A 144,179-nucleotide genomic window follows, 5' to 3' on the forward strand; every position below is an offset into this window, starting at 1 on the left:
TGTGCACAACCACATGGTGAATGATAAAAATACAGAAATAGCAGCCTGTGCACAATAGTTAGTAGTTCATCCACCCCTACCATTAGCTAAAGCTTCCGAGATGGAGGAGTTGAAGGAGGAACAAACCAAAGGTAAGCTCTAAGAAAATGCCAAACAGGTAGAGCTTAAACCTCTTCCCTCCTCGCTAAGGTATGCATTTCTGGACTCAAATTCTAAATATCCTGTTATAATCAATGCTAGCCTGCCTAAATTAGAAGAGTGCTAAGAGAACTTAGGATCCATAGCAAAGCCATAGGGTATAAGATAGAAGACCTGAAGGGAATCAACCCTTCGATTTGAATGCATAGGATACCCATGGAAGAAAACTGTAAACCCACAATCGAACACCAAAGAAGACTTAACCCAAACATGAAAGAAGTAGTCAAAAAAGAAATTTTAAAACTATTAGATGCAGGTATCATATACCCAATCTCTGATAGTAAATGGGTTAGTCCAGTACATGTAGTTCCTAAGAAAGGTGGGACAACTGTTATCCAAAATGCAAGCAAAGAACTAATCCCTACTAGAGTCGTCACTGGTTGGTGAATGTGCATAGACTATAGAAAATTGAACAGTGCAACCAAAAAATACCATTTTCCTCTCCCCTTCATTAACCAAATGTTAGAAAGATTGGCAAAGCACTCCTATTTCTGTTATCTAGATGGGTATTTAGGATTCTTTCAAATTCTTATTCACCTAGAAGACCAAGAAAAGACAACATTCACTTGCCTCTATGGAACATTTGCATATAGGAGAATGCCTTTTGGTCTTTATAATTCCCCTGCTACCTTTCAAAGATGCAGGATGGCTATCTTTTCTGGTTATATTGAAGATATTATGAAAGTTTTTATGGATGATTTTTCTGTCTATTGAACTACTTTTGATGATTGCTTAGCTAATTTATCCAAGGTGCTGCAAAAATGTGAAGAATCAAACCTGGTCCTAAATTGGGAAAAATGCCACTTTATGGTAAGGGAAGGTATAGTTTTGGGACATTTGATATCAAAAAGAGGAATTGAAGTAGATAAGGCAGAAATTGAGATCATTGAAAACATGCCACCACCAACATCAGTCAAGGGAGTGCAAAGCTTTTTGGGACATGCAGGATTCTACAGAAGATTTATGAAGGACTTTTCCAAAATAGCTAAGCCACTTACCAACTTGTTAAGCCAAGATGTTTCCTTTGATTTTGATGAAAATTGCCTTGTTTCCTTTAACAGGATAAAAGAAGTCCTGATATTAGCACCAATAATGCAGCCACCAAATTGGGAGCTACCATTCAAGGTTATATGCGACGTGAGCGACTTTGCAGTTGGAGCAGTGCTCGGGCAAAGAAAGGATAAAAAGCTCCACGCTATTTATTATGCTAGCAAGACATTAGATGATGCGGAAATCAATTATGCCACCACAGAAAAGGAATTCCTAGCAGTGGTATTTGTAATGGACAAGTTCAGATCTTACCTCATTGGGTCAAAAGTCATTGTATTTACAAATCATACTGTAATCCGATACCTTTTGAAAAAGAAGGAAACAAAACCAAGGCCGATTCGATGGATCATACTCCTACAAGAATTTGACCTTGAAATAAAGGACAAAAAGGTATTCGAAAATATAGTAGCTGACCATCTTTCCAGACTAAAATTAGAGTACATGGAGCACTTCGAAGATTTACCAATTGATGATTCATTTCCTAATGAGCAATTACTTGTATTCTCTAAGGCTCCATGGTACGCTGATTTTATTAACTTTCTTGTATACAGGATATTGCCTCCAAACATGACTTATCAGCAAAGGAAGAAATTCCTACATGATGTAAGATATTACTTATGGAAGGAACCTCTACTGTACAAGAGATGTAATGATGGGTTGATAAGAAGATGCATACCAGAGGAAGATATGGAAAGTGTCATTTATCACTGCCATTCATCACTATATGGAGGACATTTCGGCACCTCAAAACCGCAGTAAAAATTTTGCAAGCAGGGTTTTACTAGCCACATCTATTTAAGGATGTAAGATCCTTTGTGCTAGGTTGTGATCAATGCCAAAGAACAGGTAATAGTTTAAGAAGGAATGAAATGCCATTGCATGGTATGCTTGAGATAGAATTGTTTGATGTATGGGGAATAGACTTCATGGGCCCATTTCCCTCTTCCCATGGAAACAAGTATATTCTTGTTGGAGTTGATTATGTATCAAAATGGGTAAAAGCAATTGCAACACTAAACAACAATGCTAGAGTGGTCACAAGGTTCCTTAAGAAGAATATCTTCACAAGATTTGGCACACCGCGAGCAATAATCAGCGATGGAGGAAGTCACTTCTACAACTAACAATTCAAATCACTAATAAAAAAGTATGGAGTGACTCACAAGGTGGCCACACCTTATCACCTCAAACTAGCAGTCAAGTAGAAATCTCAAATAGGGAACTAAAGTAAATTCTGGAGAAAACTGTAAATAGATCTAAGAAGGACTAGTGCATAAGGTTAGATGATACACTATGGGCATACCGTACTGCATACAAAACACCAATTGGCACAATACCCTTCAGACTGGTTTATGGAAAATCATGCCATCTCCCTGTTAAACTTGAGCATAAAGCTTACTGGGTAATTCAGATCCTAAATTTTGACCTCAAAGCTGCTAGTGATAAAAGGCTCCTACAACTGAATGAATTGGAAGAAATCCGACAGGATGACTACGAAAATGCCAAAATTTTTAAGGACAAAACAAAAAGATGGCATGACAGGCGCATAGTAAGGAAAGAGATAAAAGAAGGAGATCTTGTCCTCTTATTCAACTCTAGATTGAAGCTCTTTCCAGGGAAGCTTAAATCAAGATGGTCCAGACCTTTCAAGGTCGCCCAAGTCTTCCCACATGGAGCAGTAAAAGTGTAGAGCGAAACCTCAAGTGCATTTAAGGTCAAATGGGCAAAGGCTGAAGCCTTACTTTAAGGGAGAACCCACAGAAATGGGAGTCAATTGCACCCTCGACCATTATACCAGCAGATCATAAACAAGCAAAGTCCAACTAAAGACTCTAAATAAGCGCTTTTTGGGAGGTAACCCAAAGTTTTTCTAAACTTTTCCTTTTTCTTCTTTTTCTTTTTTTTCTTTTTCATATTGATTTTTGTTTCGTACTCATTAGCATTTCATTTTGGAGGACTTTTTAGAAGAGGGGAGTAGAGATCAAGAGAGGAAAGGAATCACCAAGTCAAAACCATAGAAGGGAAAATTGAATAAAACCAAGGAAGCAGCTCTATTGCTAAACCTTACATCCATTTCATGTGTTGTGATGACAAACATTTTTCATTTGACAAGAATTTGAAAAATTAGATTATTACATGGGTCGTGTAATAGTTTTACATGCCCGTGTAACTTTCTAGAAGTTCGTAAATTTAATGCATTTTCAACTATTCAGGAGACAGAAAGTTACACGGACCGTGTAATGTCTCCAGCTGAATAACTTAGAGCTAGAAAGTTACACGGGCCTCTTTATATTTGACACAGGCTATGTAACATATCCAATAAAGAAACTCGAGAAATAGAAAGTTACACGGTTCCCAGAGCTCATTTACAACGGGCCGTGTACTACGACAGAATTTGAAAATTTCGGGCAAAAATTTACATGGCCCTGCATGTTGGGACCCATGTAGTGATACACGACCCATGTATTTCGTCACAGACGTGACTCATGGGGCACGAAAATCGTGAAACGAAGAGTCCTAACGGCTATTTAAATGCACCCCTAGCATTAAAACTGTAACAGCCCAATCCTTCTCCAGTTAGTATTGTCCGCTTTGGCCCATGGGCCTCACGGATTTGTCCCTTGGGAGGTTTCATTCCCAAAAGCGCGCTGACCAGGTGAGGAAGGCTCCCACATATATTGCCCAAATCTTTTCTTCCGTTTAGATGTGGGACACGGTTTCCACCCGGTCACGTAGCTGGTTGAACAAGCATGTCCCAACCCCATCCCTGGGTCATGACAAGCCCACCAGCTTCCGCCTGGTGCGTCCTCGCACCACACACCGTACTAGAGGGAGTCCAGCTCTGATACCAAATTGTAACAGCCCAATCCTTCTCCAGTTAGTATTGTCCGCTTTGGCCCATGGGCCTCACGGATTTGTCCCTTGGGAGGTTTCATTCCCAAAAGCGCGCTGACCAGGTGAGGAAGGCTCCCACATATATTGCCCAAATCTTTTCTTCCCGTTTCCGATGTGGGACACGAAGTTTCCACCCCAGTGCGTAGCTGGTTGAACAAGCATGTCCCAACCCCATCCCTGGGTCATGACAAGAACCCTTCATAAACACAAAACCATTCATCTACTCCCTTCCTAGCCTATAAAAACCTCTCAAATCTCATCTTCCCTCAATAAAATCCTACTATTCTCCTTCCCAAAAACACATCTATGGCTCATGCGAAGAGATCTGCAAGAAGGATTAGCTCTTCTTCAAGGCAAAAAGGAGAATCCTCATGTAAGACCCCTCACCCGACTACAGTGTAGCCGAGCAAAGTGTGCTATATTCGGTGCCGGAGCACCCTATCTTATCTTACTTTATTCCTTTCATATTTTGATCTCGTTATATTTTAATATTAATTATTTTTCGACGGAGAAACCAGCGGAGTTTCCCCTATTTTATTACCAGTTGACGTGTTTTACTATTTACCTGTTTGAAAGTTTCAACAATATTTTCAGAATAAAGTCTTATCCATTCTAATCATAATTATCTCATCAATCATTCTCATAATTTTCTCATATTTCAAATCTCATTCATACATTTCAATTTCATAATCATTTCCATGCATACTCAATTCATATGTAAACATTCTCAAATTACATAAGCAAAATTTTCAAATTTCCTTAATTTACATAATTTACAAAATAATTACAAAATTTCATAATTTACATCATAATGCAATATCTAGCATTTTATACAAAATATAAAATAGGATCTATATGGGCCCTATCTACATGCATTGCTGAGGAGGTGACAACCTTGAATACTTCTGATACTTCCGCAGATCAAAACTCCCAAAATTCCCAGTCAAACGTCCATTGGGTTCTAGCTTTAGTACTTGCGCGAAGGGAACAATTCCATCACACTAAGCATTGCTGCTTAGTGGTGCAATAATATAACAAGGAAATAATATACAAATAAAGAAAGAACGAAGCATAATTTGAATATTTAAGAATCAATTTAATTTAATACAATGTGTCTAATATTAATTATCTTTTGTTCTCATTTGTTTCGCTTTGGAAGCGTTTAATTCCGAAATTCACAGTGATAATGTACAAAGAAAAATGATTTGAAAATAATAAATTTATGCTTATATTGTTATATAAGCACATTTGCAATATTTATTTATGTTATAATTTTCTTTGCTAATCTTTTAGCATTTTCTCTATACTTGCTAGGTTGTCTCAGATTATTTTATAATAAGTAAATTTTGATATCTGTTCAGTTCATTTCGATTCTTTCTAATAAATAACTATCCTAATTTATTTTAAGTCATCTTACTCATTTATTTTATTTAATTTCTAATATTTTTAATTGCTAATATTCTTAACTTATCTCAATAAATTTCACTGACATATCATAAAGGAAATACTTTACCATTTAGTCTTTCCGAATATATCATTATACACTTAGGCATATCATAAAGGAAATACTTTACCTCAAATTCACATCTGGGGCTTCTTGCTCCTCTCTGGCTTGGGTGACATTTGCAAGTGGTGTTACTGTTGTACTTGGTCCTTCCACGGCCTCTGTCTGGGTCCGTGGTAAATTCCTCTTAGGACAATCTTTCAGACGATGGTCTATGGCCCCACATCTAAAACAGGCTCTAGTCAATCCCCTACATTCACCTTTATGCCACTTGTTACAATGGCCACATTTTCTTGCTAATCCTGGCGCACTCACTACTAGTGTTTCTGGTTGATATCTTCTGGGTATAGGCCTAGGTCTAGATCTCCTACTTTGATCAGATGTCTGACTTGACTGTTCTCTCGGCCTCTTATTACTAGACTGTCCAAATTTCCTCTTTTGCTGATCATCACTCCTCTTCCATTCCTCTTCATAAACACAGCTAATATATTTCTTTTTGAACTCTATCAGAAAGAATTCCCAAGTTACGTCGGCTGGTGGCACTACCTTGGTTACGACATCCCACCATCGATATGTAGCTTCTTGTAATAATGAAACTGCACACTCCAAACTCTGTTCTGGTGTGCAATGGAGCTGCTGCAAGACTCTTTTAGTCCTTTCTAGCCAATACTCAGCAGCTGCAGAATCGTCTTCCTTTCTACCATTGAAATCTACAGCTCCATACTTCCTAATTTTTCCTAGAGGTGATTTTTGCTGAGACAGTGGTGGAATAACCCCAGTCATCTGTCGAAAGAATCCAGTCATCTACTCAAACAAGGCCTGTTGGGGTTGTACAGGCACCTCTTGCACTAGTGGAGCAGGATCTCCCCGATTTCCAATATCACTCCCAGTCGGGATACGACTTACTACTTCTTCTTCTACTGCCCTCTGCGATTCTGAGTCCATACCTTAACCTAAAATAACCAAGAAAATAGATCTGCATTTGTGTCACCTCAACTCATATGAATGCAATGCATGATATGCAATCTATCTAGGTTCAGAAACGCATAAACCGCGCTCTGATAACAATAAATGTAACACCCCTCACCCGACTACAGTGTAGCCGAGCAAAGTGTGCTACATTCGGTGGCAGAGCACCCTATCTTATCTTACTTTATTCCTTTCATATTTTGATCTCGTTACATTTTAATATTAATTATTTTTCGACGGAGAAACCAGCAGAGTTTCCCCTATTTTATTACCAGTTGACATGTTTTACTATTTACCTGTTTGAAAGTTTCAACAATATTTTCAGAATAAAGTCTTATCCATGCTAATCATAATTATCTCATCAATCATTCTCATAATTTTCTTATATTTCAAATCTCATTCACACATTAATTTCATAATCATTTCCATGCATACTCAATTCATATGTAAACATTCTCAAATTACATAAGCAAAATTTTCAAATTTCCTTAATTTACATAATTTACAAAATAATTACAAAATTTCATAATTTACATCATAATGCAATATCTAGCATTTTATACAAAATATAAAATAGGATTTATACGGGCCCTATCTACATGCATTGCTGAGGAGGTGACAACCTTGAATACTTCAGATACTTCCGCAGATCGAAACTCCCAAAATTCCCAGTGAAACGTCCATTGGGTTCTAGCTTCAGTACCTGCGCGAAGGAAACAATTCCATTACGCTAAGCATTGCTGCTTAGTGGTGCAATAATATAACAAGGAAATAATATACAAATAAAGAAAGAACGAAGCATAATTTGAATATTTAAGAATCAATTTAATTTAATACAATGTGTCTAATATTAATTATCTTTTGTTCTCATTTGTTTCACTTTGGAAGCGTTTAATTTCGAAATTCACAGTGATAATGTACAAAGAAAAATGGTTTGAAAATAATAAATTTATGCTTATATTGTTATATAAGCACATTTGCAATTTTTATTTATGTTATAATTTTCTTTGCTAATCTTTTAATATTTTCTCTATACTTGCTAGGTTGTCTCAGATTATTTTATAATAAGTAAATTTTGATATCTGTGCAGTTCATTTCGATTCTTTCTAATAAATAACTATCCTAATTTATTTTAGGTCATCTTACTCATTTATTTTATTTAATTTCTAATATTTTTAATTGCTAATATTCTTAACTTATCTCAATAAATTTCACTGACAAGTAACCTACGACAGGCTGACTAAACTGGACAACGGGTCGTTGGCACTGGACACTGCGGTGCCTCGGGCCGTCATACCATGGGACGCAGAACGTCAACCACGTATGCAGTCAGTATGGCTAAAAAGCCATGATAACACATAATCATGCATAAAAGCCATGAATGTTGGCATAAAGCCATGAATACGGGCACAAAGCCATGAATACAGGCATAAAGCCTTTCGCAGTACTGCTAAAACAATACCCTATTGGCATGCCAATCTATCCAATCTGACACACGTGTCTAGGCAATATAAGGGCACATAATATCATTAAATATTAATATATTGTGTTTTATGAATTCATTATTTCATGAGAAATTTCAATTATAATTCATACATTCATTTGATCATTTATATGATCACAATTCACATCAATTATCCTTTTATACCATTGTACTCAAAATACTTCTCCTTTCTATAATAATGAGAACTAATGTCTCATTCATACATTAATATAGTTCATTTATTCATTCATTATGTTATTCATATTGATCACAATTCTAAACAATGGTTCACATGTACCATTGTATTCAAAACATTTCCCTTTCTCATTTATACATTTAAGAATCTACTTATGTAGTCACAATTTTATATTTCAAGTTGAGTTATTAATATTTTATGAATTCCATTTGTGATGGGCATATAAGCCCTAACTATCTATTTACATCAATTAGATGACTTATTTTTCATGTTTCCAGTAATCCATGAAAATTTTATGGACTTCAAATTTATGCTCTTAATTTCCTTTTAACAATTTTGACTAAGATGCATAGTCCACATTTGTCATACCATTCTAAGCATTAAGCTTAGAATTGGTTCTAGGTCTTCATCTTAATTTGCTAATTATTTTGACTACTATTCACCTTATTAGTCAATCAAAATGTTGACTTTTTTTCTACTTAATGGATATATTAGTTCTAATTACACCAAGATCCCACATTTTGAGTTTTACATTTGCTAGTATTAATTTCCAATTGCAATTTAAAGTCCCCTAGATGCATTTCTAATTTCACATTTTAAATTTCAATTTTTGGTGTCACTATTCACCTCATTGGTCAACAAAAATGTTGACTTTTGGATGGAAAATAGGTACATTGGTTTTAACACTCCCAATGCGCCACATTTTACATTTAAAACTAGTTGGAATTGAGCACCCATACCATTTCTAAACTTAAAACCAAGAGGGCAGAATTTTTCAGTTTTTGAAGCCTAACTTTACTGTTCCATTAAGTACTGTTGCAATGGGAATTTGAGGAAATGGTAAACATGAAAGTTGTTCCTTATTTTGTCTAGTTGAATTTCCTTTTTTGAATCATTCCATTTGGAGTTTTGTAACTCCAGATATGGTCCAAAAACCACAGCTGGCCGGATTGCTAAACTGCAGAATTGACCATATCTACAGTAACATGAATAGTGAATGGAATCACTTTGTTGGATGGGTTCTGGCCATAATTTGGGATAGGTTCCTTCATAAAAGTTGTTTTTCTATGTCTTATCTTGTTGCTGTAAAAATTTCAGGTCAATTGACCATATCTACAGTGAGTTATGGCCAAATGAACAGCTACTGTTCATTTGGTCATTTCTGCATGTGCTGTTGCAGGGTATCCGGATTGGGGCCAACTTTTGGTCCTCTTGGTTTGGTCTTTTGGGCAAGGTTTCTTCAGCAAAAATGTGCCATTATAAGCCTAGTTTCATGTCCAATTGGCCAAACACCAATTGGACCAACACAACCAAGGATATGGCAATCCAAGTGGACTGAAATTTCAGTCACTCTGCTGCTGTCCTTAGGCAGCCTACACATTCACTTGGCCATGCTATATTTCAGTCCAAATTATAGTCAACTTGCCTAAAATGGTCACTAATTGACCCTTATAATGTTCTTTCACAATTTCATAAGCTAAATCCAAGTTTCACACCTCAAAACCCTAATTTCCATTATAAATTTTCACAACTACCTTAATTAATCACTTTCATTCCTTACATATATATATATATATATATTTTTAAACATACTCTCTAGTTCACTCTAAGTCCATCAAGACACTCAATCATGTTCCTTCTTTAGGGCTGCCAAAAATCATGGTGGACATACACATAACTTTTATTCATTTAAGTTACAAATTCATACTTGTTTCAAGTTTCTAGCATGGGATTAAAGAGTTTTAAGTATATATGTGCACTAACCTCTTGTAGGGCAGAATTTTCCCAAGTTAATCTTCACTTTCTTTCCCTTTCTAGGCTTCCAAACACTTCCCAAGAGGTAGAGATAAGTTTTTAGTGAAGGGACTTAGGGTTTTGGGGTGAGGAAAGCATGGAAATTGAAGCTTTATAAAGTTTGTTAATGGAGGAGTGAGGGAGGAGGTGAAAAACGTTTTTGAAGGAGAAGAAGGGCTGCTGTTTGCTTTTTAATTCTTTGGTCTCTTTTGACTCTTTTAATTAGTTAATTTGATGGTTATTTAATTGTGATTGGTGGACAATTTTAAATGACCTCATAATATGTCATAATTGGCATTTTATTGTATTTTCTTTTCTCTTCTTCTCTACTCACTTTCAATTAATTTTTTATCAATATTAATTCATATTTTATGTCATAATAATTATTTACTTAACTGGACAAGTCGGCCAAAAATCACCTCTGAAGGCGAAATGACCAAAATGCCCTCCGTTTGGCTTAACGGGTCAAAATTATCTGTACCGATTGAAAAATTTTTCTAAATATTTTCTTGGCATTCTAATGCCATAGGAACCTTAATGACCCTTCTCTAGAGTCCCAAAAATTATTTTATGAATTTTTCCCAGAGTCTAGGGCTCCTCGTTGCGAGAACCGCAACTTCCCTCTGGTTACCCATCGCTTGGGCACCGGCTCATTTAACTTGGTTGTATTTTACTTCTAAAATTTTTACTAAATTTTTCTTATTAATATTTGAATTAATTATGGTTCCTTACTTTAGTTTAAATATTTTTCCGGACGTTCTAGCTGTCCGGACCGACACCGGTCATCGGAACAGTAGAATGTACGGAGTTGCTACTGGGAGGGTGTTACACCTCACCTTCTCCACCTCAGCCTCCAACACAATGCCCAAGAATGAGAGTAGCCACTCCCCAACCATCCCAACAAGCCCCTCCTCCACCGCAACCACAGCCATAACTCGCTCCATAACCCGAAATCTCCATTCCTTGGGGATTTTGTGATGATGCCCATAAAGCAATGTGGACCCTACTCCACGCCCGAAAGATAAGCTCTACCAAGTACATGGATTTTTCACTTTTGGAGCAAATTGGGTTGCAAGATGAAATCAATGGGCTACTTGACAGTATTGGGTGGACAAGGTTCACCCAACTCCAATTCCTAGCCTATAAAGACACCATGCTGGAATTTTTTGGTAGCTTCAAGGCCACACTATGGCCTTATAGACAGGGAGGACACGGGTAGGATTGAGTTTCGTCTCCTTGGTGTCGACTAGGTAATGAACATGGACGAGTTCAACGCCATATTTGGCTTTAACAGTGCCGGCCACCAAGAGATTCCAAGGAACTGCATGCTCTACAACAATATCAACTTTTAGAGTTCCATTGCCCTGAACTCAGAGCCGTACAACTTTAACAAATCCAAATTAATGAGCATCACTAGTCCAGCATTGCGCTATATGTACCGATTCACCGCCCACACCATCATGGGCCGTGGTGACAGCCTTGGCGTTGTCAATGCCAGCAAGCTCTTCTTCTTATGGTGCATGGTCACCGGACAGCGGTGCAGCACCGGCTTCTTGCTATGCAACCATCTCCGACTGCTCTATCAACAGCCTACCCGGCACATTGTACTTGGTGGCCTTGTCACCACCATTGCGCTCCACTTCGGCTTCGTTCTAGGACATCACAGACTGTGCTTTGTTACTGAAATGTCGAGAATTGATCAAACTATCTGCATATCCATGGGGATATGTAAGAAGGTGGGCAAAACATGCTACTTGGTGGATGCCAAAGGAAGCACCATCCCTCAGAGAGACGAGGCAAGAGAGGGACCTGGTGAAACTTCACAGCCTCAAGAAGAAGGACAAGGGTGAATGTTCGAAGAATCCCTCGTTCGAGTGCCCCCACACACCACCGCCGGTAGATCCAGTCCTTGCATACCTGTAATGCATGGAGACCACAATATACGTTAGGATCCGAGCTATCGAAGACAGCCTCTAAGAAGCATACAATAAGCTGGACATACTAATGGACAAGTTAGATGAGGAGGAAGAGGAGGAAGAGGAGAAAGAGGAGCAAGGATCACCAGCATCACCATCATCATCATCAGAGGCCTTTTAGAGCTAGGACTATAGGATAATATCTTTATTGTACAATCTTACATGCCCTAGTCCTAACTTGCAACCATAGGTTTCTTTTATTTGCTTTATGTTCAAAAATTTTCCATGCTTAATAAATAATATGCTTCCTTAAATTTTTGTACATTTGCTCTGATTTTGCACATTATGTTAACATTGAGGACAATGTTTGGTTTGACTTTAAGGGGGGATACATTTGCACTTGCATATCATTACATGCACATCGTTGCATTGTTTAAACATAGTTACTATTCTTGAGTATCAAAATTTTCGAGAATTTCTAAAAATTTTTGGATTGTAAATTGTGAAACTTAGCACTATAACCAAATTTTTAGTAAGCTAATAATTGGACTCCACAGGATAGAGGAATGAACGTATCTAGATGGGTAAAAGGGATTCTAACATGTTATTTGTGAAGAAACTAATCTCTTTAATGGAACTAGACTAGTTAAACCTCTTCATAACTATTAATTTATCACATAAAACTTGCAAAATTAGGAGAAAATTTTTGAAATACAAGCAAGCCTAAAAATGCCTCACTAGCTCTAAAACATATCTCTTAAACCTATCAAGGCAAAATTCTAGAATATGCTTGATGAAGAGATGATTAAGGCATTCTTTGATATAGCCTCACTAAGCCTTAGCCACCCCTAATTAAAATGTATATCCCTTGTAGCCAACTTGAAGCCTATGTTCCTCCTTTAAAATTTATTGCTTACCCATGTTATTGACCTAGCCCCTAACATAAACACCTACCATACCCTTTTGAGGAAGCAAAATGCATAAAGAAAATGAAGAGAGGATGTGGAACTCAAGAAAGAATATGAGTGTGCAATTGAAACTAAAAAAAAAAATTTACCTTTCCAACCCAGCAAAAGAAATGAGTTTGGGGGAGAGGACAAAAAGGAAAAAGAAAAGAAGTCCCAAGATAAGTATCATGAAAGCATGCTTGGAAATATAAAAAGCCCAAAGCCTTTCCTCTCCACACAAAATATGTAAAAATGAACTCAGTATACTTGGATTTTATGCATACATGCTATCCTCATAATTGCATTCCCTAAAAACCTTTTTATTTGCAACCAAGTTTATCCCTCTAGCCCCATTACAACCCTTTTAAAGACCTTTTGATCTTTTGAAAAAGCACATGCTACATTAGCGGAGATAGAAAATTGAGATATGCCTATGGAGTTGGAATTGAAATACTTTATCTCAATTACTCATGAAAGAGGCAGATTTGGGGGAGTTAGTGTTTCTCAATTCTATCCCGATAAATTAGGTTATTTGTGGCTTATTAATGGTCTTGTATAGAGGAATAATTAGTCGAAACACCATGAAATGAGGTGAATTTCCAAACAGGTAGCTATTAGAACCCTTATGCCTTGAAAGAGGGAAATTGGTATGAAGGTTAGAAGAGTTCAATTCTATGCTTATTAAATTGATGGTTGTATTCCTAAGTATCCCCGGAAATGTGTTTTAAAACAGAGTTTTATTTTGCTTGAGGACAGGGGGGATTTGATACACTGGAATTGTATAGATGTTTTTAAGCACATTTGCATACTATTTCATAGCATTTAGGCAAGTATTTTCATGCATAATAGTTAATTTCATTAGTTTTTGTAATTTCTATTTTAAAGCCCTTAATTTCATGTTTTCTGCATCATTTTAGGTGCTTGGGTGAAGCCCCAAAGTATAGGATGAAGGAGCGGAAGCGTGAAAAACACAAGTTTATACCATTGAATTCAAAAATTTTCACCTAGGGTCACATGCATCATGCAAGATTTATTTTTTTCTATTTGATTTCAATGATAAACAACATATTAAAACTCTTTTAATATATTTTTGGATCTGTATTTGCCATTTAAGATTTTAAAAATAATCAGATAAATTGTAGAACCCTAAATTAAATCAAGAACAAACACACTGACCTCTTGATGCACTGTAGTATATTTGCGCCTTTGAGATGCGTCTTCAGGACACCAGATATTGTCCCTCTAGCTTTTCCACACCAAGAACACCTATGGCAGCCCTTGAATAGCTTCTAAAGCTTTTTCTATTATTTAGAAAATCAAGTTCTACCTTTTAAGAGATTAAAGATGTAAACAGGACACTATAAATAAGTTCTAGTATTTTTAATTCAAGAGATTATTTGTTAATCTCTTGGAATAGATGAAAGATGAAAAGAAAGAGAAGGGAGACTCTTGGGTGGTGGCACCAAGGATGAGGAGCTGCTGGTTGTGTTATTTTTTTTCGTAACAACAATTATATAGCCAGGTCAACACATTAAACCCTTGCCACATGTCACCCTCTAACTGGTTCTAGGTTTAATTGGCCCAATCACATTGTGCCAAGTGTCAAACCTATATTTAATCTTAATTTTAATCATCTTACATGATTAAAAGACATTTGGCAAGCTTATGTGTAGTGCCATGTGTCACCATCTCATGGTGCCACATGTCACCCTGTGAAATGACCAAAATGCCCCTATGTCTTAATTTTGAGTTCTCAACCCAAAATAATTATTTCTTTTCTTCTAATCAATTTATATCAAATATAAATAGATTAATTAATCTTTATTAATTAATTTCTCATTAATTAAATTCATATTTAAACACTTTAAATATAAATTTAACTTATACTGTACATCCAACAACCTAGATTTGGTTTCAAGTCATGCTAGGGACTTTACGATCTAATTGCAAACTATACCTTTTTAATTAATCAATTAAAATCTTTAATTAATTAATTAAATCATATTTAATTAGGTCATAACTTATGTATGTGTGTGACTTACTAGGCTCATCACTAATTGGCAATGAGATATGATATCAACTCTTAATATCATCAGAACTCTTTCTTACCATAAATAATTTCTCTAAATCATTTTATGCACCTCATAGACCATGGTTAACACCTAGCATAGCATGCCATGGCCACCCAATTAGTAATAAGGTTTACCTTAAATGAACCTATAATCATATGTTACCATGCACTGGAATCTCTCTGTTACAAAATCCCAACTTAAGCTGGAGTCGTGGTTTATGTCAAACTCCATTTGCTATAAATATTATGTTCTTTTTTAATTCCAGTTCTTGATAAAAAGATTTTCTCATCAGAAACTCTTTTCTAATTAAATCTATCCTGGCCAGAAACTTGAAACATCAAGAACAATTAAATGAACATAGGATTTTATCTCTATTTACTTAGAGGAACAGATTCCATCTTGATAAACACCTACCTCTATATATAACTAGTAGGAGCCAACACATGCCCATATACCCATACACAGTACAAGTATGAAAGTAGTATCAAACTCAAACTACCTATATACAAGATAACTGTGCTATCTCAGGTCTAAAGATTATATGCACTGATATGATTTATGACAAAACATTGACAAGAGTAAACTCCATGTGGTTATCATAAGTGTCACTGGTTCGGCCTACTTATCATTTTTAAGTGCCTATCATGTTTGTCATATGGCATGAGACTCACCATTCCATCTTATTTATATCTCATATAAATAACTTGGGAACAAACATGAATACAATCTTTCTCGATAAGTCATGTCCTTATTATGAAGTATCCTTAATTGTGAACCTATTTGTGATACTTTGTACTAGAAATACTATCACTCATATTCTTAACAACTTAAGAATAGAATTTCTAACAAAATATCAATGGACCTTTTCTATTACAGTTAAATATCTTATGTAAACAGAAAAGTGAAATGCCTTTTATAATAAAAACAAGTACAAGATACATAATAAATGATATGCTCTAGGGCATACTACTAACATAAGAGTGCAAAGAGAAGCTTGGAGAAGTTAAGAGATAGAGAATTGCTGCTGATACAAAGTACATAGGTCATGTAAACCAAGCCCCAGACCCGTGTAACTCTCTGCCAGAAGAAAGCCAAGAGAATCGATGAGAAACACAAGTACACGGGTCGTGTAAGTAGAACCGTGTAATCTGTAGGGACCCATGTAAGTATCTACTAGACACAAGCTTGAAGCACGTTATGGGAACAAAAGTAAATGGCCCGTGTAACCAGGCCCGTGTAGTTCGCGCAGACCCATATAACTCTCTGTGCCAAATGCAAGATTCCACAATTCTCCTCCAGTAAGTTACACGGCCCTACATACGGGACCCGTGTAGTAACACACGGGCCGTGTACTGTGCTGCAGCCAGTTTTATAACTCGAATTTCCCTCCTGTTTTCGGATAAAAACGAGACTCCTAAGGCCCTTTGGACTCAGAGCAACCTAACCCTAGAGCAACCAATATAAATAGAAAAGAAAACATCAAAAGAAGGGTGGAAGGAAAAAAAGAAAAGACGACTGTCATCGGGACTGTTGCTGAAGGTTGCTGCTGTCGCGCTCTACATCAATACCAATAGAAGTTCTCCAGCTGAAGTTTCACAAGATCAAAGCTGCAAACTATCTTCGATTTCTTCGTTTCGTCTCCCTAGACAGATTTCTATTGCTTTATTTCTTTACATGGTTTTCTTTTTACTGTCTTTATTTTTTATCATGATGTCTGCTGAACTCACCATGAGTGAGTAGTTTCCTTATTCTGGATTTAGGAGAGTAATGCTTGTAATTATTATTATGGATGAACATTAAGTTTTATTTAGTAGATTTGAAATTTATTTCTTGATTTAATTTCTTGTGATCCTAATGCATGGTATGTGATGGTACCCACTTAGACATGATTGTAGATGTTGATTGAAGGACTGAAAGGTGAAGATTAACATTAGAAAATTAAGATCTTGAACCTAGGAATTCTAACCTAAACATAACCTGATACCTTTGTGGAACCTAAAAATTAGTCAAAGGTCTTAAAGGATTTTAATTAATTTGATCACCACGAAAGTAGGGTTTGAATTAATTAAAATACAACCTAGATGCCTTGAGAGAGGATTTAGGATAACTTAGGGCTAATTTCCATCAAAGAAAATGAACCTCAATTCAATAAATAAACGAGATAACATCCCTAATAAGATTCAAGTGTGAAATCCTAACTCCAGGATTATTCCGAAAAAATAAATTACTTCATCTTAAGTTTGCTATTCTAGTGTTTAAAGTTAACAAACTTCATTCCCTAAAAATTCGATAGCCTAGATAGTCAAAATTACTGTGTAGATTGGTACTTGCTAAACAAAGGTCCTAGTGGGAACTATACTCTACTTATCACTTTATTACTTGTTAGCGATCCGTGCACTTGCGGCGTTGTAAAACCAGGCAAATAGTTAAATGAGCCTGACTAGCCCTAGACCGTGAGAAACCCTGAAAAACATTTTTGGGACCTAATTAAACAACTATTGAGGTGTAATTGACATTTAAAATGTCAAAGAAAAATTAATAAGTCAGTATAAATGAAAATGAAAATTTAAGAAATCGGCGGGATAAGGATTAAATCGGTATTACCAAAAAATTTGAAATGTAACCCAAAAAGGGGCATTTTGGTCATTTGACACCTAGAGTGGACTTTTGACCTAAATGTCCATTAAAAATAAGTGGTATTAAAATTTGAAAATACCATGAAAATAAAAAATTAGGTATATAATATAAATAGTGAAGGATGAGGGTATAATTGCAATTAAAGGGACTTGGATTAATTTAATCCTTTAATTAAGATTAGTGCTCCACTAAGTGTGGTTAGTGGACATATAAATATACCATTTTGGAATAGAATGCACTTCCTCTTCAACCTTCTATAACCAGCCGAAATCAATTCCACCATTTTCCTCCATTGCCGTCCCACAACCCAAGCTCCATGCCTCCATGATCAAGCCATGACTCTTTAAACTCCCTTCACTAAAGTTGTTCTCCACGCAATGGGAAGCATGTAGGAAGCAAGAAAGAGGAGTTTTGGTGAAGATTTGCACAAGCTTTAAAAGAGGTAAGTGCAATTTTTTCTTATTTTCTTCATTACAATTGTAATTTAAGTTGTGGTGAGTTGATTTATGAAAGAAATTGAAGGATTTGTTGAGTGTTGACAAGGTCCCAAATTTGGCAGCCATGGATATTGAAGAAGGTTGAGTTGTTTTTACATGAATTTGATGGGTAATGAAGTTGATTAGAGTGCTCAAATGTATAAGAGTTAATTAGCATATGTATGTTTGAATTTGGTATGTGAAGTGAGGTTATGAATTGAAAATGGGAAGTTTGAAGTATATGTGTAAATTTAGCTGCCTTGATGTGCTTAGGAAGACCTTAATTTTATGTATATTTAATGTTGATTTAAGAATAATGTGATGTATGTTATTGGTATTGGTTAGTTGGATTAGGTTTGAGCAATTGAATTGTTGTTAGACATGGATTTGATCAATTGAGTGTGATGGAGTATTACTTGAGTTTAATTTGTATTTGGACATAAATTAAATTGCTAGATATTTGATCACATATATTGTGGCTGGATATTGGTTGTATTAGATTGATATTGGACAACTGACCTAAGTATAAAGTGGATAATGTCCATTAGAATTGCCAAAATTTGCAATGCAAAGTGTGTTAGTAAAAACTATGTATATTTTTTATTCTAAATGGAAATGTGTGACCCCAATTGGTATGAGGCCAATTGGAGGTGAAATATGACTTATAGTAGACCAATTTTCATGCGTAGCTCATCTCCAAATTCTGCCTTGAAGTGACTTAAAAAAATGACTAAATCCGGAATTGCCTAGCATGTGAACACAGATTTTTAACTATATGAATAGTAGTCACTAAACTGACCATAACTCTCTCAAAACAGGTCCAAATAACCTAAAATTTGTATCAAATACATAGGGCTAAAACTTTGGTTAAGACCATCAAGCCCAGAAATGTCATTAAGCAAGTCAAAATGATTGCCCATGTTGGGTTACAAAAACTGGCCGAATTGACTTTGACCTACAAATGACCTAATTGTGCAATGTAAGTGCAACTAGACTAGCCATAGTAAAATGACTACAATTTGGTTCATAGAACTCCAAATGACATGAGATCAGTGGCAAAATTTCAATAAGACATAGAGCTACATTATTGGTAATTTGACCAAAACCCAGAAATAAAGGGAAATAGGTCAATTAGTTAGGTCCAGGCAGCATAACAAATCTAAAAAATTACAATAAATTGTTGGAATTATTATAAGATGTGATACTGAAACACTGTAAATTGTGTATTTCAGTTGAAAAGGACATTGAGAAGCATAAGGAACATTGAGTCAAGGCCTATAGGCTACTCAAATTAGGTCTATGCACAATAACTCTAAATTATTGTTTTCACCTTGAAAACTTGATTTATTCCGTATTGTAAATGTATTGTGTTAATTATGAATTCCGAGAACTATTATGTTGCCGCTTTGTGCCTATAAATTGGACTTTGGAAATTGATTGGATTTTTCATGCAATATTTGAATAAATTGTTTTAAAATGATTTCGGATTCACACTTAGCATGACAGTACCACATTATTCCTCCTCCATGTATGGGGTTGAGATTGACTATTTTCCTCCCTCTCAAACTTAGCAGTTGAGGTCGAGATCGGATGAATACTCATTAGCTAGCTAGCCACCTCCCTCATTGATTTCAATTAGTGACGTTATAGTTTGCTATATTGTGGTGTACAACACGGTATTGATAAAAAATTTTGTGTCATGACTTAAGTTGTATATGGATTGGCAACACTGAGTTTATTAAATTATTTGACAAAATTGTATTATAAATGTGATTGAAAATTATGAAATGAAATTGTGAAATATTTGAACTATGATTTATTAGTGAGTGTTGATATTTAGCATTTTAAATTTTTATTGTGCACCACTGAGTAAATTATACTCAGCGATAGCTTCTTTTGCTATCGCAGATAGAGGAAAAAAAATGCAATAGAGTGAGCTGCTGAATTGGCAAGGACTCCGCTAAATTTTTGTACGGGTATTATTCTATACCCAATGTATTTATTTTGATATAAATATTATAGTGTCATATGTATTAATGTAAAATTAAGCAGTTGTACAGTAATTTTGTAATAGTATTATTTTTGAATTTTATGTTTATAAATTTAATTTGTGTATGTAATTTAAGTATTTTAACGCAATAAGTATAAGTTTTATTTAATTGTTTTGAAAAAAAAATGTTGTGATGAGAATTTTGAATTGGAATTGTGATTGATTGTGTTGATTTGAGTTGTATTGGAGGTTGGGAGTTGAAAATCATTTGGAAGTGCTTTTTATAGGGTTTTGAAGAACTGTTTTTTCAAAATACAGACAGCACTCTGCCGAAATTTTTACAAAACATATGAAAAAATAAAAGTTGTCAAAAATTCTATCTAATATTTAAACTTCAAATAAAAGCTTTTGATTCCAACCAAAAGTGCTTACCACCTTCAAAAAGAAATAAAATTTTTTTAAAATCCCTTGCAGTGTATTTAATGGATTATCGGTAGGCGAAGTTCGGCAATTCATTAGGTATACTACGGGATCACGTTATGCCTTACAGAGGGGTAAGGTGTGACAAAGTAGGTCGAACCAGTGACGCTTATGACAATCACTTGGAGTTTACTCTTGTCAATGCATTATCATATATCATATCAGTCCATATAATCTTTAGATATGAGATAACATAGTTATCTTGTATATAGGTGGTTTGAGTTTGATACTGCTTTCATACTTGTACTATGTATGGGTATATGGGCATGTGTTGGCTCCTACTAGTTATATATGGAGATAAGTTTTGATCAAGATGGAATCTGTTACCCTAAGTAAATAGGGATAAAATACTATGTTCATTTAATTGTTCTTAATTATTTAAGTTCCTGGCCAAGACAGATAGATTTAGTCAGAAAAGAGTTTCTGACAATAAAATCTAATTAATCAAGAATTGGAATTAAAGGAGAATATAATGTTCATAGCGAATGGAGTTTGACGTTAAACATGGCTCTAGCTGGAAATGAGATTTTATAATGGAGAGATTCTAGTGTATGGTAACATATGATTAAAGGTTCATTTAAGGTATTCCTTATTACTAATTGGGTGGTCATAGCATGCTATGCTAGGTGTCAACCATGGTCTATGATGTGCCTGAAATGATTTAGAGAAATCATTTAAGGTAAGAAAGAGTTCTAATGATATTATGGGATAATATCATTTATCATTGCCAATAAGTAATGAGCCTAGTAAGTCACACATCTATACAAGTTAATTACCAAGTAAAATGTGATTTAATTGATTAATTAAAGAGTTTAATTAATTAGGTTTGATTTGCAATAAGATTGTGAAGTCCCTAGCATGACTTGAAACCAAATCTAGGTTATTGGATGTATAGCATAAATTAAATTTATATTTAATTATTTAAATATGAATTTAATTGTAAGAAATTAATTAATGGAGATTAATTAATCAATTATTTTATATTTGATATAAATTAATTTGAAGAAGAGACATTATTATTATTTTGAGTTGAGAACTCAAAATTAAAATATATAAAAGTAAGATTAAATCATATGGTGACATGTAGCAGCATGAGATGTTGACACTTGGCACCATATGATCTTGCCACTTGTCTCCCTATGATGGAAGACCACTTTTCATGATTTAAATGGAGCTTGACACTTGGCTCCATAGGATTAAGTCAACCAAAAGAAAGATGGGAACTTGTGGTGACATGTGGCAAGAGTTAGTAAAGTTTGACGTTACTATAGAAGGGGAAAAGGAAGAAAGAGAAAACAATTCTCTTCTTCCTCATCAAAGTGAATGGTAACTCTCTCTCTCCCCTTTCTCTTCATTTGTTGATTTTAATTCAAGAAGAAATCCTTAATCTTCTTTGAATTAAAATTGCTAGAAAGTGTTTCTAAACTTCCATAGATTCATACAACCCAACTAAAGCATGAACCCCAAACTTCAAGTGGTTGAATAAGCTTGGGAAGCAAACTTGGGGCTGCCATTACTACTATTGGTGTGTGCTTGTGGTGGACAAGCTAGAGGGACAACAATTGGGGTCCTAGAGGCATCAAAAGCAAGAGGGATTCATCGATTGTGCACCTTGGAGGTTAGTACCCAAAATGTCACACCTTACCTCTCTGTAAGGCATAACATGATCCCGTAGTATACCTAATGAAATACCAACTTAGTCTACAGATAACCCATTAAATACACTACAAAAGATTTCAAAATAATTTTCTTACTTTTTGAAAGTGGTGAGCTTTTATAGCAGGTATTAAAAACATTTAATTGAAGTTTAAAAACTAGTTAAAATTTTTGTCCATTTTTATTTTTACGCAAATTTTGGAAAAATTTCGGCAGAGTGCCATTTATATTTGGGAAAAACAGTTCTTCAAATATCTGTAAAAACACTTCCAATAATTCATTTCATCAAAATCAACCACTACCACAACACAAATCAACATCATTTCTCCCAACTCCATAATCCAAAACAATTCTCAATTCAATTGTCTTCAAAAATAATACTAAATAACTTCATTCATATTCCATTAAAGAAAAATCAATTTACATTCATCAACCCAAAATTTACATTAGAAAATCTAAAATAATATTATTACAAAATCTATACAACTGCTCAAGACCAGTGTATATGTGACACCCCTTACCCGTCTACAGTATAGCCGAGTAAGATATGTCATACAGTGTACCGGAACGCTCTATTTTATTTTAATCATTTTTATCCTTCCTAATTTATTTTTTTTTTCAAAGTTATGAAGTACAATTTGTGAAATATAATTCATTTAAGTCATTTATTGAAATTATAATTTATTTGAGGTTCCGCAAATTTTATAGAAAATTCGGCAGAGTGCCGGCTAAAAATGGAGAAAACAGTTCTTCGGAACCTGTGAAAAACACTTTCAATAATCATTTCCAATCATTCTCATTCATTCATTTCACATAATATTCATATACAAGTCATAAATAAATACTCAATGTTCCATTCATAAACACAATTTTAACTATTTACATTAATATCAAAATACATTACAAAAGTCTTATTATACATGAGAAAATAAAAGTTTGATTACATAATGCCAAAATGAAACCTAGTGTCCTACTAATGCACTGAAGACGGTGAGATGACACGGACACTATGCAGAGCTGCAGATGGTCTCACCCAGTCTATGGTCTACTAGGCTCTCTGTCGGTCTCTCCAGAACCTACGCGTGGCAAAAGCAATGCGCTAAGCAATAATGCTTAGTAGTGCTAATAATAAAATAAAAAGAAATAACAGAAAACAAATATGCAGTGAATATATTGATGTCTCATTGCAAATAAATTTTCGATGAGTATTTGTAGTCTTAGTTATTTTGTACTTGTTATATTCATTATTTCATTAAATTTATCCACTTTCATTTTTGATTGCCCAAGTAACCTATACTTGATGATTAGACTGGATAAACGGGTAAACTAGCACTGGGTATCAAGTACCTCGGGCCGTCACACCATCGGTCACATATGTGTCTCCCGGTGTGCAACAGAACAGCTAATAAGCTGTAATAACATTAGGCACAAGGCCAAGTATCAACATAATGTCAAAATGGCTAAAAGCCATGAAATCACAGAATGACATAATGCCATGTGCAGTACTGCTAACTGAACCCTATTGGCATGCCAAGCTATCCAAACCAATCTTGTTAGGTATACTAGGGCATTTCACACTTTTAAGTTTCACAATTTTTGGAATTTAAGTTTTAGTGTTACTATTCCATTCATTGGTCAATAAAAATGTTGACTTTTGCATAGGCAATAGGTACATTGGTTTTAATAACATCAACATACCTCATTTTGGATTCAAAATTTGTTGTTATTGGTTGCCAATACCATTTCTAAGCTTAATGTTAGTTGGGTAGAATTTTCACTTTTTATGTCTTGTATTTACTGTTCCATTGGTCAATTTTGCAGTGGGAATTTGGCTAACTAATCAACATGAAAGTTGTTTCGTATTTTGTCTAGTTGCATTTCCTTTTTTGAATCACTCCATTTGGAGTTTTGTAGCTCAAGTTATGGTCCAAAACCACAACTGGCCGGATTGAAATTTTTCTGGACTGACCATATCTATAGTGCAGTGAACAGTGTCTACAACTCACTTGTTGGATAGGTTCTAGTCATAATTTGGGTTAGGTTTCTTCATGAAGGTTGTTGTTCTATATCTCTACTTGTTGCTGGTAAAATTTCAAGTCAATTGGACCATTCTACACTGAGTTATGGTGAAATGAACAATCACTATTCATTTGGTCATTTTGCAGAAATAGACTGCAGTTCACATGGATTAAGGCAAGCTTTTGGTCTACTTGGTTTGGTTTTTTGGGCATGGTTTCTTCATCAAAGTTGTGCCATTATGTGTCTAGTTTCATGCCCAATTTTCCTTGCACCAATTGAACCTCTACAATTCATGTTATCGCTGCCCAAACCTACTGGACTCATGTCAAATTCTGCAGGTCACCTTGGGCAGCCACACCAACTGCAATTCCCACTAATCAAACCACCTCATTTCTTGTTTACACATAACCAAATGGTCACTAATTGACCATTAAAACTCACTTTCATAATTACATGATTCAAGTCTCCATTTTATACCCAAACCCTAACCCTAACATCTCAAATCATGCATTTAACTTGCATTTCATCAATCCACTTAGTGGGTACATATTGTGGGCTGCCATGATGGTCTTTTAACTTCATTAACTCACTACAAACAAACCCTAACCATGGCTGCCATGAATCTAGGGTTTCCATTCAAATGGTATTCAACAATTTTTCTTTGTAATTTACACATATTCAAAGTTTTTAACATGAATTTAAAGAAAAATTCACGGTTAGGTCACTAACCTCAAAGGAGTGAGATTTTCCCACTTGCTAAAGCTCTTGTTTTCCTCTTCTTTTTGCTCCCAAAAGAATCTCCAAGATGAAAGAACACTTTTTTGTGTTGGAAGTTTAGAGTTTAGTGGGGTGAGAACTAGTGAAATCAAGCTTTGAAAAAGCTTGAAAATGTGGCTATGGTGGGTATGTCACATAAGGAAGGAGAAAGGGAGAAGAAGTCTGATTTTTTTTTTTATTCCTTTTCCAGCCCATTTGTCTCTTTTAAGTAAACTTATGCCATGTGTCAACATTGGGTTGGTTGGGTGAGTTTTTAATGACATCATGATGATGTTATTATTATCATTTCAGTTCAATATTTGTATTAGTTCAATTGGTTTCAATTGTTTACCTGGATTACTCTTTTTGATTGCCCATCTGTCTGAGGATGGAAAGCTATACTGAAGTGGAGTTGTGTGCCCAAGGATTTATGCAACTTCTTCCAAAATCTCGATGTAAACCTTGGGTCTCGATCGGATATGATGGAAAGTGGAATTCCATGCAGTCTAACTATCTCACTGATATACAATTCTGCTAACTTCTCCAGTGAGTAGTCAGTCCTAACTGGCAGAAAATGTGCTGACTTCGTCAATCTATCCACTTTCACCCACACTGCATCATGCTTCTTTTGGGTGAGAGGTAGACCACTAACAAAATCCATAGTGACCCGGTCCCATTTCCATTCAAGTATGCTTATAGGCTATAGCAATCCTGATGGAACTTGATGTTCTGCTTTAACTTGTTGACATGTCAAACATTTAGTCACATAGTCAGCTATGTCCTTCTTCATACCAGGCCACCAATACTGAAGCTTTAGATCATGATACATTTTTGTACTTCCTGGGTGTATAGCATATACACTGGTGTGTGCCTCTTTTAGAATACTGGTCTTCAATTCCCCATCATCAAACTATCTCATTTCTTGTTTACACATAACCAAATGGTCACTAATTGACCATTAAAACTCACTTTCATAATTACATGATTCAAGTCTCCATTTTATACCCAAACCCTAACCCTAACATCTCAAATCATGCAGTTAACTTGCATTTCATCAATCCACTTAGTGGGTACATATTGTGGGCTGCCATGATGGTCTTTTAACTTCATTAACTCACTACAAACAAACCCTAACCATTGTTACCATGTATCTAGGGTTTCCATCCAAATGGTATTCAACAATTTTTCTTTGCAATTTACACATATTCAAAGTTTTTAACATGAATTTAAAGAAAAATTCATGGTTAGGTCACTAACCTCAAAGGAGTGAGATTTTCCCACTTGCTAAAGCTCTTGTTTTCCTCTTCTTTTTGCTCCCAAAAGAATCTCCAAGATGAAAGAACACTTTTTTGTTCTCTGGAGTCCCCAAAATTATTTTATAATTTTTCCTAAATTTTTTTCTTATTAATATTTAAGTTAATTTTTGGTTCCTTACTTTAGTTTAAATATTTTTTTTTCTGAACGTTCTAGCTGTCCGGACCGACACTGGTCACCGGAACAGTAGACTGTACGGACTAGCTAAAATGAGGATGTTACAGTATACATGTACATACAGTTACATATACCAACATAAACATTACAATCAAGGTATAAATTATACCCGACAAAATCTCAAGGATGTAGCTTCGAGATCCTCAGCAGCTTACTTTACTGCTCCACTAGTCTCTCTATCTGCAATAGCAATAAGCAGCCATCACTGAGTACTAAGACTCAATGGTGCACAACATATTAAAATATAATTTATGCATAAATCAAATCACATTTATTCAAATATTGTACGAAAAATAAAAAATAGATACAAAACACAATTTACAATTTTAGCCAAAAAGTCTTATTTCGGAAGTCTCAAAACAGATTTCATAAAAATACACAGTTATATCATACCATTAGAACAATGTTCATCTCAATAGCCGGAGGCCTATGAGGAATCACAAGGCTAGCTAGCTCAATCTATGGGTACCCATTCAATTTCTTCCTCTACTGGCACACACCTTAACACTTCAGCCAGAGAGAGAATCAAAATTCAAAACTAATTCCTCCCACTAGTCATGCTAGTGAGGCATTCAAATATATGGTCATGACACTGTGATTTCAAAACTATCTCAATAATTTTCCAAACATTTACTGATAATTTAGATCAATAACATAATATATATTTCAATCACCGTTTTGCAATATAAATAAATCACAATTCATTTCATGCATTTTACAAAGGAAATTTAAAAAAAAAATATTTTATGTTGTGCACAAACCTCGTGCAAATCGCCGCTAGGCCTTGACTCAATGTCTCGGGTTCTTTCCCGATATTTCTTTCAACTGAAACACAAAATTTCACAGCGTTTCAGTTTTACAACTTATAATAAATCCAAAAACAAATTCAAATCTATTTATTTCTAGCTTTAATATACTTAACTTGACGTTCTTTAAAATTTGCATTTTGGGGTTACTATTCACGACACTATTCAAGTAAATTTGTTGACTTTTTTATGCTTAATAGGTATAGGGATTTCAATTTCACCTACATACCACATGTTGGTTACCTAATTTGTTGATTTTGGTTGTTTTCAAATTTTAAGTCTCTTAGTTGAAATTTCCAAATTTCAGATTTGGTGTCCTATTTTTCACTATTCCATTGGTCAAGTTGCTGTTGAAATTTAACTAAGTTGTCTTCATAGACGTTGTTCCTTATTGTCTTAACTTTATTTCCCTTTTTGAATCACTCCATTTGGAGTTTTTTAGCCCAAGATATGACTATTTGAATGGGGCTGGCCGGATTTGGTGTTACCCAGAATTCTGGGCATTTTCTAGATACTAGCAGTTTTGGTATGCTGACTGCAGGTGACTTTTCATATAGGTTATGGTCAAAATTTGGGTTTATTTTCTTCATGAATGTTGTAGGGCTATTTCTCAGCTTTCTATCGGTATAAGATTTAGGTCATTTGGACCTTCCTAGACCAAGTTATGGTCATTTAAGTAACTACTGTTTATTTGGTCATTTTTGTACAGGGCAGTGTGCCCAAATCTGGATTTGGCCTAATTGTTCACTATCCTAATGTCATTTTTTGGGCATGGTTCCTCAATGAAAAATAGTCCATTATGTGTCTATTTTCATTCCTAATTGACCTCACACCAATTGGGTTAGTAAATTTTCAGTTTTGGCCCCTGAAAAAGACCTAGGTCAAGCTCTCAGCATACTGACACTAAACAATCCGAATTGAAACTTGGTTTTAGCAATTCATATACACTACAAATGGTCACAATTGACTATTTCTCAACTTAAGTAAGGTCAATAGCATCTATTAACTAATTCTTAACTTTTCCTCTAATTTTTCAAAATGCTAAAAACCCTAGTTACATATTTGTGTAATTCAATGCAATCAAAGTGTACATCTAATGTGTAACACCCTCACTGTAGTAATTCTGCACATTCTACTGTTCCAGTGATCGATGTCGGTTTGGACAGCTAGAACATCTGAAAAAATATTTAGACCATAGTGAGGAGTCATAAATAACTCAAATAAGTGTAAGAAAAATTAAGGAAAAATTTTAGAAATAAAATATAACCAAGTTAAATGAGCCGGTGCCCTAGCAATGGGTAACCCAGTGGGAAGCTGCGGTCTTCGCAACTAAAAGCCGTAAACCCAGGAGAAAATTCGTAAAATAATTTTAAGGACTCCAGAGAAGAGTCATTGAGATTTCTATGGCATTAGAATGCCAAGAAAAGGTTTAGAAAAATTTTTCAATCGATACAGACAATTTTAGTCTATTAAGCCAAATGAAAGCCATTTTGATCATTTCGTCTTCAGAGATGATTTTTGGCTGACTTGTCTAGTAAAGTAAATAATTATTATGATCTAAAATATGGATAAATATTGCTAAAAATTAAATTTAAAATGAGTAGAAAAGAAAAGAAAAAGAAAATGAATTAAATGGGAAATATGGCATCACATGATGTCATTAGTTAGGTCTCACCCAATCACCTTGCAACAAGCCATTAAAAACCAATTAAAAAGGAGATAAATGAGACAAATTGAAAAACCAATATGCATCTTCACCATGGGCAGCTGTAACAAGAGAAAAAGTGAAAGAGAGAAGAGAGAAACCTCCATTGGAGCACACTTCAAGCTTGTGTAATACCCCAAAACCCTACACACCCTTCACAAAAATTAATCCCCACATCAAGAGTAACATTTTGATTGTCATAAAGTGAAGAAAATTCTAAGGTTTCAACAAGCCAAGAGAGTGCTCAACAAGGTTAGTGCCTACACTCACTTCCTTATCTTTTTAATCCTTGTTAGAAAGACAAATTAAATGAGAGTTTGTTGAAAATTTGAACAAAAGAATTATATTTAAGTGTGTATGAAAATTTGCAGCCATGGGAGAAGGATGAGATTTGTTGATTTGTATGAATTGAATTGTTTAGAAGTGGTTTGTGATGAGATAAATTGAGTTAGATGTTGAACTATGTGTGTTGGATGTGTTAGATGACATGAAAAGCATGAAATGGACACTTGGGAATTAGGGTTTGTGAAAAACATTGGAGTTTTGCTTATGAAATGGTATATTAACCTTGTAATGGTCATTTAGTGACCATTTGAATGTGTGTGAGGAGGAATTGAAGTGAGTAAGGATAATGGAGTTGAGTTTAGGCATGCTGCCCTTGGTGACCTATAGGACTGGTTGTGAGTCCAGTAGGTTTAGGCAGCCATAAATGGAGTTGTATAGGTTCAATTGGTGCAAGGAAAATTGGACATAAAACTAGACACATAATGGCACAACTTTGGTAAAGAAACCCTGCCCAGAAAATTTGTCACACCCTACCTCTCTGTAAGGCATAACATGATCCCATAGTATACCTAATGAATTACCAACTTCGTCTACTGATAACCCATTAAATACACTACAAGGGATTTTAAAACTTTTCTTACTTCTTTTTACAGTGGTGAGCACTATTTACAGGTGTTAAAAATTTTTTGTGAACTGACTTGAAACAGTTAACACATTTAGACTATTCGGAATTTCTGTAAAAATTTTGACGGAGTGCCTTCTGTATTTTGAATAAAACAGTTCTTCAGAAAACCTGTAAAAGCACTTCAATATAATTCTTAATCTTCACTTCAACAGTTAAACAACACAATATCTTTTTCAACTCAAATCCACAATAATTTTTCAAAGACTGAGATAAAAGAAATATAATACTATTTTTACAAGTCAAAATACTCATAATTTACTTTACAACTTCAATGTACAATTTTAATTTACAACTGCTCAAAATCAAGAACAATATATACATACAGTGAATATACATTACAGTACAAAATGGAAAATGTGGTATACTCAATATACCCGATGATTTCTCGCTGAATGTATTAGCAGCCTAGTCTGCTGACCTGCCAATCTGTCTACCTGCGACAGCAATGAAAAGCTATCACTGAGACAATGTCTCAATGGTGCACAACATTAACCAAATATAACTTCAAATCACAATTCATAAATCATATAAATGATGGATACGTAAAACCATAGTTAAATTCAAGACAGTGAATGTCATAAGGAATTTAACACAATATCACAATAAATCTCAATAATCAAAACGTAGTTAAATTCAAAAGATAATGAATGTCAATAAGAATTTAAACTCCATTTCACAAATTATCAAAGCTCATAATAACACAATTTAGTCAAATAATTTAATAACACAGTGTTGCCAATTCATTCATAACTTAAGCCATGACACAAATTTTCGATCAATGCCGCGTTGTACACCATGACAAAGCAATCACGACCCCACTAATCGAAACCAATGAGGAAGGGAGCTAGCTATATAATGAGTACTCATCCGATCACCTCAACTGGTAAACCAGAGAGGGAGAAAAATAAATGATCACGACTCCATAAATGGAGACGGAAAATAAACGATCATAACCCCATAAATGGAGAAGGAATGATATGATACTGTCATGCTAAGTGTGAACACAAAATCAATTCCAAACATTTTATTCAAATGATTCGTGAGAATCCAATAAATTTCCAAAGTTATAATTTCATTCACAAAATGGCAACACAATTCATAATTAACTTCAAATTTTCACAAATCACACTAAATCAATTTTTCCACAGTTTCAAACTATTTACAATGCTTTTCAAGCAATAAGTATCCATTCAAACACATTTCCATATTTGAAAACAACAATATACAAATAGTCATAATTTATTTCAATTGAAAAATTCAAAGAAATAACTGTTGTGCACAAACCTCTGATAACTATCTCCTGGCCTTGACTCAGTGTTTCCTTCCCTTTTCCTGAGTCTTTGCAAACTGAGAAACACAATTTGAAGTGTTTCAGTACTTAATTGAACTGTCTCTAACGATAATGCTTGATAAGTAATTCACTTAATGCTATTATTTGCTTAATCAACCTAATATATCGACCCTCGATGCGTTCTAGGTAAATTAGGTTTTAAGGTTATCAATATGTCACATTCGATAGTCTTTTAGGGTTGGTACATGTTACCAAATTCATTTCCATGTATCTTGCATTTTCTTGCAATTTGCTGGATTCCGGGATACTAGTTTGACCTAGCCGGACGACCTAGTTCCCTCGATCTTCGGGTTTCAGTCAAAACTACAAACTTGTAGACCTATGTCTTATTGCACACGGAAAAAAATTTCAGGTCATTCCAAGTTATGTAGACCATGTTATGGTCATTTTACTATTGCTGGTCAAAGTGCATCAAAATTGGTCACTTTAGGTCATTTTAGGTCAATTTTGGTTCGGCCAGTTTTTGGACCCGAACTTGTGCAAGCTATTTGACTTGCTTATGGTCATTTCTGGGCTTTGGTGTCTTCATAAGACTTGTAGATATGGGTCTTAAATATTCATGGTCAAAATTTCAGGTCAATTGGACCTGTTTTGAGTGAGTTATAACCTAAACACTAACTGCTGCCCAAATGGTCAATTTTCAGGCCTTATTTGCACTTAATCCGGATTTGGTCATTTTTCAAGCTACCTTGCAAGCAGAATTTTGGCAAGTTTTCTTCATGAAAGTTGGCACATTTTGTGTCTAGTTTCACCTCCAATTAGTCTCATACCAATTGGAGCCACACTCTTAAGGTTCTAGGCCCAAAACACAAACTGCCCTATTGCATTTTGTTCATACTCATCAAAGATCACTTTTAACACCTACCAAACTCCACATTCATGCCCATTTCTAGTTTGTACCATAACCTAAACATATTTTACCACATATTGTTGATCATTTTGGCAGCTTACAATCACATTCAATATGCACATTATAGTCCAAAATTTACCAACTTCAATTTACTCACAATTTAACTACATAACAAGCTCCTTTACATGCCTAAACTCAAACCCTTGTACACATATACAATCTGCCATAGCAAGCACCATAATTCAACCATGTAATTTCATAAACCAACCCATGAAATAACATTTTTTTGGTTCACAATGCAAGCTTCCAATTCATACATCACACTCCATTAATTTCCAAGCTTCTAAATTCAAATACACATTCACAATATACTTAGTATATATCACCCAATTTATTCCTACACATATAAACACATAATCAACCCTTTAATCTACCATTTACAAGCAAGAATAAACTGCCTTCAAGTAGTTTCCATGGCTGCCAAAAATAAACATCTCCCTTAGAACATTAAACTCCAAAATTCTTTCCACAATTCAAGTACCCATAACCTCCTTACTAACTTCAATGAAGCACTAACCAAAAACACAAACTTACCACTTTGGAAACTCTTCAAAATCTCTCCAAAACTTGGTCTTCTTATTGTTAGTAGTATGCCCTAGAGCATATCATTTAGTATGTATCTTGTATATATTTTTATTAATAAAAGGCATTTCCACTTTTCCGTTTACATAATATATTTATGTGTAATAGAAAAGGTCCATTGATATTTTGTTAGAAATATTATTCTTAAGCTGTTAAGAATATGAGTGACAATATTTCTAGCACAAAGTATCATAAATAGGTTCACAATCGAGGATACTTCATAATAAGGACATGACTTATCCAGAAAGATTGTATTCATGTTTGTTCCCAAGTTATTTATATGAGATATAAATAAGATGGAATGGTGAGTCTCATGCCATATAACAAACTTGATAGGCACTTATAAATGATAAGTAGGCCGAACCAGTGACGTTTATGACAAGCACATGGAGTTTACTCTTGTCAATGTTTTGTCATAAATCATATCAGTGCATATAATCTTTAGACCTGAGATAGCACAGTTATCTTGTATATAGGTAGTTTGAGTTTGATACTGCTTTCATACTTGTACTATGTATGGGTATATGGGCATATATTGGCTCCTACTAGTTATATATGGAGGTAGGTGTTGATCAAGATGGAATCTGTTCCTCTAAGTAAATAGAGATAAAATCCTATGTTCATTTAATTGTTCTTGATGTTTCAAGTTCCTGGCCAGGACAGATAGATTTATTCAGAAAAGAGTTTCTGATGAGAAAATCTTTTTAATCAAGAACTGGAATTAAAAGAGAACATAATATTCATAGCAAATGGAGTTTGACATAAACCATGACTCAAATTGAGTTGGGATTTTGTAACAGAGAGATTCTAGTGCATGGTAACATATGATTATAGGTTCATTTAAGGTAAATCTTATTACTAATTGGGTGGCCATGGCATGCTATGCTAGGTGTTAACCATGGTCTATGAGGTTCATAAAATGATTTAGAGAAATCATTTATGGTAAGAAAGAGTTCTGATGATATTAAGAGTTGATATCATGTCTCATTGCCAATTAGTGATGAGCCTAGTAAGTCACACACATACACAAGTTATCACCTATTTAAATATGATTTAATTAATTAATTAAAGAGTTTAATTGATTAATTAAATAGGTTTGGTTTGCAATTAGATTGCAAAGTCCCTAGCATGACTTGAAACCAAATCTAGATTATTGGATGTAGTATAAATTAAATTTATATTTAAAGTGTTTAAATATGAATTTAATTGATGAGAAATTAATTAATAGAGATTAATTAATTAATTTATATTTGATATAAATTAATTAGAAGAAGAAAAATAATTATTTTGGGTTGAGAACTCAAAATTAAGACACAGGGGCATTTTGGTCATTTTTGTAGCAGACACGTGGCACCATGAGATGGTGACACATGGGATTACACATAAGCTTGCCAAATGTTTTTAATCATGTAAGATGATTAAAATCAAGATTAAATATAGGTTTGACACTTGGCACAATGTGATTGGGTCACTTAAACCTAGAGCTAATCAAAAGGTGACATGTGGCTAGGGTTTAATGTGTTAACCTAGCTATTTAAGTGTGGTTATGAAAAGAAAAAATAACCAGCAGCCTCTCCTCTCATTTGTCACGCCACTTTGAGCCTCTCCAGCTATTCTTCTTCATCTCTCATCAATTCAAAGAGATTAGCCATCAATCTCTTGAATTAAGAACGCTAGAAATTGTTTCTAGTGTCCTGTTTACATCTCTAATCTCTTAAAAGGCAGAACTTGAATTTCTAATTAATAGAAAAAGCTTTAGAGGCTGTTCAAGGGCTGCCATAGGTGTTCTTGGTGTGGACAAGCTAGAGGGACAATATTTGGTGTCCTGAAGACGAATCTCAAAGGCGCAGACACGCTGCAGTGCATCAAGAGGTTAGTGTAATCGTTCTTGATTTAATATATGTTTCTAAAATTAATCTGATTAATTTTAAAATCTTAAATGGCAAATACATATCCAAAAACATATTAAAAGAGTTTTAATATGTTGTTTATCATTGAAATCAAATAGATAAAAATAAATCTTGCATGGTGCATGTGACCCTAGGTGAAAATTTTTGAATTCAATGGTATAATCTTGTGTTTTTCACGCTTCCGTTCCTTCAATTGGTATCAGAGCCACTATATTTGCCATTTAGATTGATGTTTATATGATTTAATTGTGTGTTTGATCGTGAGATCAAAAGTTTATTGCTGGTTGCAAAGTCAAGGTGGCGGCACAAATGATGAACACCATGGTGCGCATGGTTGATGCATCACAATGGTGTGCAAAGGTAAATGGATGGTGAATGTGCAATTGTTGTATGATCTAAGATCCATTTTATGTCTAATTAAATTGTTTAATTAGAATTTTAATCACACAATTAAATTATGATTCAAATCAGAATTTTAAAAAATGTTTGAATGTGATTCAAATCTGAATTTTAAAAGTTGTTTGAATGTGATTCAAATCTGAATTTTTAAAGTTGTTTGAATCATATTTAAATCTGATTTTTTAAAATTGATTCAATAAAATTCAGATCTGATTTTTTAAAAAATATTTGAATGTGATTCAAATCTGATTTTTTAAAAAATGTTTGAATGTGATTCAAATCTGAATTTTTGAAGTTGTTTGAATGTGATTCAAATCTGAATTTTTAAATTTGTTTGAATGAGATTCAAATCTGAATTTTTAAATTTATTTGAATCATATTCAAATCTGGATTTTTAAGTTGAATATGAGATATTCAATTTAATTTAAGTATGTATGTTTTATTTAATTGTTAAATAGTGATATGCATGATGGATAATCATGGACTATAAAAGACCAATGTGATTGGATTTATTTCTTTTATGTTTCTTTGGGATTGTAAATTAATTAATTTATTTTAATTTATTTTGGGCATGTATTATTAAGTTTGTAATATTTTTGGGTTGTAATTTCATTTATTTAAGTTCTTGTAAATTCGCCTTGGTATGCCAAGGATTACTATGTAATATTGGATTGCAAGAAGTTCAAGGAGGTCAAGAGCATTGGTGGGACCGTGGGAGGAATTCAATATCAAGTGTTGATTATGTACTCCTTCAGCAACTCTTGTAAAATGAATGAATGAAATGCACCTAGGAATGCCCTGATTCAATTCTTGGTGGCTCAATTGAATCCCTTAGAAAGTCCATGATCATACCATATTTATCGCTTATCCATGAATGCATGAGATGTATGGGAATGTATGCAATTATATGATATATGCATGCTAAATGGATAATGTGCAAAGTGAGACCTTAATAGTAATTAGGATGGCTATAAAATCTTCCAAATAAATGATTAAGTTGGAAATGCTATAATTAAAGTAATTATAACATAAGCCCTCCATTGGGGCAATTATTTTAAGAAATTTTAAATAGTTGCATGAGATGCAATTAATTTAAGAGATTTTTTTAAGAATAATTGTTAAGCATGAGATGTTGTAAATATGTAAATGGTTTGGTGGCCAATATTGGATGTACCTGAGGACATTAAAATTATTTGCATAATTACTGACTCAATGGGATCAACTTAACTAATGCAAGATAAGTCAATAATGGATGTACCTGAGATTTTGAGCATTAGGGGCTAGGTAAAGGATTGAACCTCACATGAGATGTGATGGGCAAGGAGTTGCTCACTTATAGTTTATTGTAATTCCAATAATGGATGTACCTGAGGATGATCAACAGAATTATAAGAATTCAATCACCCACTAGAAATCCAACCAACTAGGATTTCCGTTTTCTACTTTGGAAGTGTAGGATTCACTAAGTTAGTGGGAGGACCAATTTGATTAAAAGACCATAATCATTTTGGTTAATTACATGATACATTTACTAATTAATCTGGTTATTTTCTGCAGTTAATTTTCTGATAAAAATGAGCACAAAACAACCACCACCATCCAATATCCTTGCAAGTATACTTGATCACAACAGGTTGACAAGACCTAATATGTCTGATTGGCTAAGAAATTTGAAACTTGTCCTGAACCTTGAACATATAGGATATGTTCTAGATTTAAATGTTCCTGGTCCCTTACCTCCAGAGGCCACACAAGAGGAACATGAAACTTTAGACAAGTGAAAGGAGCATGATATGAGAGCTAAGTGTTACATGCTTGCTTCCATGAGTAATGAGTTACAGAAGCAACATGAGAACATGCAGAGTGCGAGTGAGATCCTCCTTCACCTACAAGAGTTGTATGGTGAGCACAAAGAGAATGCTAGGTATGAGATATCTAGACAGCTATTCCGTATGAGGATGTCCGAGGGATGTAATGTTGGGGATCATGTCCACAAGATGATTCGGCTAATTGAGCGGTTGGAACATCTTGACTTCAACATGGATTTCCAACTACAGACGATTTGATCCTTCAATCCCTTCCCCGAGTCTTTGGGAATTTTGTGACAAATTTCCATATGACTAAACAGAATGCACCTTAGCTAGTTTACTCAACATGTGGTTATTGCCCAAAAGAATATGCCGTGCAATAAAGGAAAAGAGGTAGCTTTGGTTGCATCTTCTTCTGCTGGAAAGTCCAACAAGAAGAAGGGCAATAAGAAAAAGAAACCTCAGATTCCTGGTCCTTCCAAGAAAATAGCTAAACAGAAAAGGAAGACTAAAGCTGATGAAGGCAAAGGAAAGTGTTTCCATTGCCAATAGGAAAGTGTTTCCATTGCCAGTAAGAAAGTGTTTCCACTGGCCAGAGTATAGCAATCTAAATGAATGCAATGCCATGGTGAAAACCAACTCAAGTTCAAAATATATTTGGCACTTAAGGTTATGTCATGTTGCAGAAGATAGGATTGCAAAACTGGAGAAAATGGGGATTTTATCCTCATTGGGCTCTGAGCCTACTCCAACTTGTGAATCTTGCCTTCAGGGCAAAATGACTAGATCACCCTTTGTTGGACAAGGGCTAAGAGTTGAAAATATTTTGGAGCTAATACATAGTGATGTATGTGGTCCATTTAAAGAAATGGTTAGAGGGGGCTTTCATTATTTTATTACCTTTACTGATGATAAATCAAGATTTGGGTATTTGTATTTGATGAAATACAAACATGAATCCTTTGAAAAGTTTAAAGAATTTAAATCTGAAGTAGAAAATCAAACAGGAAAGACTATTAAAGCTCTTCGATCAGATCGTAGAGGTGAATATTTGAGTACTGAATTTGATGAATACTTGAGAGAGCATGGCATTGTTTCTCAGCTGACTCCTTCAGGAACGCCAAAGTTGAATGGTGTATCTGAAAGGAGAAATCGTACCCTATTGGATATGGTACGTAGTATGATGAGCTATACTGATATGCCAATCTTCTTTTGGGGATTTGCATTAGAATTAGCTTTGTATATTCTGAATAGGATTCCATCAAAATCGGTTTCTTCCACACCTTGTGAGATATGGCATGGAAGAAAACTAAGTCTTAAGCATGTTAAAATTTGGGTTGTCTAGCTTATATCAAAAAGCTAAACACTGATAAATTGGATACCAGATCAGAAAAAGGTCGATTTGTTGGATATCCAAAAGATAATTTTGGATATTATTTTTATTTGCCTACTTCACAAAAGGTTGTGATAAGTAGAGATGCCATATTTCTTGAACAACAGTTTGTTCAAGAAGAAGGCAAAAGAAAGCAAATAGAGTTAGAATTGGAGAATTCTGACCAACCAACAGATCAGATGGATATAGATTCATCTAGTCAACCTATACCCGTTGATGAAACATCTACAGCTGTTCCTCGTAGAACAACCAGGGTATCTCATCCACCAATGAGATATGGTTTTCTTCATGAAGAAGAACAAGAGTTGTCTACTCATGAAGAAGTAGATCATGGGGATGATCCACTTACCTATGAAGAAGCTATATTAGATATAGACTCTTCAAAATGGATTGATGCTATGAAATCCGAGATTGATTCCATGTATAAGAATCAAGTTTGGGATCTTGTTGACCCACCTGAAGGTATTATACCTATAGGGAACAAATGGGTTTTCAAGAAGAAAATTGGTTCTGATGGAAAGGTAGAGACCTATAAGGCAAGGCTAGTAGCGAAAGGGTTTCGCCAAAGGCAAGGAATAGACTATGAGGAGACTTTCTCGCCTGTTGCCATGCTTAAATCAATTAGGATTTTATTAGCAATAGCTGCGTACTATGATTATGAGATTTGGCAGATGGATGTCAAAAACAGCTTTTCTCAATGGATACATTGAAGAAAACATTTTCATGGAACAACCTAAGGGTTTTTAATCCCAAGATGTTTCCAAGGTATGCAAGCTAAAGCGATCCATTTATGGGTTGAAACAAGCTTCGAGGAGTTGGAACATCCGTTTTGATGAAACCATTAAATCCTTTGGTTTTATCAAAAATGAGGATAAGCCATGTGTATATAAGAAGGTTAGTGACAGTGCTATCACTTTCCTTGTCTTATATGTGGATGACATACTGTTGATGGGTAATGACACAGGTATGTTGACGACTATAAAGGTATGGTTGTCAAATACATTCTCTATGAAAGACTTAGGGGAGGCAACCTATATTCTTGGGATTCGCATCTATAGAGATAGAGTGAAAAGAATAATTGGTTTATCCTAAAGTCTATACTTGGAAAAGGTGTTAAAGAGGTTTAACATGCTTGATTCCAAGAGAGGATTGTTACCAGTGAAACATGGTATCCATCTTTCTAAAGAGATGTCTCCAAAGACACCTGAAGAAAGAGATAAGATGGCCAGGATTCCATATGCTTCGGCTATTGGAAGTTTAATGTATGCAATGTTGTGTACTAGGCCGGATATCGCATATCTTTGTTAGTTTGACTAGCAGGTATCAATCCAATCCAGGTTTGGAACACTGGATAGCTGTCAAGAATATCCTTAAGTACTTGAGAAGAACTAAGGATTTATTCTTGATTTATGGAGGTGGAGACTTGCAATTGGATGGTTATACTGATTCTGATTTCCAATCAGATATGGATGATAGAAAGTCTACCTCTAGATATGTGTTCATTTGTAATGGAGGTGCAGTCAGTTGGAAGAGTTCCAAGCGAGCACATTGCAGATTCCACTACAGAGGCTGAGTATATTCTTTGCTTGAGATCTTTGCAAAGGAAGCTGTTTGGATTAAAAAGTTCGTGACAGAACTTACAGTAGTTCCTTCCATTGAGTCAGCAGTTCCATTACACTGTGACAACAATGGAGTAGTCATACAGGCTAAGGAACTAAGGTCTCACCAAAATCCAAACACATAGAAAGGCACTACCATATTATCAGAGATATAGTTGGGCAAGGCAATATAGCCATGCAGAAAAATAACATCAGCTGAAAAATCCTGCTGATCCATTCACTAAGCTTTTGTCACAAGTTCAGTTAGATCGACATCTTGAGAAGATGGGTCTAAGGTATTGTAATGAATGGCTCTAGTGCTAGTGGGAGATTGTTAGTAGTATGCCCTAGAGCATATCATTTAGTATGTATCTTGTATATATTTTTATTAATAAAAGGCATTTCCACTTTTCCGTTTACATAATATATTTATGTGTAATAGAAAAGGTCCATTGATATTTTGTTAGAAATATTATTCTTAAGTTGTTAAGAATATGAGTGACAATATTTCTAGCACAAAGTATCATAAATAGGTTCACAATCGAGGATACTTCATAATAAGGACATGACTTATCCAGAAAGATTGTATTCATGTTTGTTCCCAAGTTATTTATATGAGATATAAATAAGATGGAATGGTGAGTCTCATGCCATATAACAAACTTGATAGGCACTTATAAATGATAAGTAGGCCGAACCAGTGACGTTTATGACAAGCACATGGAGTTTACTCTTGTCAATGTTTTGTCATAAATCATATCAGTGCATATAATCTTTAGACCTGAGATAGCACAGTTATCTTGTATATAGGTAGTTTGAGTTTGATACTGCTTTCATACTTGTACTATGTATGGGTATATGGGCATATATTGGCTCCTACTAGTTATATATGGAGGTAGGTGTTGATCAAGATGGAATCTGTTCCTCTAAGTAAATAGAGATAAAATCCTATGTTCATTTAATTGTTCTTGATGTTTCAAGTTCTGGCAGACAGATAGATTTATTCGAGAAAGAGTTTCGATGAGAAAATCTTTTAATCAAGAACTAGAATTAAAAGAGAACATAATATTCATAGCAAATGGAGTTTGACATAAACCATGACTCGGCTTGAGTTGGGATTTTATGAGAGAGATTCTAGTGCATGGTAACATATGATTATAGGTTCATTTAAGGTAAATCTTATTACTAATTGGGTGGCCATGGCATGCTATGCTAGGTGTTAACCATGGTCTATGAGGTTCATAAAATGATTTAGAGAAATCATTTATGGTAAGAAAGAGTTCTGATGATATTAAGAGTTGATATCATGTCTCATTGCCAATTAGTGATGAGCCTAGTAAGTCACACACATACACAAGTTATCACCTATTTAAATATGATTTAATTAATTAATTAAAGAGTTTAATTGATTAATTAAATAGGTTTGGTTTGCAATTAGATTGCAAAGTCCCTAGCATGACTTGAAACCAAATCTAGATTATTGGATGTGTAGTATAAATTAAATTTATATTTAAAGTGTTTAAATATGAATTTAATTGATGAGAAATTAATTAATAGAGATTAATTAATTAATTTATATTTGATATAAATTAATTAGAAGAAGAAAAATAATTATTTTGGGTTGAGAACTCAAAATTAAGACACAGGGGCATTTTGGTCATTTTTGCAGTGTGACACGTGGCACCATGAGATGGTGACACATGGGATTACACATAAGCTTGCCAAATGTTTTTAATCATGTAAGATGATTAAAATCAAGATTAAATATAGGTTTGACACTTGGCACAATGTGATTGGGTCACTTAAACCTAGAGCTAATCAAAAGGTGACATGTGGCTAGGGTTTAATGTGTTAACCTAGCTATTTAAGTGTGGTTATGAAAAGAAAAAAATAACCAGCAGCCTCTCCTCTCATTTGTCACGCCACTTTGAGCCTCTCCAGCTATTCTTCTTCATCTCTCATCAATTCAAAGAGATTAGCCATCAATCTCTTGAATTAAGAACGCTAGAAATTGTTTCTAGTGTCCTGTTTACATCTCTAATCTCTTAAAAGGCAGAACTTGAATTTCTAATTAATAGAAAAAGCTTTAGAGGCTGTTCAAGGGCTGCCATAGGTGTTCTTGGTGTGGACAAGCTAGAGGGACAATATTTGGTGTCCTGAAGACGAATCTCAAAGGCGCAGACACGCTGCAGTGCATCAAGAGGTTAGTGTAATCGTTCTTGATTTAATCTAGGGTTCTAAAATTAATCTGATTAATTTTAAAATCTTAAATGGCAAATACAGATCCAAAAACATATTAAAAGAGTTTTAATATGTTGTTTATCATTGAAATCAAATAGATAAAAATAAATCTTGCATGGTGCATGTGACCCTAGGTGAAAATTTTTGAATTCAATGGTATAATCTTGTGTTTTTCACGCTTCCGTTCCTTCACTTATTGCCAATCTACTGCCCAAGTGGTGTAAACTAACTTTGATGAAGGAACTTAGGAAGAAATTGGCTTACTTCATGCATGCATGGAGCTTGGCCATGGATGGCCAGGGAGGAACTTGAGAGAAAAAGAAGAAATCGGCTGGTTCTGTCACACCCTACCTCTCTGTAAGGCATAACATGATCCCGTAGAATACTTAATGAACTACCGAACTTCACCTACCGATAACTCATTAAGTACCCTACAAGGGATTTTAAAACCATTTTCTTACATTTTGAAAGTGGTGAGCATTTTGGTGAGAATTAAAAACCATTTGTTCAAGCTTAAATACTAGTAAAAATTTTGTCCATTTTAAATTTTGCTGCAAATTTTATAAAAATTTTGACAGAGTTCCGTTTGAAAACTGGAGAAAACAGTTCTTCAATTACCTAAAAAAAACACTTCCAAAAATATTTCACAACTCCCAACTTTCAATAACTCAATCAACTCAGTTCAACACACTTCAAAATAATTTCATAATACAATTCAAGACTTATCATCTCAAAATATTTAATATCTCCAATCACAAAGTATAAAGTAAGAAATTCATAAGTACAAATATTAATTTACAGAAGGAAATCCAAAAAAAATATTGTTACAATTTATTTACAACTGCTCAACTACATTGATACATACAACATTTATATATTTACATCAAAATTATCTACAAGGGTATAAAATAATACCCGTACAAAAGATTGGTGTGATCTTCCACTCGATGTGACTCACTCTGCTGCTTTTTCCTTGCTTTTATCTGCGACAGCAAAATAAGCCATCGCTGAGTATAAAAATACTCAGTGGTGCACAATAAAAATTTAAAATGCAATAAATAAATCATTCATTGCCAAACACAATTTAAATGTTTCTCAATCACATTTCACAAATATTAAAGTTCATAATAACATCATCTTGTCAAATAATCTATTAAACACAGTTTAGTCAAACAATTTCATAAACACAGTGTTGCCAAAGTCATACACAACTTAAGCCATGACACAAAATTTCCGATCAATGCCGCGTTGTACACCACGACAAAGCAATCTCAACCCCATTAATCGAAATCAATGAGGGAGGTGGCTAGCTAGCTAATGAGTACTCATTCGATATACAACCTCAACTGGCAAGCCAGAGAGGGAGGAAAATAAACGATCTCAACCCCATAAATGGAGGAGGAATAATGTGGTACTGTCATGCTAAGTGTGAACATAAAATCAATTCAAAACAATTTATACAAACAATTTATGAGAAATTTGATCAATTTCCAAAGTCACATTTACGATTATAAAATGGCAACACAGTACATAATTAATCAAAGAAGTCAAATTTTTTAGATTAAAATATTTAAACAATTATTATTGTGCACAAACTGATCGAGTCGCCTTGAAGCCTTGACTCGGTCTCTTTGAGTTTCAAGTCTTTTCAATTTGAAACACACACAGTTTCACAGTGTTTCAGTACCATAACTTAGCATAAATCTAAAAATAAATTTCACTTCATTTTTACCTAGCTTTAATGTACTAATTTCGACGTTCTTGAAGTTTTTGTGTTTCGGGTTACTATTCACTATACTATTCAAGTCAAATTATTGACTTTTTAAGGCTTAATAGGTATGGGAACTCCAATTTCACCCACATACCACATTTTGGTCACCAAACTTGTTGGTTTTGGTCATTTTCTCAAAGCTTAAGTCCTTTTTGCAAAATTGTCAAATTTTAGTTTTGGTGCTCTTAGTTACATTATTCCATTGGTCAATCTACTATTAGAATTTGGCAAACCTTCCTTCATAGAAAATGTTCCTTATTGTCTTAAGTGTATTCTCATTTTTGGATCACCCCAATTGGAGTTTTGCAGCTCAAGTTATAGCCAAAAATACAATTACTGTTCACGTGCACTGTTCATACTACTATTTTGGTTCTGGCAGATTTTTGATCCAACTTCGTTCAGTAATTTGATCAAGTTAAGTCCATAATTTGGTCTAATTTCCTTCATACGAAATGTTCTACTATGTCTTAGGTTTCTATCAGTTGAAGAATCGCCTAAATCGGAGTTTTCTAGAGAGAGTTATAACCATTGGAACTTTACTGTTCAAATGGAAATTTGCAGTTTTGCAGGTTCAGTAACTCAACTTTGCCCAATAATTTGATTAGGTTAATGGCATAATTTGGGTTGGTATTCCTCTTGAAAGTTTTAGATATAAATGTGATCTAACCACTGGTAAAATTTCAGGTCAATTTGACCTGCCTAGCTCGAGTTATGACCAAATGAACAAACACTGTTCATTTGGTCAATTTGTACAGTGGCAGCCTGCTCTCATTTCACTTTGGTCAATTGGTTCATTAAGTTTTAGTCAGTTTTTTGCCATGGTTCCTCAATGAAAATTGTGGCATTTTATGTCTATTTTCATCTCCAATTGATGGCATATCAATTGGACTTGTAAAATTTCCATTTTGGTCCTTCAAAGTTGGCAGCATGACCTTTCAACCTCCGAATTTGGCTTCCACTCTAACAATTCCCACACATCTCCTTTGGTCATTATTGACCATTTTTCAGTTCACAATTGGTCAAAGTCATCATTTATGAATTTCTCCAAAATTTGCCTCAAAACCCTAGGCCTCCAAACCCTAATCTCACTACCTTGTTTCAATTAATCACATTTAAGAATTTCAACTTAACCATTCAACTAATTAAGGCTTTTAAACTCTTTCTAATGCATCAAACCATACAAATTATGTCCCTTCTTCAAGCTGGCCGAAAATTTAGTTTTTCCTCCCCCCCCCCCCCATATTTGCTTTCATTTCATTAGTTCTAAGCTCATTTCAACAACTAAATATGCATTTAAAATAGAAATTGAAGGTTAGAATACCAACCTTAGGTGAAGCCTTTGATCTTCACTTTTTGTTCCAACTTCACACTTTTTCTTTCCTCTATTCTTCCTTTCTATGATGATTTAGAGGTTTTCTAGGGTTTAGTGTGACACCTTTTACTCGTCTACAGTATATCCGAGTAAGCTATGTCCCACGGTGTACCAGAACACTCTATTTTATCGTAATTATTTTTATTCTTCCTTAATTATTTTTTATCATAGTTTTGAATATAACTTGTGAAATATAATTCATTTAAGTCATTTATTGAAATTATAATTTATTTGAGGTTCCAAAAATTTTATAGAAAATCCGGCAGTGTACCGGCTAAAAATGGAGAAAACAGTTTTTCGGAACCTGTGAAAAACACTTCCAATAATCATATTCAATAATTCTCAAACTCCAATATCAAAATCTCAATATAATTTTTATTGTCAACAACATCTCCATTTCTCAATCATTCATTTCTCATGGTACTCATATATAAGCAATAAGTAAATACTCAAATTTTCCATTTATAATCACAAATTTCATTATTTACATGAACATCAAAATACATTACATAAGTTTCATTTACACAAAAGAAAATAAAAGTTAGTTACAAAATACTAAAATGAAACCTAGTGTCCTACCAATGCACTGAAGATGGTGAGGTGACACGGACACTATGCAGAGCTGCAGGAGGTCTCACCCAGTCTGTGGTCTACCGGACTCTCGGTCAGAATCTCCAGAACCTACACATGGCAAAAGCAACGCGCTAAGCAATAATGCTTAGTGGTGCCAATAATATAATAAAAAGAAATAACAGAAAATAAATATGTAGTGAATGTATTAATGTCTCATTATAAATAAATTTTCTTTGAGTATTTATAATCGTACTTATTTTGTACTGGTTATATTCATTATTTCATTACATTTATCCACTTTCATTTTTGGTTGCCCAAGTAACCTATACTGGACAACTGGATTGGATAAACGGGTAAACTGGCACTGGGTATCAAGTACCTCGGGCTGTCACACCATCGGTCACATATGTATCTCCCGGTGTGCAACAGAACAGCTAACAAGCTGTAATAACATCAGGCACAAGGCCAAATCTCAACACAATGTAAGAATGGCTAAAAGCCATGAAATCACAGAATAGTATAATGCCATGTGCAGTACTGCTAACTGAACACTATTGGCATGCCAAACTATCCAAACCAATCTTGTTAGGTATACTAGGGCATTTGAAACTTTTGAATTTTACAATTTTTGAATTTCAAGTTTTGGTGTTATTATTCCCTTCCTTAGTCAACAAAAATGTTGACTTTTGCATAGAAAATAGGTACATTGGTTTTAACACTCCCAACATACCACATTTTGCATTCAAAATTTGTTGGTATTGGTTACCAATACCATTTCTAAGCTTAAAATTAATGGAGCAGAATTTTCAGTTTTCATACCCTATCTTTACTGTTCCATTAGTTACTGTTACAGTGGGATTTTGGAAAAATGATAACATGAAAGTTGTTCCTTATTTTGTCTAGTTGAATTTATTTTTTTGAATCACTCCATTTGGAGATTTGTAGCTCAAGTTATGGTCCAAAAACCACAACTGGCCGGATTGAAAATTTTCAGGGCTGACCATATCTACAATGCAGTGAACAGTGACTGCAACTCAATTGCTGGATAGGTTCTGGTCATAATTTGGGGTAGGTTTCTTCATGAAAGCTGTTGCTCTATATCTTAGCTTGTTGCTGGAAAAATTTCAGGTCAATTGGGCCATTCTATAATGAGTTATGGCCAAATGAACAATCACTATTCATTTGGTCATTCTGCAGAAACTGGTTGCAGGACACCCGGATTGGGGCAAGTTTTTGGTCCACTTGGTTTAGTCTTATGGACATAGTTTCTTCACCAAAGTTGTGCCATTATGTGTCTAGTTTCATGTCCAATTGGCCAAACACCAATTGAACTTACACAGCCCAAGTTATGGCTGTCTAAACAGGCTGGACTCACAGCCACCCTACAAGTCTCACTAGGCAGCATACCAAATCAGTTTTCTAATGCTACAATTCACTCCAAGTTGTGGTCAATTTACCTCAAATGGTCACTAATTGACCATTAGAATGTTCGTATACCATTTCATGAGCAAACCGTAATTTTGTTCAAGTCTCCAAGTTCTCAAAGTTCAATTTATACATTAAACTTGCAATTTCAACTTAAATCATGTCCTTAAACATGAATTGAGTGAGAGAGAGAATAAATTGGGCACTAACCTTGTTGTGTGCCAATCCAAGCTTGAAAAACTTCTTTATTTTCACTTCTTTTTGCTGCCCAAGTATTGCACAAATCGTGATGACCAATTTTTGTGAAGGGAAGATGGGGTTTTATGGTGGGATGAAGGGAGAAATCAAGCTTACAAGGAAGCTTTCATGGAGGTTGAAAGAGGTGAGGGAGAGGGCTGCCAAAATTTGGAGAAGAAGAGCAGAAAGTTTTTTAAATTTTTAACTCATTTCTTTTCTTTTTAATTGGTTTAAGAGTGCTTGTTAACATGTGATTGGTGGAGGCCTTTTTGATGACATCATTATGATGTCATAATTCAAGTTTTCATTCAATTTCTTTTCTTTTCTCTCCTACCCATTTTTAATTCAATTTTTAACAATATTTATTCATATTTTAGATCATAATAATTATTTACTTAACTGGACAAGTCGGCCAAAAATCATCTCTGAAGACGAAATGACCAAAATGCCCTCCGTTTGGCTTAACGGGTCAAAATTGTCTGTATCGATTGAAAACTTTTTCTAAATATTTTCTTGGTATTCTAATGCCATAGGAACCTCAATGATTCTTCTCTGGAGTCCCAATAATTATTTTATAATTTTTCTCCCGGGTCTAGGGCTCCTAGTTGCGAGAAACGCAACTTCTCACTAGGTTATCTATCGCTAGGGCACCGGCTCATTTAACTTGGTTGTATTTTATTTCTAAAATTTTTCCTAAATTTTTCTTATTAATATTCGAGTTAATTATGGTTTCTCACTTTAGTTTAAATATTTTTCCAGACGTTCTAGCTGTCCGGACCGACACTGGTCACCGGGACAGTAGAATGTACGGAGTTGCTACAGGGAGGGTGTTACATTTAGGGTTAATTTTAATGAAAGAACATTAAGTTATTCAAGGTTGAATAACTCTTTAATGGTGGAAATTCATGGAGGAAGGAGAGAAGGAGTTTCGGCTAGCAAGAAGAAGAAGAAGCAAAAATGATTTTTGTTTCTTTATTTTGGATATTTATCTCTTAATTGACTTAGTCAAATTATCAAATAAATAAATTTTATTTATGACCTCATATATGATGTCACCACCTTTTTAACTTTTTGATTTTCCTCTCTCTTTTTTTTTTTATTTCTATTTTTCTATTAGTTTTTTAATTTAATTATCGATTCCGAAATTTTCTTTTCTCCAATTTTATTTGACAGTTGGGTCAGGAGTCAGCTCTCGGGGTCAATTGACCAAATTACCCCTCGCCGGTTCATCCCAGTTTGCAAATAATCTAATATTTCTTTCGACTCCCTGACCTAATTATTTAACTGGCTTAACAGTTCCTTTTCGTGATTTTCTCTTTTCCACTGTGTTTATAATGGTCCTAAGGAGCGCAGCGTCACATTTTATGGTTCGAAATTTAAGTTTAAAATGACTTCGCAGTCGTTCCCGAGGAGGTCACCCATCGCTGTGACTCTCGGCTCGTTTAACTTCTTATGTTTTATTTTTCTTATTTATACTTAACTAATTGAACATTACTAATTATTTGTGTTTATGGTTTCTCTAGTTGTCTTAAGTGTGGTTCTAATCCCCTTAATTGTTCGGACCGACACCGGTCACCGGAACAGTGAAATCTACCAGGCTATGCAAACGGGGGTGTTACAATTCTTTCCCCCTTAAAATAAATTTCGTCTCGAAATTTTTACCTGGTATCAATCTCTGAACAGCTGTGGGTGTTGTCTCCTCATGTCCTCCTCTCGTTCCCAAGTAGCTTCTTGGCCCGAATGATGGTTCCACAGCACTTTTACTAATGGTATCTGCTTGTTCCGTAGCTGCTTCACCTCATAAGCCATAATCTTTATGGGTTCTTCTTCATATGTGAGGTCTGGATTCACTTCTATTTCTTCTATTGGTAGTACATGAGATGGGTCTGATCGATACCTCCTCAACATAGACACATGGAAGACGTTATGTATCTTCTCTAACTCTGGAGGTAGTGCCAAACGATAAGCCAAAGGACCCACTCTTTCCAATACCTCATATGGCCCAACAAAACGAGGACGTAGTTTCCCCTTCCTGCCAAATCTCATAATCCTCTTCCAAGGAGAAACTTTGAGGAAAACTTTTTCACCCACTGCATACTGAATATCCCTTCTTTTCAAATCAATATAGGACTTCTGATGGTCTGATGCAGCTTTAAGTCGATCTCTGATTACCCTGATCTTCTCTTCTGTCTGTTGAACAATTTCGGGTCCAATCATTTTTCTTTCACCCACGTCATCCCAACACAACGGGGTTCTACATTTTCTGCTATACAAAGCTTCATATGGAGGCATCCCAATGCTTGATTGGTAGCTGTTGTTGTAAGCAAACTCAATCAAAGGCAAGTGTGTATCCCAACTACCCTCAAACTCAATCACACAATCCCGTGGCATGTCCTCCAAGATCTGAATTACCCTCTCAGACTGGCCATCTGTCTGTGGGTGGAATGCAGTACTGAAGTTTAGTCTAGTTCCTAGGGCTCTCTAAAGACTACCCCAGAATCTAGAAGTGAACCTAGGATCTGCATGCGATACAATGGATCGGCACTCCATGTAGTCTTACAATCTCATCAATGTACACCGCCAATCTGTCCAAAGCGTAGTCCATTCGATCGCGAAAATGAGCGGACTTAGTCGATCACGACAATGACCCATACTGCATCATGACTCTTCTGTGTCTGCGAAAGTCCCATTACAAAATCCATCGTTATTCTTTCCCATTTCCATTCTGGCACTGGTAGTGGATGTAACAACCCAGTTGGTACTTGATGCTCTACCTTTACTTGCTGACAAGTCAGGCGTTTAGATACAAACTCTGCCTCATCTCTCTTCATACCCATCCACCAGTAATGCTCCCTTAGCCCTCTATACATTTTTGTACCACTAGGGTGCATGGCAAAAGGAGACTCATGTGCTTCCTTCAAAATGATCTGCCTCAAATCAACATCATTAGGAACACATATTCTACCCTGGTGTAGCAATAGACCATCACCTCTGATTGAGAACTCTGGTTTCTTGCCCTGTATGACTTTTTCCAACAGTTTCTGATACTTTTCATCATTCTGAGCAGCCATTCTGATCTGATCAATTAACACTGGCTGTACATGCCATGCAACTGCTGTCTGCCCCTCATCATTAATCTCTAGACTTGCTTGTAATGATCTCAACTCATGTACTAAAGACAAAGGAGTAACCTGTAGACTTGCCATAGTCTTGCGACTTAAGGCATCAGCCACAACATTAGCTTTTCCTGGCTGATAGTCTATCAGACAATCATAGTCTTTTATCAACTCTAACCATCTCCTCTGTCTCAAATTCAACTCTTTTTGGGTGTCCAAATACTTCAAACTCTTATGATCTGTGTAGATGTAGCGCTTCTCCCCATACAAATAATGTCTCCAGATCTTAAGAGCAAACACGATAGTTGCAAGCTCCAAAGCATGTGTCGGATAATTCCTCTCATGCTGTTTTAGCTGGCGTGATGCATAGGCAATGACATTTTGATCTTGCATTAACACACAACCTAACCCGTTGTGAGAAGCATCGCTGTAAACTGTATATTCTTTACCCGGTGTGGGTAAAGTCAGGACTGGAGCCTCTGTCAAACATCTTTTCAATTCATCAAAACTTTGCTGGCATTTGTCCATCCACTGAAATTTCACATCCTTTCTAAGTAGCTTGGTCAATGGAGATGCCAACATGGAGAATCCCTTCACAAATCGACGGTAGTATCCAGCTAACCCCAGAAAACTGCGAATCTCAGTGATATTTCTGGGTGGCTTCCAATTAAGGACAGCTTCAATCTTGCTAGGATCTACCTTAATACCCTCTGCTGATACTATGTGCCCCAAAAAGGATATCTCCTTCAGCCAAAATTCACATTTCGACAATTTGGCATATAGCTGTTTCTCCCTCAAAGTTTGCAGTACAATCCGTAGATGTCTATCATGCTCTTCTGCATTCCTCGAATAGACCAATATATCATCAATAAATACCACAACAAACTGGTCGAGGTATGGTCTGAAGATAGTGTTCATCAGATCCATAAAAGCAGCCGGAGCATTAGTTAACCCGAATGGCATGACTAAGAACTCATAATGGCCATAACGGGTTCTGAAAGCAGTTTTAGAAATACTTTGCTCTTGTACTTTTAGCTGATAATAGCCTGACCTTAGGTCAATTTTGGAGAACACAGCTGCACCCCTTAACTGATCAAATAAGTCATCGATGCGGGGTAATGGGTATCTGTTCTTTATTGTCACCTTATTCAACTGCCGATAGTCAATGCATAACCGGAGAGTGCCATCTTTCTTCTTTACAAACAATACTGGCGCTCCCCAAGGTGACACACTAGGGCGAATAAAGCCCTTATCAAGCAGCTCTTGCAACTGCACTTTCAATTCTTTTAGTTCTGCTGGTGCCATTCTGTATGGTGTTATGGAGATTGGGTCCACACCAGGCATAACATCAATTTCAAACTGCACTTCTCTTTCTGGAGGTAATCCTGGCAATTCTTCAGGAAACACATCCGGAAAGTCACATACAGTAGGAATGTCCCTCAGTGCTGGACTCCCCACTTGGGTGTCTATCACATGTGCCAAGTATGCCTCACACCCTTTTCTAATCATTTTCTGGCCAGTGCAGCTAAAATGATGTTTAAAGGCAATAACTGTCTCTCCCCTGTTAGTAGTATGCCCTAGAGCAAGTCATTTAGTATGTATCTTGTACATATTTTTATTAATAAAAGGCATTTCCACTTTTCTGGTTACCTAATATATTTATGTGTAATAGAAAAGGTCCATTGATATTTTGTTAGAAATATTATTCTTAAGTTGTTAAGAATATGAGTGACAATATTTCTAGCACGAAGTATCATAAATAGGTTCACAATCGAGGATACTTCATAATAAGGACATGACTTATCTAGAAAGATTTTATTCATGTTTGTTCCCAAGTTATTTATATGAGATATAAATAAGATTAAATGGTGAGTCTCATGCCATATAACAAACATGATAGGCACTTATAAATGATAAGTAGGCCGAACTAGTGACACTTATGACAAGCACATGGAGTTTACTCTTGTCAATGTTTTGTCATAAATCATATCAGTGCATATAATCTTTAGACCTGAGATAGCACAGTTATCTTGTATATATGTAGTTTGAGTTTGATACTGCTTTCATACTTGTACTGTGTATGGGTATATGGGCATGGGTTGGCTCCTACTAGTTATATATGGAGGTAGGTGTTGATCAAGATGGAATCTGTTCCTCTAAGTAAATAGAGATAAAATCCTATGTTCATTTAATTGTTCTTGATGTTTCAAGTTCTGCCAGACAGATAGATTTATTCAGAAAAGAGTTTCTGATGAGAAAATCGTTTTAATCAAGAACTGGAATTAAAAGAGAACATAATATTCATAGCAAATGGAGTTTGACATAAACCATGACTTCAGCTTGAGTTGGGATTTTGTAACAGAGAGATTCTAGTGCATGGTAACATATGATTATAGGTTCATTTAAGGTAAACCTTATTACTAATTGGGTGGCCATGGCATGCTATGCTAGGTGTTAACCATGGTCTATGAGGTTCATAAAATGATTTAGAGAAATCATTTATGGTAAGAAAGAGTTCTGATGATATTAAGAGTTGATATCATGTCTCATTGCCAATTAGTGATGAGCCTAGTAAGTCACACACATACACAAGTTATCACCTAATTAAATATGATTTAATTAATTAATTAAAGAGTTTAATTGATTAATTAAATAGGTTTGACTTGCAATTAGTTTGCAAAGTCCCTAGCATGACTTGAAACCAAATCTAGATTATTGGATGTATAATATAAGTTAAATTTATATTTAAAGTGTTTAAATATGAATTTAATTAATGAGAAATTAATTAATAGAGATTAATTAATTAATTTATATTTGATATAAATTAATTAGAAGAAGAAAAATAATTATTTTGGGTTGAGAACTCAAAATTAAGACGCAGGGGCATTTTGGTCATTTTGCAGTGTGACACGTGGCACCATGAGATGGTGACACATGGCATAACACATAAGCTTTCCAAATGTTTTTTAATCATGTAAGATGATTAAAATCAAGATTGCATATAGGTTTGACACTTGGCACAATGTGATTGGGTCACTTAAACCTAGAGCTAATCAAAGGGTGACATGTGGCAAGGGTTTAATGTGTTAACCTAGCTATTTAAGTGTTGTTATGAGAAAATAAAATACAACCAGCAGCTACACTCCTTGGTCACGCCATTTTTCAGCCCTCCCTCTATTCTTCTTCATCTCTCATCAATTCAAAGAGATTAGCCATCAATCTCTTGAATTAAGAACACTATAAATTGTTTCTAGTGTCCTGTTTACATCTCTAATCTCTTAAAAGGCAGAACTTGAATTTATAATTAATAGAAAAAGCTTTAGAAGCTGTTCAAGGGCTGCCATAGGTGTTCTTGGTATGGACTAGCTAGAGGGACAACATCTGGTGTTTTGAAGACGAATCTCAAAGGCGCGAGACATTGCGAGGCATCAAGAGGTTAGTGTAATCGTTTTTGATTTAATCTAGGGTTCTAAAATTAATCTGATTAATTTTAAAATCTTAAATGGCAAATACAGATCCAAAAACATATTAAAAGAGTTTTAATATGTTGTTTATCCTTGAAATCAAATAGATAAAAATAAATCTTGCATGATGCATGTGACCTTAGGTGAAAATTTTTGAATTCAATGGTATAAACTTGTGTTTTTCACGCTTCTGTTCCTTCAATTGGTATCAGAGCCACTATATTTTCCATTTATATTGTTTATTATATGATTTAATTGTGTGATTTGATCATGAGATGATTGATCCAGTGCTGGTTGGATCAAGAGGTGTGGCGGCATGCTTGATGAACTCCAACATGGTGGGCATGGCTTTGGAAGATCATGGTGCGCATGGTTGTTATTAAATTCTGTAATTGTTGCATGATGAAAGGTTCATCATATGACTAATTAAAATGTTTAATTAGGATTTTTAATCACACAATTAAATTATGATTCAAATCAAAAATTTTAAAAATTGTTTGAATGTGATTCAAATCTGAATTTTAAAAGTTGTTTGAATGTGATTCAAATCTGAATTTTTAAAGTTGTTTGAATCATATTTAAATCTGATTTTTTAAAATTGATTGAATGTAACACCCCTAAGTTCGGTAGTGCGTTCTGCTGCTCCAGTGACCAGTGTTGTCCGGACAGCTAGGATGCCTAGAACTACACTTCAATATGAGTAAGGAGACATAAAATAATGAAATAAAAGAAAAGAAAATACAAGAAAAACAAAGGAAAAATAATAGCAAAGAAATGTAATCAAGTTAAGCGAGCTCGGGAACCCTAGCGATGGGTGACCGCACCGGGAAGTCACGGCGTGGACCGTTGACTAGCCCTGGACTGCGGGAAACCCTGGAAAACATTTTTAGGACTTAAATAGACCCTTATAGAAGAATAAATATCATTAGGAAGATCAAAGAAAAATTAAATAATTAGTACAAAGAAAAGTGAGAAATCGAAAAACAGACAAAACCCGGTGTTACCGAAAAATCGGGAATGCAACCCGAACAGGGGCATTATGGTCATTTGACATCCCGAATTGTCTTTTGACCTAAATGTCCCTTGAAAATAAATAATATTACACTTAGAAAATAAAATGAAAAATTAATTTGGTGGTACCTAAAATAAAAAACAAGAATTAAAGGTTAAATGTGGAATAGTTAAGCTTATAATATGAATTATTTGTGTGAGTGGGCCACTAATGATTAAACTAAACATAAAATAGGCTGATGTAAGTCCACTATAACAGCTGAAATGTTCATCTTCTTCATTCCATTAAACCTAACCAAATTGAAGAGAGGAGAAACCACCATTGCCGTTTCTTCAAGCTTCATCTAACCCATTCACTTCACTTCTAAACACTTAGATTTCTTCATTAAAGTTTGTCTACACATCATAAGGAAGAGCTTGATACCAAAATCAAGAAGTTTAATCAAGGTTTGGCAAGTTCGAACCATAAGGTAAGTTTGTATTTTTGAAGATTGTTTTGTTAAACTTTGTGTACATGTTTTGGGTGTTGGATTTGTGAAGAAAATTTTTAAGTTTGAAGAGTTATTGAGATGTTCATTTTGGACAGCCATGGAGTTATGTATTTGATGAAATATTTGTGCATATATTTAATGAGAAATTATATTGGTTATGGTGATTTAATATCCTAGTAAATTATTCCATATGTATATGGTGATTTTTGCACTTGGATGGAAATTGATGAATTGTAGGACACTTTTGTGTTGAGGAAGCTTTTCAGCAGCCTTGGGATTCTTGGATAAATGTATGTGTTCATGAAGGTGTTGGCAGAAATATTGACATTAAGGTTGATGGATATGTATATAGATTGATTGTGTAAAGTGTATGTAAGAACTAGTAAGGTTTAGGTGTATATGTGATTGTACTTAGACTTTGTAAATGTGAGTTTTAATTGGTGTGTTAAGGATGTTTGTAATCTGCCCAAAGTGATGTTAATGTAAAGTGGAATATGGTTTTGGTAATGAACCAAAACAGAATTGGTAAGGGAAGTGGACATATAGTAATGTAAGTGTGTAATTGATGTATGTTTAAGTAAGGTAGTTAAGGGCAGTATGCATTTTAGTCAATAACTTTAAATGTGTAACCTCAATTGGTATGAGACCAATTGGAGGTGAAACTAGGCACAAAATGTGCCAACTTTCATTGAGAAAGCATACCAAAATTCTGCTTGCAAGGTGACATAAGAAAATGACCAATTCGGATTAAGTGCAAGTGAGGCCTGAAAATTGACCAATTGGGCAGCAGTTAGTTTTTAGGCCATAACTCACTCAAAACAGGTCCAATTGACCTGAAATTTTAACCATGAATAGTTAAGATGCATACCTACAAGTCTTATGAAGACACCAAAGCCCAGAAATGACCAGAAGTAAGTCAAAAAGATTGCACAAGTTCGGGTCCAAAAACTGGCCGAACCAAAGTTGACCAAATTGACCTAAAATTGACCTAATTTGATGCCATTTGACCAGCAATAGTATAATGACCACAACTTGGTCTACTTAACTCGGATTAACCTAAAATTTTGCCCCGCGTTCCATAAGACATAGATCTACAAGTTTGTAGTTTTAACTGAAACCCGAAAGCCGAGGGAACTAGGTCGTCCGGCTAGGTCAAACTAGTATCCCGGAATCCAGCAAGTTGCATTAAAATGCACTAAACAAGGAAATGAGTTTGGTAAAACGTAACAACCCTAAAACCCTATCGAATGTGAGATGTTAATGACACTAAAACTTAATTTACCTAAAACGCATCGAGGGTCGGTATATTAGGTGATTGAGCAAATAATAGCCTTCAGTGAATTACTTATCGAACATTATCGTTAGAGACAGTTTAATTTAGTACTGAAACACTTCAAATTGTGTTTCTCAGTTATCAAAGACTCAGGAAAAGGGAAGGAAATACTGAGTCCAGACCCGGAGACAGTTATCAGAGGTTTGTGCACAACAACTATTTCTTTTGAATTTTTCAATTGAAATAAATTATGACTATTTGTACATTATTGTTTTAAATTGTGGAAATGTGTTTGAATGGATATTTATCGCTTGAAAAGTACTGTAAATGGTTTGAAATTGTGAGAAATAGTTTGAATGATATTGATGGATACTTATTGATTGAAAAGCATTGGAAATGGTTTAAAACCACAGCTATTATGTATATTGATTGTATTCCTCGCTAGCTTGTCTAGTGGGACGAATTGAATTCCCTCTCTGGCTGAAGTGTCGAGGTGTGTGCCTGTTGAGGACGAATTGGATGAGTACTCATATTTTTGCTAGCTAGCTATGTTATTCCTCATTAGTCATTGACTTTTGGGATGAATTGAATACCTCATTAGCGATCGGCTTTTGGGATGAATTGAACTTGGGAACATGATTAAAGCTGTGTGTGATTTATTGATGCATATTGTAAGATTGTAAAATGAGTTTAAATTCTTATTGACATTCACTGTCTTTTGAATTTAGCTATGTTTTGATTACTGAGATTTATTGTAAGATTGTGTTAAATTCCTTATGATATTATTGTCTTGAAATTAACTATGGTTTTAAGTATCCACTATTTATATGATTTATGAATTGTGATTTAAATTGTATTTGGTTAATGTTGTGCACCACTGAGACATTGTCTCGTGATAGTTTATTCTTTATCGCGAGTGAGACAGACAGACAAGGCAGCAGACTAGGCTGCTAGTACCTCTAGCGAAAGACTACCGGGTATAATGAGTATACCAATATTTTGTATTTTGTAATGTAATGTATATTCACTATATGTATATTTTGTTTTGGTTTGAGCAGTTGTAAATTCAAATTGTACCTTGCAGTTGTAAATTAATTATGAGTTATTTTGGCTTGTAAAAATTGTATTATATTTTCTTTATCTCAGTCTTTGAAAAATTACTGTGAATTTGACTTGAGAAATATGTTGTGTTGAGAAAAATGTTGAAGTTGAGATTTGGAAATATATTGAAGTGCTTTTACAGGTTTTCTGAAGAACTATTTTATCCAAAATACAGATGGCACTCTGCCAAAATTTTTACAAAAATTCCAAATAATTCAAATGTGTTAGTTCTATCACTCCAGTTCAAAAAGGTTTTTAACACCTGTAAAATAGTGCTCACCACTGTAAAAGAAGTAAGAAAAGTTTTTAAAATCCCTTGTAGTGTATTTAATGGATTATCAGTAGACGGAGTTGGTAATTCATTAGGTATACTACGGGATCATGTTGTGCCTTACAGAGGGGTAGGGTGTGACATTGAATAAAATTCAGATATGATTTTTTAAAAAATGTTTGAATGTGATTCAAATCTGATTTTTTTTTTAAAAAAAATGTTTGAATGTGATTCAAATCTGAATTTTTGAAGTTGTTTGAATGTGATTCAAATCTGAATTTTTAAATTTGTTTGAATGTGATCCAAATCTGAATTTTTAAATTTATTTGAATCATATTCAAATCTGGATTTTTAAGTTGAATATGAGATATTCAATTTAATTTAAGTATGTATGTTTTATTTAATTGTTAAATAGTGATATGCATGATGGATGATCATGGACTATAAAAGACCAATGTGATTGGATTTATTTCTTTTATGTTTTAATTAATTGATATAAATTAATTAATTTATTTTAATTTTATTTTGGGCATGTATTATTAAGTTTGTAATAATTTTTGGGTTGTAATTTCATTTATTTAAGTTCTTGTAAATTCACCTTGGTATGCCAAGGATTATTATGTAATATTGGATTGCAAGAAGTTCAAGGAGGTCAAGAGTATTGGTGGGACCAGTGGGAGGAATTCAAGATCAAGTGTGTATTATGTACTCCTTCAGCAACTCTTGTAAAATGAATGAATGAAATGCACCTAGGAATGCCCTGATTCAATTCTTGGTGGCTCATAATTGAATCCCTTAGAAAGTCCATGATCATACCATATTTACTGCTTATCCATGAATGCATGAGATGTATGGAAATGTATGCAATTATATGATATATGCATGCTAAATGGATAATGTGCAAAGTGAGACCTTAATAGTAATTAGAATGACCATAAAATCTTCCAAACAAATGATTAAGTTGGATATGCTATAATTAAAGTAATTATAACATAGGCCCTCCATTGGGGCAATTATTTTAAGAAATTTTAAATAGTTGCATGAGATGCAATTAATTTAAGAGATTTTCTTAAGAATAATTGTTAAGCATGAGATGTTGTAAATATGTAAATGGTTTGGTGGCCAATATTGGATGTACCTGAGGACATTAAAATTATTTACATAATTACTGGCTCAATGGGATCAACTTAACTAATGCAAGATAAGTCAATAATGGATGTACACGAGATTTTGAGCATTAGGGGCTAGGTAAAGGATTGAACCTCACATGAGATGTGATGGGCAAGGAGTTGCTCACTTATAGTTTATTATAATTCCAATAATGGATGTACCTGAGGTTGATCAATAGAATTATAAGAATTCAATCACCCACTAGAAATCCATCCAACTAGGATTTCCGTTTCCTACTTTGGAAGTGTAGGATTCGCTAAGTTAGTGGGAGGACCAATTTGATTAAAAGACCATAATCATTTTGGTTAATTACATGATACATTTACTAATTAATGCAGTTATTTTCTGCGATTAATTTTACGATAAAAATGAGCACAAAACAACCACCACCATCCAATATCCTTGCGAGCATACTTGATCACAATAGGTTGACAGGACCAAATCATGCGATTGGCTAAGAAATTTGAAGCTTGTCCTGAACCTTGAACATATAGGATATGTTCTAGATTCAAATGTTCCTAGTCCCTTACCTCCAGAGGCCACACAAGAGGAACATGATACTTTGGACAAGTGGAAGGAGCATGATATGAGAGCTAAGTGTTACATGCTTGCTTCCATGAGTAATGAGTTACAGAAGCAACATGAGAACATGCAGAGTGCGAGTGAGATCCTCCTTCACCTACAAGAGTTGTATGGTGAGCACAGCAGGAATGCTAGGTATGAGATATCTAGACAGCTATTCCGTATGAGGATGTCTGAGGGACAGAATGTTAGGGATCATGTCCACAAGATGATTTGGCTGATTGAGTAGTTGGAACATCTTGACTTCAACATGGATTTCCAACTACAGACGGATTTGATCCTTCAGTCCCTTCCTGAGTCTTTTGGGAATTTTGTGATAAATTTCCATATGACTAAATAGGAATGCACCTTAGCTGGTTTACTCAACATACTGGTTATTGCACAAAAGAATATGCCAGGCAATAAAGGGAAAGAGGTAGCTTTGGTTGCATCTTCTTCTGCTGGAAAGTCCAATAAGAAGAAGGGCAATAAGAAAAAGAAACCTCAGATTCCTGGTCCTTCCAAGAAAACAGCTAAACAGAAAAGGAAGACTAAAGCTGATGGAGGCAAAGGAAATTGTTTCCACTGCCAAAAGGATGGGCACTAGAAAAGGAACTGCCCAGAGTATCTTGCTTCTCCGAAGGACAAGAAGGATACACATTCGAAAGGTATGTCCATATCTTGTTATTTAGATTCTGATGATACTCATAGTTCATCTACAGCTTGGGTTTTAGATACTGGTGCCAGTTCTCACATTTCTAATGATATGCAGGAACTAGCAAATAGTAGCAGCTTGCATTCTCAAGATAGTAGAGTCCGGATTGGCAATGGCTCAACTGTTGAAGCTTTAGCCATAGGATCTAAATCTTTTTACATGTTTGGACATGTTTTGTGTTTGGATAATATTTTATATGTACCTGATGCTTTTAAGAACATCATTTCTATATCTAGTTTGACTAGAAATGGCTATGAATTTCAGTTCACTGATGATGTTTGCAATATTTATTTTGGAAATAAATATGTTGGTTCGGGTTATATGAATGATGGTCTTTATTATTTGGATAATAATGACAAACACAAATTGAATGCAAGTGATCTAAAAGAATGCAATGCCATGGTGAAAACCAACTCAAGTTCAAAATATATTTGGCACTTAAGATTATGTCATATTGCAGAAGATAGGATTGCAAAATTGGAGAAAATGGGGATTCTATCCTCATTGGGCTCTGAGCCTACTCCAACTTGTGAATCTTGCCTTCAGGGTAAAATGACTAGATCACCCTTTGTTGGACAAGGGCTAAGAGCTGAAAATATTTTGGAGCTAATACATAGTGATGTATGTGGTCCATTTAAAGAAATGGCTAGAGGTGGTTTTCATTATTTTATTACCTTTACTGATGATAAATCAAGGTTTGGGTATTTGTATTTGATGAAATACAAACATGAATCTTTTGAAAAGTTCAAAGAATTTAAATCAAGTAGAAAATCAAAGCAGAAAGAATATTAAAGCTCTTGATCGGATCGTGGAGGTGAATATTTGAGTCTTGAATTTGATGAATACTTGAGAGAGCATGGCATTGTTTCTTAGTGACTCCTCTAGGAACGCCACGGTGAATGGTGTATCTGAAGGAGAAATCGTACCCTATTGGATATGGTGCGTGAGTCGATCGACTATCTTGATATGCCAATCTTCTTTTGGGGATTTACATTAGAATCAGCTTTGTATATTCTGAATAGGATTCCATCAAAATCAGTTTCTTCCACACCTTATAAGATATGGCATGGAAGAAAACCATTAAGATTTGGGGTTGTCCAACTTATATCAAAAAACTAAACACTGATAAATTGGAGACCAGATCAGAAAAATGTCGATTTGTTGGATATCCAAAAGATAGTTTTGGATATTATTTTTATTTGCCTACTTCACAAAAGGTTGTGATAAGTAGAGATGCCACATTTCTTGAACAACAGTTTGTTCAAGAAGGAGGCAAAGGAAGGCAAATATAGTTAGAATTGGAGAATTCTGACCAAACAACAGATCAGATGGATATAGATCCATCTAGTTAACCAATACCCATTGATGAAACATCTACAACTGTTTCTCGTAGAACAACCAGGGTATCTCACCCACCAGTGAGATATGGTTTTCTTCATGAAGAAGAACAAGAGTTGTCTACTCATGAAGAAGTAGATCATGGAGATGATCCACTTACCTATGAAGAAGCTATATCAGATATAGACTCTTCAAAATGGATTGATGCTATGAAATCCGAGATTGATTCCATGTATAAGAATCAAGTTTGGGATCTTGTTGACCCACCTGAAGGTATTATACCTATAGGGAACAAATGGGTTTTCAAGAAGAAAATTGGTTCTGATGGAAAGGTAGAGACCTACAAAGCAAGGCTAGTAGCGAAAGGGTTTCACCAAAGGCAAGGAATCGAGTATGAGGAGACTTTCTCGCCTGTTGCCATGTTAAATCAATTAGGATTTTATTAGCAATAGCTGCATACTATGATTATGAGATTTGGCAGATGGATGTCAAAACAGCTTTTATCAATGGATACATTGAAGAAAACATTTTCATGGAACAACCTAGGGGATTTGAATCCCAAGATGGTTCCAAGGTATGCAAGCTAAAGCGATCCATTTGTGGGTTGAAACAAGCTTCGAGGAGTTGGAACATCCGTTTTGATGAAGCCATTAAATCCTTTGGTTTTATCAAAAATGAGGATGAGCCATGTGTATATAAGAAGGTTAGTGACAGTGCTATCACTTTCCTTGTCTTATATGTGGATGACATACTGTTGATGGGTAATGACACAGGTATGTTGACGACTATAAAGGTATGGTTGTCAACTACATTCTCCATGAAAGACTTAGGGGAGGCAACCTATATTCTTGGAATTCGCATCTATAGAGATAGAGCGAAAAGAATAATTGGTTTATCCCAAAGGTGTTAAAGAGGTTTAACATGCTTGATTCCAAGAGAGGATTGTTACCAGTGAGACATGGCATCCATCTTTCTAAAGAGATGTCTCCAAAGACACCTGAAGAAAGAGATAAGATGGATAGGATTCCATATGCTTTGGCTATTGGAAGTTTAATGTATGCAATATTGTGTACTAGGCCGGATATCGCATATGCTGTTAGTTTGACTAGCAGGTATCAATCCAATCCAGGTTTGGAACACTGGATAGCTGTCAAGAATATTCTTATGTACTTGAGAATAGCTAAGGATTTATTCTTGATTTATGGAGGTGGAGACTTGCAATTGGATGGTTATACTAATTCTGATTTCCAATCAGATATCGATGATAGAAAGTCTACCTCTAGATATGTGTTCATTTGTAATGGAGGTGCAGTCAGTTGGAAGAGTTCCAAATAGAGCACGACTGCAGATTCCACTACTGGTGAGTATATTCTTTGCATCGAGATCTTTGCAAAGGAAGCTGTTTGGATAAAGAAGTTCGTGACAGAACTTACAGTAGTTCCTTCCATTGAGTCAACAGTTCCACTACACTGTGACAATAATGGAGCAGTCATACAGGCTAAGGAACCAAGGTCTCACCAGAAATCCAAACACATAGAAAGGCGCTACCACATTATCAGAGAAATAGTTTGGCGAGGCGATGTAGCCATGCAGAAAATAGCATCAGCTGAAAATCCAGCTGATCCATTCACTAAGCCTATGTCACAGACTTAGTTAGACTGACATCTTGAGAAGATAGGTCTAAGATATTGTAATGAATGGCTCTAGTGCTAGTGGGAGATTGTTAGTAGTATTCCCTAGAGCATATCATTTAGTATGTATCTTGTACATATTTTTATTAATAAAAGGCATTTCCACTTTTCCGTTTACATAATATATTTATGTGTAACAGAAAAGGTCCATTGATATTTTGTTAGAAATATTATTCTTAAGTTGTTAAGAATATGAGTGACAATATTTCTAGCACGAAGTATCATAAATAGGTTCACAATCGAGGATACTTCATAATAAGGACATGACTTATCCAGAAAGATTGTATTCATGTTTGTTCCCAAGTTATTTATATGAGATATAAATAAGATTGAATGGTGAGTCTCATGCCATATAACAAACATGATAGGCACTTATAAATGATAAGTAGGCCGAACCAGAGACACTTATGACAAGCACATGGAGTTTACTCTTGTCAATGTTTTGTCATAAATCATATCAGTGCATATAATCTTTAGACCTGAGATAGCACAGTTATCTTGGATATAGGTAGTTTGAGTTTGATACTGCTTTCATACTTGTACTGTGTATGGGTATATGGGCATGTCTTGGCTCCTACTAGTTATATATGGAGGTAGGTGTTGATCAAGATGGAATCTGTTCCTCTAAGTAAATAGAGATAAAATCCTATGTTCATTTAATTGTTCTTGATGTTTCAAGTTCCTGGCCAGGACAGATAGATTTATTCAGAAAGAGTTTCTGATGAGAAAATCTTTTTAATCAAGAACTGGAATTAAAAGAGAACATAATATTCATAGCAAATGGAGTTTGACATAAACCATGACTCCAGCTTGAGTTGGGATTTTGTAACAGAGAGATTCTAGTGCATGGTAACATATGATTATAGGTTCATTTAAGGTAAACCTTATTACTAATTGGGTGGCCATGGCATGCTATGCTAGGTGTTAACCATGGTCTATGAGGTTCATAAAATGATTTAGAGAAATCATTTATGGTAAGAAAGAGTTCTGATGATATTAAGAGTTGATATCATGTCTCATTGCCGATTAGTGATGAGCCTAGTAAGTCACACATATACACAAGTTATCATCTAATTAAATATGATTTAATTAATTAATTAAAGAGTTTAATTGATTAATTAAATAGGTTTGGTTTGCAATTAGTTTGCAAAGTCCCTAGCATGACTTGAAACCAAATCTAGATTATTGGATGTATAATATAAGTTAAATTTATATTTAAAGTGTTTAAATATGAATTTAATTAATGAGAAATTAATTAATAGAGATTAATTAATTAATTTATATTTGATATAAATTAATTAGAAGAAGAAAAATAATTATTTTGGGTTGAGAACTCAAAATTAAGACGCAGGGGCATTTTGGTCATTTTACAGTGTAACACGTGGCACCATGAGATGGTGACACATGGAATAACACATAAGCTTGCCAAATGTTTTTTAATCATGTAAGATGATTAAAATCAACATTACATATAGGTTTGACACTTGGCACAATGTGATTGGATCACTTAAACCTAGAGCTAATCAAAGGGTGACATGTGGCAAGGGTTTAATGTGTTAACCTAGCTATTTAAGTGTTGTTATGAGAAAATAAAATACAACCAGCAGCCACACTCCTTGGTCACGCCATTTTGGAGCCCTCCCTCTATTCTTCTTCATCTCTCATCAATTCAAAGAGATTAGCCATCCATCTCTTGAATTAAGAACACTAGAAATTGTTTCTAGTGTCCTGTTTACATCTCTAATCTCTTAAAAGGCAGAACTTGAATTTCTAATTGATAGAAAAGGCTTTAGAAGCTGTTCAAGGGCTGCCATAGGTGTTCTTGGTGTGGACAAGCTAGAGGGACAACATTTGGTGTCCTGAAGACGAATCTCAAAGGCACAAACACGCTGCAGTGCATCAAGAGGTTAGTGTAATCGTTCTTGATTTAATCTAGGGTTCTAAAATTAATCTGATTAATTTTAAAATCTTAAATGGCAAATACATATCCAAAAACATATTAAAAGAGTTTTAATATGTTGTTTATCATTGAAATCAAATAGATAAAAATAAATCTTGCATTATGCATGTGACCCTAGGTGAAAATTTTTGAATTCAATGGTATAAACTTGTGTTTTTCACGCTTCCGTTCCTTCATCCCCTTGTATTACTACATCACCATACTGAGGAAGACCAAAAGTGACTGTCTTCAGTCTACAGTCAATCATGGCGTGATGCCTGGCTAACCAATCCATGCCCAAGATAATATCATAATCTCTGAAGGGCATTTCAATTAAATCAGACAAAAAGGTGTGTCCTTGTATCACCAAAGGACAGTCCCTATATAGCCTATTTACTCTGACCTCCTGGCCTAATAGACTAGTTACTAGCACACCATAGTCCATTGGTACACACGGAATAACAATAGGACACATCACACTAGCACTAACATATGAATGTGTGGAGCCAGGATCAAATAACACATACACATCTTGGTCAAGGATGGAGAAAATACCAGCTACAACTTCTAATGTTTCAGCTACCTCCCTCTGACACATGGTATACACTCTGACTGGTGTACCACTGGGTGCTGGCTGGTTAACATTGCTCTGACTACCAGGAGTGCTACCAGGACCCCTACCTCTGCCTCTACCTCTAGCAACTGATGGTGACCCTCTAGGTGCAGAGACTTGGGCTGATCCTTCTGATGTAGCAAAAGATCCAGACCGGCGCGGACTAGTGCAATCCTTCGCGAAATGTCCACTCCCTCCACAATTAAAACATGCACCAGTGGCTTTGAAACAAACCCCGCCATGAGTTTTCCCACAAGTTTCACACTGTCATACTGATAGAGATCCTCAAGAAGCTTGTTGGGTCAGCTGACCAGACCGGGGTGGTCTTTGGCCAGAAAATCTACCTCTGCCAGATTTACGAGAGCTAGATCCTCCAAACTGTTTCCTCTTGCCAGAACCACTTTCAGATGCTTGTCCAGTAGTCTTTTCAGTTTTCTCTTGAGGACCCTTCTTCACTGCCCCTTCTGATTCTATCCTTTCTAGTTCCAAGGCCTGTGAAATCAATTCAGCAAAATTCTGATGTCTGAAACCCACGACTTGCATCCTCAGACTTGGCCTTAATCCGGACTCAAACCTCTTGCATCTATCTCTGGGGGTGGAGACTAAGCTTCCACCATAGTGGCTTAGCCTTGAGAAGTCTCTCTCATACTCTGCTATAGTTCTGTCCCCTTGTTTCAAACTCAGGAATTCTTGCAATTTCTTATCTACATAAGCATCAGGAACCCACTTCTGCCTGAATTCCCTCAGGAAGTCTATCCATGTCAACACAGGCGGCTCAACCAGGCTGTGGGGGATGGTCTTCCACCATCCATATGCATCCCCTTGAAGAAGAGATACTGAATACTCAAACTTCATCTCTTCTGTACACTGCAGTTTTCTGTAAACTCGTTCCATTCTTTCCAACCACTGTTCTACCTCCAGTGGATCCACAGTGCCTTTAAACTCAGTGGCCCCAAATTTCATCAACTTTTCATATTGCCGAGCTGAGGGCTGTGGTTGTGCTACAGGTACTGGCATTTGAGCTTGGGGTGGCACATTACCCGCCATTTGCTGGAAGAACGCAGCCATCTGCTGTACAAATTGAGCGAGGAATCTGCGGTCTTTGGAGCAGAGCCGGAGTGGCGACCACTCACGTTCTGGAGTGCTGGGGCTTCCCCTTGAACCTCAACCTCAACAGATTGTTCTTCGGAATGATCTCCTCCCATTCCGTTTTCCCAAATTTTCTACTTCCTAAGATCAAACACAAGGAGGTTGACCTCCGTTAGTGCATATTCATGATGTAAATATGTCATATGTATCAATTTAAGACACTTGAGTAGTTGTACTTATCAATAAAATATTCATACACATAGTCAAAATTTATTGAAAAACCATGCTCTGATACCACTAAAACATGTCACACCTTACCCCTCTGTGAGGCATAACATGATCCCGTAGAATACTTAATGAACTACCGAACTTCACCTACCGATAACTCATTAAGTACCCTACAAGGGATTTTAAAACCATTTTCTTACATTTTGGAAGTAGTGAGCATTTTGGTGAGAATTAAAAACCATTTGTTCAAGCTTAAATACTAGTAAAAATTTTGTCCATTTTAAATTTTGCCGCAAATTTTATAAAAATTTTGACAGAGTTCCGTTTGAAAACTGGAGAAAACAGTTCTTCAATTACCTAAAAAAAGCACTTCCAAAAATACTTCACAACTCCCAACCTTCAATAACTCAATCAACTCAGTTCAACACACTTCAAAATAATTTCACAATACAATTCAAGACTTATCATCTCAAAATATTTAATATCTCCAATCACAAAGCATAAAGTAAGAATTTCATAAGTATAAATATTAATTTACAGAAGGAAATCCAAAAAAAATATTATTACAATTTATTTACAACTGCTCGACTACATTGATACATACAACATTTATATATTTACATCAAAATTATCTACAAGGGTATAAAATAATACCCGTACAAAAGATTGGTGTGATCTTCAACTCAGTAGCAGCTCACTCTGCTGTTTTTTCCTTGCTCTTATCTGCGACAGCAAAATAAGCCATCGCTGAGTATAAAAATACTCAGTGGTGCACAATAAAAATTTAAAATGCAATAAATAAAACATTCATTGCAAACACAATTTAAATGTTTCTCAATCACATTTCACAAATATTAAAGTTCATAATAACATCATCTTGTCAAATAATCTATTAAACACAGTTTAGTCAAACAATTTCATAAACACAGTGTTGCCAAAGTCATACACAACTTAAGCCATGACACAAAATTTTCGATCAATGCCGCGTTGTACACCACGACAAAGCAATCTCAACCCCATTAATCAAAATCAATGAGGGAGGTAGCTAGCTAGCTAATGAGTACTCATTCGATCTACAACCTCAACTGGCAAGCCAGAGAGGGAGGAAAATAAACGATCTCAACCCCATAAATGGAGGAGGAATAATGTGGTACTGTCATGCTAAGTGTGAGCATAAAATCAATTCAAAACAATTTATACAAACAATTTATGAGAAATTTGATCAATTTTCAAAGTCACATTTACGATTATAAAATGGCAAGACAGTACATAATTAATCAAAGAAGTCAAATTTTTGAGATTAAAAAATTTAAACAATTATTATTGTGGACAAACCTGACTGGAGTCGCCTTGAAGCCTTGACTCAGTCTCTTTGAGTTTCTAAGTCTTTTTCAGCTGAAACACACAGTTTCACAGTGTTTCAGTACCATAACTTAGCATAAATCCAAAAATAAATTTCACTTCATTTTTACCTAGCTTTAATGTACGAATTTCGACGTTCTTGAAGTTTTTGTGTTTCGGGTTACTATTCACTACAGTATTCAAGTCAAATTGTTGACTTTTTAAGGCTTAATAGGTATGGGAACTCCAACTTCACCCACATACCACATTTTGGTCACCAAACTTTTTGGTTTTGGTCATTTTCTCAAAGCTTAAGTCCTTTTTGCAAAATTGTCAAATTTTAGTTTTGGTGCTCTTAGTTGCACTATTCCATTGGTCAATCTACTATTAGAATTTGGCAAACCTTCCTTCATAGAAAATGTTCCTTATTGTTTTACGTGTATTCTCAGTTTTGGATCACCACAATTAGAGTTTTGTAGCTCAAGTTATAGCCAAAATATAATTACTGTTTACGTGCACTGTTCATACTGCTATTTTGGTTCTGGCAGATTTTTTATCAAACTTCGTTCAGTAATTTGATCAAGTTAAGTCTATAATTTGGTCTAATTTCCTTCATACGAAATGTTCTAATATATCTTAGGTTTCCATCGGTTCAAGAATCGCCTAAATCAGAGTTTTCTAGAGAGAGTTATAAGCATTGGAACTTTACTGTTCAAATAGAAATCTGCAGTTTTGCAAGTTCAGTAACTCAACTTTGCCCAATAATTTGATTAGGTTAATGGCATAATTTGGGTTCATGTTCTTCATGAAAGTTTTAGATCTATATGTGATCTAACCACTGGTAAAATTTCAGGTCAATTTGACCTGCCTAGCTCGAGTTATGACTAAATGAATAAATACTGTTCATTTGATCAGTTTGTACAGTGGCAGCCTACTCTCATTTCACTTTGGTCAATTGGTTCACTAAGTTTTAGTCAGTTTTTGGCCATGGTTCCTCAATGAAAATTGTGGCATTTTATGTCTATTTTCATCTCCAATTGATGGCATATCAATTGGACTTGTAAAATTTCCATTTTGGTCCTTCAAAGTTGGCTTGGTCATGCTGCCAGCAGCATGACCTTTCACCCTCCGAATTTGGCTTCCACTCTAACAATTCCCACACATCTCCTTTGGTCATTATTGACCATTTTTCAGTTCACAATTGGTCAAAGTCATCATTTATGCATTTCTCCAAAATTTGCCTCAAAACCCTAGGCCTCCAAACCCTAATCTCACTACCTTGTTGCAATTAATCACATTTAAGAATTTCAACTTAACCATTCAACTAATTAAGGCTTTTAAACTCTTTCTAATGCATCAAACCATACAAATTATGTCCCTTCTTCAAGCTGGCCGAAAATTTAGTTTTTCCTTCCCCCCCCCCCCATATTTGTTTTCATTTCATTAGTTCTAAGCTCATTTCAACAACTAAATATGCATTTAAAATATAAATTGAAGGTTAGAATACCAACCTTAGGTGAAGCCTTTGATCTTCACTTTTTTTTCCAACTTCACACTTTTTCTTTCCTCTATTCTTCCTTTCTATGATGATTTAGAGGTTTTCTAGGGTTTAGGGTTAATTTTAATGAAAGAACATTAAGTTATTCAAGGTTGCATAACTCTTTAATGGTGGAAATTAATGGAGGAGGGAGAGAAGGAGTTTCGACTAGCAAGAAGAAGAAGAAGCAAAAATGATTTTTGTTTCTTTATTTTGGATATTTATCTCTTAATTGACTTAGTCAAATTATCAAATAAATAAATTTTATTTATGACCTCATATATGATGTCACCACCTTTTTAACTTTTTGATTTTCCTCTCTTTTTTTTATTTCTATTTTTCTATTAATTCTTTAATTTAATTCTCGATTCTGAAATTTTCTTTTCTCCAATTTTATTTGACAGTTGGGTCAGGAGTCAGCTCTCGGGGTCAATTGACCAAATTGCCCCTCGCCGGTTCATCCCAGTTTGCAAATAATCCAATATTTCTTTCGGCTCCCTGACCTAATTATTTGACTGGCTTAATAGATGCTTTTTGTGATTTTCTCTTTTCCACTGTGTTTATAATGGTCCTAAGGACCGCAGCGTCACATTTTACGGTTCAAAATTTGAGTTTAAAATGACTTCGCAGTCGTTCCCGAGGAGGTCACCCATCGCTGTGACTCTCAGCTCGTTTAACTTCTTATATTCTGTTTTTCTTTTTTATACTTAACTAATTGAACATTACTAATTATTTGTGTTTATGGTTTCTCTAGTTGTCTTAAGTGTGGTTCTAATCCCTTTAATTGTCCGGACCGACACCAGTCACCGGAACAGTGAAATCTACTAGGCTATGCAAACGGGGGTGGTACAAGTTCTGGTTTGGGAGGTTGAAGATGGTAGTTTTAGTCCACTAATGCTTAATATGGGTCCCTTAAGAGGTCACTAGTGGAGCACTAACTTGGTTAAATAAGTCATAAATCTTAATTTCCTTAATTTTGCTCATTTGCCACTAATCTTTTACTATTTACATAATGTATCTCAATTTAATTTTTCATGTCATTTCTAAAGTGTTATATCATTTATTTTTAATGGAAATTGAGGTAAAAAGGCAACTCGGGGTGTCAAATGACCACAATGCCCCTGTTTGGGTTGTATTCCCAATTTTTCGGTAACACCGGGTTTTGTCCGTTTTTCGATTTCTCACTTTTCTTTGTACTAATTAATTAATTTTTCTTTGATATTTCTAATGGCATTTATACTTAAATTGATGTCTCTATAAGTCTTAAAATGTTTTCCAGGGTTCCCCGCAGTCCAGGGCTAGTCAACGGTCCACGCCGTGACTTCCCGGTGCGGTCACCCATCGCTAGGGTTCTCGGCTCGCTTAACTTGATTACATTTCTTTGCTATTATTTTTCTTTTGTTTTTCTTGTGTTTTCTTTTCTTGTATTTCATTATTTTATGTCTCCTCAATCATAACGAAGTGTAGTTTTAAGCATCCTAGCTGTCCGGACAACACTGGTCACCGGAACAGTAGAACGCACTACCGAACTTAGGGGTGTTACAATTCTCCCCCCCTTAAAATAAATTCCGTCAATGAAATTTTACCCAATAGCCATCTTACAATAGTCATATGTTTATTTTCTCCTTTCTATACGATCGTATAATCTTCTTTTCCTCAAATTTGTAAAAGACTTTCAACAATCTAATACAACGTTTAATTTGTTTGTATAACACCAATCTCCTCTTACTATTGTGCTGTCTAATATTTCGGTTCATGTTCCTTCTTGAATGACCCCTTACGGTCATGTTAGAATCATTTATCTAGTCATTGGTCCTCTGACCATTCTAGTCCATAGTCTTCCTCACATTCGTAACATTTCTTTGTTATATCTGAACCAACTGTTCAAATTTTTACGTCCATAACTCTTTTTGTCTTTCAATATTCTATAACTTACTTCCTTTTGTACTGAACTATAACCTTTCGATAATCTAACTTTTGAGTTTTAGATCCCTAAGTAGGATTTTCAAACTTATTTCTAACAATTAAATTCTGTCCTGGCATAACTATATCAAAACAGATGCCGTTGGCAACTATTCTCATCTAGGTGTACTATCGGGTAGTACGTAGCTCTACACAATAATCTCAAGTTAGTACTGTAATCTGCAGCTTACAGTATAAACATCAAGAACATTGCAAAGTTATTACGATACATTCCAATAGATCAGACTTTCCTATCTTTTATCCTTTTCGAATTCACTGATATCCAAACTTATTCTGATTACAATATCCATTAGCAACTACTAACAGTGACATCCTCGCCCTCATCTAGAGCAATTCCATTACTGCATCTTACTTTTACGTCCTCTTGCCTTACATTAACTAGGCTCGCCAATTAGCTTTATAATTTATGGTGTGTCAGAAAATACTTTTTGCCGATAAACTCTTTCAAAACTAATTTCACTTATTATCACAATCCTTATCTTAAAGGACTAATCACTAATGCATCAATATTTATTCCCCTGTAAAGGAATAACAACAGAACATATAGTTTTAACACTAACATAAAAGTATTCAGACTCCAGGTCAAACAATACATAAACAAAGAGTGCCATTCTATATGGTGTTATGGAGATTGGATCCACACCAGGCATAACATTAATTTCAAACTACACCTCTCTTTCCGGAGGTAATCCTGGCAATTCATCAGGAAACACGTCTAGAAAGTCATATACTATAGGGATGTCCCTCAATGCTGGACTCCCCACTTGGGTGTCTACCACATGTGCCAAGTATGCTTCACACCCCTTTCTAATCATTTTTTTCTAGCTAGTGCAGCCGAAATGATGTTTGATGGCAATAATTGCCTCTCCCCATGTATTACCACATCACTGTACTGAGGGAAACCAAAAGTGGCTGTCTTCAGCCTACAGTCAATCATGGCGTGGCTAACCAATCCATGCCCAAGATAATATCGTAATCTCTAAAGGGCATTTCAATAAGATCAGATAGAAAAGTCTGTCCTTAGATCACCAAAGGACAATCCCTATACGTTCTATTAACCCTGACCTCTTGTCCTAACGGGCTCGTTACTAACACCTCAAAGTCCATTTCTGTACATGGAACAACAATGCAATCGATGATGCTAGCACTCACATAAGAATGGGTAGAACCCGGATCAAATAACACAAACACATCTTGATTAAAAGTTGAGAAGGTACCAGCCACAACATCAGATGTCTCGGCCTCATCTCTCTGTCTCACTGCATAGATTCTGACTGGAGCACTATCTTGCTCTGAATGTTTCACTGTGCTTTGGCTGCCAGCTGGGCTACCTCTACCCCTACCTCTACCTGTAACACCCCGTTTGCATAGCCTGGTAGATTTCACTGTTCCGGTGACCGGTGTCGGTCCAGACAATCAAGGGGATTAGATTCACATTTAAGACAACTTGAGAAGCCATAAAAACAAATAATTAGTAATGTTTAATAAGTTAACTATAAATAAGGAAAACAGAACATAAAAAGTTAAACGAGCCGAGAGTCACAGCGATGAGTGACCTTTTCGGGAACGACTGCGAAGTCGTTTTAAACTCAAATTTCGAACCGTAAAAAGTGACACTGCGGTCCTTAGGACCCTTATGAACACAGTGGAAAAGAGAAAATCATGAAAAAGAACTGTTAAGCCAGTCAAATAATTAGGTCAGGAAGCCAAAAGAAATATTGGATTATTTGCAAACCGGGATGAACCGGCGAGGGGCAAATTGGTCAATTGACCCCGACAGCTGACTCCTGACCTAACTGTCAAATAAAATTGGAGAAATAAAAATTTTTGAATCAAGAATTAAATTAAAAAACTAATAAAAAAAATAAATACAAAAAAAAGGAAAAAGAAAAGAAAGAAGTTAGAAAAGTCAAAGATGATGTCATAAAAGATTAATTAAATTAATTTATTAATTTGGGAATTTTGATCTTCAAAAATGGATGAAAATAAAAATTCGAAAACATTTTTTTTTGCTTCTTCTTTTGCTTTTCCCGTAGCTCTCTCCTCTCCCTCTCTTCTTATTTTGTTCCACCATTTTTAAGCAAGAAAAGCTTGGAATTCTTGGTTCCTTTCCACAAATCGTCTAAATCCCAACCTAGAAATTTTATTTACCAACCTTAAACCTTGTTGATTTCCCTTGAAAGGAAGTTTGAGCAAGATTAGGAAAGGAAAAAAAAAGAAGAAAATTGAGGAAGAGGAATTTCAAGTGAGGTAAGCAAGCTAAATTGCAAATTTTAGTTTATTGGTTATCTTTGTGGTTTGAGTAATCTAGAAATTTAATTAAAATCAAAAGAAAACATTTGTAGAGGACCAAAGGGAATTTCAGCCAGCCATGGATGTGGGAGAGTTTGATGTATTTTGAATGAATTAAATGTGTTAGTAAGTTTGTATGAAAGTGATAGTAAGATTGAAATGCTTAAATGTGAATAAATACAACATTTTAGTGTAATTAGGGTTTGGAAGCTAGGGTTTATGAACCAAAATTTGGAGAAATGCATAAATGGCATGTTTGACCTATTGTGAAGTGAAATAATGGTCAATTATGACCAAATGGATTGTGTGGGAATGGTAGGAAATCAAACCAAATTCGTAGGTTAATGGTCATCTTCTTTGGCGGCATGACCAAACCCACTTTGAAGGACCAAAACTCAAATTTTACAAGTCCAATTGATATGCCACCAATTGGAGATGAAAATAGACATAAAAGAGCACAATTTTCATTAAGGAACCATGCCCAAAACTGACCAAAACTTGGTGAAACAATTGACCAAAGTCAATTGATTGTAGGCTTACCATCACTAAATCGACCAAATGAACAAGAATCGCTCATTTGGTCATAACTCGAGTTAGACAGGTCAAATTGACCTGAAATTTGGCCAGGGGTTAGAGGGAATATAGATCTAAAACTTTCATGAAGAACATCACCCAAATTATGCCATTAACCCATTCAAATTATTGAGCAAAGTTAGGTTACTAAACCTGCAACTCTGCAGAATTTTCAATGAGCAGCAATGTTTGGATGGCTATAATTCCCTCTAGAAAACTCGGATTTAGGCGATTCTTGAACCAATGGAAATCTAAGACATTTTAGAACATTTCATATGAAGAAAGTTAGACCAAATTATGAACTTAACTTAATCAAATTACTGACCAAAGTTGGATCAAAATCTGCCAGAACCCAAAATACCAGTATGAACAGTACACGTGAACAGTAAATTTATTTTGGCCATAACTTGAGCTAAAAAACTCCGATTAAGGTGATCCAAAAATGAAAATACACTTAAGACAATAAGGAACATTTTCTATGAAGGAAGTTTTGTTAAATTCCAACAGTAGATCGACCAATGGAATAGTGCAACTTCGGAGAACCAAAACCGAAAATTTGCAATTTTGCCAAAATGACCTAAGCTTTAACAAAACTTCATAACGCCATATAGAATGGCACCTGCAGAATTAAAAGAGTTGAAAGTGCAATTGCAAGAATTGCTTGGCAAGGGCTTTATTCGCCCTAGTGTGTCACCTTGGGGAGCGCCAGTGTTGTTTGTAAAGAAGAAAGACGGCACTCTCCGCTTGTGTATTGAATATCGGCAGTTGAATAAGGTGACAATAAAGAATAGATATCCATTACCCCGCATTGCTGACTTATTTGATCAGTTGAGGGGTGTAGCTGTGTTGCCCAAAATTGACCTGAGATCAGGTTATTATCAGCTGAAAGTACAAGAGCAGAGTATTTCTAAAACTGCCTTCAGAACCTGCTATGGCCATTATGAGTTTTTGGTTATGCCATTCGGGTTAACTAATGCTCCGGCTGCTTTTATGGATCTGATGAACACTATCTTCAGACCATACCTCGACCAGTTTGTTGTGGTATTCATTGATGATATATTGGTCTATTCGAGGAATACAAAAGAGCATGATAGACATCTGTGAATTGTACTACAGACTTTGAGGGAAAAACAACTATATGCCAAATTATCGAAGTGTGAATTTTGGCTGAAGGAGATATCCTTTTTGGGGCATGTAGTATCAGAAGAGGGCATTAAGGTAGATCCTAACAAGATTGAAGCTGTCCTTAATTGGAAGCCACCCAGAATTGTCACAGAGATTCGGAGTTTTCTGGGGTTAGCTGGATACTACCGTCGATTTGTAAAAGGGTTCTCCATGTTGGCATCTCCATTGACCAAGTTGCTTAGAAAGGATGTGAAATTTCAGTGGATGGACAAATGCCAGCAGAGTTTTGATGAATTGAAGAGATGTTTGACTGAAGCTCCAGTCCTGACTTTACCCACACCGGGTAAAGAATATACAGTTTACAGCGATGCTTCTCACAACGGGTTATGTTGTGTGTTGATGCAAGATCGAAATGTCATTGCCTATGCATCACGCCAGCTAAAACCGCATGAGAGGAATTATCCGACACATGATTTGGAGCTTGCAGCCATTGTGTTTGCTCTTAAGATCTGGAGACATTATTTGTACGGGGAGAAGTGCTACATCTACACAGATCATAAGAGTTTGAAGTATTTGGGCACCCAGAAAGAGCTAAATTTGAGACAGAGGAGATGGTTAGAGTTGATAAAAGACTATGATTATCTGATAGACTATCAGCCAGGGAAAGCTAATGTTGTGGCTGACGCCTTAAGTCGCAAGACTATGGCAAGTCTACGAGTTACTCCTTTGTTTTTGGTACATGAGTTGAGATCATTACATGCCAGTTTAGAGATTAATGATGAGGGGCAGACAGCAGTTGCATGGCATGTACAGCCAGTGTTAATTGATCAGATCAGAATGGCTGCTCAGAATGATGAAAGGTATCTGAAGCTGTTAGAAGAAGTTCGGCAGGGCAAGAAACTAGAATTCTGAATCAGAGATGATGGTCTACTGCTACACCAAGGTAGAATATGTGTTCCTAATAATGTGGATTTGAAGCAAATCATTTTGAAGGAAGCACATGAGTCTCCTTTTGCCATGCACCCTGGTGGTACAAAAATGTATAGAGGGCTAAAGGAGCATTACTGGTGGATGGGTTTAAAAAGAGACGTGGCAGAGTTTGTATCCAAATGCCTAACTTGTCAGCAAGTAAAGGCAGAGCATCAAGTACCCACTGGTTGTTACATCCACTACCAAGCATCGTAATGGAAATGGGAAAGAATAATAATGGATTTTGTAATGGGACTTCGCGGACACGTAAGAGTCATGATGCGCTTTGGGTCATTGTTGTGATCGACTAAATCTGCTCATTTTACGCCGATCGGATGGACTACAGTTTAGAAAGATTGGCCAAGTTATACATCGATGAGATTGTGAGACTGCATGGAGTGCCAGTATCCATCGTGTCAGACAGAGATCCTAGGTTCACTTCTAGATTCTGGGGTAGTCTTCAGAGAGCCCTAGGAACTAGATTGAACTTCAGTACTGCATTCCATCCACAGACAGATGGCTAGTCTGAGAGGGTAATTCAGATCTTGGAGGACATGCTACGGGCTTGTGTGATTGAGTTTAAGGGCAGTTGGGATACACACTTGCCTTTGATTGAGTTTGCTTACAACAACAGCTACTAATCAAGCATTGGAATGCCTCCATATGAAGCTTTGTATGGCAGAAAATGTAGAACCCCGTTGTGTTGGGATGACGTGGGTGAAAGAAAGATGATTGGACCCAAAATCGTTCAGCAAACTGAAGAGAAAATCAGGGTGATTAGAGGTCGACTTAAGACTGCATCAGACCGTCAGAAGTCCTACATTGATCTGAAGAGAAGAGATGTTCACTATGCAGTGGGTGACAGAGTTTTCCTCAAAGTTTCTCCTTGGAAGAGGATTATGAGATTCGGTAGGAAGGGGAAACTAAGTCCTCGTTTTATCGGGCCATATGAGGTTCTGGAAAGAGTGGGTCCTTTGGCATATCGGTTGGCACTACCTCCAGAGTTAGAGAAGATATATAATGTCTTCCATGTGTCTATGTTGAGGAGGTATCGATCAGACCCATCTTATGTACTACCAGTAGAGGAAATTGAAGTGAATCCAGACCTCACATATGAAGAAGAACCCATAGAGATTTTGGCATATGAGGTGAAACAGCTACGGAACAAGCAGATACCATTGGTAAAAGTGCTGTGGAACCATCATTCGGGCCAAGAAGCTACTTGGGAGCGAGAGGAGGACATGAGGAGACAGCACCCATAGTTGTTCAAAGATTGATAGCAGGTAAAATTTCGAGACGAAATTTATTTTAAGGGGGGGAGAATTGTAACACCCCGTTTGCATAGCCTAGTAGATTTCACTGTTCCGGTGACCGGTGTCGGTCCGGACAATTAAGGAGATTAGATTCACATTTAAGACAACTTGAGAAGCCATAAAAACAAATAATTAGTAATGTTTAATTAGTTAACTATAAATAAGAAAAATAGAACATAAGAAGTTAAACGAGCCGAGAGTCACAGCGATGAGTGACCTTCTCGGGAACGACTGCGAAGTCATTTTAAACTCAAATTTCGAACCCTAAAAAGTGACGATGCGGTCCTTAGGACCCTTATGAACACAGTGGAAAAGAGAAAATCATGAAAAAGAACTGTTAAGCCAGTCAAATAATTAGGTCAGGGAGCCGAAAGAAATATTGGATTATTTGCAAACCGGGATGAACCGGCGAGGGGCAAATTGGTCAATTGACCCCGAGAGCTGACTCCTGACCTAACTGTCAAATAAAATCAGAGAAATAAAAATTTTTGAATCAACAATTAAATTAAACAACTAATAGAAAAAAATAAATAGAAAAAAAAAGAAAAAGAAAAGAAAGAAGTTAGAAAAGTCAAAGATGATGTCATAAAAGATTAATTAAATTAATTTATTAATTTGGGAATTTTGGTCTTCAAAAATGGATAAAAATAAAAATTCAAAAATATTTTTTTTTGCTTCTTCTTTTGCTTTTCCCGTAGCTCTCTCCTCTCCCTCTCTTCTTATTTTGTTCCACCATTTTTAAGCAAGAAAAGCTTGGAATTCTTGGTTCCTTTCCATAAATCCTCTAAATCCCAACCTAGAAATTTTATTTACCAACCTTAAACCTTGTTGATTTCCCTTGAAAGGAAGTTTGAGCAAGATTAGGAAAGGAAAAAAAAAAAGAAGAAAATTGAGGAAGAGGAATTTCAAGTGAGGTAAGCAAGCTAAATCGCAAATTTTAGTTTATTGGTTATCTTTGTGGTTTGAGTAATCTAGAAATTTAATTAAAATCAAAAGAAAATATTTGTAGAGGACCAAAGGGAATTTCAGCCAGCCATGGATGTGGGAGAGTTTGATGTATTTTGAATGAATTAAATGTGTTAGTAAGTTTGTATGAAAGTGATAGTAAGATTGAAATGCTTAAATGTGAATAAATACAACATTTTAGTGTAATTAGGGTTTGGAAGCTAGGGTTTATGAACCAAAATTTGGAGAAATGCATAAATGGCATGTTTGACCTATTGTGAAGTGAAATAATGGTCAATTATGACCAAATGGATTGTGTGGGAATGGTAGGAAATCAAACCAAATTCGTTGGTTAATGGTCATGCTGCTGGCAGCATGACCAAACCCACTTTGAAGGACCAAAACTCAAATTTTACAAGTCCAATTGATATGCCACCAATTGGAGATGAAAATAGACATAAAAGAGCACAATTTTCATTAAGGAACCATGGCCAAAAACTGACCAAAACTTGGTGAAACAATTGACCAAAGACAAGTGATTGCAGGCGCCATCAAGACTAAACTTACCAAATGAACAGTAACTGTTCATTTGGTCATAACTCGAGTTAGACAGGTCAAATTGACCTGAAATTTGGCCAGGGGTTAGAGGGAATATAGATCTAAAACTTTCATGAAGAACATCACCCCAAATTATGCCATTAACCCATTCAAATTATTGAGCAAAGTTAGGTTACTAAACCTGCAACTCTGCAGAATTTTCAGTGAGCAGCAATGTTTGGATGGCTATAATTCCCTCTAGAAAACTCGGATTTAGGCGATTCTTGAACCAATGGAAATCTAAGACATTTTAGAACATTTCATATGAAGAAAGTTAGACCAAATTATGAACTTAACTTAATCAAATTACTGACCAAAGTTGGATCAAAATCTGCCAGAACCCAAAATACCAGTATGAACAGTACAAGTGAACAGTAAATTTATTTTGGCCATAACTTGAGCTAAAAAACTCCGATTGAGGTGATCCAAAAATGAAAATACACTTAAGACAATAAGGAACATTTTCTATGAAGGAAGTTTTGTTAAATTCCAACAGTAGATCGACCAATGGAATAGTGCAACTTCGGAGAACCAAAACCGAAAATTTGCAATTTTGCCAAAATGACCTAAGCTTTGAGAAAATGACCAAAACCAACAAGTTTAATGACCAAAATGTGGTATGTGGGTGAAGTTGGAGTTCCCATACCTATTAAGTCTTAGAAAGTCAACTATTTGACTTGAATAGTGCAGTGAATAGTAACCCGAAACACAAAATTTAAAGAACGTCGAATTTAGCACGTTAGAGCTAGGTAATTATGAAGCTAAATTTGTTTTGGATCTGTGTTAAGTTCTAGTACTGAAACATTGTAAAATTGTGTGTTTAAGTTGAAAAGAATATCGGGAAGGAACCCGACGAACCGAGTCGAGGCTAAGGGACGACTCGTTTGAGGTTTGTGCACAACATATACTTTTATAATCATCTTTTGCATATCGTTTTGAATAATATGAAATATCGGATTATGGCATTCTTATGATGTTTGATCTAAATTGTTGAAAGTTATTATGTATATTTGAAAAGACAATGTTTAGCAAGTTGTTAAGATAAGTTTTGAAACCATAGTGTCATGACCACATATTTGAACACCTCACTAGCACGACTAGTGGGGGTAATTAGTTTTGAATTTTGATTCCTTCTCTGGAAAAGTGTTGAGGTGTGCCAGTAGAAGAGGATGTGAATGGATATCCATATATTTGAGCTAGCTAGCCTTGTGATGTGATTTCTCTTTAGCCTCTGGCTATTGAGATTCTATTTGTTTCGAATGGCATGATTTAACTGTGGGTTTTATGAAATGTGTTTTGATACTTTGAAATGAACTTGGTTTGCATTAAAATCTCATAATTCATGTTTTGTGTAATGCTCATGTTTAGTCAAATTTTTGAATAAACGTGATTTTATTTTTGCATAAAGATTATTTTAGTATGTTGTGTAGCACTGAGTCCTAGTACTCAGCGATAGTTTCTATTGCTGTCGCAGATACAGAGACTAGAGGAGTAGTAGACTGAGCTGCTGAAGTGTGTCAAGTCATCAGCTTGAAGCCTTCGGGTATAATTTATACCCTAACTGTAAATACTTCTTTTGATGTATATATTGCACATAAATGTATGGACATGTAAAAATGGGTCTTGAGCAGCTTGTACACAAATTTGTATGATTTAGTTTATGTTTCTTTTGATATAAATTTGTAAGGTTGCGTATAAATTATTTTGTTTTTAATGAATATGAATGATATTGATTGATAGTATTTTGAGAACTATTGAACTTGTGAATTTTGAGAAATTGACTGAGTTTGATTGTGAAACCGAAGTAGTGGTTGAGAAAAACTTTTAGAAGTGCTTTTTACAGGTATTCGAAGAACGGTTTTCTCAAAATACAGAGGAAACTCTGTCAAAATTTTTATAAAATTTGCGGAAAACTAAAATGGCCAAAAATATTAATTAGTTTTAATTTCAACTAAATGTTTTTAATACTTATTAGAAATGCTCACCACTTGTCAAAGATAAGAAAATTGTTTTAAAATCCCTTGTAGGGTACTTAATGAATTATCGGTAGGTGAAGTTCGGTAGTTCATTAGGTATTCTACGGGATCATGTTATGCCTTACAGAGGGGTAAGGTGTGACACTACCTCTGCTGGGTGGTTGTGAACTTCTGGTGACAGGGCTCTGAACTGGCCCTTCTGCAGTAGTAGGAGGTGGTCCAACTCTCTCGACTCAGTGCGATCCTTGGCAAAGTGTCTGTGCCTCCACAGTTATAACAGGCTCCAATAGCCTTATAGCATATCCTACCATGATATCTTCCACAATTTTCACATTAGGGGAATGGTAGGAACCTGCAGTACTCTGGACCGGATAGAGGAGGTTTCTGTCCTGAATGTCTTCCCTTACCAGACTTCTTGCCACCTCCGCTGTGTCCCCCATAGTTCTTCCTCTTTCCAGTAGGACCACTGGAACTCTGTTCTACTGATTTTCCCTCTTTCTTTGTCTTCTCTGATTTCTTTTTCTCAGGAGCAGCTTCAGACTCAATTCTTTCCAACTCTAGGGCTTGAGAAACAAGTTCAGAGAAGTTAGTGTGTTTGAATCCGGCCACTTGTAATCTGATACTGGGTTTCAAGCTGGTTTCAAACCTCTTGCATCTCTCCTTACTGGTGGAAAGTAGATTTACTGCATAATGGCTTAGGCGGGAAAATTCTCTTTCATACTCAGTGTCACACCCTACTCCCCTGTAAGATGCAACATGATCCTGTAGTACACCTAATGAATTACCGTACTTCGCCTACCGATAACCCATTAGATATACTACAAGGGATTTTAAAACAATTTTCGTGAAATTTAAATCATCGGTTAAAATCTGGAATTATAAATTTTTTTTTTTCAGAATTTCGGCAAAGTGCCGGCTGTATTTTGAGAAAACAGTTCTTTAATCCTGCAAAAGAAAATGCTCCCAATATGTTTTCTCAAATACAACTTCAATAACTTCATTTCAATTCACAATTCAATTCTCAATAAACAATCAATTTATTTTCAAACTACTCTCATCATAAAGAAACATTTCATTGATTACAAGACTCAAAATTTATAATACAAAACTATTCAAGTAAATGAAATCTCAACTTTATATTTACAATAATTTACATTTAATTACATACCAAAATATTTTACAAGAGTTTTTATACAACTTCTCAAATAATTTACATACATATTATTACATGCATACATCAAAACCTATGTACATGGGTATACCTATGATATACCAGGAGCTGATTTGAATATGTCTTCAAAGAAACTTATTCACTACTCTATGCTCTTTTTACCTGCGACAGCATACAAAGCTATCGCTGAGTGGTAAACTCAGTGGTGCACAACTATAATTTAAAACATAGTACAATATACATTGACAAAATTTACAGTAAATAATTTGAAAATCTGAATACTCATCAAATTCCAAAACTCAAAATATTCATTGCCAATAATGTAAATCATTTGTATAAATGACTTTGATCACAAAATTCAATTTATCAAATCATGACTAACCATTTAAGTAATTCCAACAAAATCAATTATACATAAATCATAATTGAAATCACAATTCTTTACCATCCAAAAGCCATTCTGTATCTCAAAAATCATTATGTATCTCAAAAATCAATCTTTATCTCACTAACTGTGCAAGACTTATTCGAAAGGGCCATATTCGATGTGATTCTAACTCCCTATGGTCGGGGAGGTCGAATCAGATTCTAACTCCCTATGGTCGGGGAGGTCGAATCATCGTGCACAGTACCATCACAATAATGAATCTTCCGCAAGGGCCATAACGATAAAATAAACTTATATCTAACCTCAAATCAGAGGAAAATCTAAGCCTGTGCACGTACCATGGTAATCAAAATACAACTAACTCCATTGTCTTCTCAACAAATGAGAGAGACGGGTAATAACCTAGTCAAGCATCTATAGTGAGATATAAAACAATATCTCAATCCTTTTAGTGAGCATAAATCACAATATAATTCAATTCAAAGTCAATTTCAATATCCAATAATTTTTATGCTCATCACAATTCAAATCATAAATTTGCATTTTTCCATGAAAATTACCATCACAATTCAAAACATGTTCTATCACAATTTTCCAAAACATAATTTATTCAATCCATAACAATGCTTATTAAACATAATACATAAGAAAAGTATGTCATTTAATCATATGAAATATTCAAACAAAATCAGTTAAAAACTAGTTGTGCACAAACCTCTGATGACTGTCTCTTGGCTCTGACACAGTGTTTCCTTCCCCTTCTCTGAGTCTTTGCTAACTGAGAAACACAATTTGAAGTGTTTCAATACTCATTTAAACTGTCTCTAAGAATAAGGTTCAATAATTAATTTGTCGAATTCTATTATTTCCTTAGTCACCCTAATATGTCGACCCTTGATGCGTTCTAGGTAAATTCGGTTTTAATGTCACTAATATGTCACATTCAATAGTCTTTTAGGGTTGGTACATGTTACCAAATTCATTTCCTTGTATCTTGCATTTTCTTGCAATTTGCTGGATTCCGGGATACTAGTTTGACCTACCCAGACGACCTAGTTTCGTCGATTTTCGGGTTTTGGTCAAAACTACAAACTTGTAGATCTATGTCTTATGGAACGCGGGGCAAAATTTCAGGTCATTCTGAGTTATGTAGACCAAGTTATGGTAATTTTACTATTGCTGGTCAAATTGCATCAAAATTAGTCACTTTAGGTCACTTTAGGTCATTTTAGGTTCGGCCAGTTTTTAGACCCGAATTTGTGCAAGCTGTTTGACTTGCTTATGGTCATTTCTGGGCTTTGGTGTCTGCATAAGACTTGTAGATATGGGTCTTAACTATTCATGGTTAAAAGTTCAAGTCAATTGGACCTGTTTTGAGTGAGTTATGGCCTAAAAACTAACTGCTGCCCAAATGGTCAATTTTCAAGCCTCATTTGCACTTAATCCGGATTTGGTCATTTTTCAAGCTACCTTGAAAGCAGAATTTTGGCAAGCTTTCTTCATGAAAGTTGGCACATTTTGTGCCTAGTTTCACCTCCAATTGGTCTCATACCAATTGGAGCCACACAATTAAAGTTCTAGGCCTAAAACTCAAACTGCCTTATTGAAATTCTTGCATACACATCAAGCATCACTTTTAACACTCACCAAACTTAACATTTAAACCAATTCTGGTTGTACCCCAACCTAAACATAATTTACAACATTTTATAGGTCATTTTGGCAGCTTACAATTACATTCAATGTGCACCAACAAGTGCAGAATTTGTCCAACTCAATTTACAACAATTCAATCACCAATTCATGCTCATTTACATGTCAAACTTCACACCATCATTCATGCACTCAAACTGCCATAACAACCAACACATTTTAACATCATTATTCCATAAACCAAGCATGAATTCCAGCATTCTTCAAGAGCTAATGAACTGCCACAATGGTACATTTACATTCCATTAATTTCCAAGCTTTAAATTTCATTTCACATTTACATATTCTAAATATACATCACCCAAATGATTACCCATACACATAAATAATTAATCAACCTTCTAATCCACCATTTGCAAGCAAGAGTAAACTATCTTCAAGGTGTTTCCATGGCTGCCAAAAGTACACATTCCCATTCAGCATCAAACCTCAAAATTTTCTTCATAAATCAAACACCCATAACACCCTTACAAACGTTAACAAAGCAACAATCAAAAACTCAGACTTACCTATGGATGAGACTTCTCAAATCTTCACTAAACTTCCTGATTTTGGTATCAAACTCTTCCTTATGATGTGGGGATAAACTTTAATGAAGCAACCTAGGTGTTTGGAGGTGAAATGAAGAGGATGATGAAGCTTGAACCAATTGCGGCAATGGAGGTTTTGAGAGAGTTCAATTCGACATGGTGAGTCTCAAGGTTGAAGATGAAGTTTAGTGGAAGTAATCTGCCCATGTGATGTTAATTTAATCCCCAAAGTGCTCCACTCACCCATTTTTAATGATTTAATAAGTGAAAAGTGTTAATTACCCAAATTGAACCCCATTTTTGCTATTTATATTAGGTACCCCTAATTTAATTTTTCATTATATTTTCCAAGTGTAATATCATGTATTTTCAATGGACATTTAGATCAAAAGACAACTCGGGGTGTCAAATGACCACAATGCCCCTGTTCGGGTTGCATTCCCGATTTTTCGATAACACCGGGTTTTGTCCGTTTTTCAATTTCTCACTTTTCTTTGTACTAATTATTTAATTTTTATTTGATATTTCTAATGATATTTATACTTCAATTGATGTCTCTTTAAGTCTTAAAATTAATTTCTAGGGTTCCCCGCGGTCTAGGGCTAGTCAACGGTCCACGCCGTGACTTTCCCGTGTGGTCACCCATCGCTAGGGTTCTCGGCTCGCTTAACTTGGTTGTATTTCTTTACTATTATTTTTCCTTTGTTTTTCTTGTATTTTCTTTTCTTGTATTTCATTATTTAATGTCTCCTCACTCATATCGAAGTGTAGTTCTAGGCATCCTAGCTGTCCGGACAACACTGGTCACCAGAACATTAGAACGCATTACCGAACATAGGGGTGTTACACTCAGCCACTGATCTGCTTCCCTGTTTCAGACTTAGGAACTCTTGTAGTTTTTGGTCTACATAAGCATCGGGGACATACTTTTGTCTGAATTCCCTGAGAAAGTCATTCCATGTTAGCACTGCAGGTTCTACCAGACTGTGGGGAATTGTTTTCCACCAATCATAAGCATCCCCCTATAGCAGAGATACTAAGTATTGAAATCTAAGCTCCTGTCACACCCCGGCTTAGTGGGCCCCAGCTCAAGCCCCTCTATGGGTGGCCATCTTGCCAGCGTACCCCTCTAGAGGCCGGCGATGCAACTCAAATCGGTACTGTCCGCTTTGGTGGAGTTCAATCCCTTCGCCCTGCAGAGCTAGGATTCGAACCCATATCACCTCACGGATTTGCTTCGCCTCAATTGGTAAGAGGCGAAGCAAATCCGTGAGGTGATATGGGTTCGAATCCTAGCTCTGCAGGGCGAAGGGATTGAACTCCACCAAAGCGGACAGTACCGATTTGAGTTGCATCGCCGGCCTCTAGAGGGGTACGCTGGCAAGATGGCCACCCATAGAGGGGCTTGAGCTGGGGCCCACTAAGCTGGGGTATGACAGGTATACTACGGGATCATGTTATGCCTTACAGAGGGGTATGGCGTGACATGTTTTAGTGGTATCAGAGCTAGTTTTTAAATTCTATTTTCACCTGTAATTTGAATATTCTTTCTTCATAGTACAACTGCTCAATATCATTGTTTGATACATACAGTACATTAAATTCTAAATATGCACTAACGGGAGAAAATCTCCTTGTGTTATTTGTTCAGAAGATCTAAGATCCTCGCATTGACTATGGAAGAGGGTGATCGTTTAGTCGATCAATCTATTGAAGCTGAGGTGCAAGGGGATGCCCCAGCCCTACATAATGTCAGTGGTTCAAGAAGACCACCCCGTAGTACCACGATTTCTGCTCGGTTGCTCGTAGATGGCTGCAATGTTCCAACAAATGGCTGGTAATGTGCCTACTCAAGTCCCAATACAGACACCAGTGGTACAACCATAGTCTTCTGCTAGACAGTATGACAAATTGATGAAATATGGGCCTACAGAGTTCAAGGGGACAGTAGATCCTCTAGAGGCAGAACAGTGGTTAGAGAGGATGGATAGGGTATTCAAGAAACTGCACTGCACAGAGGAGTTGTAACACCCTCCCCGTAGCAACTCCGTACATTCTATTGTTCCGGTGACCGGTGTCGGTCCGGACAGCTAGAACATCCGGAAAAATATTTAAACTAAAGTCGAGAATCATAATTAACTCAAATATTAATAAGAAAAATTTAGTAAAAATTTTTGAAATAAAATACAACCAAGTTAAACGAGCAGGTGCCCTAGCGATGGGTAACCAGAGGGAAGTTGCGGTTCTCGCAACGAGGAGCCCTAGACTCGGGGGAAAAATTATAAAATAATTTTTGGGAATCCAGAGAAGGGTTATTGAGGTTCCCATGGCATTAGAATGCCAAGAAAATACCTAGAAAAATTTTTCAATCAGTACAGACAATTTTGACCCGTTAAGCCAAACGGAGGGCATTTTGGTCATTTCGCCTTCAGAGGTGATTTTTGGCCGACTTGTCCAGTTGAGTAAATAATTAATATGACATAAAATATGAAGAAACATTACTAGAAATTAAATTGAAATTGAGTAGTGAAGAAAAGAAAAGAAAAATCATAGAAAAGCTCATTTATGACATCTTGATGATGTCATTTATAAATTATGACCAATCACAATTAAGCCACCATTTGACTAACCAATAAAAGAGACTAAAAATGGACTAAAGGGAAAGAAAAACGTGAGCAGCCATCCCTCCCCAAAAAAAACAGCCGAAACCCATGTTCCCCTTCCTCCATTGATGAGCTTGGCAAGCTCATGAAGCCCTAAACTCCCACCATATTACCTCAAGTTCTCAACACAAAAATTTATTCTAGAAGCTTGCTAAGGTGTTTGGGAGCAAAAGGGAGAAGAGAAATTAAAGTTGGCAAGCTTGGAGATTCTTCAAGTTGAGGTTAGTGCATTAGATACCCAAAAATTTTTTTTACTTTCATGATTAGCAACTTGAATTGAGTAAGAACTTGTGACTTAAATGAACAAAAACTAAGTGTATGTGGCCCATGGATTTCAGTTTCCCCTAAGTAAGGAACAAGATTTAGTGCTTTAATGTACTTGGAGTGCACTAGGGATTATGTTTAAAGTATATAAATATAAGTAAAATGGATTAGTTAGTAAATTCAAGCATGTGGTGAAATGGAGATAGGAATTAGGGTTTTGAGAAGTGAAAAATTGGACTTGGCATTTGAATTGATTAAAGAACATTATAATGGTCAATTAGTGACCATTTTAGGTAAGTTAAGCACAATTTGGACTGAAAAATAGAATTGCAAAGTGAAGAGGTAGGCTGCCCTAGGACAGCAGCAGAGGGACTAAAAATTCAGTCCACTTGCACTGCCATAACTTGGGCTGCGTTGGTCCAATTGGTGTTTGGCCATTTGGACATGAAACTAGGCTTGTAATGACACATTCTTGCTGAAGAAACCATGTCCAAAAGACCAAAGCAAGAGGACCAAAACTTGTCCCCAATCCGGATACCCTGCAAACAGCCCCTGTAGAATGACCAAATGAACAGTAACTGTTCATTTAGCCATACCTCACTGTATATTTGGTCAATTGACCTGAAATTTTTACAGCAACAAGTTAAGACATAGACAAACAACTTTCATGAAGAAACCTACCCCAAATTATGACCAGAACCTAACCGAAATGGCAGTCACAGTCACTGTTCAAACCTACAACTCTGCAGATTTTGATTTGAGCAGTAATGTTTGGATGGCTATAACTCTCTCTAGAAAACTCGGATTTAGGCGATTCTTGAACCGATGGAAACCTAAGGCATAGTAGAACATTTCATATGAAGAAAGTTAGACCAAATTATGAACTTAACTTGGTCAAATTACTGACCAAAGTTGGACCAAAATCTGCCAAAACCCAAAAGTGCAAGGCATGAGCGATTGCGTGAGCGAGAAACTTATTTTGGGCATAACTTGAGCTACAAAACTCCAAATGGAGTGATTCAAAAAAAAGAAATTCAACTAGACAAGATAAGGAACATTTTCTATGAAGGAAGTTTTGTCAAATTCCAACAGTAGATTGACCAATAGAAACGATTGCAACTTGAGCACCAAAGCGAAAATTGGCAATTTTGCCAAAATGACCTAAGCTTTGAGAAAGTGACCAAAACCAACAAGTTTTAAATGCAAAACGTGGTACATTGGGAGTGTTAAAACCAATGCACCTATGATCTATGCAAAAGTCAACTTTTTGTAGACTATTGAAGTGAATAGTGACTTAAAAACTTGAAATTCAAAAATTGAAGAATTCAAAAGTATCAAATGCCCTAGTAGGCCTAATGTGATTGGTTTGGATAGGTTGGCATGCCTATAGGGTTCTGATAGCAGTACTGCGTATGATGTATGGCTTCATTGCCATTCTGTGATGTGATAGCCTATGGCTATACTGATTATGATGTTTTACTTGGCTTTATGCCTTATTGCTTATATGGCTTATTAGCCATTCTGTTTGCACACCGGGAGACACATTGTGACCGATGGTGTGACGGCCCAAGGTACTTGGTACCCAGTGCTAGTTTACCCGTTTATCTAGTCCGGTCAATTTGTATAGGTTACTTGGGCATGGAAAAGTATAACTGTAATTGAACTGATTGTTAAAGAAAATACGAAAATTAAATATCAGAAATGATTACGATAGAATACAAAGAAATTCAAGATCATGAAGAAAATAAATAAACAAAATGCATGAAGAAGTTAATATCATAAAACGTAATTAGCCCTCGACTAAACATTAAGTTGGTAATTATTCAGTTCTTATGAACACAATGGCTAAGAAATTATGATTTTGATTTGCATATTATTTCTTTCTATTTTATTATTTGCACCACTAAGCTTTATGCTTAGCGCGTCGCTTTTGCAACGCGTAGGTACTGAAGATACTGATCGAGAGCCAGTAGACCACAGATTGGGTAAGTCCATCCTGCAATTCTGCATAGTGTCCGTGTCACCTCACAGACTCTGATGCATTGGTAGGACACTAGGTGTCATTTTGGTATTTTGTAATTGATCTTATTTTCTCATGTGTAAATGAACTTATGAAATGTAATTTGATGCTCATGTAAATAATGAGAATTGTGTTTGTAAATGAAAAAGTGAATGTTTATCTGTGATATATATATGATTATCACATGAAATGAATGATTGAGAAATGAATGTGAACTGAAAAATATTGAGATTTTGATAAATGGAGTTGAGATGAATGAATAAGAATATAGGAAGTGTTTTTCACAGGTTCCGAAGAACGGTTTTCTCCATTTTTAGCCGGTACTCTGCCGGATTTTCTTTAAAATTTTCGGAACCTCAAATAAATTACAATTTCAATAAATGAATTATATTTCACAAATTATTTTCAAAACTATGATAAAAATGAATGAAGATAAAATAGAGTGCTTCGGCACACTGAGTGGCATAACTTGCTCGGCTACACTGTAGTTGGGTAAGGGGTGTCACATTTAGTGGTATCAGAGCACGGTTTAGGCGTTTCTGGGCCTAGATTGAGTCCATACCATGCATTGCATTTGTAAGAGTCGAGGTGACACTAACGCAGATCTGTTTATTTTTCTTATTTTGAATAGGATATGGATCCCTCATCTCAGAGAGCCGTCGAGGAGGAAGTGGAGAGTCATGCTCCACCTGCAGCAGCTGAGACTGGGGGCATGAGAGAATCTGCTCCGCCAGCTCAAGCAGAGCCTGCTCAGCCTCCACAGGCCATGTTTCAGCAAATGGCCGACTTCTTTAGACAAATGGCCGGGGTAATGCCAGCACCACCACCACCACCAGCTCCACAGCAGAAATCACACCTGGAAAGGTTAAGAAAATTTGGGGCAGTGGATTTCTATGGCAAGAGAGAAGATGACTCTGTTGCGGTAGAATTGGTTGAGCAGAGCAGAGTACTAAAACAACTCCACCGCACTCCGAGCAAAACACATGGTCGCCATCTCTTTACTGCAAGATGATGCATATGAGTGGTGGGACACGGTATCCAGTGAAGTGCAGGCAGAAGTTATGACATGGGACTTCTTTCTCTCTGAGTTCAAGAAGAAGTATGTGGGCATCTTGTATACGGAAGAGAGAAGAAGAGAGTTTATTAACCTGAGGCAGAGACAGTTGTCAGTGGCCGAATATGAGAAGGAATTCATAAGATTGAGCCGCTATGGAAGGGAGATAGTCCCTAATGAAGCCGAAAGGTGTAAGAGATTTGAAGAGGGACTAAATTACAACATCAAGATCCAGCTCACTGCCTTGGGAATCACAGAATTTACCAAGCTAGCGAAAGCTGCAATAAAGGTTGAAAAGGTAAGAATCAGTGAGCAGACCAGAAGGGAGAGACAGCAGAAGAGGGGCCCAGGATAGTCAAGTATACCAACTGATAGTAAGAAGTTTAAGGGTTCTAGTTCACAAGATCAGACACAGGGCCACAGAGGCCAGATTGGAATATCTATAGCTAGTTCCCCGGGCACAATAACACAAAGCCTGAATGTATGCATTGTGGTAGAAGACACAGAGGGGAGTGTCGACTGTTAACTAGAGAGTGTTTCAAATGTGGGGCTACGGATCATTTCATAAGAGATTGCCCTCAGAGGAGTGGTTCAATAGCTCCGGTACAAGTTGATAGACCTTCCCCTATAGTTCAAAGGGGTAAAAGATCGGGTAGAGCAAAAACGGCTGACATTACACAGAAGATTGTTTCTGAGACAGTTGAAAAGCCCGAAGTCAGGGTGGCACCACAAGTATATGCTATGGAAGCTCAGGAAGAGCCAAACCCAGACACTGATGAGGCGATACAAGGAAGTGAAGAAACAAGGAGGTAGCAACTCCTCGATTACTTAAGTCAGGTAAATTTCGAGGACAAAATTTAAATTAGAGGGGAAGAGTTGTAACACCCTCCCCGTAGCAACTCCGTACATTCTACTGTTCCGGTGACCAGTGTCGGTCCGGACAGCTAGAACGTCCGGAAAAATATTTAAACTAAAGTCGAGAATCATAATTAACTCAAATATTAATAAGAAAAATTTAGTAAAAATTTTTGAAATAAAATACAACCAAGTTAAAACGAGCAGGTGCCCTAGCGATGGGTAACTGGAGGAAGTTGCGATTCTAACGAGGAGCCCTAGACTCGGGGAAAAATTATAAAATAATTTTTGGGAATCAGAGAAGGGTTATTGAGGTTCCCATGGCATTAGAATGCCAAGAAAATACCTAGAAAAAGTTTTCAATCAGTGCAGACAATTTTGACCCGTTAAGCCAAACGGAGGGCATTTTGGTCATTTCGCCTTCAGAGGTGATTTTTGGCCGACTTGTCCAGTTGAGTAAATAATTAATATGACATAAAATATGAAGAAACATTACTAGAAATTAAATTGAAAATAAGTAGTGAAGAAAAGAAAAGAAAAATCAAAGAAAAGCTCATTTATGACATCTTGATGATGTCATTTATAAATTATGACCAATCACAATTAAGCCATCATTTGACTAACCAATAAAAGAGACTAAAAATGGACTAAAGGGAAAGAAAAACGTGAGCAGCCATCCCTCCCCAAAAAAAACAGCCGAAACCCATGTTCCCCTTCCTCCATTGATGAGCTTGGCAAGCTCATGAAGCCCTAAACTCCCACCATATTTCCTCAAGTTCTCAACACAAAAATTTATTCTAGAAGCTTGCTAAGGTGTTTGGGAGCAAAAGGGAGAAGAGAAATTAAAGTTGGCAAGCTTGGAGATTCTTCAAGTTGAGGTTAGTGCATTAGATACCCAAAATTTTTTTTTACTTTCATGATTAGCAACTTGAATTGAGTAAGAACTTGTGACTTAAATGAACAAAAACTAAGTGTATGTGGCCCATGAATTTCGGCTGCCCCTAACTAAGGAACAAGATTTAGTGCTTTAATGGACTTGGAGTGCACTAGGGATTATGTTTAAAGTATATAAATATAAGTAAAATGGATTAGTTAGTAAATTCAAGCATGTGGTGAAATGGAGATAGGAATTAGGGTTTTGAGAAGTGAAAAATTGGACTTGGCATTTGAATTGATTAAAGAACATTATAATGGTCAATTAGTGACCATTTTAGGTAAGTTAAGCACAATTTGGACTGAAAAATAGAATTGCAAAGTGAAGAGGTAGGCTACCCTAGGACAGCAGCAGAGGGACTGAAAATTCAGTCCACTTGCACTGCCATAACTTGGGCTGTGTTGGTCCAATTGGTGTTTGGCCATTTGGACATGAAACTAGGCTTGTAATGGCACATTTTTTCTGAAGAAACCATGTCCAAAAGACCAAAGCAAGAGGACCAAAACTTGTCCCCAATCCGGATACCCTGCAAACAGCCCCTGCAGAATGACCAAATGAACAGTAACTGTTCATTTAGCCATACCTCACTGTATATTTGGTCAATTGACCTGAAATTTTTACAACAACAAGTTAAGACATAGACAAACAACTTTCATGAAGAAACCTACCCCAAATTATGACCAGAACCTAACCGAAATGGCAGTCACAATCACTGTTCAAACCTGCAACTCTGCAGATTTTGATTTGAGCAGTAATGTTTGGATGGCTATAACTCTCTCTAGAAAACTCGGATTTAGACGATTCTTGAACCGATGGAAACCTAAGGCATAGTAGAACATTTCATATGAAGAAAGTTAGACCAAATTATGAACTTAACTTGGTCAAATTACTGACCAAAGTTGGACCAAAATCTGCCAAAACCCAAAAGTGCAAGGCATGAGCGATTGCGTGAACAGTAAACTTATTTTGGCCATAACTTGAGCTACAAAACTCCAAATGGAGTGATTCAAAAAAAAGAAATTCAACTAGACAAAATAAGGAACATTTTCTATGAAGGAAGTTTTGTCAAATTCCAACAGTAGATCGACCAATAGAACAGTGCAACTTCGGAGCACCAAAACCGAAAATTGGCAATTTTGCCAAAATGACCTAAGCTTTGAGAAAGTGACCAAAACCAACAAGTTTTAAATGCAAAATGTGGTACATTGGGAGTGTTAAAACCAATGCACCTATGATCTATGCAAAAGTCAACTTTTTGTAGACTATTGAAGTGAATAGTGACATAAAAACTTGAAATTCAAAAATTGAAGAATTCAAAAGTATCAAATGCCCTAGTAGGCCTAATGTGATTGGTTTGGATAGGTTGGCATGCCAATAGGGTTCTGATAGCAAGATCGCGTATGATGTATGGCTTCATTGCCATTACGTGATGTGATAGCCTATGGCTATCACGATTATGATGTTTTACTTGGCTTTATGCCTTATTGCTTATATGGCTTATTAGCCATTCTGTTTGCACACCGGGAGACACATTGTGACCGATGGTGTGACGGCCCGAGGTACTTGGTACCCAGTGCTAGTTTACCCGTTTATCCAGTCCGGTCAATTTGTATAGGTTACTTGGGCATGGAAAAGTATAACTGTAATTGAACTGATTGTTAAAGAAAATACGAAAATTAAATATCAGAAATGATTACGATAGAATACAAAGAAATTCAAGATCATGAAGAAAATAAATAAACAAAATGCATGAAGAAGTTAATATCATAAAACGTAATTAGCCCTCGACTAAACATTAAGTTGGTAATTATTCAGTTCTTATGAACACAATGGCTAAGAAATTATGATTTTTATTTGCATATTATTTCTTTCTATTTTATTATTTGCACCACTAAGCTTTATGCTTAGCGCATCGCTTTTGCAAAGCGTAGGTACTAAAGATACTGATCGAGAGCCAGTAGACCACAGATTGGGTAAGTCCATCCTGCAGTTCTGCATAATGTCCGTGTCACCTCACAGGCTACAGTACATTGGTAGGACACTAGGTGTCATTTTGGTATTTTGTAATTGATCTTATTTTCTCATGTGTAAATGAACTTATGAAATGTAATTTGATGCTCATGTAAATAATGAGAATTGTGTTTGTAAATGAAAAAGTGAATGTTTATCTGTGATATATATATGATTATCACATGAAATGAATGATTGAGAAATGAATGTGAACTGAAAAATATTGAGATTTTGATAAATGGAGTTGAGATGAATGAATAAGAATATAGGAAGTGTTTTTCACAGGTTTCGAAGAACGGTTTTCTCCATTTTTAGCCGGTACTCTGCTGGATTTTCTTTAAAATTTTCGGAACCTCAAATAAATTACAATTTCAATAAATGAATTATATTTCACAAATTATTTTCAAAACTATGATAAAAATGAATGAAGATAAAATAGAGTGCTTCGGCACACTGAGTGGCATAACTTGCTCGGCTACAATGTAGTTGGGTAAGGGGTGTCACATTTAGTGGTATCAGAGCACGGTTTAGGCGTTTCTGGGCCTAGATTGAGTCCATACCATGCATTGCATTTGTAAGAGTCGAGGTGACACTAACGCAGATCTGTTTATTTTTCTTATTTTGAATAGGATATGGATCCCTCATCTCAGAGAGCCGTCGAGGAGGAAGTGGAGAGTCATGCTCCACCTGCAGCGGTGAGGCCCTGGGGCATGAGAGAATCTGCTCCGCCAGCTCAAGCGAGCACCTCGGCCTCCACAGCCATGTTTGACAAATGGCCGACTTCTTTAGACAAATGGCCGGGGTAATGCCAGCACCACCACCACCACCAGCTCCACAGCAGAAATCACACCTGGAAAGGTTAAGAAAATTTGGGGCAGTGGATTTCTATGGCAAGAGAGAAGATGACTCTGTTGCAGCCGAGAATTGGTTGAACAGAACAGGCAGAGTACTAAAACAACTCCACTGCACTCCAGAGCAAAACCTGTAAGCTGCCATCTCTTTACTGCAAGATGATGCATATGAGTGGTGGGACACGGTATCCAGTGAAGTGCAGCCAGAAGTTATGACATGGGACTTCTTTCTCTCTGAGTTCAAGAAGAAGTATGTGGGTACTGTATACCTGGAAGAGAGAAGAAGAGAGTTTATTAACCTGAGGCAGAGACAGTTGTCAGTGGCCGAATATGAGAAGGAATTCATAAGATTGAGCCGCTATGGAAGGGAGATAGTCCCTAATGAAGCCGAAAGGTGTAAGAGATTTGAAGAGGGACTAAATTACAACATCAAGATCCAGCTCACTGCCTTGGGAATCACAGAATTTACCAAGCTAGCGGAAGCTGCAATAAAGGTTGAAAAGGTAAGAATCAGTGAGCAGACCAGAAGGGAGAGACAGCAGAAGAGGGGCCCAGGATAGTCAAGTATACCAACTGATAGTAAGAAGTTTAAGGGTTCTAGTTCACAAGATCAGACACAGGGCCACAGAGGCCAGATTGGAATATCTATAGCTAGTTCCCCGGGCACAATAACACAAAGCCTGAATGTATGCATTGTGGTAGAAGACACGAGAGGAGTGTCGACTGTTTAGTAGAGAGTGTTTCATATTTGGGGCTACGGATCATTTCATAAGAGATTGCCCTCAGAGGAGTGGTTCAATAGCTCCGGTACAAGTTGATAGACCTTCCCCTATAGTTCAAAGGGGTAAAAGATCGGGTAGAGCAAAAACGGCTGACATTACACAAAAGATTGTTTCTGAGACAGTTGAAAAGCCCGAAGTCAGGGTGGCACCACAAGTATATGCTATGGAAGCTCAGGAAGAGCCAAACCTGCATAATCGATGAGGCGATACAAGGAAGTGAAGAAACAAGGAGGTAGCAACTCCTCGATTACTTAAGTCGGGTAAATTTGAGGACAAAATTTAAATTAGAGGAAGAGTTGTAACACCCTCCCGTAGCAACTCCGTACATTCTCTTTGCTCGGTGACGATGTCGGTCCGGACAGCTAGAACGTCCGGAAAAATATTTAAACTAAAGTCGAGAATCATAATTAACTCAAATATTAATAAGAAAAATTTAGTAAAAATTTTTGAAATAAAATACAACCAAGTTAAAACGAGCAGGTGCCCTAGCGATGGGTAACCAGAGGGAAGTTGCAGTTCTCGCAACGAGGAGCCCTAGACTCGGGGGAAAAATTATAAAATAATTTTTGGGAATCCAGAGAAGGGTTATTGAGGTTCCCATGGCATTAGAATGCCAAGAAAATACCTAGAAAAAGTTTTCAATCGGTACAGACAATTTTGACCCGTTAAGCCAAACGGAGGGCATTTTGGTCATTTCGCCTTCAGAGGTGATTTTTGGCCGACTTGTCCAGTTGAGTAAATAATTAATATGACATAAAATATGAAGAAACATTACTAGAAATTAAATTGAAAATAAGTAGTGAAGAAAAGAAAAGAAAAATCAAAGAAAAGCTCATTTATGACATCTTGATGATGTCATTTATAAATTATGACCAATCACAATTAAGCCATCATTTGACTAACCAATAAAAGAGACTAAAAATGGACTAAAGGGAAAGAAAAACGTGAGCAGCCATCCCTCCCCAAAAAAAACAGCCGAAACCCATGTTCCCCTTCCTCCATTGATGAGCTTGGCAAGCTCATGAAGCCCTAAACTCCCACCATATTTCCTCAAGTTCTCAACACAAAAATTTATTCTAGAAGCTTGCTAAGGTGTTTGGGAGCAAAAGGGAGAAGAGAAATTAAAGTTGGCAAGCTTGGAGATTCTTCAAGTTGAGGTTAGTGCATTAGATACCCAAATTTTTTTTTTTACTTTCATGATTAGCAACTTGAATTGAGTAAGAACTTGTGACTTAAATGAACAAAAACTAAGTGTATGTGGCCCATGAATTTCGGCTGCCCCTAACTAAGGAACAAGATTTAGTGCTTTAATGGACTTGGAGTGCACTAGGGATTATGTTTAAAGTATATAAATATAAGTAAAATGGATTAGTTAGTAAATTCAAGCATGTGGTGAAATGGAGATAGGAATTAGGGTTTTGAGATGTGAAAAATTGGACTTGGCATTTGAATTGATTAAAGAACATTATAATGGTCAATTAGTGACCATTTTAGGTAAGTTAAGCACAATTTGGACTGAAAAATAGAATTGCAAAGTCAAGAGGTAGGCTGCCCTAGGACAGCAGCAGAGGGACTGAAAATTCAGTCCACTTGCACTGCCATAACTTGGGCTGTGTTGGTCCAATTGGTGTTTGGCCATTTGGACATGAAACTAGGCTTGTAATGGCACATTTTTTCTGAAGAAACCATGTCCAAAAGACCAAAGCAAGAGGACCAAAACTTGTCCCCAATCCGGATACCCTGCAAACAGCCCCTGCAGAATGACCAAATGAACAGTTCATTTAGCCATAACTCACTGTATATTTGGTCAATTGACCTGAAATGTTTACAACAACAAGTTAAGACATAGACAAACAACTTTCATGAAGAAACCTACCCCAAATTATGACCAGAACCTAACCCAAATGGCAGTCACAGTCACTGTTCAAACCTGCAACTCTTCAGATTTTGATTTGAGGAGTAATGTTTGGATGGCTATAACTCTCTCTAGAAAACTCGGATTTAGGCGATTCTTGAACCGATGGAAACCTAAGGCATAGTAGAACATTTCAAATGAAGAAAGTTAGACCAAATTATGAACTTAACTTGGTCAAATTACTGACCAAAGTTGGACCAAAATCTGCCAAAACCCAAAAGTGCAGCATGAATAGTGCACGTGAACAGTAAACTTATTTTGGCCATAACTTGAGCTACAAAACTCCAAATGGAGTGATTCAAAAAAAAGAAATTCAACTAGACAAAATAAGGAACATTTTCTATGAAGGAAGTTTTGTCAAATTCCAACAGTAGATTGACCAATAGAACGAAGGCAACTTGAGCACTAAAGCGAAAATTGGCAATTTTGCCAAAATGACCTAAGCTTTGAGAAAGTGACCAAAACCAACAAGTTTTAAATGCAAAATGTGGTACATTGGGAGTGTTAAAACCAATGCACCTATGATCTATGCAAAAGTCAACTTTTTGTTGACTATTGAAGTGAATAGTGACATAAAAACTTGAAATTCAAAAATTGAAGAATTCAAAAGTATCAAATGCCCTAGTAGGCCTAATGTGATTGGTTTGGTTAGGTTGGCATGCCAATAGGGTTACGATAGCGATCGCGTATGATGTATGGCTTCATTGCCATTCTGTGATGTGATAGCCTATGGCTATACTGATTATGATGTTTTACTTGGCTTTATGCCTTATTACTTATATGGCTTATTAGCCATTCTGTTTGCACACCGGGAGACACATTGTGACCGATGGTGTGACGGCCCGAGGTACTTGGTACCCAGTGCTAGTTTACCCGTTTATCCATCCAGGTCAATTTGTATAGGTTACTTGGGCATGGAAAAGTATAATCGTAATTGAACTGATTGTTAAAGAAAATACGAAAATTAAATATCAGAAATGATTACGATAGAATACAAAGAAATTCAAGATCATGAAGAAAATAAATAAACAAAATGCATGAAGAAGTTAATATCATAAAACGTAATTAGCCCTCGACTAAACATTAAGTTGGTAATTATTCAGTTCTTATGAACACAATGGCTAAGAAATTATGATTTTGATTTGCATATTATTTCTTTCTATTTTATTATTTGCACCACTAAGCTTTATGCTTAGCGCGTCGCTTTTGCAACGCGTAGGTACTTAAGATACTGATAGAGAGACAGTAGACCACAGTTGGGTAAGTCCATCCTGCGATTCTGCATAGTGTCCGTGTCACCTCACAAAGCTGATTGCATTGGTAGGACACTAGGTGTCATTTTGGTATTTTGTAATTGATATTATTTTCTCATGTGTAAATGAACTTATGAAATGTAATTTGATGCTCATGTAAATAATGAGAATTGTGTTTGTAAATGAAAAAGTGAATGTTTATCTGTGATATATATATGATTATCACATGAAATGAATGATTGAGAAATGAATGTGAACTGAAAAATATTGAGATTTTGATAAATGGAGTTGAGATGAATGAATAAGAATATAGGAAGTGTTTCTCACAGGTTCCGAAGAACGGTTTTCTCCATTTTTAGCCGGTACTCTGCCGGATTTTCTTTAAAATTTTCGGAACCTCAAATAAATTACAATTTCAATAAATGAATTATATTTCACAAATTATTTTCAAAGCTATGATAAAAATGAATGAAGATAAAATAGAGTGCTCCGGCACACTGAGTGGCATAACTTGCTCGGCTACACTGTAGTCGGGTAAGGGGTGTCACAATACCTAATGAATTACCAACTTCGTCTACTGATAACCCATTAAATACACTACAAGGGATTTTAAAACTTTTCTTTCTTTTTACAGTGGTGAGCACTATTTACAGGTGTTAAAAAATTTTTGTGAACTGACTTGAAACAGTTAACACATTTAGACTATTAGGAATTTCTGTAAAAATTTTGGCGGAGTGCCTTATGTATTTTGAATAAAAAAGTTCTTCAGAAAACCTGTAAAAGCACTTCAATATAATTCTTAATCTCCACTTCAACAGTTAAACAACACAATATCTTTTTCAACTCAAATCCACAATAATTTTTCAAAGACTGAGATAAAAGAAATATAATACTATTTTTACAAGTCAAAATACTCATAATTTACTTTACAACTTCAATGTACAATTTTAATTTACAACTGCTCAAAATCAAGAACAATATATACATACAGTGAACATACATTACAGTACAAAATGCAAAATGTGGTATACTCAATATACTCGATGATTTCACGCTAAATGTACTAGCAGCCTAGTCTGCTGCCCTGTCAATCTATCTACCTGTGACAGCAATGAAAAGCTATCGCTGAGACAATGTCTCAGTGGTGCACAACATTAACCAAATATAACTTTAAATCACAATTCATAAATCATATAAATGATGGATACGTAAAACCATAGTTAAATTCAAGACAATGAATGTCATAAGGAATTTAACACAATATCACAATAAATCTCAGTAATCAAAACGTAGTTAAATTCAAAAGACAATGAATGTCAATAAGAATTTAAACTCCATTTCACAAATTATCAAAGCTCATAATAACACAATTTAGTCGAATAATTTAATAACACAGTGTTGCCAATTCATTCACAACTTAAGCCATGACTCAAATTTCCGATCAATGCCGCATTGTACACCATGACAAAGCAATCACGACCCCACTAATAGAAATCTATGAGGAAGGGAGCTAGTTATGTAATGAGTACTCATCCGATCACCTCAACTGGTAAACCAGAGAGGGAGAAAAATAAACGATCACGACTCCATAAATGGAGAAGGAAAATAAACGATCACAACCCCATAAATGGACAAGGAATGATATGATACTGTCATGCTAAGTGTGAACACAAAATCAATTCCAAACATTTTATTCAAATGATTCGTGAGAATCCAATAAATTTCCAAAGTTATAATTTCATTCACAAAATGGCAACACAATTCATAATTAACTTCAAATTTTCACAAATCACACTAAATCAAATTTTCCACAGTTTCAAACTATTTACAATGCTTTTCAAGCAATAAGTATCCATTCAAACACATTTCCATAATTGAAAACAGTAATATACAAATAGTCATAATTTATTTCAATTGAAAAATTCAAAAGAAATAACTGTTGTGCACAAACCTCTGATAACTGTCTCCTGGCCTTGACTCAGTGTTTCCTTCCCTTTTCCTGAGTCTTTGCAAACTGAGAAACATAATTTGAAGTGTTTATGTACTTAATTAAACTGTCTCTAACGATAATGCTTGATAAGTAATTCACTAAATACTATTATTTGCTTAATCAACCTAATATATCGACCCTCGATGCGTTCTAGGTAAATTAGGTTTTATGGTTACCAATATGTCACATTCGATAGTCTTTTAGGGTTGGTACATATTACCAAATTCATTTCCTTGTATCTTGCATTTTCTTGCAATTTGCTGGATTCCGGGATACTAGTTTGACACGACCTAGTTCCCTCGGTTTTTGGGTTTTGGTCAAAACTACAAACTTGTAGACCTATGTCTTATTGCACGCGGGGCAAAATTTCAGGTCATTCCGAGTTATGTAGACCAAGTTATGGTCATCTCACTATTGCTGGTCAAAGTGCATCAAAATTGGTCACTTTAGGTCATTTTAGGTCAATTTTGGTTCGGCCAGCTTTTGGACCCGAACTTGTGCAGGCTGTTTGACTTGCTTATGGTCATTTCTGGGCTTTGGTGTCTTCATAAGACTTGTAGATATGGGTCTTAACTATTCATGGTCAAAATTTCAGGTCAATTGGACCTGTTTTGAGTGAGTTATAGCCTAAACACTAAATGCTGCACAAATGGTCAATTTTCAGGCCTTATTTGCACTTAATCCGGATTTGGTCATTTTTCAAGCTACCTTGCAAGCAGAATTGTGACACCCCTTACCCGTGTACAGTATATCCGGGTAAGATATGTCACACGGTGTACCGGCACACTCTATTTTACCTTAATTAATTTTTGTCATAGCTTTGAATATAACTTGTGAAATATTATTGATTTAAGTCATTTATTGAAATTATAATTTATTTGAGGTTCTGAAAATTTTAAAGAAAATCCGGCAGAGTACCGGCTAAAAATGGAGAAAACAATTCTTCGGAACCTGTGAAAAACACTTCCAATAATCGTATTCAGTCATTCTCAAACTCCAATGTCATTACAAACTCAATATTTTTCAATTCCAGTTCTCAATCATCATTTCTCAGGTTACTCATATATAAACAACAAATAAATACTCAAATTACTTCCATACATAACCATAAATCTTCATTATTTACATGAACCTCAAAATACATTACATAAGTTCATTTACATATGAGAAAATAGAAATTTAGTTACAAAATACCAAAATGACACCTAGTGTCCTACCAATGCACTGCAGAAGTTAAGGTGACACAGACACTGTGCAGAACTGCAGGATGGACTCACCCAGTCTGTGGTCTACTAGGCTCACGATCTGTATCTCCAGAACCTACGCGTGGCAAAAGCAACGCGCTAAGCAATGATGCTTAGTGGTGCAATAATAAAATAAAAGAAAACAGCAGAAAATAAATATGTATTTAATGTATATGTCTTATTTGTTTGGTATTTGTATATCCATTTATTTCATTAACTTTGTCCATTTTCATTCATTTGGTTGCCCAAGTAACCTATACTGGATGACTGGACTGGATAAACGGGTAAACTGGCATTGGGTATCAAGTACCTCGGGCCGTCACACCATCGGTCACATATATATCTCCCGGTGTGCAACAGAACAGCTAACAAGCTGTAAATAATATTAGGCACGAGGCCAAGTCTCAACACAATATCAAAATGGCTAAAAGCCATAAAATCAAAGAATGGCATAATGCCATGTGCAGTACTGCTAACTGAACCCTATTTGCATGCCAAACTATCCAAACCAATCTTGTTAGGTATACTAGGGCATTTGATACTTTTGAATTCTTCAATTTTTGAATTTCAAGTTTTTGGTGTCACTATTCACTTCATTGGTCAACAAAAATGTTGACTTTTAGATAGAAAATAGATACATTGGTTTTAACACTCCCAATGTACCACATTTTACATTTAAAACTTGTTGGAATTGAGCACCCATACCATTTCTAAACTTAAAACCAAGAGGGCAGAATTTCAGTTTTCAAAGCCTAAGTTTACTGTTCCATTAAGCACTGTTACAGTGGGAATTTGAAGAAATGGAAAACATGAAAGTTGTTCCTTATTTTGTCTAGTTGAATTTTCCTTTTTGAATCACTCCATTTGGAGTTTTGTAGCTCCAGATATGGTCCAAAAACCACAGCTGGCCGGATTGCCAAAACTACAGAATTACCAAATCTACAGTACCATGAACAGTGACTGTGACTGCCATTTGGGTTAGGTTCTGGTCGTAATTTGGGGTATGTTTCTTCATGAAAGTTGTTTTTCTATGTCTTAACTTGTTGCTGTAAAACTTTCAGGTCAATTGACCATATCTACAGTGAGTTATGGCCAAATGAACAGTTACTGTTCATTTGGTCATTTCTGCAGGTGCTGTTGCAGGGTATCCGGATTGGGGCCAACTTTTGGTCCTCTTGCTTTGGTCTTTTGGGCATGGTTTCTTCAGCAAAAATGTGCCATTATAAGCCTAGTTTCATGTCCAATTGGCCAAACACCAATTGGACCTACACAGCCAAAGTTATGGCTGTCTAAGTGGGCTGGAATCACAACCACCTTTGCTGCTGTCCTTAGGCAGCATACTCATTCACTTTGCCATGCTATATTTCAGCCCAAATTATGGTCAACTTACCTAAAATGGTCACTAATTGACCATTAAAATGTTCTCTAACAATTTCCTAAGCCAAGCCACATTTTCACTTCTCAAAACCCTAATTTCCATATGAGTTTTCACAACATGCTTTAATTAACTATCTCATTCCCTAACCACATGCATACATGGTTTAAACATAATCTCTAATCCACTTTAAATCCATCAAAACACTCCATTATTGTTCCTTCAATAGGGCTGCCGAAATCCATGGTATGTATACACATAATTTTTGTTCATTTAAGTTACAAATCCTTACTCAATTCAAGTCACTATCATGGAATATAAGAGTTTTAAGTAAATAGGTGCACTAACCTCTTGTAGGCAGATTTTTCCCAAGTTAAATCTTCACTTTCTTTCCTTTTCTAGGCTGCCAAACACTCTCCCAAGATGAGTGGACAAATTTTAATGAAAGGGGTTTAGGGTTTATGGTGAAAAGAAGAGAGAAATTGAGCTTTGATTGAAGTTGTCAATGGAGGTTGGGCTATGGGCAAGGGTTTCGGCTGCATGAGGAAGAGGATGGCTGCTCTTTGCTTTGGATTATTTTGTTCTTCATTTTGTCTCTTTTATTAGTTAATGAATTGGTTGTTTGAATGCAATTGGTTATAGCTTTTAATGACATCATCATGATGTCATAAATAAGCCTTTTTCCTTATTTTCTTTTCTTTTCTTCACTACTCATTTTCAATTTAATTTCTAGTAATGTTTATTCATATTTTATGTCATATTAATTTTTTATTCAACTGGACAAGTCGGCCAAAAATCACCTCTGAAGGCGAAATGACCAAAATGCCCTCCGTTTGGCTTAACGGGTCAAAATTGTCTGTACTGATTGAAAAATTTTTCTAAATACTTTCTTGGCATTCTAATGCCATAGGAACCTCAATGGCCCTTCTCTGGAGTCCCAAAAATTATTTTATAATTTTTTCCCCGGGTCTAGGGCTCCTAGTTGCGAGAACCGCAACTTCCCTCTGGGTTACCCATCGCTTGGGCACCGGCTCATTTAACTTGGTTGTATTTTATTTCTAAAATTTTTTCTAAATTTTTCTTATTAATATTTGAGTTAATTATGGTTCCTCACTTTAGTTAAAATATTTTTCCGGACGTTCTAGTTGTCCGGACTGACACTGGTTACCGGAACAGTAGAATGTACGGAGTTGCTGCCGGGAGGGTTTTACAACTCTTCCCCTCTAATTTAAATTTCGTCCTCGAAATTTACCTGATGCAAACAGTTGAGGGAATTGTTTCCTCATTGTCTCTTCACTTTCCCAAGTTGCCTCCTCGGTGTTGTGGTGTCTCCAAAGCACTTTCACCAGTGGAATCTGCTTATTTCTCAACTTTTTTACTTCCCGAGCCAGGATCCGTAGAGGTTCTTCTTCATATGTCAAATCCGGCTGTATTTCAATTTCTTCCCTGGAGGTGACATGTGAAGGATATGAGTGGTATCTTCTAAGCATGGACACGTGGAACACATTGTGGATCTTGTCCAGCTCTGGTGGTAAAGCTAGCCTATAGGCCACTGGTCCCACACGTTCAATGATTTCATATGGGCCAATGAACCTAGGGCTCAACTTACCTTTTCTTCCAAGCCTCAATACTTTCTTCCACAGTGACGCCTTGAGGAACACTTTATCGCCAACCGCATATTCTATTTCTTTTCTCTTCAGGTCGGCATAAGATTTCTGTCTGTCTGAGGCAACCTTCAGATTGGCTTTGATTAGTTTCACTTTCTCCTCAATCTGTTTCACCAGGTCTGGCCCCACCAGCTTGTCTTCGCCCAATTTAGTCCAGCACACTGGAGTTCTACATTTCCTCCCATACAGTGCTTCATATGGGGCCATTTGGATGCTAGCTTGGTAGCTATTGTTGTATGCAAATTCTGCCAGTGGGAGGTATCTATCCCAACTTCCCTCAAACTCAATGACACAACTCCTCAGCATATCCTCAAGGACCTGACATATATTTCTTGTTATTGTTATCATTTCAATTCAATATTTGTATCAATTCCATTGGTTTCAATTATTTACCTAGATTACTCTTTCGGATTGCCCATCCGTCTGAGGATGGAAAGTTGTGCTGAAGTGGAGTTGTGTACCCAAGGACTCATGCAACTTCTTCCAAAATCTCGATGTGAACCTTGGGTCTCGATCAGATATGATGGAAAGTGGAATTCCATGCAGTCTAACTATCTCACTGATATACAATTCTGCTAACTTTTCCAGTGAGTAGTCGGTCTAATCGGCGAAAGTGTCTTGACCGTCAATCTATCCACTATCACCCATACTGCATCATGTTTCTTTTGGGTGAGAGGTAGACCACTTACAAAATCCATGGTGACCCGATCCCATTTCCATTCAGGTATGCGTATAGGCTGTAGCAAACTTGATGGAACTTGATGTTCTGCCTTGACTTGCTGACATGTCAAGCATTTAGTCACATAGTCAGCTATGTCCTTCTTCATACCAGGCCACCAATACTGAAGCTTCAGATCATGATACATTTTTGTACTTCCTGGGTGCATAGCATAAACACTGGCATGTGCCTCTTTCAGAATACTTGTAACACTCTCCCGGTAGCAACTCCGTACATTCTACTGTTCCGGTGACCAGTGTCGGTCTGGACAGCTAGAACATCTAGAATACTATTTAAACTAAATTCAGGAACCATAATTAACTCAAATATTAATAAGAAAAATTTAGGAAAAATTTTAGAAATAAAATACAACCAAGTTAAACGAGCCGGTGCCCAAGCGATGGGTAACCAGAGGAAAGTTGCGGTTCTCGCAACGAGGAGCCCTAGACCCGGGGAAAAAATTCATAAAATAATTTTTGGGACTCCAGAGAAGGGTCATTGAGGTTCCTATGGCATTAGAATGCCAAGAAAATATTTAGAAAAATTTTTCAATCGGTACAGCCAATTTTGACCCGTTAAGCCAAACGGAGGGCATTTTGGTCATTTCTCCTTCAGAGGTGATTTTTGGCCGACTTGTCCAGTTGAGTAAATAATTATTATGACATAAAATATGAATTAATGTTGATGAAAAATTTATTTGAAGTTAGTAAAGAAAGAAGAAAAGAAAAATCCATAAAAATGCCAAATATGACATCATTATGATGTCATTTAAAAGCTTCCACCAATCCCATTTAAACAACTATTTAATTAACTAATAAAAAGAGATAAACAAGGCCAAAGGAATTAAAATACAGCTGCCTTCTTCTTCAGCCAAAACGTGAGTTTCTCCTCCATAACCCTCCATGAGAGTTTCCTTTAATTACTTCCACTTCCCATGAAATTCCACAACTAAACCCTAGACACCTTTCATTGAAACTTGTCCATACAACTTGGGGAAGTGTTTGGCAGCCTAGAAAAGGAAAGAAAGTGAAGTTTGAGCTTGGAAAATTCTGCCCTACAAGAGGTTAGTGCACATATACACCTAAAGCTCTTTATTTCTATGTTAGAGACTTGAAATAAGTAGGAATTTGTAACTAAAATGAATAAAAACTATGTGTGTGTATGCCATAAATTTCGGCTGCCCTAAGGAAGGAACAAAGGTGGAGTGTTTGTGATGGTTTTAATGGACTTAGAATGAATTAAAGATTATGCTTAAGGTGTATATACACATATATAATGAATGAAAGTGCTTAACTAGGTGTATGGGTGAATTGAAATGGAAACTAGGGTTTTGAGAAGTGAAAATTTGACTTGGCTTAGGAAATTGTTAGAGAACATTTTAATGGTCAATTAGTGACCATTTTAGGTAAGTTGACCATAATTTGGACTGAAATATAGCATGGCAAAGTGAATGAGTATGCTGCCCAATGAGTGCAAAGAGGTGGCTGAGATTTCAGTCCACTTGGACTGCCATACCTTTGGCTGTGTTGGTCCAATTGGTGTTTGGCCAATTGGACATGAAACTAGGCTTATAATGGCACATTTTTGCTGAAGAAACCATGCCCAAAAGACCAAATCAAGAGGACCAAAAGTTGGCCCCAATCCGGATACCCTGCAACAGCACCTGCAGAAATGACCAAATGAATAGTAACTGTTCATTTGGCCATAACTCACTGTAGATATGGTTAATTGACCTGAAATTTTTACAGAAACAAGTTAAGACATAGACAAACAACTTTCATGAAGGAAACCTACCCCAAATTATGGCCAGAACCCATCCAACAAAGTGATTTCAGTCACTGTATATGTTACTGTAGATATGGTCAATTCTGCAGTTTGGCAATCCGGACAGCTGTTGTTTTTGGACCATATATGGAGCTACAAAACTCCAAATGGAGTGATTGAAAAAAGGAAATTCAACTAGACAAAATAAGGAACAACTTTCATGTTTATCATTTCCTCAAATTCCCACTGCAACAGGGCTTAATGGAACAGTAAAGTTAGGCTTCAAAAACTTAAAATTCTACCCTCTTGGTTTTGAGCATAGAAATGGTAATGGCAATCAATTCCAACAAGTTTTAAATACAAAATGTGGTATGTTTGGGGTGTTAAAACCAATACACCTATTTTCTATCCAAAAGTCAACATTTTTGTTGACCAATGAGGTGAATAGTGACACCAAAACTTGAAATTCAAAATTTGAAATTAGAAATGCATCTAGGGGACTTTAAATTGCAATTGGCAATTAATACTAGCAAATGTAAAACTCAAAATGTGGGATCTTGGTGTAATTAGAATTAACATATCCCTTAAGTATGAAAAAGTCAACATTTTGGTTGACTAGTAAGGTGAATAGTAATCAAAATGAGTAACAAACTAAGATGAAGACCTAGAACCAATTCTAAGCTTAAATGCTTAGAATTGTATGACAAATGTGGACTATGTATCTTAGTCAAAATTGTTAAAAGGAAATTAAGACCATAAATTTGAAATCCATGAAATATTCATGGATTACTTGAAACATGAAAAATAAGTCACCTAATTAATGTGAATAGATAGTTAGGGCTTATATGCCCATCACAAATGGAATTCATAAAATATTAGTAACTCAACTTGAAATATAAAATTTGTAATTACATAAGTAGATTCTTGAATGTATAAATGAGAAAGGAAAAATGTTTTGAATACAATGGTACATGTGAACCATTGTTTAGAATTGTGATCAATATGAATAACATAATAAATGAATAAATGAACCATATTAATGTATGAATGAGACATTAGTTCTCGTTATTGTAGAGAGGAGAAGTATTTTGAGTACAATGGTAAAAAAAGGATAATTGATGTGAATTGTGATCATATAAATGACCAAATGAATGTATGAATTATAATTGAAATTTATCATGAAATAATGAAGTCATAAAACACAATATATTAATATTTAATGATATTATGTGCCCTTGTATTGCCTAGATATGTGTGTCAGATTAGATAGTTTGGCATGCCAATAGGGTATTGTTTTAGCAGTACTGCGAAAGGCTTTATGCCTGTATTCATGGCTTTATGCCTGTATTCATGGCTTCATGCCCGCATCCATGGCTTTATGCCAACATTCATGGCTTTTATGCCCCATTATGTGTTATCATGGCTTTTTAGCCATACCGATCGTTATCGTGGTTGACGTTCTGTGTCCCATGGTATGACGGCCCGAGGCACCGCGGTGTCCAGTGCCAACGACCCCTTATCCAGTTTAGTTAGCCTGTCATAGGTTACTTAAGCAGTGAAATTTATTGAGATATGTTAAGAATATTAGCAATTAAAAATATTAGAAATTAAATAAAATAAATGAGTAAGATGACCTAAAATAAATTAGGATAGTTATTTATTAGAAAAAAAATCGAAATGAACTGGACAGATATCAAAATTTACTTATTATGAAATAATCTGAGACAACCTAGCAAGTATAGAGAAAATGCTAAAAGATTAGCAAAGATAATTATAACATAAATAAATATTGCAAATGTGCTTATATAACAATATAAGCATAAATTTATTATTTTCAGATCATTTTCTTTGTACATTATTACTGTACATTGGCAAATAAACACTTTCAAAGAAGACTAAATTAGGATAAAACATATTAAATTTTAGAGACCGCATGTGAAGTATAAATAAATCTTAATTATTTGAATTATGTTTTATTTCTATCTTTATTTGTATATTATTTCCTTGTTATATTATTGCACCACTAAGCAGCAATGCTTAGCGCGATGGAATTGTTTCCTTCGCGCAGGTACTGAAGCTAGAACCCAATGGATGTTTGACTGGGAATTTTGGGAGTTTTGATCTGCAGAAGTATTTGGAGTATTCAAGGTTGTCACCCCCTCAGCAATGCATGTAGATAGGGCCCACATAGATCATATTTTGTATTTTGTATAAAATGCTAGATATTGTATTAGGATGTAAATTATGAAATTTTGTAATTATTTTGTAAATTATGTAAATTAAGGAAATTTGAAAATTTTGCTTATGTAATTTGAGAATGTTTACATATGAATTGAGTATGAATGGAAATGATTATGAAATTGAAATGTATGGATGAGATTTGAAATATGAGATAATTATGATTAGCATGGATAAGATTTTATTTTAGAAATATTGTTGAATTGAATTTCAAACAGGTGAACATTGAAATACGCCAAACGATAATAAAATAGGGGAAACTTCGCTGGTTTCTCCGTAAAAAAAAAAATTGATATTAAATTAAATGAAAATTATTAAAGAAATAAAGTAAGATAAGTTAGGGTGCTCCGGCACCGATTGTAGCATGCCTTGCTCGGCTACACTGTAGTTGGGTGAGGGGTGTTACATTTATTGGTATCAGAGCGCGGTTTAGTCGTTCCTAGGCATAGATAAATAGAATGAGATAGTGTGCATAACATGCATTGCATTCATATGAGTTGAGGTGACACTAATGCAGATCTATTTTCTTGGTTATTTTAGGTTAAGGTATGGACTCAGAATCGCAGAGGGCAGTAGAAGAAGAAGTAGTAAGCCGTATCCTGACTGAGAGTGATATTGGAAATCGGGGAGATCCTACTCCACCAGTGCAAGAGGTGCCTGTACAACCCCAACAGGCCTTGTTTGAACAGATGACTGGATTCTTTCGACAGATGACTGGGGTTGTTCCACCATTATCTCAGCAGAAATCACCTCTAGGAAAAATTAGGAAGTATGGAGCTGTAGATTTCAATGGTAAAAAGGAAGACGATTCTACAGCGGCTGAATATTGGTTAGAAAGGACTGAAAGAGTCCTGCAGCAGCTCCATTGCACACCAGAACAGAGTTTGGAGTGTGCAGTTTCATTGTTACAAGAAGCTGCATATCGATGGTGGGATGTCGTAACCAAGGTAGTGCCACCAGCTGACGTAACTTGGGAATTCTTTCTGATAGAGTTCAGAAAGAAATATATTAGTTGTGTTCATGAAGAGGAACAAAAGAGGACTGGTGATCAGCAAAAGAGGAAATTTGGACAGTCTAGTAATAAGAGGCTGAGAGAACAGTTAAGTCAGACATTTGATCAAAGTAGGAGATCCAGACCCAGGCCTATACCCAGAAGAGATCAACTAGAAACACAAGTAGTGAGTGCGCCAGGATTAGCAAGAAAATGTGGCCATTGTAACAAGTGGCATAAAGGTGAATGTAGGGGGATTGACTGGAGCCTGTTATAGATGTGGGGCCACAGACCATCGTCTGAAAGATTGTCTTAAGAGGAATTTACCACGGACCTAGACAGAGGTCGTGGAAGGACCAAGTACAATAGTAACACCACTTCCAAATGTTACCCAAGCCGGAGAGGAGCAAGAAGCCCCAGATGTGAATTTGAGGTAAAGTATTTCCTTTATGATATGCCTAAGTGTATAATGATATATTCGGAAAGACTAAATGGTACCATATATATAAAAGAAGTAGACAGAGGGAGCAATAGAAAGGTAAAAGAATTATCTTAGACACCTACACCCAGCAAATTTCGAGGACGAAATTTAAATTAGAGGGGAAGAGTTGTAACACCCTCCCGGTAGCAACTCCGTACATTCTACTGTTTCGGTGACCGGTGTCGGTCCGGACAGCTAGAACGTCTGGAAAACTATTTAAACTAAAGTCAGGAACCATAATTAACTCAAATATTAATAAGAAAAATTTAGGAAAAATTTTAGAAATAAAATACAACCAAGTTAAACAAGCCGGTGCCCAAGCGATGGGTAACCAGAGGGAAGTTGCGGTTCTCGCAACGAGGAGCCCTAGACCCGGGGAAAAAATTCATAAAATAATTTTTGGGACTCCAGAGAAGGGTCATTGAGGTTCCTATGGCATTAGAATGCCAAGAAAATATTTAGAAAAATTTATCAATCGATACAGCCAATTTTGACCCGTTAAGCCAAACGGAGGGCATTTTGGTCATTTCGCCTTCAGAGGTGATTTTTGGCCGACTTGTCCAGTTGAGTAAATAATTATTATGACATAAAATATGAATTAATGTTGATGAAAATTTTATTTGAAGTTAGTAAACAAAGAAGAAAAGAAAAATCCATAAAAATGCCAAATATGACATCATTATGATGTCATTTAAAAGCTTCCACCAATCCTATTTAAACAACTATTTAATTAACTAATAAAAAGAGATAAACAAGGCCAAAGGAATTAAAATACAGCTGCCTTCTTCTTCAGCCAAAACGTGAGTTTCTCCTCCATAACCCTCCATGAGAGTTTCCTTTAATTACTTCCATTTCCCATGAAATTCCACTACTAAACCTTAGACACCTTTCATTAAAACTTGTCCATACAACTTGGGGAAGTGTTTGGCAGCCTAGAAAAGGAAAGAAAGTGAAGTTTGAGCTTGGAAAATTCTACCCTACAAGAGGTTAGTGCACATATACACCTAAAGCTCTTTATTTCTATGTAAGAGACTTGAAATAAGTAGGAATTTATAACTAAAATGAATAAAAACTATGTGTGTGTATGCCATAAATTTCGGCTGCCCTAAGGAAGGAACAAAGGTGGAGTGTTTGTGATGGTTTTAATGGACTTAGAATGAATTAAAGATTATGCTTAAGGTGTATATACACATATATAATGAATGAAAGTGCTTAACTAGGTGTATGGGTGAATTGAAATGGAAACTAGGGTTTTGAGAAGTGAAAATTTGACTTGGCTTAGGAAATTGTTAGAGAACATTTTAATGGTCAATTAGTGACCATTTTAGGTAAGTTGACCATAATTTGGACGGAAATATAGCATGGCAAAGTGAATGAGTATGCTGCCCAATGAGTGCAGCAGGGTGGCTGAGATTTCAGTCCACTTGGACTGCCATACCTTTGGCTGTGTTGGTCCAATTGGTGTTTGGCCAATTGGACATGAAACTAGGCTTATAATGGCACATTTTTGCTGAAGAAACCATGCCCAAAAGACCAAAGCAAGAGGACCAAAAGTTGGCCCCAATCCGGATACCACCTGACACTGCAGAAATGACCAAATGAATAGTAACTGTTCATTTGGCCATAACTCACTGTAGATATGGTCAATTGACCTGAAATTTTTACAAAAACAAGTTAAGACATAGACAAACAACTTTCATGAAGGAAACCTACCCCAAATTATGGCCAGAACCCATCCAACAAAGTGATTTCAGTCACTGTTCATGTTACTGTAGATATGGTCAATTCTGCAGTTTGGCAATCCGGACAGCTGTGGTTTTTGGACCATATATAGAGCTACAAAACTCCAAACGGAGTGATTCAAAAAAGGAAATTCAACTAGACAAAATAAGGAACAACTTTCATGTTTATCATTTCCTCAAATTCCCACTGCAACAGGGCTTAATGGAACAGTAAATTTAGGCTTCAAAAACTTAAAATTCTACCCTCTTGGTTTTAAGCATAGAAATGGTAATGGCAATCAATTCCAACAAGTTTTAAATACAAAATGTGGTATGTTTGGGGTGTTAAAACCAATACACCTATTTTCTATCTAAAGTCAACATTTTTGTTGACCAATGAGGTGAATAGTGACACCAAAACTTGAAATTCAAAATTTGAAATTAGAAATGCATCTAGGGGACTTTAAATTGCAATTGGCAATTAATACTAGCAAATGTAAAACTCAAAATGTGGGATCTTGGTGTAATTAGAATTAACATATCCCTTAAGTATGAAAAAGTCAACATTTTGGTTGACTAGTAAGGTGAATAGTAATCAAAATGAGTAACAAACTAAGATGAAGACCTAGAACCAATTCTAAGCTTAAATGCTTAGAATTGTATGACAAATGTGGACTATGTATCTTAGTCAAAATTGTTAAAAGGAAATTAAGACCATAAATTTGAAATCCATGAAATATTCATGGATTACTTGAAACATGAAAAATAAGTCACCTAATTAATGTGAATAGATAGTTAGGGCTTATATGCCCATCACAAATGGAATTCATAAAATATTAGTAACTCAACTTGAAATATAAAATTTGTAATTACATAAGTAGATTCTTGAATGTATAAATGAGAAAGGAAAAATGTTTTGAATACAATGGTACATGTGAACCATTGTTTAGAATTGTGGTCAATATGAATAACATAATAAATGAATAAATGAACCATATTAATGTATGAATGAGACATTAGTTCTCATTATTGTAGAGAGGAGAAGTATTTTGAGTACAATGGTAAAAAAAGGATAATTGATGTGAATTGTGATCATATAAATGACCAAATGAATGTATGAATTATAATTGAAATTTATCATGAAATAATGAAGTCATAAAACACAATATATTAATATTTAATGATATTATGTGCCCTTGTATTGCCTAGACATGTGTGTCAGATTGGATAGTTTGGCATGCCAATAGGGTATTGTTTTAGCAGTACTGCGAAAGGCTTTATGCCTGTATTCATGGCTTTATGCCTGTATTCATGGCTTCATGCCCGCATCCATGGCTTTATGCCAACATTTATGGCTTTTATGCCCCATTATGTGTTATCATGGCTTTTTAGCCATACTGACTGCATACGTGGTTGACCTTCTGTGTCCCATGGTATGATGGCCCGAGGCACCGCGGTGTCCAGTGCCAACGACCCCTTATCCAGTTTAGTCAGCCTGTCATAGGTTACTTGGGCAGTGAAATTTATTGAGATATGTTAAGAATATTAGCAATTAAAAATATTAGAAATTAAATAAAATAAATGAGTAAGATGACCTAAAATAAATTAGGATAGTTATTTATTAGAAAAAAAATCGAAATGAACTGGACAGATATCAAAATTTACTTATTATGAAATAATCTAAGACAACCTAGCAAGTATAGAGAAAATGCTAAAAGATTAGCAAAGATAATTATAACATAAATAAATATTGCAAATGTGCTTATATAACAATATAAGCATAAATTTATTATTTTCAGATCATTTTCTTTGTACATTATTACTGTACATTGGCAAATAAACACTTTCAAAGAAGACTAAATTAGGATAAAACATATTAAATTTTAGAGACCGCATGTGAAGTATAAATAAATCTTAATTATTTGAATTATGTTTTATTTCTATCTTTATTTGTATATTATTTCCTTGTTATATTATTGCACCACTAAGCAGCAATGCTTAGCGCGATGGAATTGTTTCCTTCGCGCAGGTACTGAAGCTAGAACCCAATGGACGTTTGACTGGGAATTTTGGGAGTTTTGATCTGCAGAAGTATTTGAAGTATTTAAGGTTGTCACCCCCTCAGCAATGCATGTAGATATGGCCCATATAGATCATATTTTGTATTTTGTATAAAATGCTAGATATTGTATTAGGATGTAAATTATGAAATTTTGTAATTATTTTGTAAATTATGTAAATTAAGGAAATTTGAAAATTTTGCTTATGTAATTTGAGAATGTTTACATATGAATTGAGTATGAATGGAAATGATTATGAAATTGAAATGTATGGATGAGATTTGAAATATGTGATAATTATGATTAGCATGGATAAGATTTTATTTTAGAAATATTGTTGAATTGAATTTCAAACAAGTGAACATTGAAATACGCCAAACGATAATAAAATAGGGGAAACTTCGCTGGTTTTTCCATAAAAAAAAAAATTGATATTAAATTAAATGAATTCAAAATTATTAAAGAAATAAAGTAAGATAAGTTAGGGTGCTCCGGCACCGATTGTAGCATGCCTTGCTCGGCTACACTGTTGTCGGGTGAGGGGTGTTACAATACTGGCTTTCAATTCCCCATTATCTGGTACACACAGTCTTCCTTTGTAGTGTAGACACCCATCTGCTTTCACCTCATAGTCAGTTACTTTTCCCTCTGAGATTTTACTCATAATAGCCATTAGCTTCTCATCTGCCTTTTGCCCATCTAAAATCTGCTGTAGTAGGTTTGGCCTCACTTGCAACTCAGCCAAAATAGCTCCATCTCGAATCAAAGTTAGACGGGCATTCAATGATCTTAAAGCTGTGATGGACTTTCTGCTCAAAGCATCAGCAACTACATTTGCCTTCCCAGGATGGTAGTCAATTACGCAATCGTAGTCCTTCAGGAACTCAATCCATCGCCTCTGTCTAAGGTTGAGCTCCTTCTGGGTTGGTAAGTATTTCAGGCTTTTGTGGTCTGTGTAAATGTAGCACTTTTCACCATACAAGTAATGCCTCCATATCTTCAGTGTGAAGATAATTGCTGCAAGCTCTAGATCATGGGTAGGGTAGTTCTGTTCATGTGGCCTTAGCTGCCTGGAAGCATAAGCGACCACCTTCCCCTCTTGCATCAATACACACCCTAACCCATTATGTGAGGCATCACTGTAGACTACAAAGTCCTTTCCTGACACTGGCTGTGTTAACACTAGTGCCTCTGTCAACATAGCCTTCAACTTCTCAAAACTGATCTGACACTTGTCATTCCAGTCAAATCTGACATTCTTGTGTAACAACTTGGTCATTGGAGTAGCTATTAAGGAAAAATCCCTTCACAAATCTCCTGTAATACCCAGCTAGCCCCAAGAAGCTTCTGACCTCAGTTGTATTTCTGGGAGGTTTCCATTCCATCACTGCTTCTATTTTCTTGGGATCCACCCTAATCCCATCAGCTGACACTATGTGTCCAAGGAATGCAATCTCATTCAACCAAAAGTTACACTTGGACAGCTTAGCATACAGCTTCTTTTCTCTCAGGGTTTGTAGAACAATCCTCAAATGTTCATCATGTTCTTCCCTGGTCTTGGAATACACCAAAATATCATCAATAAAGACCATTACGAACCAATCTAAGTGTGGATGGAAGATACGGTTCATAAGGTCCACGAATGCCGCTGGTGCATTTGTTAGGCCAAAGGGCATCACTAGAAACTCATAATGCCCATATCGGGTCCTGAATGCAGTCTTGGGCACATCTACATCCTTCACCCTCAACTAATGATACCCTGATCTGAGATCAATTTTAGAAAATACTCCTGCTCCCTTCAACTGATCAAACAGATCATCAATTCTAGGCATCAGATATTTGTTCTTCACAGTCACTTTATTCAACTGCCGGTAATCGATACATAGCCTCAAAGTCCCATCCTTCTTCTTTATAAATAGCACTGGAGCTCCCCATGGTGACACACTGGGGCGTATGAACCCCTTATAAAGCAACTCTTGCAACTGAGTTTTCAACTCCCCCAATTCCGTGGGTGCCATCCTATAAGGAGCAATGGAAATGGGTGCTGTACCCAGCAGTGTCTCAATAGCAAATTCAACTTCCCTTTCTGGTGGTAAACCAGGTAACTCTTCAGGAAATACCTCTGGGAAGTCTCTTACTATGGGTATATCACTCAGGTTTGGCTTAGCCTGCCTAGTATCCACCACATGTGCTAGGTAGGCTTCACAGCCTTTTCTCATCATTCTTCTTGCAGCGTGGTGAGATGACATTGGACAAGAAATCTGTCCTTTCCCCCACAACTGTGATCTCATTACCCTCAGAAGTTTTCAGAGAACTTCTCTTCAATTTGCAATCAACTATTGCCTGATGACGTGACAACCAGTCCATTCCCAAAATCACGTCAAACTCGTGGAAGGGCAACTCAATCAGGTCTGCCAAGAATTCATACCCCTGAATCCTTAACGGGCAACCCTTGTATACTTTGTTCACCACTACACTATGGCCCAATGGATTAGTGACCAGAATGTCTTGGTCACTCTCCCCTACTAGTATCCCCCTTTCTACGGGTAGGTTGATGCAGATGTATGAATGAGTGGATCTTGGATCCACCAATGCATGCATAGGTGTATTGTAGAGGGAGAACGTACCCCTGATGACGTCCGGGGCATCTTGCTCCTCCTGAGCTCTCAGGGCATAAGCTCTGGCAGGTGGTCTACTGTCAGGCCTCTCTGCTGGCTCAGATGCAGGCCTTTGTGATGGTCCTACTGCCTCATATTTGCCAGATTTCCTACCCCTTTGTGGTGCAGGAGCAGGTCTGTCTGCTTGTGTTGGAGCAGCTATAGTAGTTCTGCGTGGACAGTTCTTCAACTGATGCTCTGTTGACCCACACCTTAAGTAGGCACCAGTCACTCTCCAACACTCCCCCTTATGCCATTTCAGGCAATGCGGACATGCAGAAGATGCTGGGGCTGGTCCCCTGAACCCCATCCCTGGAGAGCTGCCCACGGATGGTGTGGACTGACCCCTCCTAGGGGTAAACTGTGGCCTGGGCCCCTAAGACTGAACCTGACCTTGTGGTTGACCTGAACTCTGTGCAGATGGACCCTTGAACCTCTTCCCAGATGCAGGAGCTGAACTAGACTGAGCTGGGCCCCTCTTCTGCTGTCTTTCCCTTATAGTCTGCTCACTGATTCTTACTTTCTCAACCTTTATTGAAGCTTCCACTAACTTGGTAAATTCTGTGATTCCCAGGGCAGTGAGCTGGATCTTTATGTTGTCATTTAGTCCCTCTTCAAATCTCTTGCACCTTTCAGCTTCATTAGGGACTATCTCCCTTCCATAGCGGCTCAATCGGACGAATTCCTTCTCATACTCAGCCACTGACAACTGTCTCTGCCTCAGATTAATAAACTCTCTTCTTCTCTCTTCCAGGTATACAGTACCCACATATTTCTTCTTGAATTCTGAGAGAAAGAAGTCCCAAGTTATAGCTTCTGGCTGCACTTCACTGGATACCGTGTCCCACCATTCATAGGCATCATCTTGCAATAGAGATATGGCAGCCTCTAGGTTTTGTTCAGGAGTGCAGTGGAGTTGTTTTAAGACTCTGCCTGTTCTGTTCAACCAATTTTCGGCAGCAACAGAATCATCTTCTCTCTTGCCAAAGAAATCCAATGCCCCAAACTTTCTTAGCCTTTCCAGGTGTGATTTTGGTTGTGGAGCTAGTGGTGGTGGTGGAGGTGCTGGCATTACCCCAGCCATTTGTCTGAAAAATTCGGCCATTTGCTAGAACATGGCCTGTGGAGGCTGGGCAGGCTCTGCTTGAACTGGCGGAGCAGGTTCTCCCATACCCCCAGTCTCAGCTGCTGCAGGTGGAGCATGACTCTCCACTTCCTCCTCAACTGCCCTCTGAGATGTAGGGTCCATATCCTATTCAAAATAAGAAAGACAAACAGATCTGCATTAGTGTCACCTCGACTCTTACAAATGCAATGCATGGTATGGACTCAATCTAGGCCCAGAAACGCCTAAACCGTGCTCTGATACCACTAAATGTGACACTCCTTACCCGTGTACAGTATATCCGAGTAAGATATGTCACACGGTGTACCGGCACACTCTATTTTACCTTAATTAATTTTTGTCATAGTTTTGAATATAACTTGTGAAATATTATTGATTTAAGTCATTTATTGAAATTATAATTTATTTGAGGTTCCGAAAATTTTAAAGAAAATCCGGCAGAGTACCGACTAAAAATGGAGAAAATAGTTCTTTGGAACCTGTGAAAAACACTTCCAATAATCGTATTCAGTCATTCTCAAACTCCAATGTAATTACAAACTCAATATTTTTCAATTCCAGTTCTCAATCATCATTTCTCAGGGTACTCATATATAAACAACAAATAAATACTCAAATTACTTCCATACATAACCATAAATCTTCATTATTTACATGAACGTCAAAATACATTACATAAGTTCATTTACATATGAGAAAATAGAAATTTAGTTACAAAATACCAAAATGACACCTAGTGTCCTGCCAATGCACTGCAGAAGTTGAGGTGACACGGACACTGTGCAGAACTGCAGGATGGACTCACCCAGTCTGCGGTCTACTGGGCTCATGATCTGTATCTCCAGAACCTACGCGTGGCAAAAGCAATGCGCTAAGCAATGATGCTTAGTGGTGCAATAATAAAATAAAAGAAAATAGCAGAAAATAAAAATGTATTTAATGTATATGTCTTATTTGTTTGGTATTTGTATATCCATTTATTTCATTAACTTTGTCCATTTTCATTCATTTGGTTGCCCAAGTAACCTATACTGGACGACTGGACTGGATAAACGGGTAAACTAGCACTGGGTATCAAGTACCTCGGGCCGTCACACCATCGGTCACATATGTATCTCCCGGTGTGCAACAGAACAGCTAACAAGCTGTAAATAATATTTGGCACGAGGCCAAGTCTCAACACAATATCAAAATGGCTAAAAGCCATAAAATCACATAATGGCATAATGCCATGTACAGTACTGCTAACTGAACCCTATTGGCATGCCCAACTATCCAAACAAATCTTGTTAGGTATACTAGGGCATTTGATACTTTTGAATTCTTCAATTTTTGAATTTCAAGTTTTTGGTGTCACTATTCACTTCATTGATCAACAAAAATGTTGACTTTTAGATAGAAAATAGGTACATTGGTTTTAACACTCCCAATGTACCACATTTTACATTTAAAACTTGTTGGAATTGAGCACCCATACCATTTCTAAACTTAAAACCAAGAGGGCAGAATTTCAGTTTTCGAAGCCTAAGTTTACTGTTCCATTAAGCACTGTTATAGTGGGAATTTGAAGAAATGGCAAACATGAAAGTTGTTCCTTATTTTGTGTAGTTGAATTTCCCTTTTTGAATCGCTCCATTTGGAGTTTTGTAGCTCCAGATATGGTCCAAAAACCACAGTTGGCCGGATTGCCAAAACTGTAGAATTATCAAATCTACAGTACCATGAACAGTGACTGTGACTGCCATTTGGGTTAGGTTCTGGTCGTAATTTGGAGCATGTTTCTTCATGAAAGTTGTTTGTCTATGTCGTAACTTGTTGCTGTAAAAATTTCAGGTCAATTGACCATATCTACAGTGAGTTATGGCCAAATGAACAGTTACTGTTCATTTGGTCATTTCTGCAGGTGCTGTTGCAGGGTATCCCGATTGGGGCCAACTTTTGGTCCTCTTGCTTTGGTCTTTTGGGCATGGTTTCTTCAGCAAAAATGTGCCATTATAAGCCTAGTTTCATGTCCAATTGGCCAAACACCAATTGGACCTACACAGCCAAAGTTATGGCTGTCTAAGTGGGCTGGAATCACAGCCACCTTTGCTGCTGTCCTTAGGCAGCATACTCATTCACTTTGCCATGCTATATTTCAGCCCAAATTATGGTCAACTTACCGAAAATGGTCACTAATTGACCATTAAAATGTTCTCTAACAATTTCCTAAGCCAAGCCACATTTTCACTTCTCAAAACCCTGATTTCCATATGAGATTTCACAACATGCAGTAATTAACTATCTCATTCCCTAACCACATGCATACATGGTTTAAACATAATCTCTAATCCACTTTAAATCCATCAAAACACTCCAATATTGTTCCTTCAATAGGGCTGCCGAAATCCATGGTATGTATACACATAATTTTTGTTCATTTAAGTTACAAATCCTTACTCAATTCAAGTCACTATCATGGAATATAAGAGTTTTAAGTAAATAGGTGCACTAACCTCTTGTAGGCAGATTTTTCCCAAGTTAAATCTTCACTTTCTTTCCTTTTCTAGGCTGCCAAACACTCTCCCAAGATGAGTGGACAAATTTTAATGAAAGGGGTTTAGGGTTTATGGTGAAAAGAAGAGAGAAATTGAGCTTTGATTGAAGTTGTCAATGGAGGTTGGGCTATGGGCAAGGGTTTCGGCTGCATGAGGAAGAGGATAGCTGCTGTTTGCTTTTGATTATTTTGGTCTTCATTTTGTCTCTTTTATTAGTTAATGAATTGGTTGTTTGAATGCAATTGGTTATAGCTTTTAATGACATCATCATGATGTCATAAATAAGCCTTTTTCCTCATTTTCTTTTCTTTTCTTCACTACTCATTTTCAATTTAATTTCTAGTAATGTTTATTCATATTTTATGTCATATTAATTATTTACTCAACTGGACAAGTCGGCCAAAAATCACCTCTGAAGGCGAAATGACCAAAATGCCCTCCGTTTGGCTTAACGGGTCAAAATTGTCTATACCGATTGAAAAATTTTTCTAAATATTTTCATGGCATTCTAATGCCATAGGAACCTCAATGGCCCTTCTCTAGAGTCCCAAAAATTATTTTATAATTTTTCCCCCGGGTCTAGGGCTCCTAGTTGCGAGAACCGCAACTTCCCTCTGGGTTACCCATCGCTTGGGCACCGGCTCATTTAACTTGGTTGTATTTTATTTCTAAAATTTTTCCTAAATTTTTCTTATTAATATTTGAGTTAATTATGGTTCCTCACTTTAGTTAAAATATTTTTCCGGATGTTCTAGCTGTCCGGACCGACACTGGACAACGGAACAGTAGAATGTACGGAGTTGCTACCGGGAGGGTGTTACAAGAATTTTGGCAAGTTTTCTTCATGAAAGTTGGCACATTTTGTGCCTAGTTTCACCTCCAATTGGTCTCATACCAATTGGAGCCACACTCTTAAGGTTCTAGGCCCAAAACACAAACTGCCCTATTGCATTTTGTTCATACTCATCAAAGATCATTTTTAACACCTACCAAACTCCACATTCATGCCCAGTTCTGGTTTGTACCATAACCTAAACATATTTTATCACATATTGTTGATCATTTTGGCAGCTTACAATCACATTCAATATGCACATTATAGTCCAGAATTTACCAACTTCAATTTACACACAATTTAACTACATAACAAGCTCCTTTACATGCCTAAACTCAAACCTTTGTACACATATACAATCTACCATAGCAAGCACCATAATTCAACCATGTAATTTCATAAACCAACCCATGAAATAACATTTTTTTGGTTCACAATGCAAGCTGCCAATTCATACATCACACTCCATTAATTTCCAAGCTTCCAAATTAAAATACACATTCACAATATACTTAGTATACATCGCCCAATTTATTCCTACACATATAAACACATAATCAACCCTTTAATCTACCATTTAAAAGCAAAAATAAACTGCCCTCAAGTAGTTTCCATGGCTGCCAAAAATAAACATCTCCCTTAGAACATTAAACTCCAAAATTCTTTCCACAATTCAAGTACCCATAACCTCCTTACTAACTTTAATGAAGCACTAACCAAAAATACAAACTTACCACTTTGGAAACTCTTCAAAATCTCTCCAAAACTTGGTCTTCTTGCTGCCAATCTACTGCCCAAGTGGTGTAGACTAACTTTGATGAAGGAACTTAGGAAGAAATTGGCTTACTTCATGCATACATGGAGCTTGGCCATGGATGGCCATAGAGGAACTTGAGAGAAAAAGAAGAATTCGGCTGGTTCTAGTTTGGGAGGTTGAAGATGGTAGTTTCAGTCCACTAATGCTTAATATGGGTCCCTTAAGAGGTCACTAGTGGAGCGCTAACTTGGTTAAATAAGTTATAAATCTTAATTTCCTTAATTTTGCTCATTTGCCACTGATCTTTTACTATTTACATAATGTATCTCAATTTAATTTTTTATGTCATTTTTAAAGTGTTATATCATTTATTTTTAATTGAAATTGAGGTCAAAAGGCAACTCAGGGTGTCAAATGACCACAATGCCCCTGTTTGGGTTGTATTCCCAATTTTTCGGTAACACCGGATTTTGTCCGTTTTTTGATTTCTCACTTTTCTTTGTACTAATTAATTAATTTTTCTTTGATATTTCTAATGGCATTTATACTTCAATTGATGTCTCTATAAGTCTTAAAAATGTTTTCCAGGGTTCCCCGCAGTCCAGGGCTAGTCAACGATCCACGCCGTGACTTCCCGGTGCGGTCACCCATCACTAGGGTTCTCGGCTCGCTTAACTTGATTACATTTCTTTGTTATTATTTTTCTTTTATTTTTTCTTGTGTTTTCTTTTCTTGTATTTCATTATTTTATGTCTCCTCATTCATAACAAAGTGTAGTTCTAGGCATCCTAGCTGTCCAGAAAACACTGGTCACCAGAACAATAGAACGCACTACCGAACTTAGGAGTGTTACAAAATCAAACCAAATTGACCCAAAAATTACCCTAATCCAGGTGACCAACATGCTATCCATGGAAAATGACCAAATGAATATTGTTTGTTCAAATGGTCATAACTCAGTGTAGAAAAGTTCAATTGATCTGAAATTTTACCAACGGAAAGCTGAGACATAGCCCTACAACTTTCATGAAGAACACAAGTCCAAATTCTAATCATAACCTAGTCAAATTGCCAACAAACTTAGGTCACCAAATCTGGCAGAACCAAATTGCCCAGAAATTCTGGGTACAAGTCAATCCGGCCAGTTATGGTAAAATGACCATAAGTTGAGCCAAAAAACTCCGATTGGAGTGATTCAAAAAGGAAATTAAAGAAGACACATAAAGGAACAACTTTGATGAAGAAACTTTTGCCAAATTTCCACTGTAACAATGACCAATGGAACAGTAACTTAGGATATGAAATCTGAAAATTTTGAATAACATAAAATAAGCTTTGAAATGGTATTGGAAATCAATACCAACAAAAAAAAAATGCAAAATGAGGTATCTTGGTGAACTTAGGTTCAAAAAATTTATTATGTATTAAAAAGTCAACAATTTGAGTCAATAGTAATGTGAATGGTGAAGGAACGGAAGCGTGAAAAACACAAGTTTATACCATGGAATTCAAAATTTTTCACCTAGGGTCGCATGCACCATGCAAGATTTATTTTTACCTATTTGATTTCAATGATAAACAATATATTAAAACTCTTTTAATATATTTTTGGATCTGTATTTGCCATTTAAGATTTTAAAATTAATCAGATTAATTTTAGAACCCTAGATTAAATCAAGAACGATTACACTAACCTCTTGAAGCACTGCAGCGTGTCTGTGCCTTTGAGATTCGTCTTCAGGACACCAGATGTTGTCCCTCTAGCTTGTCCACACCAAGAGCACCTATGGCAGCCCTTGAACAGCTTCTAAAGCTTTTTCTATTAATTAGAAATTCAAGTTCTGCCTTTTAAGAGATTAAAGATGTAAATAGGACACTAGAAACAATTTCTAGTGTTCTTAATTCAAGAGATTGATGGCTAATCTCTTTGAATTGATGAGAGATGAAGAAGAATATATGGAGAGCCTCAAAATGGCGTGACAAAGGAGGAGTGGCTGCTGGTTGCTTTTCTTTTTTCATAACAATACTTATATAACTAGGTTAACACATTAAACCCTTGCCACATGTCACCCTTTGATTAGCTCTAGGTTTAAGTGACCCAATCACATTGTGCCAAGTGTCAAACCTATATTTAATCTTAATATTAATCATTTTACATGATTCAAAACATTTGGAAAGCTTATGTATAATCCCATGTGTCACCATCTCATGGTGCCACATGTCACACTGTCAAATAACCAAAATGCCCCTGTGTCTTAATTTTGAGTTCTCAACCCAAAATAATTATTTCTCTTCTTCGAATCAATTTATATCAAATATAAATTAATTAATTAATCTCTATTAATTAATTTCTCATTAATTAAATTCATATTTAAACACTTTAAATATAAATTTAACTTATACTACACATCCAATAATCTAGATTTGGTTTCAAGTCATGCTAGGGACTTTGCAATCTAATTGCAAACCAAACCTATTTAATTAATCAATTAAACTCTTTAATTAATTAATTAAATCATATTTAATTAGGTGATAACTTGTGTATGTGTGTGACTTACTAGGCTCATCACTAATTGGCAATGAGACATGATATCAACTCTTAATATCATCAGAACTCTTTTTTACCATAAATGATTTCTCTAAATCATTTTATGCACCTCATAGACCATGGTTAATACCTAGCATAGTATGCTATGGCCACCCAATTAGTAATAAGGTTTACCTTAAATGAACCTATAATCATATGTTACCATGCACTAGAATCTCTCTGTTACAAAATCCCAACTCAAGCTGGAGTCATGATTTATGTCAAACTCTATTTGCTATGAATATTATGTTCTCTTTTAATTTCAGTTCTTGATTAAAAAGATTTTTCTCATCAGAAACTCTTTTCTGATTAAATCTATCTGTCCTGGCTAGGAACTTGAAACATCAAGAATAATTAAATGAACATAGGATTTTATCTCTATTTACTTAGAGGAACAGATTCCATCTTGATCAACACCTACCTCCATATATAACTAGTAGGAGCCAACACATGCCCATATACCCATACATAGTATAAGTATGAAAGCAGTATCAAACTCAAACCACCTATATACAAGATAACTGTGCTATCTCAGGTCTAAAGATTATATGCACTGATATGATTTATGACAAAACATTGACAAGAGTAAACTCCTTGTGCTTGTCATAAGTGTCACTGGTTCGGCCTAGTTATCATTTATAAGTGCCTATCATGTTTGTGATATAGCTTGAGACTCACCATTCCATCTTATTTTTATCTCATATAAATAACTTGGGAACAAACATGAATAAAATCTTTCTGGATAATTCATGTCCTTATTATGAAGTATCCTCGATTGTGAACCTATTTATGATACTTTGTACTATAAATACTGTCACTCATATTCTTAACAACTTAAGAATAGAATTTCTAACAAAATATCAATGGACCTTTTCTATTACACATAAATATCTTATGTAAACGGAAAAGTGGAAAAGCCTTTTATTAATAAAACATGTAGAAGATACATACTAAATGATATGCTCTAGAGCATACTACTAATAATCTCCCACTATCACTAGAGCCATTCATTATAATACCTTAGACCCATCTTCTCAAGATGTCGGTCTAACTGAGCTTGTGACAAAAGCTTAGTGAATGGATCAACTGGATTTTTCAGCTGATGTTATTTTTCTGCATGGCTATATCGCCTTGCCCAACTATATCTCTAATAATGTGGTAGTGCCTTTCTATGTGTTTGGATTTTGGGTGAGACCTTAGTTCCTTAGCCTGTATGACTACTCCATTATTGTCACAGTGTAGTTGAACTGCCGACTCAATGGAAGGAACTACTGTAAATTCTATCACAAACTTCTTTATCCAAACAGCTTCCTTTGCAGCATCTGATGCAGCAATATACTCAGCCTCTATAGTGGAATCTGTAGTCGTGCTCTGTTTGGAACTCTTCCAACTGATTGCACCTCCATGACAAATGAACACATATCCAGAGGTAGACTTTCTATCATCGATATCTGATTGGAAATCAGAATCAGTATAACCATCCAATTGCAAGTCTCCACCTCCATAAATCAAGAATAAATCCTTAGTTCTTCTCAAGTACTTAAGGATATTCTTGACAGCTATCCAGTGTTCCAAACCTTGATTGGATTGATACCTGCTAGTCAAACTAACAGCATATGCGATATCCGGCCTAGTACATAATATTGCATACATTAAACTTCCAATAGCCAAAGCATATGGAATCCTGGCCATCTGATCTCTTTGTTCAGGTGTCTTTGGAGACATCTCTTTAGAAAGATGGATACCATATCTCACTGGTAACAATCCTCTCTTGGAATCAAGCATGTTAAACCTCTTTAACACCTTTTCATGTATAGACTTTGGGATAAATCAATTATTCTTTTTGCTCTATCTCTATAGATGCGAATCCCAAGAATATAGGTTGCCTCCCCTAAGTCTTTCATGGAGAATGTATTTGACAACCATACCTTTACAGTTGTCAACATACTAGTGTCATTACCCATCAACAATATGTCATCCACATATAAGACAAGGAAAGTGATAGCACTGTCACTAATCTCCTTATATACACATGGCTCATCCTCATTTTTGATAAAACCAAAGGATTTAATGGCTTCATCAAAACGGATGTTCCAACTCCACGAAGCTTGTTTCAACTCGTAAATGGATCGCTTTAGCTTGCATACCTTGGAACCATCTTGGGATTCAAAACCCCTAGGTTGTTCCATGAAAATGTTTTCTTCAATGTATCCATTGAGAAAAGTTGTTTTGACATCCATCTGCCAAATCTCATAATCATAGTATGCAGCTATCACTAATAAAATCTTAATTGATTTAAGCATGGCAATAGGCGAGAAAGTCTCCTCATAGTCGACTCCTTGCCTTTGGCGACACCCTTTCCCTACTAGCCTTGCCTTATAGGTCTCTACCTTTCCATCAAAACCAATTTTCTTCTTGAAAACTCATTTGTTCCCTATAGGTACAATACCTTCAGGTGGGTCAACAAGATCCCAAACTTGATTCTTATACATGGAATCAATCTCGGATTTCATAGCATCAATCCATTTTGAAGAGTCTATATCTGATATAGCTTCTTCATAGGTAAGTGGATCATCTCCATAATCTACTTCTTCATTTGTAGACAACTCTTGTTCTTCTTCATGAAGGAAAACATATCTTACTGGTGGGTGAGATACCATGGTTGTTCTACGAGGAACAACTATAGATGTTTCATCAACGGGTATAGGTTGACTAGATGGATCTATATCCATCTGATCTGTTGGTTGGTCAGAATTCTCTAATTCCAACTCTATTTGCCTTCCTTTGCCTCCTTCTTAAACAAACTGTTATTCAAGAAATGTGGCATCTCTACTTATCACAACCTTTTGTGAAGTAGGCAAATAAAAATAATATCCAAAACTATCTTTTGGATATCCAACAAATCGACATTTTTCTGATCTGGTCCCAATTTATCAGTGTTCAACTTTTTGATATAAGCTGGACAACCCCAAATCTTAACATGCTTAAGACTTGGTTTTCTTCCATGCCATATCTATTAAGGTGTGGAAGAAACTGATTTTGATGGAATCCTATTCAGAATATACAAAGCTGATTCTAATGCAAATCCCCAAAAGGAGATTGGCATATCAGTATAGCTCATCATACTACATACCATATCCAATAGGGTACGATTTATCCTTTCAGATACACCATTCAGCTGTGGCATTCTTGGAGGAGTCAGCTAGGAAACAATGCCATGCTTTCTCAAGTGTTCATCAAATTCAGTACTCAAATATTCACTTCCACGATCTGATCAAAGAGCTTTAATACTCTTTCCTATTTGATTTTCTACTTCAGATTTAAATTCTTTGAACTTTTCAAAGGATTCATGTTTGTATTTCATCAAATACAAATACCCAAATCTTGATTTATCATCAGTAAATGTAATAAAATAATGAAAGCCCCCTCTAGCCATTTCTTTAAATGGACCACATACATCATTATGTATTAGCTCTAAAATATTTTCAGCTCTTAGCCCTTATCCAACAAAGGGTGATCTAGTCATTTTTCCCTGAAGGCAAGATTCACAAGTTGGAGTAGGCTCAGAGCCCAATGAGGATAGAATTCCCATTTTCTCTAGTTTTGTAATCCTATCTTCTACAACATGACATAACCTTAAGTGCCAAATATATTTTGAACTTGAGTTAGTTTTCACCATGGCATTGCATTCATTTAGATTGCTATACTCTGGCCAGTGGAAACACTTTCTTACTGGCAATGGAAACACTTTCCTGTTGCCTTTGTTAGCTTTGGTCTTCCCTTTCTGTTTAGCTATTTTCTTGGAAGGACTAGGAATCTGAAGTTTCTTTTTCTTATTGCCCTTCTTCTTGTTGGACTTTCCAGCAAAAGAAGATGCAATTAAAGCTACCTCTTTTCCTTTATTGCTCGACATATTCTTTTGAGCAATAACCAGCATATTGAGTAAACCAGCTAAGGTGCATTCCTGTTTAGTCATATGGAAATTTGTCACAAAAATTCCCAAAAGACTCAGGAAGGGACTGAAGGATCAAATCCGTCTGTAGTTGGAAATCCATGTTGAAGTCAAGATGTTCTAACTGCTCAATCAGCTGAATCATCTTGTGGACATGATCCCCAACATTCTGTCCCTCAAACATTCTCATGCGGAATAGCTGCCTAGATATCTCATACCTAGCATTCCTACTGTGCTCACCATACCACTCTTGTAGGTGAAGGAGGATCTCACTTGCACTTTGCATGTTTTCATGCTGCATCTGTAACTCAATATTCATGGAAGCAAGCATATAACACTTAGCTCTCATATCATGCTCCTTCCACTTGTCCAAAGTTTCATGTCCCTTTTGAGTGGCCTCTAGAGGTAAGGGACCAGGAACATTTGAATCTAGAACATATCCTATATGTTTAAGGTTCAGGATAAGTTTCAAATTTCTTAGCCAATCAGAGAGATTAGGTCCTGTCAACTTATTGCGATCAAGTATGCTTGCAAGGATATTGGATGGTGGTAGTTATTCTGTGCTCATTTTTATCAGAAAATTAACTGTAGAAAATAACCAGATTAATTAGTAAATGTATCATGTGATTAACTAAAATGATTATGGTCTTTTAATCAAATTAGTTCTCCCACTAACTTAGCAAATCCTAAACTTCCAAAGTAGAAAACGGAAATCCTAGTTGGATGGATTTCTAGTGGGTGATTGAATTCTTATAATTCTATTGATCATCCTTAGGTACATCCATTATTGGAATTACAATAAACTATAAGTGAGCAACTCCTTGCCCATCACATCTCATGTGAGGTTCAATCCTTTACTTAGCCCCTAATGCTCAAAATCTCAGGTACATCCATTATTGACTTATCTTGCATTAGTTAAGTTGATCCCATTGAGCCAGTAATTATGCAAATAATTTTAATGTCCTCAGGTACATCCAATATTGCTCACCAAACCATTTACATATTTACAGCATCTCATGCTTAACAATTATTCCTAAGAAAATCTCTTAAATTAATTGCATCTTATGCAACTATTTAAAATTTCTTAAAATAATTGCTCCAATGGAGGGCTTGTAACACCCTCCCTGTAGCAACTCTGTACATTCTACTGTTCCGGTGACCAGTGTTGGTCCGAACAGCTAGAATGTGACACCCCTTACCCGTCTACAGTATATCCGAGTAAGATATGCCACACGTTGTACCGGAACACTCTATTTTATCTTAATTAATTTTTATCATAGTTTTAAATATAACTTGTGAAATATAATTCATTTAAGTCATTTATTGAAATTATAATTTATTTGAGGTTTCGAAAATTTTTAAAGAAAATCCGGCAGAGTATCGGCTAAAAATGGAGGAAACAGTTCTTCGGAACCTGTGAAAAACACTTCCAATAATCATATTCAATCATCTCAACTCAAATATCACAATCTCCATATTTTTCAATTTCATTTCTCAATCATTCATCTCATGTGATAATTATGTACCAGTCACAGATAGATATTCACTTTTCCATTCACAAAATACAATTCTCATTATTTACATGAACATCAAAATACATTACATAAGTTCAATTACATATGATAAAATAAAAATTAGTTACAAAATACCAAAATGAAACCTAGTGTCTTACCAATGCACTGTAGAAGGTGAGGTGACACGGACACTATGCAGAGCTGCAGGATGGTCTCACCCAGTCTGCGGTCTACTGGGCTCTCGAACAGTATCTCCAGAACCTACGCGTGGCAAAAGCAACGGGCTAAGCAATAATGCTTAGTGGTGCAATAATAAAATAAAAGGAATAGCAGAAAATAAATATGTATTGAACGTATCGATGTTTTACTGGTTTTGTACTTGTTATAATCATTTATTTTGTTAACTTTATCCACTTTCATTATTTTGTTTACCCAAGTAACCTATCTTGGACGATCGGATGGATAAGCGGGTATCTTGTGGCTGGGTATCTAGTACCTCGGGCCGTCACACCATCGGTCACGTATGCATCTCCCGGTGTGCAGTAGCGGCTAATAATTTGTAATGACCATAGGCACAAGGCCAAATATCAACACAATGTCGAATGGCCAAAAGCCATGAAATCACAAAATGACATAATGCCATGTGCGATCGCTAGCTGAACCCTATTGGCATGCCAAACTATCCAAACCAATCTTGTTAGGTATACTAGGGCATTTGATACTTTTGAATTCTTCAATTTTTGAATTTCAAGTTTTGGTGTCACTATTCACTTCATTGGTCAACAAAAATGTTGACTTTTGGATAGAAAATAGGTACATTGGTTTTAACACCCCCAATGTACCACATTTTGCATTCAAAACTTGTTGGAATTAATCACTAATACCATTTCTAAGCTTAGAACTAAGGGAGCAGAATTCTCAGTTTTTGTACCCTAATTTTACTGTTCCATTACTGACTGTTACAGTGGGAATTTGAGGAAATGGTAAACATGAAAGTTGTTCCTTATTTTGTCTAGTAGAATGTCCTTTTTTGTATCACTCCATTTAGAGTTTTGTAGCTCCAGTTATGGTCCAAAAACCACAACTGGCCGGATTGAAAAACTGCAGAATTGACCATATCTACATTTCACCCACAACAGTGATCTCGTTACCCTCTGAAGTTTTCAGAGAAATTATCTTCAATTTGCAATCAACTATTGCCTAATGATGTGACAACCAGTCCATTCCCAAAATCACGTCAAACTCGTGGAAGGGCAACTCAATCAGGTCTGCCAAGAATTCATACCCCTGAATCCTTAACGGGCAACCCTTGTATACTTTGTTCACCACTACACTATGGGCCAATGGATTAGTGACCAGAATGTCTTGCTCACTCTCCCCTACTAGTATCCCCCTTTCTACGGGTAGGTTGATGCAGATGTATGAATGAGTGGATCCTGGATCCACTAATGCATGCACAGATGTATTGTAGAGGGAGAACGTACCCCTGATGACGTCCGGGGCATCTTGCTCCTCCTGAGCCTTAATGGCATAATCTCTGGCAGGTGGTCTGTTATCAGGCCTCTCTCCTGGTTCAGATGCAGGCCTCTGAGATGATCCCACTGCCTCAGATTTGCCAGATTTTCTATCCCTTTGTGGTGCAGGAGCAGGTCTGTTTGCTTGCGTTGGAGAAGCTGTAGTGGTTCTGCGTGGACAGTTCCTCAACTGATGCTCTGTTGACCCACACCTTAAGCAGGCACCAGTCACTCTCCAACACTCCCCCTTGTGCCACTTCAGGCAATGTGGACATGCAGAAGATCTTTGGGCTGGTCCCTGAACCCCATCCTCGAGAGCGCCCTTGATGGTGTGGGTGACCTCTCCTAGGGGTAAAGCGTGGCACAGGCCCCAGGTGACCACGACCTTGTGGCTGACCTAAACTCTGTGCAGGTGGACCTTTGAACTTCTTCCCAAATGCAGAAGATGAACTAGACTGACCTGGGCCCCTCTTCTGCTGTCTTTCCCTTCTAGTCTGCTCACCGATTCTTACTTTTTCAACCTTTATTGCAGCTTCCACTAACTTAGTGAAGTCGGTAATTCCCAAGGCAGTGATCATGATCTTTATGTTGTCATTTAGTCCCTCTTCAAATCTCTTACACCTTTCAGCCTCATTAGGGACTATCTCCCTTCCGTAGCGGCTCAATCTAACAAATTCCTTTTCATACTCGGCAACTGACAGCTGTCTCTGCCTCAGATTAATGAACTCTCTTCTTCTCTCTTCCAGGTATACACTACCCACATATTTCTTCTTAAATTCAGAGAGAAAGAAGTCCCAAGTTACTATTTCTGACTGCACTTCACTGGATACTGTGTCCCACTATTCATATGCATCATCTTGCAACAAAGATATGGCAGCTTCTAAATTTTGCTCTGGAGTGCAGTGAAGTTGTTTTTAAACTCTGCCTGTTCTGTTTAACCAATTCTCGGCTGCAATAGAATCATCTTCTCTCTTGCCAAAGAAGTCCACTGCTCCAAACTTTCTCAATTTTTCTAGATGTGATTTTGGTTGTGGAGGTGGTGGTGGTGCTGACATTACCCCGGCCATTTGTTTGAAAAATTCGGCCATTTGCTGGAACATGGCCTATGGAGGCTGAGCAGGCTCTGCTTGAGCTGGCAGAGCAGGTTCTCCCATACCCCCAGTCTCAGCTGCTGCAGGTGGAGCATGACTCTCCACTTCCTCCTCAACTGCCCTCTGAGATATAGGGTCCATATCCTATTCAAAATAAGAGAAACAAACATATCTGCATTAGTGTCACCTCGACTCTTACAAATGCAATGCATGGTATGGACTCAATCTAAGCCCCAGAAACGCCTAAACCGTGCTCTGATACCACTAAATGTGACACCCCTTACCCGTCTACAGTATATCCGAGTAAGATATGTTACACGGTGTACCGGAACACTATTTTTTATCTTAATTAATTTTTATCATAGTTTTAAATATAACTTATGAAATATATTTCATTTAAGTCATTTATTGACATTATAATTTATTTGAGGTTTCGAAAATTTTTAAAGAAAATTCGGCAGAGTACCGGCTAAAAATGGAGGAAACAGTTATTCGGAACCTGTGAAAAACACTTCCAATAATCATATTCAATCATCTCAACTCAAATATCACAATCTCCATATTTTTCAATTTCATTTCTCAATCATTCATCTCATGTGATAATCATGTACAAGTCACAGATAGATATTCACTTTTCCATTCATAAATACAATTCTCATTATTTACATGAACATCAAAATACATTACATAAGTTCAATTACATATGATAAAATAAAAATTAGTTACAAAATACAAAAATGAAACCTAGTGTCCTACCAATGCACTGTAGAAGGTGAGGTGACACGGACACTATGCAGAGCTGCAGGATGCTATCACCTTGTCTGCGGTCTACTGGGCTCTCGATCAGTATCTCCAGAACCTACGCGTGGCAAAAGCAACGCGCTAAGCAATAATGCTTAGTGGTGCAATAATAAAATAAAAGGAATAGCAGAAAATAAATATGTATTGAATGTATCGATGTTTTACTGGTTTTGTACTTGTTATAATCATTTATTTTGTTAACTTTATCCACTTTCATTCTTTTGGTTCCCCAAGTAACCTATACTGGACGACTGGACTGGATAAATGGGTATACTAGCGCTGGGTATCTAGTACCTCGGGTTATCACACCATTGGTCACGTATGCATCTCCCGGTGTGCAACAGAACAGCTGATAAGCTGTAATGACCATAGGCACAAGGCCAAATATCAACACAATGTCAGAATGGCCAAAAGCCATGAAATCACAAAATGGCATAATGCCATGTGCAGTACTGCTAGCTGAACCCTATTGGCATGCCAAACTATCCAAACCAATCTTGTTAGGTATACTAGGGTATTTGATACTTTTGAATTCTTCAATTTTTGAATTTCAAGTTTTGGTGTCACTATTCACTTCATTGGTCAACAAAAATGTTGACTTTTGGATAGAAAATAGGTACATTGGTTTTAACACCCCCAATGTACCACATTTTGCATTCAAAACTTGTTGGAATTAATCACCAATACCATTTCTAAGCTTAGAACTAAGGGAGCAGAATTTTTAGTTTTTGTACCCTAACTTTACTGTTCCATTAGTGACTGTTACAGTGGGAATTTGAGGAAATGGTAAACATGAAAGTTGTTCCTTATTTTGTCTAGTAGAATTTCCTTTTTTGTATCACTGCATTTGGAGTTTTGTAGCTCCAGTTATGGTCCAAAAATCACAGGTGGCCGGATTGAAAAACTGCAGAATTGACCATATCTACAGTGCAGTAAATAGTGACTGCCACTGCCTTGTTGGATAGGTTCTGGTCATAATTTGGGGTAGGTTTCTTCATGAAAGTTGTTTGTCTATATCTTAACTTGTTTCTGTAAAAATTTCAGGTCAATTGACCCATTCTACAATGAGTTATGGCCAAATGATCAATTGCTGTTCATTTGGTCATTCTGCAGATTCTGGTTGCAGGGTATCCGGATTGGGGCAAGTTTTTGGTCCACTTGCTTTGGTCTTTTGGGCATGGTTTCTTCAGCAAAATTGTGCCATTATGTGTCTAGTTTCATTTCCAATTGGCCAAATACCAATTGAACCTACACAGCCAAAGATATGGCAGTCCAAACAGGCTGGACTCACAGCCTCACCTGCTGCGGTCACTAGGCAGCCTACCAATTTGGTTTGTAACACTCTAGTTCACTTCAAATTATGGTCATCTTACCTCAAATGGTCACTAATTGACCATTAGAATGTTCACTCATCATTTCATAATCCAAGTCCAAATTTCACTCCCAAAACCCTAATTTCCCATTATGATTCACACCACACCTTAGTTTACACTTTCATTCCTTATATATATATATATATATATATATATATATATATATATATATATATATATATATATATATACACTTTAAACACCCTCTCTAATCCACTCTAAGCCCATCTAAACCATCAAAGTCATAACCCTCACTAGGCAGCCGAATTCCATGGTATACATAGACATGAGTTTTAGTCCATTTACTTCATAATTTCATATTAATTTCAAGTCCCTAACATGGAATAAAAGAAATATATGCATAAATAAGCACTAACCTCTTGTAGGGAAGAATTTTCCAAACTTAAACTTCACTTTCTTTCCTTTTCTAGGCTTCCAAACACTTTCCCAAGAGGTATGGACAAGTTTTAATGAAAGGTGTCTAGGGTTTAGTAGTGAAACAAAGAGAGAAAGGGAGCTTTGGTTGAGAATCAATGGAGGGAGAGGGGAGAAGGGTTTCGGCTGGCTGAAGGAGAAGAAGAAGACCAGAATTTTTTTGGTCTATTTTGACTCTTTTAAGTGTTTTAAGAATGCTTGTTAACTTGTGATTGGTTGGGAGTAAGATAATGACATCATGTGATGTCATTATCCCTAATTTTCTTTATTTTTCTTTTCTTTTCATCTCTACTCATTTTCAATTTAATTTTTAGTAATGTTTATTCATATTTTATGTCATAATAATTATTTAATCAACTGGACAAGTCGGCCAAAAATCGTCTCTGAAGGCGAAATGACCAAAATGCCCTCCGTTTGGCTTAACGGGTCAAAATTGTCTATACCGATTGAAAAATTTTTCTAAATATTTTCTTGGCATTCTAATGCCATAGGAACCTTAATGACCCTTCTCTGGAGTCCCAAAAATTATTTTATAAATTTTCTCTCGGGTCTAGGGCTCCTAGTTGCGAGAACCGCAACTTCCCATTAGGTTACCCATCGCTTGGGCACCGGCTCATTTGACTTAGTTATATTTTATTTCTAAAATTTTACTAAATTTTTATTATTAATATTTGAGTTAATTATGGTTCCTCACTTTAGTTGAAATATTTTTCCGGACGTTCTAGCTGTCCGGACCGACACTGGTCACCGTAACAGTAGAATGTACGGAGTTGCTACAGGGAGGGTGTTACATAGAACGTCCGGAAAAATATTTAAACTAAAGTGAGGAACCATAATTAACTCAAATATTAATAAGAAAAATTTAGAAAAAAATTTTAGAAATAAAATACAACCAAGTTAAATGAGCGGGTGCCCAAGCGATGGTTAACCTAGAGGGAAGTTGCGGTTCTCGCAACTAGGAGCCCTATACCCGGGGAAAAATTCATAAAATAATTTTTGGGACTCCAGAGAAGGGTCATTGAGGTCCCTATGGCATTATAATGCCAAGAAAATATTTAGAAAAAATTTTCAATCGGTACAGACAATTTTGACCCGTTAAGCCAAACGGAGGGCATTTTGGTCATTTCGCTTTCAGTGGCGATTTTTGGCCGACTTGTCCAGTTGATTAAATAATTATTATGACAAAAAAATATGAATGAATGTTGATGAAAAATTAATTTAAAGTTAGTAGAAAAGAAAAGAAAAGAAAAATCAATATAATGCAAATAATGACATCATTATGATGTCATTTAAAAGTTCCCACCAATTACAATTAAATAACCATTTAATTAACTAATAAAAGAGACAATTGGGACCAAAGAAATTAAAAAAAAACCTATCAGCCATCTTCTTCCCCATTCCAGCCGCACCACCATGGAAGCCCTCATCTCCTTCTTCATTCAAGCTTGAAAATCTCTCTTACCTTACCCCAAAACCTTTAACTCCCTTCACAAAAATTGGTCACCCAACCTTGCTTAAGTGTTTGGCAGCCTAGAAAATGAAAGAAAGTGAAGTTTAAGCTTGGAAAATTCTGCCCTACAAGAGGTTAGCGCCTATTTATACATAAATCTTTCTTATTCCATGTTAGGGACTTGAATTGAGCATGAAAGTGTAACTTAAATAAAGTAAAACTTAGGCATATGCATCCCATGGAATTCGGCAGCCTAGTGAGGGTCATGATTTTGATTGTTTAGATGGACTTAAAGTAGACTAGAGAGGGTGTTTAAAGTATATATTTATGTGGATAATGAATTAGTTAGATAACTAAGGTAACTAGTGTGAAATTGAAATGGGAATTAGGGTTTTGGGAGTGAAATTTGGACTTAGCTTATGAAATGATGAGTAAACATTCTAATGGTCAATTAGTGACAATTTGAGGTAAGTTGACCATAATTTGAAGTGAATTAGAGTATTACAAACTGAAATGGTATGCTGCCTAGTGAGGGCAGCAGCAGAGGCTGTGAGTCCAGCCTGTTTGGACTGCCATAACTCTGGCTGTGTAGGTTCAATTGGTGTTTCGCCAATTGGACATGAAATTAGACACATAATGGCACAATTTTGGTGAAGAAATGATGCCCAAAAGACCAAATTAAGTGGACCAAAAACTGGCCCAATCCGGATGTCCTGCAACAAGATTCTGTAGAATGACCAAATAAACAGTAATTGTTCATTTGGCCATAACTCATTGTAGAATGGCCCATTTGACCTGAAATTTTTACAGCAAATATAGACAAATAACTTTCATGAAGAAACCTACCCAAAATTATGACCAGAACCTATCCAACAAAGCGATTGCGATCCACTGCTCATCGTGACCGTAGATATGGTCAATTATGCAATTTTTCAATCCGGCCAGCTGTGGTTTTTGGACCATAACTAGAGCTAAAAAACTCCAAATGGAGTGATTCAAAAAAAGAAATTCAACTAGACAAAATAAGGAACAACTTTCATGTTTGTCATTTTCTCAAATTCTCAATGCAACAGCAACAAATGGAACAGTAAAGTTTAGGTATGAAAACTGAAAAATTCTGCTCCCTTGGTTTAAGCTTAGAAATGGTATTAGTGATTAATGCCAACAAGTTTTGAATGCAAAATGTGGTATGTTGGGAGTGTCAAAACCAATGTACCTATTTTCCATGCAAAAGTCAACATTTTTGTTGACTAATGAAGTGAATAGTAACATCAAAACTTGAAATTCAAAAATTGAAGAATTCTAAAGTATCAAATGCCCTAGTATACCTAACAAGATTGGTTTGGATAGTTTGGCATGCCAATAGGGTTCAGTTAGCAGTATTGCACATGGCATTATGCCATTCTGTGATTTTATGGCTTTTAGCCATTTTGACATTGTGTTGAGACTTGGCCTCGTGCCTCATATTATTTACAACTTGTTAGCTGTTCTGTTGCACACCTGGAGATATATATGTGACCGATGGTGTGACGGCCCGAGGTACTTGATACCCAGTGCCAGTTTACCCATTTATCCAGTCCAGTCGCTCAGTATAGGTTACTTGGGCAACCAAAAGAATGAAAGTGGATAAAGTTAGCGAAATAAATGGTTATAACAAGTACAAAACAAGTAAAACATCGATACATTCAATGCATATTTATTTCTGTTATTTCCTTCTATTTTATTATTTGCACCACTAAGCATTATTGCTTTGCGTGTTGCTTTTGCCACGCATAGGTTCTGGAGATACTAATCGAGAGCCCAGTAGACCGCAAACTGGGTGAGACCCTCCTGCAGCTCTGCATAGTGTCCGTGTCACCTCACCATCTTCAGTGCATTGGTAGGACACTAGGTTTCATTTTGATATTTTGTAACTAATTTTTATTTTCTCATATGTAATTGAACTTATGAAATGTATTTTGATGTTCATGTAAATAATGAGAATTGTGTTTGTGAACAGAAAAGTGAATGTTTATCTGTGATTTATACATGATTATCACATGAGATGAATGATTGAGAAATGAAATTGAAAAATGTTGAGATTTTGATATTGGAGTTTGAGATGATTGAATATGATTATTGGAAGTGTTTTTCACAGGTTCCGAAGAACTGTTTTCTCCATTTTTAGCCGGTACTCTGCCGGATTTTCTATAAAATTTTCGGAACCTCAAATAAATTAAAATTTCAACAAATGACTTAAATAGATTATATTTCACACGTTATATTCAAAATTATGATGAAAATTAATTAAGTTAAAATAGAGTGTTCTGGTACACCGTGTGATATAGCTTACTCGGATATACTGTAAATGGGTAAGGGGTGTCACATTTAGTGGTATCAGAGCACGGTTTAGGCGTTTCTGGGCCTAGATTAAGTCCATACCATGCATTGCATTTGTAAGAGTCAAGGTGACACTAATGCAGATCTGTTTATCTTTCTTATTTTTAATAGGATATGGATCCTACATCACAGAGAGCAGTTGAGGAGGAAGTGGAGAGTCATGCTCCACCTGCAGCAGCTGAGAGTGGGGGTATGGGAGAACCTGCTCCGCCAGCTCAAGCAGAGCCTGCTCAGCCTCCACAGGCCATATTCCAGCAAATGGCTGAATTTTTTAAACAAATGGCTGGGGTAATGCCACCACCACCACCACCTCCATAACCAAAATCACACCTGGAAAAATTGAGAAAGTTTGGAGCAGTGGACTTCTTTGGCAAGAGAGAAGATGATTCTGTTGTAGCCGAAAATTGGTTGAACAGAACAGGCAGAGTTTTAAAACAACTCCACTGCACTCCAGAGCAAAACTTGGAAGCTGCCATATCTCTGTTAAAAGATGATGCATATGAATGGTGGGATACTGTGTCCAGTGAAGTACAGCCAGAAATAGTAACTTGGGACTTCTTTCTCTCCGAATTTAAGAAGAAATATGTGGGTAGTGTATACCTGGAAAAGAGAAGAAGAGAGTTTATTAATCTGAGACAGAGACAACTGTCAGTGGCCGAGTATGAAAAGGAATTCGTCAGATTGAGCCGCTACGGAAGGGAGATAGTCCCTAATGAGGCTGAAAGGTGTAAGAGATTTGAAGAGGGACTAAATGATAACATAAAGATCATGATCACTACCTTGGGAATCACAGACTTCACCAAGTTAGTGGAAGCTGCAATAAAGGTTGAAAAGGTTAGAATAAGTGAGCAGACCAGAAGAGAAAGACAGCAGAAGAGGGGCCCAGGTCAGTCTAGTTCATTTCCTGCACCAGGGAAGAAGTTCAAGGGTCCACCTACACAGAGTTCAGGTCAGCCACAAGGTCGTGGTCGATCTCGGGCCCAGCCACGCTTACCCCTAGGAGAGGTCACCCACACCATCGGTGGCGCTCTCTCGAGGATGGGGTTCAGGGGACTAGCCCCAGCATCTTCTGCGTGTCCACATTGTTTGAAATAGCATAAGGGGGAGTGAGTGTTGGAGAGTGACTGGTGCCTGCTTAAGGTGTGGATCAACAGAGCATCAGTTGAAGAACTGTCCACGCTGAACCACTACAGCTGCTCCAACGCAAGCAAACAGACCTGCTCCTGCACCACAAAGGGGTAGGAAATCTGGCAAATCTGACGCAGTGGGACCATTACAGAGGCCTGCATCTGAGCCAGCAGAGAGGCCTGATAACAGACCACCTGCCAGAGCCTATGCCATTAGAGCTCAGGAGGAGCAAGATGCCCCAGACGTCATCAGGGGTACGTTCTCCCTCTACAATACATCTATGCATGCATTGGTGGATCCAGGATCCACTCATTCATACATCTGCATCAACCTACCCGTAGAAAGGGGGATACTAGTAGGGGAGAGTGACCAAGACATTCTGGTCACTAATCCATTGGGCCAAGTGTGGTAGTGAACAAAGTGTACAAGGGTTGCCCGTTAAGGATTCAGGGGTATGAATTCTTGGCAGACCTGATTGAGTTGCCTTTCCATGAGTTTGACATAATTTTGGGAATGGACTGGTTGTCACGTCATCAGGCAATAGTTGATTGCAAATTGAAGAGAATTTCTCTGAAAACTTCTGAGGGTAATGAGATCACAGTTGTGGGGAAAAGGACAGATTTCTTGTCCAATGTCATCTCAGCCACAGTTGCAAGAAGAATGATGAGAAAAGGCTATGAAGCCTACCTAGCATATGTGGTGGATACTAGGCAGGCTAAGCCAGATCTGTGTGACATACCCACAGTAAGAGACTTCCCAGATGTATTTCCTGAAGAATTGCCTGGTTTGCCACCAGAAAGGGAAGTCGAATTTGCTATTGAGACACTGCCGGGTACAACACCCATTTCTATTGCTCCTTATAAGATGGCACCCACTGAATTGAGGGAGTTGAAAACTCAATTGCAAGAGTTGCTTTATAAGGGGTTCATACGCCCCAGTGTGTCACCATGGGGAGCCCCAGTGCTGTTTGTGAAAAAGAAGGATGGGACTTTGAGGCTATGCATCGATTACCGGCAGTTGAATAAAGTGATTGTGAAGAACAAATATCCGTTGCCTAGAATTGATGATCTGTTTGATCAGTTGAAGGGA

At 36.2% G+C, this 144,179-nt stretch overlaps 1 protein-coding gene across 1 annotated transcript; it reads right to left on the bottom strand.

Annotated features, from left to right (window-relative positions):
• Positions 1-10,935: 10,935 nt before the first annotated feature.
• Positions 10,936-51,866, bottom strand: LOC131180114 (uncharacterized; the record flags this gene model as incomplete). The annotated part of the gene is made up of 5 exons (XM_058147732.1): positions 10,936-11,229; positions 11,349-11,453; positions 11,655-11,741; positions 11,899-12,046; positions 51,211-51,866. Coding segments are annotated over 5 exons (1,290 nt in total), but the record flags the coding sequence as incomplete, so codon positions are not given.
• Between the last annotated feature and the right edge of the window lie 92,313 nt (positions 51,867-144,179).

Source organism: Hevea brasiliensis, chromosome 5 (genome assembly GCF_030052815.1).
Source record: "Hevea brasiliensis isolate MT/VB/25A 57/8 chromosome 5, ASM3005281v1, whole genome shotgun sequence".
In the NCBI taxonomy this organism is placed as follows: domain Eukaryota; kingdom Viridiplantae; phylum Streptophyta; class Magnoliopsida; order Malpighiales; family Euphorbiaceae; genus Hevea; species Hevea brasiliensis.